General features: G+C 43.9%; 2 protein-coding genes and 2 long non-coding RNA genes across 9 annotated transcripts; 1 reads left to right on the plus strand and 3 right to left on the minus strand.

Annotated features, from left to right (window-relative positions):
• The first annotated feature begins 12,385 nt into the window (after window positions 1-12,385).
• On the plus strand, window positions 12,386-39,666 carry LOC146425325 (RNA-binding E3 ubiquitin-protein ligase MEX3C-like). Of its 2 annotated transcripts, XM_085041605.1 has the most exons (3): window positions 12,386-13,150; window positions 30,689-30,759; window positions 36,640-36,783. In XM_085041605.1, the coding sequence occupies exons 1-3, from the start codon at window positions 12,562-12,564 to the stop codon at window positions 36,649-36,651; spliced, it is 672 nt and encodes a 223-aa protein (XP_084897731.1). In that variant the 5' UTR covers window positions 12,386-12,561; the 3' UTR covers window positions 36,652-36,783. The 2 variants fall into 2 exon arrangements, with proteins under 2 accessions (XP_084897731.1, XP_084897730.1); XM_085041604.1 differs by lacking the exon at window positions 30,689-30,759 and having other exon boundaries at window positions 12,389-13,150; window positions 36,640-39,666.
• LOC146425326 (SMAD family member 4) lies at window positions 39,122-81,563 on the minus strand. Of its 5 annotated transcripts, XM_085041624.1 has the most exons (13): window positions 80,487-80,819; window positions 71,487-71,852; window positions 70,376-70,550; window positions 69,946-69,975; window positions 68,174-68,389; window positions 66,342-66,461; window positions 66,098-66,208; window positions 64,253-64,303; window positions 60,705-60,888; window positions 59,618-59,786; window positions 58,232-58,370; window positions 58,072-58,158; window positions 56,922-57,050 (listed from the first exon to the last, which is right to left on the minus strand). In XM_085041624.1, the coding sequence occupies exons 2-12, from the start codon at window positions 71,733-71,735 to the stop codon at window positions 58,109-58,111; spliced, it is 1,494 nt and encodes a 497-aa protein (XP_084897750.1). In that variant the 5' UTR covers window positions 71,736-71,852; window positions 80,487-80,819; the 3' UTR covers window positions 56,922-57,050; window positions 58,072-58,108. The 5 variants fall into 5 exon arrangements, with proteins under 5 accessions (XP_084897749.1, XP_084897747.1, XP_084897746.1 ...); XM_085041623.1 differs by lacking the exons at window positions 56,922-57,050; window positions 58,072-58,158 and adding an exon at window positions 39,122-39,822; XM_085041621.1 differs by lacking the exons at window positions 58,072-58,158; window positions 80,487-80,819 and adding an exon at window positions 81,367-81,563 and having other exon boundaries at window positions 54,212-57,050.
• LOC146425327 (uncharacterized) lies at window positions 39,830-48,435 on the minus strand. The gene is made up of 3 exons (XR_014846543.1): window positions 45,757-48,435; window positions 44,134-44,371; window positions 39,830-42,821 (listed from the first exon to the last, which is right to left on the minus strand). It is a non-coding gene; the product is annotated as an uncharacterized LOC146425327 (long non-coding RNA).
• Window positions 81,564-86,676: 5,113 nt separating the features above from the next.
• On the minus strand, window positions 86,677-100,819 carry LOC146425328 (uncharacterized). The gene is made up of 2 exons (XR_014846464.1): window positions 99,960-100,819; window positions 86,677-89,728 (listed from the first exon to the last, which is right to left on the minus strand). It is a non-coding gene; the product is annotated as an uncharacterized LOC146425328 (long non-coding RNA).
• Window positions 100,820-144,179: the final 43,360 nt, after the last annotated feature.

Here is a 144,179-nt window from a genome sequence, read left to right on the forward strand (position 1 = left end):
TTCTCAAAACTAAGATATCAGCTAGTATATATTAATCACTGATAGAAGTAAACAAGGAAGCATTAGCTGGCACAAGACTTATTAGTCACAGATGTAGGGAGTTAACACAAGGACAAATTAAGCTGTGGTATTTTTACTAAGCACTGTATGGTAGAAAACTAAGCCTTAACCATGGATCATACACTGTGGAAGTTCAGGGTGGAGCTGCAGAGTCGGAGGGCTGCAGAGGTCTTTTGTTTTCAGTTAACATGAAACATTGAGAGAAATAAACTGGGTCGCCCTTAGCAGGGGGTGAGACAAAGAGTAAGATAAGACTGTATTTACCTTATGTGTAAGTAGTTAACAGAAGAGATTAAGAAAGAAGTCTGTTATCAGTAGCCCTTAAGAAATGCAAAACATGTAACCCTGGAAACTGAAGTCTTTGTAACAGCTGAACTATAGTTGGTAACACTATAAAAAGACGTGCTCTGTACAATAATGTGGACTTTGCATGAACCGGGCTGAGTTCCCATATCAGTCAGTGACACACTATCGTGCTAAAGTCAAAAGAATTTTCCAACATCTTCCCCCCACTGCTGCATATGTCACTGAAAATTGGGAAGAAAATAAAAACACCCTTTAACACTATATTTGAAGTGATCGAGAATCAGGCATTACTTTACTTTCTGGCCAGGATGTGCCACAGAAAATATTTCATACACACATGAGTTTTACCAGATTTTTCCCCAAAGTTTATACAGTCCAAAACCTATAGAAATCCATTGATTTGATGTTCATTGGTCCCAAGTTGTGAAGTTCTTAGTATTTGGTTTCCTATTGGACTTGGATTCCTTCACCTCTGATGTTAATTAAGTCCTTACTCCCTGATTTCCTTATCAGCCCTTTATGGACCAGGTGTCTCCAACCCTGCCAGGGGGTCTCGTCTGGGGTAGATATTCATTGATGTTTGCTGATGGCCTTTGATGTTCTGCTGATGGTCGTTATCTTTTGGGCATCTTTTGGGCATCTTTTAGTCTACTCCCAGTCTGTTGATATGTAAAGTTTATCTTTGTCAAGTGGTGCAACATCCCCTAAAAAAAAACCCTTAAAATTCCTTTCTCCAAGACAAAGGCAAACCAAGCCTGACTAGAGAGATTAAAAAAAATTAAAAGCTACATTATTTCCAACACATAGACTTCTTACAGAAATATAACCTGTTCAGTAATGAGAAAGGAGTGGTCAAATAGAAAACCCAAATCTATTTGTACGTCAACCATTCTTGTTTCTTTGAGCTTTTGCCCCTTCCACCAGCATGGCGCCTGTCAGTTCTGGCCTTGTGGATTCCCTTAATCTTATCAAGATAAAAGGGAGCAAAAGTAATCCTTTTGCCATTGAGCACAAGAAATCACTAGTAATATTAATGACTTATGAGAAGTAATTTGTATAACCACTCCTGTTATAAATTGGGTCTCAATAAGTCAATCAGAGACAATTCCAATTCAGTAATTTGTAATTTATTCAAGCAAGCGGATACCGGTCAAAGCAGCGCTGGGCGGGCTAGGCATGCTCCTTCGCTCTGCCTAAGACACACCGCACAGAGGTTTGTGTGTGCCGAGGTTTTATACAGTCCCTTTTTCCGGGTTACGTGTCATTTGCTGGAGATAAGGCTGTGTCTGCATAGTCTGTTGCTGTTGCTAGAGGGTCCGCCGCTGCCTTCCGAAAGGTCGTAGTCACGTTCGCAGCCTGCCTTTCTTCCTAAACCTTGCAAGTTTTGTATAAGCCTTGTGTAAACAGGATGCTTAAGTTCTGCTCGGTTGCCGCGAGCCATGGGGGTCACCAACTTCTCAGCAGCAAGGATATTCCTCGGGGGGCCTCCGGGGTAAATGATCTGTTTTTATAACTGTCCCAGTTTTTATGTTTAACCACTGGACCATGGCAGGGTAAGTGAGCCACATTTTTTTTTTTCTACAGTCTCCTCCAATGATTTCTGCCACCATCGGCCTAGGTTCATTGGAGTGGTAACAATAAAATTCAGGGCAAATCCCATGGAGGTAAATATCCCACCATTCCAGCGTCCCCTGTCGTAATCTCCCCAATTTAACAGCCAATCGTAACAAATGCTCGGTTTGCTTATGTTCTGCCTTATAGCAGGTTGGGCAGACCCCCATAGGAGGCCTTCCCTTGGTGCAATGGGTCCACCACTTTTCTCTACATACTTTGCATACAAAACATACAAAGGGATAGTAATTACAATCAGGGGTATTACATTTGACCACATGGTCCCAAGCATAGCAATGATAGGGTAAATCATACTTAGGGAAAACTCTAATGGGATATTTCAGGTGTACAGTAACAGGGTTCATGCACTAGAAATTACAGTCTCTTAAGTCTTATCTTCAATTCCTCGGGGCGTTCCACGACTTTCTACAAGGGGTCTCTGTTGAACTTCTTTACTTGGCTGGCATGAGTCCAACCCTTTTCGGTGGTCCGGACTGCGGATTCTGTGGTAAGTAACACAACATAGGGACCTTCCCATTGAGGGGTTAAAGATGCCTCTTTCCAGGATTTTATTAAAACTTCATCTCCAGGCTGATATGCATGTATCGGCATCCAGAGAGGTGGTCTTTGGACAGCTAACCCCTTTTGTCTCAGCTTGTCCCGTCTCCCCGCCAGGTGTGTAATGTAAGTTTGTAAGTGAGTGTCTGATACAGCGGGATGATCTCCAGGAATTTCTAAATCAAAGGGCATTCTATATAACATTTCATCGGGAGAAAAAGTCCCATATCTGTACGGGGTTGTGTCCTAATATTTAATAGAGCTAACGGTAAACATTTAACCCAACTCATTTTTGTTTCAAGCATTAATTTAGTCAATTGTTTCTTAATTTCCCCATTCATGCGTTCTACTTTTCCTGAACTTTGTGGATGCCAAGGGGTGTGATATTCCCAATTGATACCTAGAGCGTCTGCCACAGCTTTTGCTACCTTGGACACGAAATGGGTTCCTTGGTCTGAGTCCATAGTTTCAATGAGACCGTATCGTGGAATAATTTGTTCTAACAATACCTTGGCAACTGTTTGTGCAGTAGCTCGTGTTGTTTAAACGGCTTCCACAAAATGGGTTAAGTGGTCTACCATTACTAGTAGATATTTGTGTCTTCCTACTGCAGGTAATTCTGTGAAGTCTATTTGAACATGTGAGAACGGTCTATGTGCCAATTCCCGTCTCCCAGGCAATCGTTCTCTTAGTTGCTGTTTATTTACTTTCTGGCAGGTTACACATCCCATGGTTACTTGTTTGGCCAGATTATATATCTTTATGCACATATATTTATTAGCAAAGTGATCTACTAAGGCTTGTATTCCCCAATGAGTCTTTTCACGTAATCTCCGCAAAACCCGCAGAGCCATAGCTTTTGGTAGTACTTCCCTCCCATCTGCAAGGACCCACTTCTTTTCTGAATTCTGTGTCACCCCTGTTTGTCTAAGCTTTTGCTCCTCTAGCGTAGAAAAGCATAACAACTGAGGTCTCTAGGTTTGACCCTCTTCTTCATGTACATAACACCATTCCTTATGGGGATTATCGCATGTGCAAACCAGACCATCGCACCCAAAATCTTTCCAGCAAGCAAAGCAGGGGAATTTCTCTAAATCATCTTTACATGTTGCACAAAGCTCGCGTGGGTGTTTCTCGTGGAGAGAAAGCAAAGCAGCTCGTTTTGCTTCCTCATCTGCTAGGTTATTGCTTCTTGTAGTTAAACTTAACCCTTTTTGGTGCCCTTTAACATGTACAACAGCCAATTTAGTTGGTTGTCAGAGTGCCTTTAAGATTTCTTTAATGAGCCTCTCATGCACTAGTCCCTTACCCTGGGAGGTTATTAGGACCCTTTCTTCCCAAATTTTTCCAAATGTATGTACCACTCCAAATGCATATTTGGAGTCAGTGTAGATGGTCCTTATGTCTTTTCTAATTATTTGTAAGGCTTATAATACAGCATAAAGTTCACATGCCTGAGCTGACCAACTTGGGTTTAAGGGACCTGATTGGAGTACTTCCATGGTTTGTCCGTCAATGATGGCATAGCCGGACTTACGTTTACCCTCTACTACCCGTGAGGACCCATCCACAAATAATTTAATGCCGTCTTCTAATTCTTCATCTTCTAGGTCAGGCCTAAACTTTGTTTGTTCTTCTATGGTTTGGAGGCAATCATGTAATAGCACATTGCCGTCGGGTACCCCATACAAAAATTGGGCCGGATTTTGTACCGAGGTGGTTTCTAAAGCTAATTTCGGAGACGCAACTAGAATTCCTTCGTATTTAAGCAATCTGGCGTCTGTGATCCATTTTTCTGCCTTTTGGGGTAAAATACTCCGGATATCATGAGGGGAGACAACTCGCAGTTCTCCTCCAAAGGTTATTTTGAGGGCTTCCTCTACCATTAGTGATGCTGCAGCTACTACTTGGAGACAAGTAGGCCATCTCTTACTAATGGGAGTCTAACAATTTAGATAAATAGGCCACAGGCTTTTTACTACTGGCCCAGTCCTGAGCCAAAATATCAAATGCAGTCCCCTCTTCGGTATTCACAAATAAATGGAAGGGCTTGTGGATATCAGGCAAGCTTAACACAGGTGCATTGACCAATTCTTTTTTTTTTCAGAGCCTGAAATCTTTCCTCATCTGCTGGAGACCATTTAAGGAGTCCATCATGGGCCAATTTTTCATATAGGAATTTGACCTTTTGGCTGTAATTCTCAATCCATTGTCTACAATAGCCAAATAATCCCAGTAATTGCCGAATTTGTCATTTTGTTTTACTGTTCATTAAAGGCCTTAGTCATATTTTGTCCCCTAGGGACTGATTTTTTTAATGCCTTGGACTATGATCGTCCGCAAGTCCTGCATGTGTGCCTGATCATTTGGGTCTTGATTATTCCAACTGGGCCGCTGTAATGGCCACTTCACATCCCCAATCGGGCCCTGAGGATGGTTATTTTCCCAAATTCTCATACCGGCTGTTCTAATCATCCTTCTTTCTTCTGCCGTAAAGAGAATCCCCAAAATAGACTGGAGTTCATCCCAGGTATAAATGTTAGGACCTAGGAATTGATCTACTCTCTCAGCAACCCCCAATGGATCTTCTAGAAGGTGACCCATTTCCTTTTTAAATTCTCTTACGTCCCCTGAATTTAAGGGAACTGCTATGTACCCTATACCAGGTGCCTGACCTCCCCCTGGTTGGTTTACCATCCCCATGCCAACCTCTCTGAGTGGATAATAGACCATTATGCGCCCTGCTGCGTGTGATGCATCTACTAGGCTGAGCAGGCTCCTCATCCTCAGACGACTGATTAGTGTCATCTTGAGGTAATAACGGGGCTGTTGGTGCATTCTGAGGTGGTGCCGGAGTTGGTGCTGGCGGTACATATGGAGGGGGCATTTCCTCTGAATTCCTTTTCTTAGGATCTTTTGTTTTAACACAAAAAGTCCTGCCCCTCATATCGGGGTCATCCAAAGGGCAGCATAATCACTTTATTCCTGATTAAAAGGTTGTTTGGAATTTACATACAAATTTAAAGCTTGACACATAAAATCCTCAAACGACCCAAATACTGGTCAGTACAAAGGGTCGGTCCGTATCTGTTTTCCTCCCCAAACTACCATGCAATAATTTATCATTTTACTTTTACTCTTACCCCTCGTACAGGGGTCATCCGCCTAATATTTAATCAAAACCCCTAAGGGACTATCAGGCGGGATATCCGGGAGTTTTGTCTGGGGCTCCCCCCCCATGGATTCAGAGGGCTTGCTTTTCCTCTGACCCATCTTCCAGAGTGTCTTCAGTCACACACACACTCGCGTCCTCCTGGTCGTGGCCCAGTCCCTTGCGGGATGTGGGAACCGCACTACAAGGGAGTCCACATTCACTTCGCCAAGCATTTGGCGTCTCACACACCACACTCTGGGATAACTACCCCAACCGAACTGATACCCTGTGTTCTCTTAATCTGAACACATACTCACGCGTCCTGCGTCTTCGTCCGGAGCTTCGTGCACAAAGATTATGGGGTTTTCCTTTGACCAGTATCCGAATTTAGGTTCGTCGGTTAGGGTGTCAGAGAAGTACCCCCGCAGGGCCGTTGAAACAACGGGGCGCCTCCCAGTGAGGGGTCTCCAGTGAGGGACCCTATCCGAGTCACGGCACCATGTTGTTATAAATTGGGTCTCAATAAGTCAATCAGAGACAATTCCAATTCAGTAATTTGTAATTTATTCAAGCAAGTGGATACAGGTCAAAGCAGTGCTGGGCGGGCTAGGCAGGCTCCTTCGCTCTGCCTAAGACACACCGCGCAGAGGTTTGTGTGTGCCGAGGTTTTATGCAGTCCCTTTTTCCGGGTTACGTGTCATTTGCTGGAGATAAGGCTGTGTCTGCGTAGTCTGTTGCTGTTGCTAGAGGGTCCGCCGCTGCCTTCCGAAAGGTCGTAGTCACGTTCGCAGCCTGCCTTTCTTCCTAAACCTTGCAAGTTTTGTATAAGCCTTGTGTAAACAGGATGCTTAAGTTCTGCTTATGCCAGCAGGAGGTCTTTGGCCCGTGGGGGCCCTGTTTTCCTGTTGCGATTTAGAGAATCAATCCTTATCTATCACAAACTGACAAAGACAGAATACAACCTGACACCGTTAGTCAGGGTGGTGGTAGCAATCCAGTTAAATGGTGGCTGCAGTCCCATTGGAATGATGGATGTGGTCTTGTTGAAGAGGTGATCCTGCAGAAAGGTCTGGTCGGTCCCTGATTTAGAGGGGCTAGAAGTTACTAATTTAGGGGGACTAGAAGATGGATAATAATCTTCTGGAACTGATTTAGAAGGCCAGAGGTTAGATAATGATTTACTAAGAACTGCTTGCTGAAGACAATGTATCATTTGCTTAATGATTTTGTGCCTACCTAGTAAAAGGGAGGATACAGAGAAGAAAGCCAAATAATTGAGAAAAATTACTGTGACTGAACATCCTGCTCTCGGACCTCAGAACTGGTACAAGTTAGTTCTAAGGCTTGGACTTGGACCAAGAACCAAGGGAGCATGCGCAAGGGAACAGGGTGAAGAGTTCATCCTGAGGAATACTCCATTACTGCCTCCCCACGAGCCCTGAAGCCCACTGACTCAATCAAATGGCACTGCGCTTGCACAATCATATGTAAATGAACTTTGAACTCATTATAATCTGAAGCGGGAATAGGTAATGAATATATGTAGGGGCTTTGTGTAACTTCATGCATATGTAACCTGTAACCTAATATAAACCTAGTGAAGTGTTGTTGAGGTGTGCATGCCTTTGGAGGGGCTAACCCCCATGCACCTCCAGCCGGAATAAACGCATACCTATTTCATAACTATTTGAGTTGTGGAGTCAATCCGTGCCTCATCTGGAGGTCCAGTGGCAACTCTTGAGCTCTTCTCCTCTGGAAATCCAGTGGAAGTCCTCACACAGTGTTCCAGAGTCTCAGTTTATATGCAGGTAGGAATGTTCAGTTCCTCCCCTCTGGGCAGGGCTTCTCACAATGGGATGATGTAATCTTATGAGTCACTCCCGGAGACCTTGATGGCCCATCAGTGGAGATAGTCTCCCCCCCCCCACGGTGTTATCAGGGCTGAGTCATGCTGAAGATAAAGACCACTGTCCCACCTGTTTTTAACAGCTTATGAAGATGGTAATAGAAGACATACTTATGGTTACACTTTCCATGTAACCTAAGACACTTCACACCACACATCATGCCATTGATGCTACGTGGAGTAAGTGGGTCACACTGATCACGCAGGTGATTTAGGGTAAAATAGAAATTACTAATGTAAAAGAGCTAGAAGCTGGATAATAGCAATAATAATATTTTTGAACTGATTTAGAGAGACAGAGATTGGATAATGATTTACTAAAATATGCCTGCTGGAATTCATTTATTATTTTGTTCATTAATTTGTGCCTACCTGGTATCGGGGAGGATGGAGATAGGAGAGCCAAATAATTGAGAAAAACTACTGAGTGTAACCGAGCATCCCACCCTTGGACCCCAGGACCGGTACAAGTTGGTTCTCAGGCTTGGACGTGGACCAAGGACCAAGGGAGCATGCGCAAGGGAACAGGGTGAACAGTTCATCGTGATGAAGAGTATGGATCATGTAGTAATCAATCATTTGGGACCCTTGTCCACAATTAATCTGGGACACTGCGCTTGCGCGAGCATATTTAAATGAACTTTGAACTCATTATAATACGAAGCGGGGATAGGTAATGAATATGTATAGGGGCTTTGTCTAACTTTATGCATATGTAATCTGTAACCTAATATAAACTTAGTGAAGTGCCGCTGAGGGTGTGCATGTCTTTGGAGGGGCTACCCCCCATGCACCCCAGCTGGAATAAACACATACCTACTTCATAACTATCTGAGTTGTGGAGTCAATTCCGTGCTTCACAGGGAGCTCAAATAGGAAACCCCAATTGCTCAGGGATCTAGGAAGTCCATCACGAATTGGCCCGAAGGTGAAAATCACTTCTCCACCCAACCCATAGGTGTGTTTGGGGTTGCCACAACCCAGGTGCAGGACCTTGCACTTTGCTTGGTTGAACTTCATGAGGTTTGCATCAGCCCACCTCTCAACCCTGTCACAGTCCCTCTGGATGGCATTCCCTCCCTCCAGCATGTCGTCTGCACCACATAGCTATCCATCAGCTCCCAAGAAGCTACTGTTCCTCTCCAAAATAAATGCTCTCCTTCCTTCTCCTGTGGTTGTGGGTTCACCATACTGTTCAGGAAAGCCATGGAAAACCCTGATGGATTGCCTTGAACAAGAACAGCTTTTCAAGGTGTACAATAATAACTTCAGGAATCAAAGAAAGGTCACAATGTACACATTCAGCATTCAACCTCAGCATTCCAACTCAGCATCAAAAGTCATGAGTCATATGCCAGAAGAACTTGACATTTCTGATGAAGTGGTTTTGTGTTGTTTCTTGTTTGGGAGCTTTTGGGTCACATTTTCTGGTTTTCCCTTCAAGTCACAAAAGTGTAAAAAATAACTTCTAGAACTCCCAATTCTTATGGTTTTGTTATGAGTCTGCTGTGATCTGGCTGTTTTCTGTAGCTTCACCTCCTGGAGTCTGGGGATACTGGACAAGATTAGAAAAATCAGCGAGTGAATTGCGACTCAATGAAAGATTGATGGTCATGATATCCTGGGAGCTTTATCCACATGCTTTGGGTCCCCAAGTGTTAGCGTGGAAAACACATAATCACGGAATGATTATATGCAGGTGCCTTTATTCGAGCTCGGGAAGCCGGGGTGTAACATCTACCCAAATCTGGCTTCGCCATAGGTTTGAAACAAGTACAGTTTTATACCTTTCCTTACAGAACAGTGATGTAATCATATGTTAATCATCAACTTATCATTGTTCCATTGTTTCCCCCCAAGCATGACTTTAAGCCCCCCATCTCCCATAGTATTTCTGATTTATTTCACAGGTGCTAATCCGCATGATTTCACTAAAACAATCCCCATTCTCTAAGCAATCTTCGTGATCATGTCGCTGAGCCCCGTACATGCAGTGCTTACCTATCCTGTTCCTAAAGCCTATTTTTAACTAACATTTTAACCCAATGTTAACACAAGGAAGTGGGACAGCTGAGGATGGCTGAGGACGGCATGGGGACAAGCCTGGCATGCAGCAGGGCTTCAGCTGTGGCTTCTGATATTTGGGCTTCTGCTAAATCACAGCTTTTGCTCTCACCCCAGAGCTGTCCGCATGCTCATGTCATCCCTTCTCAAGTCCCTTCATTGGGGAGTGCACATATTATTAAAATTCTGAAAGACAGTTTTGGCAATCCCGGATACGAGTATAGATAGAAAGAAGAAGTCATTGAGAGCAGCCCTGCGGAAAAAGACTTGGGGGTTCTGGTGGGTGAGAGGCTGGACATGAGCTAACAGTTTGTGCTTGCAGCCCAGAAGGCCAATCACATCCTAGGCTGCAGCAAAAGACACATGCCCAGCAGGTCGAGGGAGGTGATTCTCCTCCTCTACTCTGCCCTTGTGAGATCCCACCTGTAGTACTGTGTCCAGATCTGGGGTCCTCAGCACAAGAAAGATGTGGACCTGTTAGAGTGGATCCAGAGGAAGCCACAAAGATGATCAGAGGATTGGAGCACCTCTCTCCTATGAAGACAGGCTGAGAGAGCCGGGGTTGTTCAGCATGGAGAAGAGAAGGCTCATTGCAGCTTTCCAGTATCTTAAGGGGCTTATAAAAAGGATAGGGACTCTTTATACAAGCAGATAGTGACAGGACAAGGGGCAATGGTTTTAAACTGAAAGAGAGCAGGTTTAGATTAGATGTTAAGAAGAAATTCTTTACTCAGAGGGTGGTGAAGCACTGGAACAAGTTGCCCAGAGAAGCTGTGGATGCCCTATCCCTGCAAGTGTTCAAGGCCAGGTTGGATGGGCCCCTGATCAACCTGATCTAGGGACCGGCACACCTGCCCACAGCCGGGGGGTTGGAACTGGATGATCTTTAAGGTCCCTTCCAACCGAAACTATTCTACGATTCTACGAAGCAGTGTTTTATGAAAGAAAATGTGACAAGCCTGAACCATCCCTCTTGCGTCAATAGAAATGCAGTTCAGCTTTTAATGATGTTCTTTAATAAAGTAAATTCCTTCAACCATGATGAGGGTGAGTGAAGCAATAGGGGAAGACAGAGGGCTAAAATTGCTTCCCTGGTGTGAAGTGAGCTGTGAGGAACAGGTCCCAACAGGCCCCCAGGTAAGTAATTCTTTTTTCAGACTTAATCTTTCATCTCAGTTTACAGTTAAACATATAACCCTTCTTGCTTTGATATTTATACCTCACTCTGCATCTTCTCCTTGTTCCACCAAAAACAGAAAAAAAAGAGTAAGACTGAGCTGAGAGATTCAGGTGTGTGTAGACCTTGTAGGCCCCTCTTATCTTCTGGGAGAAGGTAAACTTCTGGTATCATGGCAGGGCTTGAGATGGTGTTAAATAGATCCAGGTACAGGACGTACTTCCGACCCTGTATGACAGTCTAGCTGAATAAATTAATGCCAACAATTTTTGGTGAGACATCATTTTGGAGACTGCTAAGGAAACTGGGAATTCACTTTACCTGCAGATGTTAGAAATACGGTCCTCCTGGAGGTTATAAATGCCTTGGAAATGACTGGAATTTAGCAAGATGGTGCTGGAAACCAGACACTTCTAATCTGTGTTTCAAAAATGGGCTGGTCATTTATGGGTGAGCAGCAGGATGTGTCCCCCAGATAGTCCCCAGAACCATAGAATCCTAGAATCATGGAATGGTTTGGGTTGGAAGGAATTGTAAAGATCATCTAGTCCCAACCCCCCTGCCAGGGGTAGGGACACCTTCCACTAGACCAGGTTGCTCAAAGCATCATCCAACCTGGCCTTGGTAGGAGTTACCATGTAGGATTTATGGGGAACATTTGTTGTGTGTAAAGTCTTGTTGCTGCCACAGCAGGAACAGCCCTGAAGCTGTGAGCTCATTTTGCCATTCAAAAGAGCAAATTGAAGTGAACCAAGAGGCAGAACTTCAGGTACATCAACTGGCTTCCACCTGCATGTACATTTGATATACTCCATAATCCTTCCATATTGCCTACTCTTTCAGACAATAGATTTATGTAACTATTTTACAACCAATATGGACAGAAGTTTGGAGAATTACACATTTTTTTATTGACTGCAAAGTCATTATACAAGTCTATCACCTAAAATATGAGCATGGTAGAAAGAACTTGATATTCCTAAAGCAGACTTTATAAAAGCTTTATTGGATTCTAATTTGTAGCACGGGCTATAAATCGTTCAAGCTGCAGTGCTCATACCATGTCCTTGACACATTGGACTGCCCTTGAAGATGCTCTGTTTAATAAAGTAACTAACTCTGAGAGAGATCACTTTCAAGCACTTTATTATGGTTGTATTAAGATGTCCACAGCCAATTGCCTTTGCTTCTAGCATGGAGAGGGGAGATGAGCTCTATTAGGGATGGTAACTGGCAAATCACAGAGCCTTTACCTCAGCGGGGAAACACGCAACAAGGTATGAGGGGAAAGAGGGCACCACGTCCACCAGAGACTTTTGGGTTTCATTTTTGTCTGTTTTGGGGCTCACCCCGTCTCACCGCAGTGGGTGAGCCAGGCCACCTTAACTCACAGCACCCCGCCGTCCCAGGACTCTCTGAAACACTGAGGTGGTGGGGCCAAGGGCGGAGCCTCCCCACATCCCGCAGGCCCTGTCCACCCCCGACCCCGCCCAGGAACCGGCTCCACCGTCCAATGACGCTTCGGCGAGCGCGGGGCGGGACTACCTCCTCCACCTCCTCCCCACTGCTCCCCTCCATTCCACTACCGTCTGTGGCCCCGCTGAGGGGAGAGTCATTGGGCAAAAGGCGTGCTGAGAGCGCGGCCCTGGCGTCCGGGTCGTGCTCGTCACGGCATGGCGGCTCCGCGCCGCTAGGCCCTGCCCGGCCTGCGGCGCCTCCCCTGCCATGCCGAGCAGCAGCGCCGCTGCGGCCTCCCGTGCCCCCGAGCTGCCGCGCCTCCCCCCCCACCCGCTGCCGCTGCTCCAGCAGCACATCTCCGGCCTCGGCCTCCGTGACCACGGCCTGCCCGCCGGAGGCAGCGGAGTAGCGGGGGTGGCCCGACAGCGAGCGGGCTTGGCGCCGCCGCCCGACTCCCTCGGGGAGCCGAGGCTTGGCGGGACGGGGGAGGCGGCGGCGAGGGACGAGGGAGATCTGGAGCTGGAGGAAGAAGAGGACGAAGAAGACTACCTGGCCACGCTGCTGCTGCTCTCCACGTCTTCCTCGCCCTCCCAGTCGCTCCCGCTGCTGCCGGCGTTGGGCTCCGTCCTGCTCTCGCCCGCTCTCGATGCGCAGGAGACAGCGGCGGGGGCGCACGATCCTGAGGGCATGATGGCGGCAATGCTGTCCCACGCCTACGGCGGCGGCTTGAGTGGCGGTGGTGCGGCGGGCCTCAGCGGCGAGCAGACGGCGCTGCTCCGCGGAAAGAGCGTCAACACCACCGAGTGCGTGCCTGTGCCCAGCTCTGAGCATGTGGCTGAGATCGTGGGCCGCCAGGGTGAGTGGAGGACCGGATGGGGTGTGGGGCGGCCTGGACCTGCTGTCCTTCCCCGGGGTTCGTGGCAGGTCTCTCCCCGCACGTCCCTGGGGCGTGCCCCTTCGGGGTCGGCTGCAGGAGCCCCTTGCCTCGGTGGTAGCTTTGTGCCCCCTGGGGACGACCTCTCCTTCCCAGACCTCGGCTTCCTCACGGGGAATAGGATGCTGGCACCAGGCCAGCCCTGCTTGAGAAGGCAAGAGCAAGGACTGGATTAGCTCTGACCTTCTATTATTGTTCATCTGAGCTGTAAAATGCAGTGTATAGCCTGGCCACGTACAGGTAGGCGTTGGCACAGGCTTTGCTCTTCAATGACACTTGGCTCGTGGTCTTTAGTGAGAAGCTGCTTTTCACTGTAGAAACTTTGGACTGTGTTTTACAAAGATTTTTGAGTGAAGGACTTTAATTTGCCTTGGAGAGCAAGGTATGGGCTGACACTGTTCCTACAGCTTTTCATGGTGCTCACCAATTACAAAGACCTGAGGAATCAACGAGATGGAGAAAGGAACCACGTTTAGCCCTCCTCTGTGTGAAAGCCCTTGTCTTTCTGCTCAGGTTATGGCTTCCTGTTGCTACACTCGGTGGGTCTCTATTACGTCATTAGGATGAGGTCATATCAGCGATGTCACCTTCGTTTTGTGCCTTTCATGTGGTCTCGTGGGAGCGGTGCTTGGAGGAGTTAGATGTTTTGCACCAGCTTTCTAGTGGTGAACCTAATTTTAAAACTCCTTTTTATATACCGAGAGAAGCACTGAGCAGTGTCAAGTGTAGATGTGGAAAGGCAGACAATGAAGTTGCCCCTCTCTTTCCTTTCTGTGTGTTTTTTTTTGTCTTGTTTTGTTTTGTTTTGGGGGTGGTGGGTCTCATTTTCTGATGAGCTCTTATAACGAGTAGTTATGCTGCCTGGTCTCTCTATGCCAGTGTAGCTTTTGATTGTTTTTTTCCCTTGAATATGGAAGAAATGGTAAGATTGGTCTAAACCAATGTGGTACAAAAGAAAGGCCCACTGGGCACCAATGCTTAGGCAGACTTGTTTTCTCTTTCTACATTTATTTTAGGTTTTTAGCAGTTAAGGGTGGGGTTTTTGCTGTATGTGTCAAAGGAGAATGGAAGGCTGTGGTGCAGAAATTTGCAGGTAGCTTCCTCTGATGCAGACAAGTCTGCTCTGTTCAAGCAGAAAATTTCTTTTCCAAGAAATGGTGTTTCAATGTCTTAAGACTGTTCATATGTCATTGGGGATGGTGGGCAGAGGGGGGGGGTGGGTGGAAAACAGAACTGAAAACCATGATTGCTACAGTCCTCTAAAGGAGAAATATCAACTATTGGACTTCAAGGACTGATTAGGCTGCTGTGTTTATTCTCCACCAGATCAGGGTTGTTCTCTGTAGTAAATTTTTCAGTACTTTGAGTCACTTAAAAACAAGATAATGGGGTTTGCATAAAAATAGGATCATTGTTCCTGAAGAGTTCATTAGCTGCTTCTGCTTTTATTTTTCATGTGGTGTCTCACTGTTTGGCTTGTGGTAAAATATTTAGCCTTGGTGGGGAGGGATTTTATAATACAAAGAATTAGGGCTACAAAAGAGGTAGGAGCAGGAGTGGAGGGAAATCTAAAAATGTTACCAAATATACTTGAATGAAAGCTTTGTGCAAGGAGGCCCTTCAAAATTCTCATTCATGGGAGATTTTATGCTTAAAGACTGCCTTATGTAAGTTGTATTAGTTCCACTAAATATTTGTTAAATGTCTTAGACATACTGGTCCTTGCATCCCCTTTTATGGTCCAGAACTGTGCTGCCTCATTGCATGGATTAGATGCTCTTGCTTTCTCATCCACTTGCTTTGCATGTGTCTGTGCCCTAGCCCACAAAAGTGTTGTCAGCTGTAGTGCAGTTTGGTCTGCCTTGAGCAAGGCTGGTCAGAGCTGCATCCTTCACAGATTGTTCTGCTCTCTATAAAAATGAAGATACATATTCTCTTCCTAGCATGCATCCTAACCAGCTGGTTACATTATCATACTTTCCACTAGACCAAGTTGCGCAAAGCTCCATCCAACCTGTCCTTGAACACTTTCAGGGATGGGGCATCCACAGCTTCTCTTGGCAACCTGTTCTAGTACCTCACCACTCTCACAGGAAAGAATTTCTTCCTAATATCTACTCTAAGCCTATTCTCAGTTTGGATCCATTCCCCCTTGTCCTGTCACTACATGCTCTTGTAAATAGTCTCTTTCCATCTTGTAGGCTCTTTTCAGGTACTGGAAGACTGCAATTAGGTAAACCCAAAGCCTTCTCTTTTCCAGGTTCAACAATCCCAATTCTCTTAGCCTTTCCTCATAGGAGAGGTGCTTCATCCCTATAATCTTGGTGGCTTCCTCTGGACTCCAACAGGTCAATGTCCTTCCTGTGCTGGGGACCCCAGAGCTATATGTAGCACTGCAGGTGGGGTTTCATGAGAGTGGAGGAGAGGGACAGAATCACCTCTCTTTCCCTGCTGCCCATGCTGCTTTTGATGCAGCCCAGGATATGATTGGCTTTTTGGGCTGCAAGTGCACGTTGCCGGCTTGTGTCCAGCCTCTTATCCACCAGCACCACCAAGTCCTTCTTGGCAGGGCTGCTTTTGATCTGTTCATCCCCCAGCCTGGATTGCCCTGACCCAGGTGCAGGACCTTGCACTTGGTCCTATTGAACCTCATGAGATTTTCATGGGCCCATTTCTCAAGTTTGTCCAGATCCCTCTGGATGGCATCCCATCCCTCAGGTGTGTCAACTGCACCACTCAGCTTGGTGTCATCTGCAAAGTTGCCGAGGGTGCACTCAATCCCTTCATCGATGTCATTAATGAAGATATTATATAGCACTGGTCCCAATATGGACCCCTGAGGGGCATCACTTGTCACTGATGTCCATCAGGACTCTGAGCCATTGACCGCTATGCTCTGGATGCAACCATACAACCAATTTCTTATCCACTGAACAGTCCATCCATCCACCAAATCTTTCTGTCTCCAATTGAGAGAGAAGGATGTTGTGGGGCTCCATGTCAAAGGATTTACAGAAGTCCAGATAAATTACATCTGTAGCCCTTCCCTTGTCCACTGATATAGTCACTCCATCATAGAAGGCCACTAGGTTGGTTGGGCAGGACTTGCCCTTGGTGAAGCTGTGCTGACTATCCTGAATCACCTCCTTGTGTCCTTCATGTGCCTTAGCATAGCTTCTAGGAGGATCTGTTCCATGATCTTCCCAAGATTATCTTGAACGAATTCAGCTAAGTTTTATGCCAGATTCCTCTGTATTGCAATACTTTAATATCAAATTATGTAAGGGCGATGAGATTGAAACACTACTTCTGATAGATTTCCATAAATATTAAGTTTATATTCTTTCTATTGCTTTCTGAGGTATAAAAAGAACTTGAAATGTCTGCAGCCTAAAAACATCAGCTCTGAAATACCAGGAATGCTGAGTTTGATCTAGGCTTTACTTGAGGCCTCACTGCTGTGTCTGAGAGCATGCTTTTTTTAAGTCCTAACTTCCAAACTGAAAAAGTAATGATAACCAGTGTTCCACAATATTCTTTATCCAAATTTAATTTTTTGCACAGTGGAAGAGAATCTCTAGACGTTGTTTGTCAGATCAAAGGTGCTTCTGAGTCATAAGCTAGCTGTAAACAAGCAAAGACCTTATGGTGCGTGCATTTAATATTTTTTCAATTGTGTGAGTTTCAGGTTGCTGGATTCCAGATTAGAATCGTAGAATGGTTTGGGTTGAAAGGGACCTCAAAGATCATCTAATTCCAACCCCCACCCCCAGTCATGGGGAGGGATGCCTTTCACTAGATCAGGTTGCTCAGGTTCTCATCCAACCTGGCCTTGAACACTTGCAGGGATGGGGCATCCACAACTTCTCTGGACAATTTGTTCCAATGCTTTACCACCCTTAGAGTAAAAAATTTCTTCTTAACATCTAATCTAAACCTGCTCTCTTTCAGTTTAAAACCATTGCCCCTTGTCCTGTCACTATCTGCTTGTATAGAGTCCCTCTCCCTCCTTTTTATAAGCCCCTTAAGATACTGGAAGGCTGCAATAAAGTCTCTCTGAAGCCTTTTCCTTTCCATGCTGAACAACCCCAGCTCTCTCAGCCTGTCTTCATAGGAGAGAGGTGCTCCAATCCTCTGATCATCTTTGTGGCCTCCTCTGGATCCACTCTAACAGGTCCACATCTTTCTTGTGCTGAGGACCCCAGATCTGGACACAGTACTACAGGTGGGATCTCACAAGGGCAGAGTAGAGGAGGAAAATCACCTCCCTCGACCTGCTGGGCATGTGTCTTTTGCTGCAACCCGGGTTCTTGTGTGGGCATTTGCGCTGGTAGCTGTGCACAGATGTGGGATGCCACAGCTATAGAAGGTGTGGAGTGCTTGAAATGTACCTTGTGGTTGATAGTTGAAACTATGTTGGAGGTTGCTGGGTTACTGTGACAGTAGTTCAATGTAAATGCTGGAAGCATTTACATCACTGGAAAAGGCTTAAGACTTTAATGAATAGTTAAGTGCTCCTTATTAAAAGTTGTGTAGTATTTCTGAAACCTGGCAGGTTTTTGTGCCTTTTTTTTTAATGTTATTTTTATTAATCTCAAATGTTCTCAGCCTTTTCTTATTCCCCTTGTCCCCCCAAAATTGAAGTTGACAGACATTGGTTGGGGTAGTGTAATATATTTCTTTTTAGTCTTTGAGGTGGAAAAATCTCAAAGGCGAACAACAAAGGAAAAGATATTTGTATCCTTTTGTTCCTGTAAAGGCATTCGACTGGGAGCCAGGAAAACTAGATTCCATTCCTGGCATTTTACCGGCTTTCTGTATGAATTTGAACTAGCTGTTAAATCCACTCTTTGCTAACCTGGCCAGTCATTATGCTGAGCAGAAAAGCGACTTCCTTTGCTGTCAACAGCTAAAAATCCTGCAGATGCACAAAGTTGCATCAGTTTAAAAAAATAAAATCAAGTTAGAGAAAGTGCTCTTGAGAAGTGGTAGCAAGAAAGCTGTTTTGCTGAGGAGGTGACCTTTTTTGCCTGAGAAAAGCTGGAATTAAATAAGCATGTATCCAGACTGCAGGTCTAACTTCGAATGTTTTGTTTTAATCTCTAAATCATGTGAAGGACTTGTGAAAGTCTTCTGTGGATCACCTGAAAACTGTTTCCCCTATGTAAAGTTGGTGATGGTGAGTCTTCAGTGCCCCCTGCACTTTGCACTTGGAGTAAGACACATTTAAACACTTGTGGGAGCTCAAGGTGTTAGCTGCGAAGTCTAGCAGCTATCGAGGTCTTTTGTCATCAGTTAATGTGAGACATTAAGAGAGGTAAACTGAATCACCCCTGGCAGGGGCAGAGACTGATTGCAAGACCAAGACTGTTTACCTTATGCATAAGTGATTAGCAAGAGAAGTTAAGCAGAAATGACGGCGATCATCTCGTACATTAGGAAAGTAAAACATGTAACCCTGGAAAACGGTTAAGTTTGTAACAGTATAAAACATGATGTTTTCTGTACAATAAATGGGACTTTGCATGAATCAGGCTGAGTACCCAAATTCAATCGCCGACAAACACTAAAATCTCATTTGAATAATGCAAAAAGAGGCGTAGTGTCTGAAGACAAACAGAAAACCTGAAAGATGCTGGAAGGGACAAAGTTTGTCTTGTAGAGATGCTGCATCCCTGAGTATATTGGCTGTCTTCAGATAGCGATTGCTGGAATATATTTAATACATTCCAGTGTTTTGACTATTCAAGTAATGTGATTTTTCCGAGCGTTTATATCCTTGATAAAACTGGCAATAGTGGTTTTTCTCTCTAAAACATCACTAGAGTTTGGAGCTGCATAACTCTAAAGCAACACTTTCATGCAGATTTAATGGTCCTGGACTCTTTTTTTGTTCTTTGTTTTTGAATGTGGGTTCTTGAGCAAAATATTACTTTTCTTAAAATAGTCCTGTAAATTGAAATGAAACCATAATTCTGATAATTTGATAGCTGATAGCTATCTAGCATAGCTGAACAGCCAAATAAAAGCAATAGCTATCACTCTTAGTGGAAAAGTGCTAAAACAATCCTAGAGCTACATATATTATAATAAAATATAATAATAGTAATATAATCCTAGATCTTGTGTTAGGCTATCTATGTACTGTATTTAGCTATGGTAGGATAATTATAGTCCTTTCAAAAAATACTGAATATCTGCTTTTATCTTTCAATGTGTTGTGATAGTAGTATTACTGAATTACTGACAGTACTTGCTTAGCCTTGACTGGTTATTAATTACCTGTAAGGTGTAGTCAGCATAAGCATAGCTAACTAACCTGAATTGCATGTTTTTTGTTTTTTTTTTTTAAACTGGATTCTTCACATTTCCACATTCATGGATGTTTAATTTGTATGACTGAAGTTGTCATGTACTTCAGTGCCAACTGATTGCCACAGGCAACAAGGACCACAGGTTCAACTAACTTGAGTGAAAAAGGCAATTACATTTCAGAATATTTTTTTGCATCTTCTATAACAAGCCAGTTATTAAATGCTATATTCAATGGCTTGTTCTAAAGACTGAAATAAAACTTGAGCTATCTGTTGAAAAGCTATTTTTCTGGGTAGTTGAAGTCTTCTCATTTTTAGAGCCTGGAGCTCCAGGATCTGAAACATGTGAGCGTACTGTGGCCTGACACAGTCTGAAATTACTGCTGAATTTTCAGTGGCCTATTGCTCTGATACAGTGTAACAAATGTAATTTCATTTGTGTTCTTTGTCATTTGTGCTATGCAAAGATCCAACTCAAGTTGCAAAGTGTGTTAGAAGGGTGCAGGTTTTCCAGCTGGGATTGTAAATCCTTGCTCATAAAGACAGCTTTTCTCTGGCTTCTTAGGTGGGAAGCACACCCAACACAGTGCACACTCAGGAGACTTTGTGTAGTCTGCCAGAAATTCTGTAGATTTTAATGTGTGAATGCATCATAAGATTTTTTTATGAAGCTAAAATTAAAACAAAAATCTTGGAAGGTAAAATACCAATTTCTAATTGTCTGGTCCTTTTGATTTTCTTGTAAAATTGCTGTGTTATAAAAGAGTATGGTTTTCTTTTTTATGTTTATATACACACAGAAAAGAAATCCTGGTTAATGTGCTTCTGAACTGTACTGGATTAACCTGTCTGGCATGAGAAAACTGATGAGTTCTTTTAAGCTGTTAGTAAAGTCAGCAGATGATGTGTGTTTCCCTGTCTTAGCCCCTCTTACCCTCTCTTCTAGTACACTGTGGTCTGAATTACTGGAAAAGAAACTTTGTTCTAAACAAAATGTTGGATATCTCAAAGATCTTAAATTTTGTTTTGATGCAATACTTCCATCCCACAGGGCCAATTTCTTATTGCAGGCAAAAAAAAAAATTAGCAAGGATAAGGTTGCAAACTTCCTGTAACAAAAAATGTTGCTGAGCACTAGTACATTTTTATTTAATCAAAAGAAAAGGCCAAAGAGGTCTAAATCAAGCATTTGTTTCCAATTTCAGTTACTCCTTAATGTCTTCATTTTCTCTTTCATGTATTCCTTTAAAAGCATGAGATTTTATCAGTGTCTGAGATCTGTTTCCTTCACTAGTGTGAGTCAGTAGTTCTGAGGTCTGCATCAGGTTCTCTGTTTCTCTTTTCAACAAAGATACTGTATCTGTTACTTTTTACCTTCTAGATCATTTTACCTTTGACTGTACTGTGGGATTTTGTGTATAAAAACACAGGTCTAGCAGCATTTTTGAATCAAGATTTTGGTGTAGGTGAAGATTTGCATAGTCTTTTTCAATCTTCCTTTATTGACCATTTGCCGCATGGCATGAATAGTGTTTCTTTTTAATATCATCATGCAGGTCAGCTTTCCCAATGCTGTTGCTCATGTCATAAATTGGATCTCAATAAATCAATCAGAGACAATTCCAATTCAGTAATTTGTAATTTATGCAAGCAAGTGGATACAGGTCAAAGCAGCGCTGGGCGGGCTAGGCAGGCTCCCTTGCTCTGCCTACCGACACCGCACTGAGGTTTGTGTGTGCCGGGGTTTTATGCACTCTCTTTTTTCCGGGTTACGTGTCATTCGCTGGAGATAAGGCTGTGTTTGCGTAGTCTGTTGCTGTTGCTAGGGGGGTCTGCCTCTGCCTTCTGGTGCTCGTTCGGGGCCGAAGGCTCGTAGTCTGCCTCACACGTTCGCAGCCTGCCCTTCCCCCTATACCTTGCTGGTTACTTTAGATTGTGCAAGTTTTGTATAAGCCTTATGTAAACAGGATGCTCAAGTTCTGCTTATGCCAGCAGGAGGTCTTTGGTCTGTGGGGGCCCTGTTTTCCTGTTGCAATTTAGCGAATCAATCCCCATTTATCACACATAAATCTGTTTCATTCACTAGATCAATGTTCTTAATCAAAATAACTTTTTTTCTGTAGTTATTTGTTCGATGTACTCCCTCTCATAACTATTGCTTTTCTGCTATTGTACCTTCCTAATTTGGCTCAACAGCTGCTACGTTAGTCCTGGTGCTACAGCAGTGCAAGTAATTAATAATACAACTTGATGCCCTCTGGCTTTTTTGCTCCATGTAACTTGTTTACAGAGTTGTCATCTGCCTTGGGAATTGGAGTATTATTCTGCCTGTGAGACTGCTGATTTGATAGTGTCCTGGATTGACATGTTGTGGTTTGACCCTAGCCAAATGCCAGCCACCTTCAACACCTGCTCTCCCCTGCTGCAGCTGGGCAGAGGAGAGGGAAACAAAAGTTAACACACATACACGCACACACACAGGGCTCATGAGTTGAGATAAGGAACCGGGAGAAAGACTTACTGAGGGCAAAACAGGCTGAAACTTAAAGTTGCAAAGTGATTTATTGCTAACAGAGTCAGAGGATAAATGAGAAATAAAAGAAAACCTTCAGACACCATTTCTCCACTTACCCCCCTCCCTCCTTCCCCCCCATCAGCACAGGGGGGCAGGTTGTGGGGATTTGGTCAGTCCATCACTGAGATCTTCTGCTGTTCAGGGAGAGGAGTTGTCCTCTGCAGAGCCATGGGTCCTTCCCATAGGAGACAGTCCTCTGTGAACTTTTCTGGCATGGATCCAAATCTCACGAGCAGCAGATCGCCTGAATCTACTGCAACATGAGTGTCTTGGTTTGAAAGACAGGTGTCTGTTAAAGAAGGTGGGAACCTCCCTTAGAATAGAGAATATGACCCCCCTCTTCCCTCTGAATTATTATAACTTTGAAATGAAGGGGTTTCAGGCAAAGATATGGGAAAAGGAATAACAGGTTTTGTTGGAAAACGCAGTTTTCCAGCAAAACTTAAGCTAACTGAATATACCTGAGCAGGGCCTCAGCATACTCAGGCCTCAGTAAAATCCTAACAAGCTACAGTGGCTTGTTTACCTGAGAATGTTCTGTGAGAAGAATGTCATGGGAAAGAATAGGGAGTCAGAAGTGTTATGAGAAAGAAAAAGGGAGTTACCAGGAGGATCCCTGAATGTGTGAGAACAGACTGCAGATGTGTGTGTAGCTATAATTAGTAGCATCTGTAACAGTATATAACTCTCTCGTTTGGTGAAATAAAATGGAGCTTACTCTATATCTCATATTGAGACTGCCGTGAGTTCCCTCTCGTCGTTATGTCAAGGTTTTTGCTAGTATCCATAACGAGGCAAACAAGCAACAACAACAGTAGCAACAACAAAGAAAACCAGAACCCCGGTGGCAGCTTTCTCTGGGCTGCCAGGCACTTTCCCCTTTGGTGCAGTTACAGTCACAGCCAGCAGGGGTGCTGTTGGGCTCCCAGCCGAGCAGGGCAGGTGCGATGACTCCCGTGCAGCTGCAGGGGGCACTATGGAGCGAGGTCGGCTCCTCCTCTTGCATGGATAATGGCGGACAGGCTGGGCAGCAGGACGGGGTGCAGGGAGCTCAGAGCCGCAAACTGGGACAGCAGGGCTGGCTGGGCTAGCAAACAAAAGATGGCAGAAACTCTGCAGTTGTGGCAGAAGTCGCAGTGTGTCCAGGCAGGCAGGGGGCGCGGCGGGGGGGAAGGGGGAGGGGGAGGGTCGGGATGCCCTGCTTTTACCAAACGAAGGCTCACCCAGCAAGGAAGAGAAGGCAGCACAGAGCTGGGGCTCCCATGGTCAAAGTGGACAGAAGACAGCAGCTCCCTTATTCCCTCTCTGATGCCCAATGAGCAAGTGAAGTCCAACGGCCAGGTGTTCCCCCTCACCACACCCTGGCTATATCTTTTGTTTCTTGAGTACCTGGTTGTTGGTTTCCTAGAAACAGAATGGGGAAAATTCCTCAACCTCCAACAATGAGTCCCTCATCCACGGGGTGCAGACCTCCAAGGCCAGGTTCTTCCATTTCTGGAGAAGGGACTTTCTCCCCACTGGGACTCCCACTGGATCACAGCCTCCTCCAGGCATCCCCCTGTTCCGGCGTGGGCACCTCCCCACGGACTGTGGGTGGATCTCTGCATCCCCTGTGGACCCCATGGGCTGCAGGGGGACAACCTGCTTCACCATGGTCATCACCACGGCTGGCAGAGGATTGTCAGCTGTGGCGCCTGGAGCACCTCCTCCCCCACCTTCTCCACTGACCTTGGTGTCTCCATGTTGTTTTCCCTCACATGTTCTCACCTCTTCTTCCATCTCTGGCTAAAAAGAAGTGCGTGTACCCGTTGTTTTGATTTCTTCTTAAATATGTTATCACAGAGGCATAACCAACATCTCTAATTGGCCCAGGCTTGGCCAGTGGCATGTCCATCACTTTCAGAGCCATCAGAGATTGGCTCTGCTGGACATGCTGAAAACTTACAGAACCTTCACACAGAACACACAGGAGGCCATCTTTGTGGCCCCCCCTCCCACTACCAAAAACTGGGCCAAGCAAAACCAACACACATATAGAAGGAAACAGTGTGTAGGCTGACTACTTCATTCTGTACTAGATTGATTGATAGCTATATATATATAAATTGATGAATTGATACATACCTGAAGAATCTTTAATAAAGAGTTTCTACATGATTCCTGAACCAGGGCTTTTGTTATTTAGAAGAGGAAAATATCCCTGAGAGCTTTTGAGCAGCCCTCTCTTGGAAAGCTTTCTCAACATCATCAGAGACTCTTGAGGCTGCCCTCTTTTCCCATCTCTTACCTTGGCACCAATAGGGTAAAACAAAATCCTGCTTCCTTTGATCTGGCACAGCCAAGTGGTCAACATCAATTTCTTGGCTCTTGGTTAAAGTACTTGAGATCTCCAGACTCTTCTGTCCTGGTACCTAGGCAATCCCAAGCCTGTGTGGCTGCAACACCTGTTGCACTTGAGCTTGAAGTGCTGGTCTGGAAAGTATCTCATCTAAAAACACTTCTATAGCTCCACCTGGATAATGACAAGTAGGAAAGTCATGTATCATCTTCGCTTTGTAATTTTTTACATGTACTAATGCTAAGTAAGTGGTCAGTTGCTCCTCAGAAATGGGTGTGATGGAATTATAATGGGAGCAGTCTTGGTTGCTATATATAGCATAGAATCATAGAATAGCCTGAGTTGAAAGTGACCCACTGATTTGCCCCAAGCGAGCCTGGAGACACTTCAGAGACAAAGTCAGAGAAGTGGGTATTTGCTTTTATTCGGTGCACCAGGTGTGGGGGGATTCTCTCTTCCAAACACACACACCTCGATACCTCCAAAGACACGGTGTTATAGGTAAAATTCATGAATATTCATCATCTCCAGGATAGGAGTGGTTATACAAATTATTTCTCGTAAATCATTAATATTATTCAGTGATTTCTTGTGCTTGGCTTCAAAAGGATTCTTTTGCTCCCTTTTATCTTGATAAGATTAAGGGAATCCTGTGTTTATTTACATATTCTGCCTTATTGTGATAAATGAATGGTGAATGTAGTATGCTAAGAAATCTTATAAGCTGATAAGCCACAAGGCCAGAGATCAAGACGCCCTAAAGAAATAAAAAGAAACAGACCTCATGCATCCCAGGAAATCTGTTATCTACATTCACTCCTCCCCGAGAAGTTGTCAGCCACAACTTGAATTAGAGCTAAGGAAGACTTCAGCCTTCAGCCCTGAGCCAAACCAGAAGGCTCAAGATGGGTGCCGTGCTGGTGAAAGGGGGCAAAGATCAAAGAAAGAGGGATGGTTGAAGTGTAAATTGATTTGGGTTATCTATTTGACCACTCCTTTCTCACCACAAGGGTCATTGAAGTCCAACTCCTGGCCCTGCATGGGACAACCCCAAAAATCACACCATGTGCCTGAGAGTATTGTCCAAACATTTCTTGAACTCTGTCAGGTTTGGTGCTGTGGCTACTACCCTGGGGGAGCCTGTTCCAGTGCCCAACCACCCTCTGGATGGCAGCACCTTTTCTTAATATCCAACCTAAACCTCCCCTAACACAACTTCAGGCTATTCCCTTGGGTCCTGCCACTGGTCACCAGAGTGAAGAGATTGGTGCCTGCCCCTCTGTGGCTAGCACAGACCTTTCCCGTGAGAATTCTTTCTCTCTTCTTCCTGTGTTTTATAAACAAAGATAAAGTTTGGATGTTTGTTGAAACAGTTACTCAAGATATGGACAGTTCAGGCCTGGCCAATCAGGCCTAGGGGGAGGTTTCGAACTGACCAATCTGGGTGACCTTTGAAAAGTCTATATAAGTTGGAATTAAATAATAAAAGCTTTTTGATGCCACACTTAGAACCTGGACTTCTTTTCTCTACTAGCGGTTCAACAGCGACATCCCTCCACTTCCCTGTAAGTTGTAGACTGCAATGAGATCTCCCCTCAGTCTCTTCTAGGCTGAACAAGCCTAGAACTGCTCCTCAACTGCTCCTTGTATAGCTTCCCCTCCAGACCCTTCACCATCTTTGTTGCCCTCCTTTGAGTACTCTCTAATAGCTTTATAGCTTTCTTATATTGAGGTGCCCAAAACTCTGCACAAGACTTGAGGTGAAACTGTGGTGGGTTGACCTTGGCTGGATACCAGGTGCCCACCAAGCTGCTCTATCACTCCCCCTTCCCAGCTGGACAGGAGAGAGAAAATAAGATGGAAAATTACTTGTAGGTTGAGATAAGGCAGTTTACTAAGGTAAAAGTGAAAACTTGTGTGTGCAGAAGCAAAGAGGAAAAATTTTTTTTTATTCTCTATTTCCCATCAGCAAGTGATATCTGGCCACTTCCTGGGAAGTGGGGCTTCAGCATGTGTAGCAGTTGCTCCAGAAGGCAAACATTTTAGGTAAGGAATGCCCCCCTTCCTCCTCCTTTTCTTAGCTTTTACATCCCTTATGGAATATCCATTTGGTTAATTGGGGTCAGTTGGCCTGGTTGTGTCCCCTCCCAGGAGCTTGCCCACTACCAGCCCCTAATGGGGGAATGTTGAGAGACAGCACTGATGCTGTGCCAGTGCTGCTCAGCAGTAGCCAAAACACTGGTGTGTTATCAGTACCTTTCCAGCTACCAATGCAAAGCACAGTGCTGTGAGGGCTGCTTTGGGGAAATGAACTCTGGCTTAGCCAGACCAAATACAGAGCCATCTTGAAATGTTTCACAGGCAGGCACAGGGGTTTGGTAACTGCAGTGTAACTAAAAGCTTGTGATTGCAGGGGTGAGTTGTTGATGGGTCAGGAGGCAAGGAAAAATGTCTTTAGTATAAAATGCTCTAATTTTTTTATTATATAGTGAAAGGTTCAAGAGTTAAGGGCAGGGAAAGATCACTCACTGATTACCGTCACTGGCAAAACAGAATCAACTTGGGGATATTAATTGAATTTATTACTAACAAGATCAGAGCAGGATAACGAGAAGTAAAATAAGACCTCAAAAACACCTTCCCCCCCACCCTTCTCTCCTTCCTGGGCTCTTACCTCCTCCCCCAGCATTGCAGGGAGACAGGGAATGGGGGTTACGGTCAGTTCGTCATGTCACCAAAAATGTCAGGATAAATGAAACTCTCTAACGCTGTTTTTGTAGTATTAGGGAATAGGCATTACTTTATTCTGGCCAGGGTGCATAGTGGATAACTCCAGCCACATACACCACTTTCAGAACTTTTAACTTATTTATACATTTTTAACAAAGAAATTAATTTTTATTGGTTCTAAATTACATAATTCTCTTTATTAATTAGTATTCTGTCTTCTCTTGGTTATTGATTTCTCGCTTCTCATGCTAGTTAGTCCACATTTTTCAGTCTTTTTGTAATATTTTTCTCAGACAGGGAATCTAGCACATGTTGGATCACCTTTGTTAGTCTCTTCTTTATCTTCTGGTTACTCCAACATGTCCTTCGAGGGCTATAAATTCTGGATTCCAGGTGTTCGGCCTTTAACTCCCCCAGTCTTTCATTGAAATTTATCAGGGTTAGTTTAGCAAAACTTAAAAGTTTCGGTGATCTAATAATCACAATTTAACAATAAGAGTCTGTGAAAAGAAAGTTAGCTATGTTATGTGCTGGCCAAAGTGGAAAATTACACTGCTTAACTTCTTATGATTAATGAACTACTTATGATTAATTAAAACAATTTAAAAGTTAATTAAAGCCATTAATTAGAAAAAATAATTAGGTGTCGGGGTTTGACCTTGACTAAATGCTAGGCACTTTTGCTTTTTCCTGATGCAGACATGCAGGAGAGGGGAAGGAAAAAAAACTGTTAAAACACACACTAATCTCATGAGTTAAGTGAGATAGGACACTGGTAGGAGGATGCATGGAAGAAAGGGCAGGCAGGCTCTAAACTTGAAGTTGCAAAGTGATTTAATTACTTAAATGAGTCAGAGGAAAAATGAGAGGTAAAAATAAGCTTTTCATACACCATTTTGTTTACTCACCCCCTCCCTCTTAAGACAGCATTTTCTACTCACCCCCTTCTCTCCCTTTAACTAACAGTTTGGGTAGAGGGGCAGGGTGTGGGGTATTTTCTCAGTCTACAGAGCAGGTCCATAAATTTATTCATCACTACAATTCTACTACAAATACTCTTTATCTCTACTTATCTCTCTCTCTAGACAGTTTTTCTGCTCTCAACCCCCCTCCCTCTTAAGAAGCAGTCTTTCCGCTCACCCCCCCCCCCCTTTCCAATGTAACAACACGGGCAGGGGGCAGGGTAAGGGGTTTTTTTTCTGGTTAGTTGATCAGGGGTCCTCTACTTAGCCACAGGGTCCTTCCCACGAGAGACAGTCCTCTGGGAACTTCTTTAGCATGGGTCCAATTTCACGAGCAACATCCCGCCCGAATTCTGATGCAACATGAGTTTTTGTCCATAAGGTGCAGACTCTCCCGAGCCAAGGCCAGGCTGCTTCCATCCCAGGAGCAAGGCCTTTCTCTCTCTTGTGAGAAAGAAGTGGTCAAATAGAAAACCCAAATCTATTTGCACTTCAACCATCCTTGTTTCTTTGAGCTTTTGCCCCCTTCTACCAGCGCAGCGCCTGTCCAGGGCTGAAGGCTGAGTTCTAATTCAAATTCAAACTGTAGATAACAGCTCTGGCTTGATGGCTTTTTAGCTAAGATGTACAAGCATGCATTTAAAACCAGCACAGAAACCGCTGAATCATCCCATAAAAGACCACGCATGCTCCAGAGGGAAAGGTGAAAAGTGCATTGTGATGAAGACTACTAGGACCTTCATCCTGGAGGGGTCTTTGGGGGTCTCCAAAGACCACCAGGACATACAGAGCATGCATGGTGCACATGCTAATGATATTAATGACTTCTGAGAAATTATTTGTATAACCACTCCTATCCTGGGGAATGTAATGAATATTCATGAATTTTACCTATAACACTGTGCCTTTGGAGGTACTGAGGTGTGTGTGTTTGGTGGAGAAAATTCCCCCACACCCGGTGCATCGAATAAAGCAAATACCCACTTCTCTGACTTGGTCTCTGAAGTGTCTCTGGGCTCGATTGGGGCGAATCACTTGCAAGGCATTTGCAGCTTTAACTCTTTATATGAGACTCCCACTGGTTCACAGCTTCCTCCAGGCATCCACCTGCTCCTCTGGCGTTGGGCTGTGGGTGGATTTCTGCATCCTCGTGGACTCCATGGGCTGCAGGGGGACAACGTGCTCCCCCCATGGCCTTCACCGCAGCTAGCAGAGGGTTTTCAGCTCTGGTGCCTGGAGCACCTCCTCTCCCACCTTCTTCACAGACCTTGGTGTCTCCATGTTGTTATCCCTTCACATATTTTTACCTCCACCTCCTCCTCTTCTAACTAGAAGTGCGTGTCTACCTTGTTTTGATTTTTTCTTAAATATGTTTTCACAGAGGCATAACTAGCGCCTCTCATTGGCCCACACTTGGCCGGCAGCATGTCCATCACTTTCAGAGCCATCAGAGATTGGTTCTGCTGGACTTGGTGAAAAAACTTCCAGAACTTTGACTCAGGACACACAGGAGCCATCTTGATGCCACTCCCCACCCCTCAGACAACTTCCTCAGGCCTACTACAACAGCTTCTGAGGGGTTTAAATTTCTCTTAGATGTTAAAGATACCTTGCTGATGTTTTGGGCCAATCAAAACCACCACATTAGGAAAGTTATATCATTTCCAACAATCACATGTTGTTCCTGCTGCTGCTTAGGGAGAAGAGTCCTTCCCCTGTTCCAGTGTTGGTTCCCCACAGGGTCACAAGTCCTACCAGGAAACCTACTCTGGCATGGGGTCCTTTCCACAGGTCCCTGCCAGGATCCTGTTCCAGTGGGGGCTTCCTACAAGATCACAGCCTTTTTTTGAGCATCCACCTGCTCTCATGTGGGTCCATCTTGGAGCTGTTTGGCATTGGTTCTGTCTGACATAGGGGAAGTTTCTGGCAGCTTTTTACAGAAGCTACCCCTGCAGCTCCCCCACTACCAAAATCTGGCCACACAAACCCAGTACAATGTAGATCAGCATCTTTTGCAAGTATAGAGAAATTACTTTCTTCATCTTCCTTAAATCAACTAACTATATTCAACAGCCAGTTAAAAAAATAAAATTGCCAGGAGTTAAAATTTTCCATGAATTAAACCAAGGTGTGAAATGAAATTAATTGCTCTTAGTTGAAAGGTGATAGTAACTAGAGTCAGTCTATCAACTAGACTACAGGTAGTATTTAATATGGCTTTAATAACCCAGTGAAATGCCACAAATGTTCTGGTTTTAATTTAGCTAGCCTACTTAAGGAGGTTTAGCCATTAAATAATTTAGAATTGGTTTTCATTTTCTGTCCCAATGCAGCTTCATCTCGGCTTAATAAATGGGGCACTTATCATTTTTGTGCTATATAATCACAAACTGGATAAATACTTTTAGTCATTTCACAACTGAGAGGAAGTGTTCTGTTTAAGCAAAAGAATGCAGCTTGGGAATGAACAGCTCTTCTGAAAAATATGTCAAGCAGTCATTCTTAATTAAGTAGATTAATTTTTCTTTCTTTGTTAATCAGGTGTGCAATGTTATGCTCTGCAGACCAGCAGCTGTTGGCCTTGTGGTACTACCATCCAGTGTTTCAGTCAGGTAACAAAGGATTTGCACATAGTTGCAGGGGTTCTTGCTCTCTGATTAAAAATTTGTGGTGACCTAGCAATGAAATAAGGGCTGTGCCAGTTTAACAGACTCTCCCTTTGAAGCTGTGTCCATATACAGCTGTTACAGGCTCATAGAAAACAAATCCCTGTGTGTTCCTCTCGGCACACTTGGCAATGCTATGCCATCCCCTGCTGGTTTGGAGGGACTTCCCAGACCTTGCCCTTGCTTTCTAGGCAAGAAATTAGCTATGGCTCTGCTAGCAGCTCATTGTTTGGGGTATATGTCAGTTAATTATTCTGTCACTGCCTCATTACTTGGTGTCAGCTTATTATGGTGGTCAGTGCTAAAGACAGTATTCAGAATGGAGGCTGTAATACAATATTGTCTTTCATCAGATAACTGCAAAGCTACTGAAAAATATATTCCTGTGAGCTATGGCTTTCTCTTTAGTGGTGACGAGCTGTGAGATCTATGGTTGCTCTGAGGACAAATCAAAGGATGCCAGACTTGGTCAGGGCTGCTTGTCAGCCCTCCCTCCTGTGTAAGAGATGAGTTGGTGCTAATACAACTTCACCCTGCTTGCTGCTCTTCCATCCTTGGCAGTACTGGTGGCTTCACACAGGATTTGTATGTTTGAAGAGCTGCAGGAAGTTCTCAGTTTTGATCCCTTTAGCTAGTTACTTGTCAGGAGCAGGGAAGGAAAACAAACTGGTGTTGTCCATTTGATTGTGGTTCACAGGGGCTGCTCACTGAATTTTTACCCACCATGACTTCCAGGGTTCTATTTAGATAAATTTCTTTCAGCTTTTTTTTTTTTTTTCCCTAAAGTCCTCTTTAATTGGGGAGGCAAAGTTAGACATGATGGTAAGAAGGTTTAAGTTCCTGTGTGTGCCTGAACCCCAGTTTTGCAGCACTTGGCAAGAGGAATGTGGGTATAAGGTATGTGTCCCTTCTATGACAGGTTGCATCTTGCCACTGTTGATAATGAGGAGGATGAAGGACTTTTGTCCCCTAGTGTGAGAGGGGAGACCACACAACAAAGGGAACCTCATCTATAAATTTATGTGTCCCATTCCCACTGTGTGACATAGAGGTGAATTCAGCAAAGAAAGAAACAGGGGGAAGGTAACATTTCTCCATGGCTATGCAGAACAGGAGTCTGAAATGCCTTTTTGGGGTGGTTCTTGGCTCATGGCAGCAGCTTGGCTGGTGTGGTGTGAAGCAGGTGTGCACAGGGTTCCCACTGCAGTCACTTGGCTCTGCTGGCTCCATTAGGGAGTTTCCCTCATGGATTGAATGGCCTGAGACTGGGTTTGATGTATCTCATCCTGTTAGTGATGATGGAAGGTGAAAGTGGGAGTGAGGGCTGAGCCAGTTGTTGCTGTGTAATGGGTGAGGACTGCCAGTGCTATGGCTGCTACACTTAACTGTCATTTCTAAGGGGAAAAATTAATCTGTCTTCCTATCATCTCTTTTTAATTAGGAAGTATTTGATCATTTTAAATTGGTAGTGTATGAGATAAACTATTCCTTTAGAGCTACCCTTAAGTTTCTTGGAGAGTATAATGTTCATAGTGTGGTTAAAATGTACAGTCAAACAATCCTCTTAAGGGGAAAAAAATGGGGAGGAAGCTTGAAAAGAATGATATAAATCAGCCAGCACAAGGTGAACATTGCCTACAGGACTTGACTCAGGCTTGGTTCCTCATCGGGTGCCTGGGCAGACAAGCACTAAATCTTTGCCTCAATGAAAGCAAACACAAAGGGTTTTGTTTTAACTGTGTCTGTATGTACTTATGACTGAATGTGCTGCTTAGGAATGCTTATACTGCTGAACCAAGGATGGTAACTGGTATTGAATAGACTTCTGTTATCACACCAAACTAAAAATCACTTGAAAAGGTTTGATTAAATGAAATTTCTGGTCTAGAAGTCCCCCTTTAAGGCTTTTTTTTTTTTTTTTTTAACCTCTGTACTTCAAAATCTTGGATACAAAAATCTTTTGAATTGCAAAAGTGTGGGTGATATATTTTTTTCTTCCCCTTTGTCTTTCCCAGTCTCCTGATGTCTCGGTTTGAAAGACAGGTGTCTGCTAAGAAAGGTGGGAACCTCCCCTCCAAATTATTATAACTTTGGAATCAAGGGCTTTCAGGCAGAGGTATGGGAAAAGGAATAACAGTTCCTTTACTAGTATCTATAACGAAGTAAACAAGCAACAACAAACAAAAACCAGAAACCCGGTGACAGATGTCCCTGGGCTGCCAGGCACTTTCCCGCTTGGTGTAGTTACGGGCACAACCAGTAGGGGCACTGTTGATCTCCCAGCCGGGCAGGGCAGGTGCGATGACTCCCACACAGCTGCAGGTAGCACTGTGGCGCGAGGTCAGGTCTGTCTCACGGGGTTGGTAATGGTGGGCGGGCTGGACAGCAGGGCAGCGCGCTGTAGAGAGCTCGGAGCAGCGAGCTGGAGCGGCAGGAATGGCTCACCCGGGCTAGCCAGCAAAGGTGGCAGGGACTCCGCAGTTGTGGCAGACGCCGCGGTGCGTTCCAGCGAGTGGGGCGGGGGCAGCGACAGCCAGACTCCTCCGAAGTTGCTGCGAAAAACGCAGCCGGGCAGGCGCGCGCTCCCGGCGGGGAAAAAAGGTTGAAATCCCGCGACTTTTCCCAACCAAGAGCTCACCCAGCCAGGAGGAGAAGGCAGAGCACAGCCGAACGTCCCGCGGTCGCAGCCGAAAGCAAGCAGCAGCTTCCCTCTGACCCTTCCGGTGTCCCACGAGCAAGTGCTGGTCCCAATGGCCAGAATGCCTCCTCTCCTCACCCCGCCCAGCCACAGCCTTTGTCTCTTACAAAATTGTTAATGGCCCTGAGCACTGGGTCATTGGTTCCCTAGTAACAGGGATGGAAAAAATTCCACCCCCCCACCCCAACCTTCAACACCTGAGCTTAGATACAGAAACTTCTTGATTTATCCTTTGACCATGTGATTTCATAGCTGGCAGAACTTGTCATCGTGGCTGCAGAATTGTTGGTGAGGGGATGGGATCAACTGTGCTTTGCAGCATTGCCTCAGTAGTGACTAATGGAGGAGGGTGGGAAACCAGATCAGCTGAGTAAAAGCAAATAGAAAGGTCATTCAGCTGGAGTAGTATAATAGGCTACTGACCTTGTATTTTGTCATGAGTGTCTGTTGTGGGGGTTTCCAGCACTCCTTGTAGATAAAATCCAGTGGATATTGACTGACTTGTTCAGAAATATTGGGTTTTGTATGTGGTGATTTTCTTCAGTTCTTTCTAACTTTTCAGCTAAAGATTGAGAGTTGATCTTGATGGTCTGGGGAGTCAGCTTTCCACTGAAACCAACTTTCTGATGTTTAAAAGTCTTTTTCTGTTGCTACAGGGATTTGAGGCAGTGTTTGGCCTCTGCTTTCTAGGTATGTGACTCATACCTTAAAAGCAAAGTTCTACCCATCTTGGTCTGTGCTGTTCTGCAGCCTGAGGAAGAAAAGCAAGAAGGCTTTTCTTTACGCCGGAGTGGTTTGGAAATATGACACTGGCAAAGCAATCTCTGGGAATTTGCAGGGAATGGAGTTGAAGGTGCATAATTCTAACTTGATTTGAATTTCTAAAATATCAGGAAAATCTTGTCTAAAATGTAAGCTGTAAGACTTGGTAAGGCTGTTTGGAATCTGGAATTAAGTGGGCTCTGAACAGTGATATATAATATAGAATGATATTGCTATTTAGATATCTATGTCTAAATGCCTCTAGTATTCTTTAAATGTTGCCTCTGTAATTTTTTCAGGAAATAAGGATATCTACTGGGGTGGAATGGAGTAAATGAAAGTAATCTGTGTATATTGGAGAATAATTGGTACACATCAGGAGACTGACTTTGGGTTTAGGTGTTCCAGTAAAAAGAATGTGAAAACTTCAGTGGCACAATTTTATGCAACCTTTGGGTTTAACGTTTGAGCCCACTATCTTTTCTGAGTAACTGGGAAGGAATGGGAATGGAGTGGGCAAGCAGATTTACTACAGGGAGAAATGCAAACTAAGAGATGGAAGGAGTAAAGGTAAATTGCTAAAGTGAGATGCTGCTCTCTGGTACATATGGGGAAATGGCATGGCTTCAAAGGATGTGTGCTTTGCCACTTCTGTAAGGCATCTAATGTCTGTTTTCCCTTTTTCTTATCTAGTAGAGCACTAGTGCCCTTCTCAGTGGGCTGTAGTGGGAGGTTGAGGCTTATGGGTTTGTTATCTCCTGCTGACACTTGCTGCTCTTGCTGATCAATGTTTGGCTTTCGGGTCTGCATCCCCTCCTTTGCACATATCTGTCTGTGCCTCACACCCTCTCTTGCGGGAGCCCTCCTATGCTCCTCTGTGTGCTTTCTGGTGGAGGTAGGGCCTCTCAGAGCCCTCACGACTAGCTACTGAAGATTAATGAACTTTCTTTCAAGCTGTGTCACAGAAACAAAGGGCTGTTGTGTTCAGCCTTTGTCCTTGCTGTGTACAGGGGCCCTTCAAGAAGCAGCTCTTCCTCCCCTCTATTCCAACCAGCATCTACATGTTTGCTACTTTTTTTATAGGTAGATAGTACTGAATAAAGTGCATCTTTGAGTGGTTTTCTAACTGTAAAATTTATTGATTGTGATACCTTGGGTGCAAAGGACTAACAAAACACTGTTTTGAGATACTATTTTGAGTACCCAAACGGTTATGAGATGCTTAAAGTAAATAAGGAAAAGGTGAACAAATGTCTGCAAGTGAAATGATGCTTAAAACACTTGATCTGCAAATGTTACTTATAGTTTTTTCAAGATGAGGTTCACTATAAAATAACATTTAATGTGACATGCTTTTGAATTTGTTTTAAAATAGGATAAATTCAATTAAGACTGAATCCAGTAGACTGTCTTGCATGTCATGGACCTGCTTGTGTCTCTTCATTTTGAAATGCCTGCTTTTCTGGTCCTGTCATGGGTAAAAGGGCCTTCTGTATGTACCATGCCTTTCAAAATGCCTTGAGCGTCTTGGGAAAGAGCCTGTTGTCATTGTGTCATAGCAAACTTTATAATTCAGACTCCAAAAATCAAAGACAAATATTTCATTAACTTTTTGCTTCTATTTCAGTCTGTATTTACTCAGTCAATAAATGAGAGAAATTCCACATAGGCACATACTATTACATAGTAAGCCTTATATGCATGCAACAAACTGCTTGAACTCCTTGAACTCCTACTTGACAGTTCAAGGAGTGGCTCCTCCATCCCGCAGGGAAGAGTAAAGTTTTAAATGACACTTATTGATAAAAGGAAGCAAATGAAGAGTTCTCAATTAATCAATTTTATCTATACCCTACACAGGTTGCAATACAGACACTTCTCTCACTTGTAAATGTGTAATTTGCTTTTAGGTCATGCTTGTTGGTAGAAGGCTAATATATCAGCAAACTTGTGTGTGAACCTTTCCTCCTTTTGCAGGATCTTAGAAATAACTGAAGTATACCCAATCAATAGAAAAAAAATTAAACCCATAAGTATGTATGGGATAATCACAAAGGTGGCTGACAGAGGAAAAAGCCCTTAATGTTTATTCACCATCTAATAGCAATTGAGGAGTTACTGGGCTAAACCAGCCCCAGAAACATTGCTAAAATAGTTTGTAGCTATAAGTGTTAGAGGCCTGTTTGGAAATAAGAGGTATAAGTTGTTACCGCTTTTGCTAATGTGGCTTGCAGAGATGCAAACAGCTGCTTCTGGTTTCACCCTATGGTTTCTTGAAACTCTCAAACAGCTTAAAATAGATGGCTTTCTTGTGGCTTTCTAAATTTGGATGTCTTGCTAAACTTGTATATGTTTCCTTTAAACAGGTTGCAAAATAAAAGCACTAAGGGCCAAGACAAATACTTACATTAAGACCCCTGTTCGTGGAGAAGAACCCATCTTTGTTGTCACTGGGCGAAAGGAGGATGTAGCCATGGCTAAAAGGGAAATTCTCTCAGCTGCTGAACACTTCTCCATGATTAGAGCATCACGCAACAAGAGCGGTCCTGCCCTGGGAGGCCTGCCATGTACCCCTAATCTGCCAGGTCAGATGACAGTCCAAGTCAGGGTGCCTTACTGTGTAGTTGGGCTGGTGGTTGGACCAAAGGGAGCTACAATCAAAAGAATTCAGCAGCAGACCCATACCTACATAGTCACTCCCAGCAGGGACAAGGAGCCAGTCTTCGAAGTCACAGGAATGCCTGAAAATGTCAACTGTGCACGTGAGGAGATAGAGATGCATATAGCCATGCGTACTGGGAACTACATTAAGCTGAATAAAGAGAATGATTTCCACTACAATGGTACAGATGTGAGCTTTGAAGGAGGCACTCTCAGGTCTGCATGGCTTGCTTCTAATCCTGTCCCTCCTAGCTGCACCAGAATGATTTCTTATTATAGGAATAACAGCTCCAGCTCCTTGGGAAGTAGTTCCACAGATTCCTATTTTGGAAGCAATAGATTGGCTGACTTCAGCCCAACAAGTCCGTTCGGCACAGGCAACTTTTGGTTTGGAGAAACGTTGCCTTCAGTGGGCACGGAAGACCTCGCGGTTGAGTCTCCTGTGTATGATTCCTTACCAATGCCTTCCCAAACCATTTGGACTCCTTTTGAACCTGTAAACCCTCTCCCTGGCTTTGGTAGTGACCCTGCTAATAATGCCAAGCCTCAATGCCGAGGGAGCCAGCCATCTACTCCTTGCTTGTCACCCGCATTTCCAGAAAGCCTGGATCACCCACTGGCTGGGAGAGTGAGTAGTGACCCACCTAGCACTGGCCACCAAGTAGGCCTTCCCATCTACATCCCCGCATTCTCCAGTGGCACCAACAGCTATTCCTCTTCCAATAGTGGCTCCACATCCAGCTCGCCCCCTGAGTCAAGACAGAAACACGACTGCATGATCTGCTTCGAGAGCCAAGTCGTTGCGGCCCTGGTCCCCTGTGGTCACAATCTCTTCTGCCTGGAGTGTGCCAACAAAATCTGTGAAAAGGAAGTCCCATCGTGTCCTATTTGCCAGACAGCCGTTACTCAGGCAATTCAAATTCACTCTTAAATATACAGATGTTATTATATATGGACTTTTAAAGACTCTTAAAGACATGGGTGTAATGGTACCTTCTAGTAAACTTTATAATGAATTCTGACTGTTGGACTTTCTTGGGATTAGGCTGAAGTTATTAATAAATTTTTACTTTCTCAAAAGGCTGCTATGGTAACACTAAACTTAAGTGGTCTCTGTTTGGTTCAGTGTAAGCAGATGGCATGTTTAGCAGAGATACATCTGGTGTCATGTTATGGCACAGTGAAGGAAAGTTTTCATAAATTACACAACTGAAAAATCCCCCCACATTTTACAGGCTTTTCTAAAGGATCTCTGTTAATTGTTTGGCTTCTGTGTGCTGGCAGCAATGAACCTTTTTGCCTAAATGCAACAGTACTTGTCTGCTATGGAGGATGTGTGGTATTATCAATATATCAAACAATACTTCCAGTGCTGTCTTCTCCCAGTTTTGAGGAAACATTTTTTTGTTTGTGTGACAACTTATGCCTAATTCTTCAGCATTGCAAATATCTTTTAAAGCATAATTTGTTTTATTGAAACAGATTGTGTTATTGGCTGGTTCAGATAATCAATTACAGTGAGGTAGGAAGAGAGAAGCTGCCAGATGCACCTCCATTTTGTCCTTGATAAGGGCAGTATGTCCAGAGGATCAGGAATGTCTCAATTTGTGATTTCCTACCCACTGCTTTTGTTAGTGTAATGTGGAAAAAGTCTGGCTGACTCCATCCAGTTACAGTAAGGGCTTTGGGATGCACATACTTTGACTTAGAGTGATGATGCTGACACTGTTCATTAGTCTGATCAAGCTGTTCTTTAATTACCTTTTTAGAGAGTATATATTTCAAAATGTGAAGCATTTTTATGTTCATGTCTTACACATAAATATATATTTTTAGTAAGAAAAAGGAAAAAGGGGGAGTTGTGTAAATGCTTTTGTATTATTCATGACAGCAGCTGTGACAGTGGCTCTGCAATCAGTTTACTTCATTTCAAAACTGTCTTTCCAAAAAAAAAAAAAAAAGTCTCTTGAATGAGCTTCTTACATTTCAACCTGTGGATGTTTCTAGCTTTTTCATCCTCAGTACATTCCCAAAGCTGTGCTGGCATATTAAAACAGCAAAAACAAACAAAAGGCACAAAAGTAGAGTTCTGATGTATTTTTTCCTATTTTTTAAAGCATTATTTTCCCAAGACAAACTTTTTTTCAGTGTAACAAAAAAAGAAATTGTGTATTAAACTAGTATATATACAGAAAATTTTATTTTTATTTCCACTTAGTTACATTTCGTATAAGTTTACAACTAGAAGTTGCCTTGAAGGCATATTATGTACTGCATAACTTTAATACTATAATTGCTTGTAGGATAGTTACATGTCAGTATTATAATCTGATCTCTAGCTGCAGTCTTGTAGATGAGAACAAATGTTCACTGAGCATGTATTTTGTTTTATTGCATTGTACACTGCAACTAATAAGCCAAGGAATCAACAGACATTAGGTGCGTGTACCACTTCTATAAACCACAAACTAAGAATAAACTGATAAATTATTGATCTAGCTTAATATTTGCTAATTTTACTACGCTCTTTGTTATGTATATGTAGGGAGGTCATAGGGATTATAAATTCAATTTTGGTAAAGTTTAAAAACTATATATTTTATGATAAAGGGCCTTTAACTTATGATGGCCAAAGCACTGATATCATATATTTGCTGTAAAGAGAATTATAAGAGTTTTATTTTTCTGATATTAAAAGTTACTTAATAAAGACTTGTTTCCATTAACTTGAATGTTTTGGTGTCTTCATGGCTGTCACTTGTAGCAGCTCAGGCAGGCTGGGGCTGGCTGATATCCCCCACTCAACCAGGGGTGTTCCTGGTGCTTAGTATTTCATGTGCAGGGCTCAGGCTGGTGGGATCCCATTCCAGTGCTGCAGGGCTCCACTCCTGAAAGAAGTTGAACTGGTATAAACAAAAATTGAGGGGTTTTGTGGTTTTTTTAATGAGCTTTTTCCCCAAAATACCCTTGGCCCAATTTTTCCCAAAGTTGCAGGAAAAAATTTCCAGGAGCCGCTGGGTTAAAGTTTAAAATAAATGTATGCAAAAGGAGCTGAGGTAGCTGAGGGGAGGGTGCAGGTTGTTGCTAAGATAACAAATGGGTTTTGGGCAAATCAGCTGCATCAGGAGCTGTAGGAAATCCCAAATATTGTGGCTGGCAGGTGCCTGCCCCAGGGTATGACATGGTTTAGTGGTGGACTTGGCAGGGCTGGGTCAATGGTTTGACTCAATAGTCTTAAAGGTCTTTTCCAACCTAAACCATTTTCTGTGCATAAGTCAAGGAGGAAAAGAAATATGGACCATAGAGTCACTTTTAGGTTGGAAAAGACCTCTAAAATCAGGGAGTCCAATTGTTAACTCAGCACTAAGTCCACCCCTAAACCATGTCTCCAAGTGTCACATCTACATGCTTTTTGAATCCTTCCAGGGATGGTGACTCCATTGCTACTCTGGGGAGCCTGTTTCCTTTCAGGGAAGATTTTTTTCTAATCTTCAATCTAAACTGCCCCTGGCACAACATGAGACTCTTTCATCCTACTGCTTGTTACTCAGGATGTTCCATGCCTGCTCCCCCTTGGAGTCTGCTCCCTCAACCTGTGCTAACCTGAGTGGCATGTCGGTGCATCCTTTCTGCCTGCTGCTGACACCAGCTGCCCAAGTGTCCCCATAGATCCCTACCCACCCCATAGATCCCTACCCACAGCAGCCATTCCCACCTCTGCCACCACCATGCTATGTGTCCTTGGTCATGTCACTACACCCAGAGGCAGCCTCACCACAGCACCCAAACCCACCATCCTTGTGCTGGCCATGCAGCTTCCCTGCTCTGAGCATGGCCATACTGCTTTGTGCTGCTTTGGCTGCATTTACTTCAAGACAGTGCTTCACCCTGACTCAACAAATCAACAAAATCAACCCAAACTGCCAGTCTGCCCCAGGGTGTCTCCATCTTCTGCTGCCATCCTATATCTATGAAGAACATGACCAAAAGGAGTCATGACCCACACCATCTGTGGGACGCTCCCAAGGCCACCCCCTCTCGCCTCCATGTTTTCAGCCATGGAAGATGGAGCATTAGTGGACATCCAGTGACCCCCATCCCAGAGGCCCTGAGGCAGCTACAGAACCCCCTGGTGCATAGCCATCACCCTGTGGCAGAACCCAGACTTGTGACCCTTGGGTCACTCCAGTACCCCCATGGACATGCAAATAGCAACAACATGGGAAGGTGTCTGACATGGGGCCATCCTTCAGCCCCTTGGGCAGCACAGAGGTGCTCAGCCTGAGACATTTTGGGCCAGCTTTAGCTTTGTGACTATGTTGGTTTTGCTTGGCCTGGTTTTGGGTAGCGGGGGGGGCCACAAAGATGGCTTCTCCGAGAAGCTGCTAGACGCTTCCACCATGTCCAGCAGAGCGCTGATGGCTCTGAAGATGGACATGCCGCTGACTAAGCCTGGGCTGAGATGTTGGTTATGCCTCTGTGATGACATTTTTAAGAAGAAATTCAAAACAAAGGGAGGCGCAGATTTTTCTAGCCAGAGGAGGTGAGAACATGTGAGGGAAACAACATGGAGACACCAAGGTCAGTGGAGAAGGAGGGGGAGGAGGTGCTCCAGGCACCTGAGCCGAAATTCCTCTGCAGGCCGTGGTGATGACCATGTTGAAGCAGGCTGTCACCCTGCAGCCCATGGGGATCCACAGGGGATGCAGAGATCCACCCACAGCCCGTGGGGAGGTGCCCATGCTGGCGCAGGTTAATGCCTGGAGGAGGCTGTGATCCAGTGGGAGACCTGGTGGAGAGATGGGGCCTCTGCTTCCAAGTTGGAGCAGCCTATCCTTGGAGGACTGCATCATGTGGACGACTGATCCATGCCACAGCAGTTTTGGGAGAACTGTCTGCCAATGGGAGGGACTCACATTGCAGCAGTTTTGGGAGGACTGCTGCTCATGAGATTGGAACCACATGGTAGAAGTTCACAGAGAACTGTCTCCTGTGGAAGGGACCCCATGATGTAGCAGGGGAAGGACTCTCCCTGAGCAGTGGAAGATCTTGGTGATGAACTGACCAAAACCCTCCACACCCTGTTCCCTGCACTATCAGTGGGAAGAAGGGAGGGGTTGGGGGGAAGAATGGTGTTTTAAGGGCTTATTTCTCATTATCTTCCTCTGACTCTGTTAGTAATAAATTCACTTTGTAACTCAAAGTTGAGCCTGTTTTACCCTTGGAGTGTTTTCTCCCAGTCCTTATCTAAACTCATGACACCTTTGTAATTCTTTTTTCTCTCTGCCCAGCTGTGACAGGGGAGAGTGAGTGAGTAGCTTTTGTGGGTGCCTGGCATTTGGCCAGCATCAAACCACAACAGTGACATGGATTTATTCTATGCCTACAGCCATGTAGTTGTATCAGAGGGTTTAAACGTGCATCATGGGGCTGGTATATAGTTACTCAGTGTTCTAAAGGCAAATACCAGTGTGCTAGCCAATGCTTTTACACTGGCCACAACAATGACCAGCCACCAGTTACAAAATAGTTACTAACAGTACCAGGAGGGAGCATCTGGAAAGCTCTCTGGAGAGGTATGGAGCTAAAACTGCTTTAAGGTGGCTTATGGAGGGACTACAACTGAACAGGAACATCTTGGCCAGACCGATGTTTCTGTATATATAGGAAGATGTTTGGGGGTGGGGGGGGAAGTACCATCTTTCACATTACAGTTATTAGTCTGGTACCTCAGGACACACAACTTATGTATCAGTGCCCTCCAGCCTGCCACAGCTACCCGTGAAGCCCCAGACCCAGAGTGGGTGGGCACTGAGGCATTCTGTTGTATCCATTCCTGCTCAAACAGGGCACCAGATCTGCAGTGGAGAAGGAATTTTCACCCTGCCTCATTGTGGTGGTTTTGATTGACCCAAAACATCAGTAAAGTTTTTTTAACATCTAGGAGAAATTTGGACCCCTCAGAAGCTGTTGTGGTAAGCCTGGGGAGGTGTCTGAGGGGTGGGGAGTGGCACAAAGATGGCTCCTGTGTGTCCTGAGTGTAAATTCTGGAAGTTTTTACATCAAGTCCAGCAGAGCCGATCTCTGAAGGCTCTGAAAGTGATGGACATGCTACCGGCCAAGTTTGGGCCAATTGGAAGTGCTGGTTACACCTCTGTGAAAACATATTTAAGAAGAAATCAAAACAAAGGAGGCACGCACTTCTTTCACTTCTTTGTAGTTGGAGGAGGAGGAGGTGGAGGTGAAAATATGTGAGGGAGAACAGCATGGAGATTGCCAAGGTCAGTGAAGAAGGGGGGGGAAGGGGTGCTCCAGTGCTCCCGGCACCGGAGCTGAAAACTTTCTGCTAGCCATGGTGAAAGCTATGGGGGAGCAAGAAGTTTCTCTTGCAGCCCATGGAGTCCATAAGGATGCAGAAATCCACCCACAGCTCACTGCAGAGGAGCAGGTGGATGCCTGGAAAAAGACTGTGAACCAGTGGGAGTCTCATCTAAAAGTTAAAACTGCAAAAGGCCTTGACTGGAAGAGAAAGGCCTTGCTCCTGAGATGGAAGCAGCCTGGCCTCGGCTTGGGAGAATTTGCACAGCACCTTATGGACAAAAAGACTCACAAAGCAGCAGAATTGGGGCGGGATGTTGCTCATGAGATTGGATCCACACCAAAGAAGTTCCTAGAGGACTGTCTCTCGTAGGAAAAGACCCCATAGCTAAGTAGAGACCCCTTCTCTTTGATTGGACTGACCAGAGAACCCCTCACCCTGCCCCCTGTCTGTGTTGCTGGTTTAGAAAGAGGGAAGGGGGGGGTGAGTACAGAGACTGCTTCTTAAGAGGGTGGGGGTAAGAGCAGAAAACTGTCTGGAAAGAGAGAGAAACAAGTAGAGATAAAGAGTATTTGTAGTAGAAGAATTGTAGTGATGAATAAATTTGAGAATCTGCTCTGTGGACTGAAAAGAGACCCTACACCCTGCCTCCCTACCTGGCTTGTGGATTGTAAAGAAGGAAAAGGGGTGAATACTATAGGTTCGTAAGAGGGAGGGGGGGAGTGAACAAAATAATGTATGAAAAGTTTATTTTTGCCTTGCATTTATCCTCCAATTCTGTTAGGTAATTAAATCACTTTTTTTGCAACTTTAAGCTTAGAGCCTAGTTACCCTCTTTTCATGAGTCCTCCTGGCAATGTTCTATCTCAAACCTTGACACTCATGCTCATAAATCACTGGAGTTCAGAAGGTTGGTATATATTTTTTCCCCTTCTCTCCCCATGGGATGCCGCTGCTTATGGAGATGAGGAGACCCAGAGCATTACAGATGCATCACCTGCCTCCTGCTTTATTCCTACATTGCATGACTTGTGATGGTTGGTATTTGATTCATTTACTGGAAGGAGTTCTGCAGCCTGATGACTGCGGGAAGAAGGTGGAATAGAGGTCCTGTGCACCTGTAGTAGTTTTGATTGGCTCAAAATATCAGTAAAGTATTTTTTGACATCTGGGAAAAATTTGGACCCCTCAGAAGCTGTTGTGGTAAGCCTGGAGAGGTGTCTGAAGGGTAGAGAGTGGCACAAAGATGGCTCCTGTGTGTCCTGAGTCAAAGTTCTGGAAGTTTTTACATCAAGTCCAGCAGAGCCAATCTCTGATGGCTCTGAGAGTGATAGACATGCTGCCGGCCAAGTTTGGGCCAATTAGAGGTGCTAGTTACGCCTCTGTGAAAACATATTTAAAAAGAAATTAAAACAAAGTAGGCACGCACTTCTTTGTAGTTAGAAGAGGAGGAGGTGGAAGTAAAAATATGTGAAGGGATAACAACATGGAGACACCAAGGTCAGTGAAGAAGGTGGGGGAGGAGGTGCTCCAGGCACCAGAGCTGAAAACCCTCTGCTAGCTGTGGTGAAGGCCATGGGGGGAGCAGGAAGTCCCCCTGCAGCCTATGGAGTCCACAAAAATACAAAAATCCACCCACAGCCCATGCCAGAGGAGCAGGTAGATGCCTGGAGAAAGCTGTGATCCAGTTTGGAGTCTCATTGAAAGAGTTAAAGCTACAAAGGCCTTGCAAAGGAGAGAAAGGCCTTGCTCCTGAGATAGAAGCAGCCTGGCCTTGGCTCAGGAGAGTCTGCACAGCACCTTATGGACAAAAAGACTCATGTTGCAGCAGAATTCAGGTTGGATGTTGCTCATGAGATTGGACCCACGCTAAAGAAGTTCCCAGAGAATTGTCTCTCGTGGGAGGGACCCCATGGCTAAGTAGAAAACCCTCTCCCTGATTGGGCTGACCAGAGAACCCCTCACCCTGCCCCCTGTCTGTGTTGCTAGTTTGGAAAGAGGGAAGGGGGGTGAGTGGAGAGATTGCTTCTTAAGAAAGAGGGGGTGAGAGCAGAGAAACTGCCTGAAGAGAGAGAGAGATAAATATTGATAAAAAGTATTTGTAGTAAAAAAATTGTAGTGATGAATAGATTTATAGACTTGCTCTGTAGACTGAGAAAATACCCCACACTCTGCTTCCTTACCTGGGCTTATTGGTTAAAAAAAAAAAAAAGGAGTGAATAAAAATGAGTTCATAAGAGAGAGGGGGGTGAGTGAACAAAATAGTGTATGAAAAGTTTATTTTTGCCTTGCATTTATCCTCCAACTCTGTTAAGTAATTAAATCACTTTTTGCAACTTTAAGTTTAGAGCCTGTTTGCCCTTTTTCTTCTGTGCGTCCTCCTACCAGTGTCCTATCTCATTTAACTCATGAGATTAGTATGTGTTTTTACAGGTTTTTTTTTTTAGCAGCAAGAAAGCGTCAAAGTGCCTGGCATTTAGTCAGGGTCAAACCCCGACAGCACCTTTTAACATGGGATGGCAATCACTCACCCAACATCTGGCACTCATTCTGATTTCTGGTCCTTCCTCTGAGACCCTACTACACACACACAGCTTGGCTGGTGGCTTAAATTAAGTAATTTCCGTTAACATGAACGCCCACAGAACTGTTGTGCCCCACCAGCTTAAGGCAGACTGGTATCTGCACACCTGCAGGCACCCAGAGACATTTCTACACTGGAAACTGACCTTGGTTTTGGATTTGATACTAGTTGCACCCAAGTATCTGAGACATGGGACTCTGAGGAGGGACCCTCTGGAATCACAGCCCTGCTCCAGCAAGCTCTCCTACCCCTGACACAGTTCAAGACCGCAGCTAGCAGCTAGCTCCAACAGCTGACCAGAAACATGATAAAAGCTCTTCACTGAATGAAATTAAGAAGCCAAAGACTTGAATCTTTACCGTTTTTAATCAAAAACATACTCTGTAACAATTTCAGTAAAGCTAACTACAGTATATTATCCACAAACTAGGTCTAATGAAAAACATACAGTAAGCTACAAAGGAACTACTGGGAATTCTGTTGACCACTTATCAAAAGGCAATGGCTGAAAGAAGAAATGCTTAACTAGGCTTTCATGCTCAAAAAACCCCTCTCACAGCAGGTTTTGGGTAGTGGGTACTTTGCAGCTCTCAATCCAGCTGAATCACTTTGTCCTGCTACCAAACTTCACCAGAAAGACACAGAAAAAGGTACAGGAGCAAGAAAGTGTGATGTGGTTTTGGTGAACTTGTACAAGTCCTGCAAATTTAGGAGCGATGTATCACCCAAAAAGCACAACAGCAGCCAACAGTGCCAAAACCTCTTGAGATATTGTTGACAATAGTTCTGCTTTCATGAGGTCTCACCAAGTGAAACTTTCACATTGCTGAAAAGTCAAGTCAGATCTTGGGGACCTCAGCAGCATCATGTGCAGCAGCTTTGAGTCAGCATGGTCACACCCCTTAGATAATTTTCAGAAACACACAATCAAGAAGAGTGTTTTGAAAGTGAATGACACAACAAAATGAGATGTTCAGCATCCAGCTCCTACATGACTGGTGGAGAAGCACTTTCCATTTTTGTTTCCCTGTCTAGGACCAAAGTGCCAATGAGCTGCATCAGAGGTTAGAAGCATGAGCACAAAGCTGGTTAACACACATGCCTATGATGGGCAACTTGCAAATCTCAGTCCCAAGAACAGTGCCATGGTCCTCAAAAACCTGTTACCAGTCATGGAAATACTCCTGTTAACAGCAGGACCAGGCAAGACAATTGTTTTTAAAGTCTTTCAAAAACCAAAAGGTAACCTCCCAGAAATTGCATCCTTAAAAATACCTGACAACTAAGCATCTTAAAATTTTATAGAGATGTTAATTAGCATGGGGCCTGACAGGAAGGGGGAGGGGGGGAAGGAAAGAGGATTTCTTAAATGAAGTCTGAATCCCACTTAGATGAAGATCCACGTGGCTGTCTTTAACTGGTTGCATTAAAGTGGCCAGCAAACCCAGTCACTCTGTGTAACAGAGTAAAAATGTGAATTGAGGAGACAGTCCTTTCTTAAGCGCTTACCCTTCAAAGAAGAGATTAAAGATGCCTCAATAAAGACCACTATTAAGACACAACATTTGAAGGGTTTAGAGGCAGAAGCCCCTCCTAGACACGCTGGTATATGAATTTTGTAATGGTTCCTAGTAAAAGAACAGAGGCAGTTGTTCCTGAGCTACACAGAGAGAATGCTGTCATCAGAAGTGTTACGAGAAGATGGTCTCAAAGGTAAGGCACAGGAGTTGGACACAGGTTCAATGACTACTGCTGCTACAGACCTGTTTGGTGACTGGGGGAGACCAATGTCTTGTTCGCAGTGTAGGTCCCTCTCTAGAAAGCAGAAGAGTACTTCCCAGGTCTTCAATAGGCCAGAGCTGTAAATTAAGTGGTTTATATCACAGTCAGGGGCTCCAGGTCTTTGAGCACATCATTCTCATCAACCCCAGAAAAGTGATGAAAGGAACAACTACTTTTAACCGCCACTGTTTAGTGGTTATGGCTCCTTCCAAGGGATTCCTGTAGAAGTAAGTATTTTTAAACCATTCCAGAAAAAAAAGCTTTCCTCTCCTACACCTCTACAATGTTAACATTAAATGCCCTCACATTCAAAACTAACAGTAACACAGATAAATCAATCTAAACCTTCCGGTGTTAATTCCAGCTCACCAGTACACGAAGTGAAATCACAAAGTATTCCAGCACAATGTGTTTTTTGAGAAGCCCATAATCAAGGGTGAGAAACACAGAGGTAATTACTTCATTGGAAGAATTAAGCAGAGCAGACATGGGAACAGGAATGCAAGCAGGAGATTGCTAGCTGAAAAAATTCTTGTTGAATTCAAAACATTCAGAGCTGAAGGAGACGCGATTCTGGCATCCTTGACATTCCTGCCTGTTGCATGTATGGGGATCATCAGGGTTGTCATGTAGCTGTAGCTCTTTTTCAACTCTCAGAAAAAGACATAAATGCAAGAATCAAAGATTCAATGTGCTGCCAGTGAAGGGTTTCTAACCCATTATGCACTGCCTTTTATGCCTTGTCATAAAAGTACAAAAAATTAAGTTAAAGGCATATTAAGAACTAAGAATGAGATTCTCTCATTTTGACCTTTAACAGTTACAACAGCATCTTATCAGAAACTGCCTGGTGGAGAAGATGAATGCCTTTTCAGTATTTGTACTGCCTCACACAATGCTCAGACTTCTCCTGACATGGAGCCTGCAATTTCTTTTATCTGATAAACTCATCTGACATTATTCTATTGTTCTATTCCAAACAATTTGGGCCATCTAAATACTACACTGTAAAGACTTAAGGAGACTTGCAAAACATCTGCAAAGAAAACTAATCTTAAAAGTTGAATTCTTTCAGACTATAGTACAGGCCAATACACCAATAGGCGGAAGCAATCTTTCACTATTTTATCAAAGTTTGGCACAATCAAAACAGAAGCAACTGGTACAAAAAGTTTTCTGTGAAGCAGTCATATATATATCAGTCATCCACCAAGAAAAACACCTTGCAAAACCACAGTTAAATAGGGAGTAAGCTCATGGACTCCTAATCAAATGAACAGCCTGTTCTAAGCAATTCATCAGTCACTAGGTTACATACTTTCCAATCACCAAGGCACCTTGAACCCAGCAGTAAGTGCAGGGCAGACAATCTAATAGGGAGGCTGACAAGAAGAACATGTAGTCAGGCTTTTAATTTCTTCCCCCAAATCAAGGTTTCTGTTGTGGATGAAGTGTCAAAAAGCTGCTGGTTAATAAGCTTCTCTGAGGATGTAGTCTGAATCCTCTACTGAAAGTGTTCCTCAAAAATGTGAAGCAGCTTGCTTTGCAGACAAAATAGATCACTTGGGAGAGAAAGCAAAATGAAAAAGGTTTTAAACTAAAGGCCTTGAGAAAAGCAAATACTATTTTTCCATACATCAAGAAGTTACCACAAGAGAAAAGGTGATCTCATTAGAAGTTAGTATGAAGAAGACAGCACTGTTAGTGAAAATACAGAGAAAAATGGATCAATTTCTGGCCATTACTCCCTAGTCATCTGTCTTCTGTACTTCCACACCTAAGAGAAACAATGACTGGTGACTTCCTTTATAAGAATTCCAGCATATGGGAGAAGTAATCCCTAAACACTGTGTGCCACAGCCCTCTACAGATTCCTGAAACTATGCAAGAAACTTATCCAAAAGCTTTTGAATAATCTCTTCCAAGACTTCTACTTCTGTTAACCACTCCAGCTGTGCTGCCAGGTCAGCTCAGCACAGCAGGCAGACTGAACCTGCAGTGCTTGAAGGACTTCAGCGTATGTCCTTCTAAGCCTGTTTAATTAAGCTCCAATACCCTACACACATGCTGAAAAAGAAGGAATTCCTGCTCTCTCTCCATACCCCATCAAACAGACAAAAAGATATATCCTCAGGACAAGCTTTTATTGAGAAGCAGTGAAAGTAAGAGAAATTGGACTTGTTCCTGGCAAATTTAAACCAACAAAAATTCCTACCACTATTGGCTGCTGCAGGTTTTGCAAAGGAAAGGAATCCATCACTCAAGATCAATGGTTTCAAGATGCAGAATTACATTATATAAGCAAACTAAATTTATAAAAATCAGGCTTTTCATAATTATATTTATACAATTAGCTAGAGAGAAAGCATACACATTGTATCTGTCATACAGTCAATACATTTGCAGGTTTTTTTACTATAAATTCTCTATACAAAGTCATTGCCAATTGATATGGTCATTGATGGCATAGGGCTTAAAATAACCAAGAGCTATAAAAACAAGTTTGCCATCTTGCCCTGAGTGGAAATGGTGAATAGATATAAAACCTGGATCCTAAATATTGATGCAATATAATACATGGTTTAAAGGTATATGCAAGTAAAAAGAGTCATGCAACTTCTTTAAAATACCTGCCAAGTTTTACTTGAATAAAATCATAGAATTCAGTAGTAATTATGAAAATATGTTCCTGCCATTAGGTGTTTGTTATGCAATTTCAGTGGCAACTTTGCAGACTAGGTACTTCATGTTATTTGAGTGCCAGCACTGAAAGTATCCATTTCCTTTAGTGTTTTAAAACTCACCTGTCTTTATAAATAAAAATCTAATATATCTTTTTTAAAAAAACTAGTGAAGGAAAAGCCACATTTCTTTCCTTGCTATTTTTAATCAGTGCCAACAACATACATCTCATTCCCTCACTTTTTGGCAGCTTCTATGTTTTATTCTGGAAAAATCATAACAAGATTGTCAACAAAATAAAGAAGTCTTCTGTTAACTATTGCTCCCTAAAAAGAACATCACAAATCACCTGGAACTTTAAAGTTGCTACAAGGTAAATGTTTGTAACTAGTAGAAGGAATTTTCAGATATAAATATATATATAATACATATTCTCCATACAAAACGCTCCTGTGAGACTTATCACCAAAATGCCAGAATAAAGAAGGAAAGTTTCAAAGGGGAAAAACCCAATACTATAAAGTCTCTGTAAGGGGTTTACCTTTCACTTAAAGCCCTGTATTATGAAAATTAAGTTCTGAAAATAACTGATGCAAGATGCTTTTTGCCTTTTTTCTTTTATATATTTGTTGCCTTTTCAATATTTTTCCTTACCCTTTTCCCGAGCTAGGAAAACTAAACACATTCCAGAGCTCCAAGCCCAGGGGGGTACAAGGCCTCTATTCTATTTTAGTTTTTCCTGAGAACCAAGGTTGAGAACAAGGTCTTCAACACACATTTTCATAAAGAAGTGCAGCTAGTACAAAAGGTGAGGGGCTCCAGAGAAGAGGCTTAACCTGGGAGAAATTGCATCACCACTTGTCCTCCTAAATTGGTGCTTTTTATCAACTATGCTAATTTCTTAAAATTGATAAAACTGTATTCACCCCTGTGAATCTATTCTATCTATTCTATTTTGTAGATATTCCTCCATAACTGCCCCTGGAGCTCCAGTAAAGATCCACTTTTATGTTACCTCCTGTACTAAAATTATCTCGAGTTTCATTTCTAGGCTGAAAAAGGCAACAGTTATTCTGGCACACCCAGATGGGACAAAGGGACCTAGTAGCCTGCCTGTGGACTGGACCCAAGATATCTTGCAAGGAATTCTTTCCTGCCGGCAACCCTAAGAATTCCTCTGCAACGGCCTGAGGGGTAAGAAAACCATAGTTCCAAGACCCTGCAAGAAATAATATAAAGTGAAAGGAATAAGGGAGTGTCTTTACAAATAGCTGGTAAGATAAGACCTGAGTCTGCTGGTAAGATAAGACCAATACTGAGAGATAGAAGAAAGGATGGGAAGGATTTCCATAGGAATTCCACTGATTGACTTGCCCAAAACTGTGTTAATAAACTACAAGAACAGAGACATAATAAAAAGAAGAAAGGGGAGATGTGTATTAAGAGGGTCTGCATTAGGGGGGATGTATATTACGCGGGGTCTGTATTAGGCGTTCCCGGAAGCCTGTACCTCTCGAGTACCTCAGCCAATGGGAAAAGAGAGAGGGAACTGCGGCCGAGAATTAGGATAAAAAGAGGCTGCATCCTCTATCAATTTAAGAGACCCCCATGGGAAATGCCCATGACCTCTCCCTTTATTCATGAATAAAGTTACAGGACTCCTCTGTCTCCTTTTTGGACATAAACCTCTGGTGTTTGTGGATTAATTTTCCTTACATAAAGGTAGCTCTTTTCGTTGTGTAGTGTGTAGTGTGTCTCGTGTATTGTGTGTCTGTTGTGTATTGTGTCTGTGTAAGGTCGGTAATTGCTAGCAGTCCCAAAAAAACCCGGCGTGGTCAGATGGGGGAAATTGCTTTTGGAGTAGTTTCTCAAAGTTTTTTCCTTCGCCGCTTTTCCAACCCGCCCCAGCAAGGCTGAGGGGGGGAGGCGGGGCATGTGTGTGCCACCGGCTCATTGGTGGAGGAAAGCAAATTACAATGCGAAAGTTTCTTGCGTGTTTAACACGCACGGGTTTTGAATGGGGGGGTTCGCCTGGGGACGCCTGGGCACGGAGCGGCCGGGGAGGGCCTGGCTCACTCCATGGGGGAGAAGAGGGGGGAAAGGCCCCCGCTTTCTACAGGTTCCACGGAGCGGCCGATCGCGCCATGGCGGGAGGTGGGGGAAGGGCCCCTACTTCCTACATTCCGTCCGTGGAAAGGGAAGTCTTGGACCTCGGGAAGTTGAAGCGGACCGGTTCAGAAAGGGGCCCAGCTTCTGCTGTGAGCAAGGAAGGGATTTTGTAGCCTTCTATCCGAAGTTTTAGAGCAGGGCGGGCTCCAGAACTGCCGGGCCAGCGCCTGGAAGCCATGCCCCCGGTGACGGAAGGGGGGGGTAACAGCCACTGTAACAGCTGTGGCTGAGGTGGCCCCGGCCGTTGCCCTGGTAACGGCCGGGAGAAGCGGCAGAGAGGCGGCGGTGCCGGGCCCCGGTAAAGGGCCGGGACCACCATGGCAGCTCGCGTCTGGGCAGCCGGGGGGCCCGCCACCACTGCGCGGCCATGGCCCGGCCAGCCCGCCGCCCCTGGGCCCGGGAGGGCCGGTCTGCCTGCTCGCTCTGGCCCAGGGCGGGCTGGGGGTGCGGGACTCGAGGGCGGCGACGTCATTGCCCTGGGCAGTGCCGCTTCTGCTGCTGCGGTGTGCGGGGGCAGAGGCGGGGTTGAGCTGCTCGGAAAAGCTGATGTCACCCCTGCGGGCGGGAACACAGCTTCTACGGACGGTTCGATCACGGTTTCCATAGTAACGAGTTTTGTTTAGGAGCGACACGGAAACGAAAGCGGCTGTGAGCAGCGGCAAGGGGCGAACACAGGCGAAACGGTCGTGCCGAGGGTATCCCCGGGTATATGTATCTCCTGCCCTGCTGCGTGGGTCTGCGGGAGTGGGGCTACTCTAGCTGCCCCTCTCTTCTTTACTATCCAACAAGGAAACATCAGAGAAAAAGAAGCCGTTTTCCAGGCTCCTTTAAAACAGGCTGTAAGCAAAGTCCTATTTCAATAAACACCTTAGAAGGGAAACTGAGTCAAGGTACTGTAAGACCTATTAGCGCCATAGGGGTAAGAGAAATAAGACCTTTCTTCCAACCTTTGAAATAGGAATTGAAAAAACACTAGTTAATTCATCAATTTCTCTATTTGCAAAATTCTCCTAAGAAAAATCTATTGGAATTTTGCAAAAGGAAGAGAAAAACAGATAATTTAAGATGATTTACTGAATTAAATTCTAAAAATACCTTCTCCTGCATCCCTGTGAATAAGAAAGACCAAGGACTCTCTGCTATTCAGTGGAAGAATTCTAAAACAGGGAAAAGAACCAGCTCACCAAGACAGTTATATCTGTAAATTTAAAGAACAGCCCAACTATATTCAAAAATCAGCTGGCAGAAAAACTGGGGAACTGGAGAAACCAGCAGCTAACAATTGCTGCATCCAACCAGCAGCCAAGAATTTCTGCATTTAACAACTGCATCCAGCTCACTATAAGTTTGTTCTGTGAACACCGATGACAGGTACCCCCTAACGTGTTATTAGAACAAAGTAATGTAATTCTGAAAACGTTTGCTGTCAATCCTGGTATGTCTCTGTTCTTGACATTTACTGATAATGTATCTGAGTGTGACTGTTTGCAGACCATGGAAGAAGCCTATTCCAACAAACCAGACCTGAAGGACATGCCTCCAGAAGATCCAGACTGGGAGCTGTATGCAAACAAAAACAACTTCATAAAAGATAGCAAACAGATGACAGACTATGCAGTGACAACTACAAACCAAGTAAACCAAGCAAAAACCTTGCTATCAGATGTATCATCACAGAAAGCTGAACTGATTACATCAGTGTAAAATCTAAAACTGAGCGAAATCATCTGGAAAGAAAAAAGACTAGCAACTGTTCAAGGTAATGAAATTGAACACACTGAAAAAATCCATACGCTGCTACAGAGTATTTGAGAATCTAGAGAAGCAGCCTTTATACATTAAAAAACTCATCAAAACGAAAAAACCACCCCCAAATTAAAAAATAATTTTGCTGATTAAATAAAAAGGACAAAAAAGAAAATCTTAACAGTAGTGCCACAGAAAGAAATTAATCTGTCAAGATTTGCCCCAAAATGTGATCAGAAAGACCATCAGTTTTCTGACACAAAGGCTGAAATCAAAGAAAATGAATGGACTATTACACCAGGACAGATTATAATCCCACCTAAATGAGAACATGAAAACACTCATAAAAAAACAAAAACCTTTTGGAACACCTGAAGAGGGTAGTAGTAAAAAAGGAAGTGACTAATCTTGTGCATTCTATAACAAGCAAATGTGAAACCTGCTATAAAAACAACCCAGACATAAACAAAAAAGCTGTGTTAAGAATAAAGGCAGGGGATTTTCCTAGAGATTATTGGCAAGTAGATTCTGCTGAATTACCACATAAAAAGAATACAGGTATGTACTGGTATCAAATTGACACTTTTAGTAAATGGTCTGAAACTTACCCCTGTCACACTGATGCAGCAAGGGAGGTAGTAGGAGTCTTGCTCAACCATATAATTCCAAAGTTTGAGGTTCCTTTGAAGTTGGTCCCCAAGTGATCAGAGAAGATAGTCAACATTTGAAAATTTTTTGAAATCTGTAAATTCCCTACACACCCTAGACAAGTAGTAAGACTGAATGTGTAAATGAAACCCTCAAAACAAAAATTAATTAAATTTGTCAGAAACATCCAGGACATAGGTTCAAGCCTTGCCTATAGCCTTACTGAAAATCCACATACAACCAAGGCAGAAATGCAACACAAGTTCTTATAAAATATAGCATGGCAAGCCAAAATGAATTGTATATTACAAGAAAAATTCATATATGAGAGGATAAATTAACTTGCAGAGATATTTAACAGCTTTTAAATTCCACTTTACAGAAGCTCCAAAAATTCATTGTGTTACCCAAACCCATGGATTGGATACACCTGTCTATCTGTTCCAGCCTAGAGACTGAATCTATATTAAATAGTGAGACAGAGACCTTAAAAACTAAATGGAAAAAAACATTCCAAGTCCTGGCTACCCTCACTGAAATCAAAAGTACTGGCAGAAAACCCTGAATTCGCTACTCCAGACTTAAAAAAAAAACCTCTACTCCTGAAACAACTAAAAAACAGAAACTAACACAAATCAAGATGATATAATTTGAATTGTTCTTTTTGTGCCTGTTATCTGCACAGTTAGTAACTTTGATTCAGATTTAGCCCCAAGATTTGCATACAATTTTAGTCCAAAATATTTCCAAGAACTCTTCATAAGAACAACTTGTCAGAGTGAAATTAAATATGTGAAAATCTGGCCTGGTATGTTTTGCCACTAAATAAAGATTGGGCCTGTGCCCTTGAAACTATAATTCCAAACATAATATTTAATCACATTAAAAATTATTGAACATATTGAAAAATAAACTTCAAATACAATTTTGGCCTTATAAGAAGTCCATGATTTGTCCAGTATAGTTTTACAAAACAAAATGGCTCTTAATTTCCTACTGGCCTAACAATTATTAACACTAGTTGTTCTTATGTAGATCAGAGTAGAAAAAAATAATAAATTAGTTAAAATTTGGAAGCAGACTCAAATTCTACATCAAGTAGCTTTCAAAAAGCTCACTGAACCTTGAATATACCTTCAGTACACTTACTTCATGGCTACCGAACTAAACCTAAATAAAAAGAACTGTTCATACTACTTATATCTGTAGTTAGTCTTTGCATAATAATTGACTGTATGACACAAAGCTGTAGTTAAATATGGAGTAGACACTAGACAAGGTAAAATCTTGTTAGTCTCTAAAAAAAGGGGGGAATGATGCCAGATGATTTTTGCCTTTTTTTTTTTAATATATTTGTAGCCTTTCCAATACCTTTCCCTACCCTTTTCCCCAGCTAGGAAAACCAAACACATTCCAGAGCTCCAAGCCCCAGGGGGCACAAGGCCCCTATCCTATCTTAGTTCTTCCTGTGAACCAAGGTTGAGAACAAGGTCTTCAACACACATTTTTATAAACAAGTACAGCTAGTACCAAGGGGAGAGGGCTCCAGAGAAGGGGCTTGACCTGGGAGAAATTGCATCACCACTTGTCCTCCTAATTGGTGCTTTTTATCAACTATGCTAATTTCTTAAAATTGATAAAACTGTATTCACCCCTGTGGGGGTGGGCTTTTGTAGATATTCCTCCATAACTGCCCCTGGAGCTCCAGTAAAGATCCACTTTTATGTTACCTCCTATACTAAAATTATCTCGAGTTTCATTTCTAGGCTGAAAAAGGCAACAAACTGAAATCCAAATCCTGCATGTTCAATTTCTTTCTGCTAAGAGCAAGACGGCAAACACATTTTTAAAACCTGGTTTTCGAAGATTAAGTAGAACAAAAGGAAAATATATCTTCAGGTTATAAACAGTACTGTATTTTACAATCCATCATCCTCACAATATAATGGCCTGCAGCAGTGCAGCAGAGGGATCTCAGTCTAAAGGCTGTGGGTCTGCAATAGGCATGGTATGAAGTACTTCATCTAGAAGCTGGAGGGCACGGTGTAAGTGAATTTCAATCCAGCACGGTGTCTCTTTGATGCTCTGTCTTGGGTAATCAGGTCCCCAACCTTTTACAAAACTCATCCTGAGTATGCATAAGCGTCGAAGGTCATCTACACCAATTCCAGCAGCAGCTGACAAACCTAAACAGAAGTTTCAAGTAAATGTTCATACATGTTCTTTTATCATCTGTTTGTTTAGCCATTCCTGTTTGCTTGGCTTTCGCTTCACATAAAATTCCCTCTCACCACAGCCAAGGCCAGCCCATATTTCTAGATCTCTGCTATAATGAATGCAGCAATTAATTTGTGTTTCTTACAATCAAATTTTTTTCATCATTCTGCAATCTTTGAAGGGTGCTGAAATATAAAACTCTATAATAAAGCAGATAGGATGACACCCAATGTCTTACGTGATACAATGCACATAACCCTTATGTAGAAGTAAAAATACACTTATTCTTGATGTTTGCCAAATGCTGCATTTTTAGCATAGGAAATCAGACTGACCACCTGCAGGAAGCTGGATTAACAAACGACACTACTTACATGTAATAAAAAGGTGAATACTGCTGGCAAACTTCAAATCACCAAGTATGGCTAAGACAAAAGTTAAACACATTTCCCCAAGATGCCTTCAGCAATTTGTAGGATAGCTGGAAAGAGCCATGTGGCAATACAAGGAATACAGAAAACACTATGGCACATAAAGCAGCCTGAGACATGTAAGTACTTACACTTTTTTAAAAGTACTTAGGTACAATTTCAAGAATCTAGAATTTAGTAACTAAGAAAACTCCAGCCCAAAATAACTTAAAAAAAACCAACAAAAACAACAAAACACAAAAAACCCCACCCTCACACTCTCTTCTTCCTCTTCTCAAGAATCTTGAGTCTTCCTAAACCTAGTCAAGGACTTTGTTGCTGAGTAATCCCTATTGTTTTGAGTAATATTTTTATAAGATTGGATCTGAGCAGCCAAAAGTATCTCTGTTTAAAGTAACAGAATTATGCTATTTGATCTTGTATATAACATGCTTTCTGTTGTACTGCAACACTTCTTGCAGTACAATAAGCAGCCACTTCTGTATCCAACATTCCCTGAAGACTACAGAGTGAAAAATGGTGCATGGAACAGGTACAAAGGGAATGAATACAGACTTACCACAATGCCATCCCAGCCCCACCTTGCCCCAATCCTGCTATTTCATTCCAAGTCTGTCTGTACTGTTGCAGGGGAAGTGGGTGAATGCTGTTATGAGGGAAAGCTGTGTTATTTGTTTCCAGGTAAGGAAAAAAGGAAGCCAAGCAGTTAATGAACTTACTAATGGCTGGGGCTATTCCACCTACTGATCCTGGTCCAGGGATGTTTCCTGCCACTGCTGCAGCTTGAGCAGCAGCAGCAGCTTGGGCCGTGGCAGCCTGCTGTTGCATCTGACGATGACACTGGCGTAAATCAAACACCTTTAAATAAATACAAATATTGAACTATTAGATTTACCAAAATCAATTAAAAAAAATAATTCCTCAACTCCCAGCTCCAATAATCTAGACCTCTCTTCTCTCCCAAAACAACTTGTACAATTTCACCAAACACTTGGGTAAAAGCAAACCTTCCCTGACTAGTTTAATTTCTAACAGAAATAATCCATTAAAGCTGATTCTTAGAGACTCTTCTTATATGACATTACTGCCACTGGCACTACCAGAACCTTGGCTGAACTGAGCAGGCTACAGAAGTATCGTGTGTGGGACTGACTGCAAGATCAAAGTCTGAAGGATACTACAGGCTGATAAAACCCTAACTTTTAAATTCCAATATTTCCAGAAAATAGGCATATAAATAAAAATGGATGCCAAGTCCATCTTAACTTTGTCAGACTTTATTCTTCACCGTTTTACTGAAATGTGTTAGTCTATTTAAAAGAAATACCAATAATTGACAGGTCTGAAGTTTCAGCAGATAGTTTTCAGGTTGCTGGTATTTTATATCTTTGTGATCAGGCTTAGCACTAATATATATACACAGAAATTCTGTTCTCATACTAGAAAGCTTGTACATAGAGGTTGGTGGGGTTTCTTCACCTTCATTACACAACCTGCCTACAAAACTGAGGATTTTAAAAAAAAATTAAAAAAAAAAAAATCAATGCAAACTTCAAGCAGTTTGATTTAAAAATGTAATTTTACAAGTGTGACTTGTCCTAAATAAAGTTTCAAGTCTGGCAGAGGCACATCTAAGTAAGAACAGCCTCAAAATAATTTGTTTCCATGCAATGTTCTGTGACCTCTGGATCACTTCACGTTCATAACACTAACACACTTTAACATACACTTTACACTTCTACTGCATTTATACATTCCCAACTTTTCTTGTTTTGGAGAGAGACAGTAAAGAAACAGATAACCTATGCTAAAAATTTTTAGTAGCAATTAATTTAAACCTGTAAGGCTAAAAATAAAAAAAAAAACCTGCTATCAAGATCGCTTGTGACAAAATACAAAATTGGTTAGTTTCATAGTATCTAGATGACACTTTCAGTTTATTCAATTTAAAAAGTCATCTTAAGTGACTTGTCAAATGGAAATTTTTAGGCTTTTTTTAAAGCCAAGTTACATTTATTTCAGTGTCTCATAGCTTCCTTAACATTTACAAGACTCAAATATATGCTATTTCCTCTACAATTTTCATCTAGGAACATCAAACCAACCTTTATATATGCACTTGGGTAAATCTTGTGAACTGCATCCCCTGGTGCACGCCCTGCTTCTCTATCCAGGTAGTAACTCTGAACGAAGACTGCATGATCACTGAGACATCTAACCCACACATCACCTTCTCCTTTGCACTCCAACTGCACCCCTTTACCTATGTGCAACCTTAAAAAGAAAAACAGATTCAATGCACCTGTGTATACATACTATAAATCAGACCTTTCCTAAATAAACCAATAAACAGATCTCCAGCACTCTGCTCACACAAGGACTTGAAATTGTAGTTATTATCTTAGGTGTAAGTTAGCATTTGTTATGCAAAATCTGTAAATTAAAAAACAAAACATCTGTAATACCATGTAAAGATCTATGGGAAACACAGAATGCAGAAGCAATGATATTCGAGTTGCAACTACCACACATTACCAATACAGAGTTGGGATACCAAACACACTCAGTTCTGTTCAGAAGTGTAAAATCCCACAAGTATTCTAGAATAGAAAGTCACTCAAGTATATATACAAAGCCACATTTTAATGCAGAACTGTATGCTTGTTTGGATCACATTATAACAATCTAACATTTTGATTGTCACAATGCAACATTTCTGAAGACATGGAATAATTTTCTTCCTTTTTGTTTCAAAGGAGTGGAAAATAATTTGAAAGATTGCTTCAGTTCCACATCAAAGCATAGCATATGCATGGTGAGAATGAATGAAAATCCAACTAGCTCTCTATCAACCTTCTTTTGCCCCTTTGACAAATCCACTCAGGTGTGAAGACCTAATATTCAGCTTGCATATATAATGGCATGAGTTGCTAATTTTATCCTTGAAGGCATAGCTTTTGAAAGCAATGAAAAGCAACATGCTACTACTGCAAAGCTCTGAAGGGCTTTGTCACACAGTTAACATTTTGAATGTGTTACAGGAGTGGCCTAGAAAGATTACTCTGGTATAGTTAATTCAGTTCAAAGGAACATACCATACTTGTGATTTCAAAAGAGAGGCACACACTGAAGACAAAACAAAATATTTTCAAATACCACAGACATCTGGAGCTTTTAGGATCTGCAGAATACCTTGCCCTCTCAATGGCTTCTGTTCTATGCACGTTGGAAAGCTGGCCCAGGCAAAAACGGTCTCCTCCAGAAGGATCCACATATCCATCAACAGTAACAATTGGACAGCTTGAAGGGACCTTAAATGTTTCCCCGACTTGCACATCCATTTCAAAATATGCGATTGAACACCAATATTCTGGAGCTAAAGAATATATACAATTAACTGACTGAAAGGCGCAAAAAAACCCAACAAACCCAGACAATCAATTAAGCCGTCTGCAACTGCATTTGTCATTCAGACTAAGAGTGCACATTCACATAAGCAAGTTCAGATAGACAAAGACATCTACAAGTACAGAAAAATTCTACATGCTACAATGAACATGGGCTTGTCTTTTTTATTAAAGCACACATCAATGTGTAGAAGCCTGGGCAGTAAGGAGTTAATGCACTACTATGCCTCAAACACCGATGATTATTCAAGCAGGCAAGTTAGAACATGATGTGCCTGGAAAGGGGGGGCCTTATGAAGGTATGGCAGCACCTTTTTGGAACCAATTTTCCTGTTCAGGTCCGTGGTGAAAACACAACATACAGCACAAGCTCAGAAGTGGGGTCAAGGAGCAGGCAAGACCCATAGAGAGGGATTGAGACCACCAAAGGAACCTCAAAGCCCCCTGACCCATTTCCAGAAAGGTCCAGAAAAACAGACTGCACATGCTAACTCATTTACATGAGGAGAAAGAAACTTAATCCCAGGGCGGGGAAAAATTACCTATAAGAAGGTACCCCCACAGAGCCTGGGTGGCATCCCCAGGACACCCTGTCATCTGTATTGATGCTGGACCCAGGACTGGTGATCCCCTTTCCTCTCTTTCTGATCTCCCTCTTTATTTTTATTCTATTATTATTATTAGCATCATCATCATTATTAAGGGAGAAAAATATACCAATTTCCATGCAGAGTGCATAGTTTACTAATAAAACTTTGTGAGGGTTTTTTTTGGACTCTTTTGGCTTTTGCCATTCTTTTTTGACCACGGGCATCTACAAACCTTGGGTGCTCCCTTCTGTGTAGGGGTGGGACATAACACAATGCTAGGGTTTTTTGTAGATCTTACAAATCTTTGTACAGTTTATAATTCCAGTAAGATTTTGCAAGCCATCTACTTTCCTGCACTTTACAACTATAGCTTTAGCATAAAGAAGTAATACATATATGCCTATTTTTGGCTAGGGTAGCAGAAACTAACTTTGAAACAGATCTGGCTTAAGATAGGAGTAATTACCTCCTATCCTAAGTGAAGTCAGTTTTTTCTATCCTCCCTGCAAAGCAAACCAGATTTGCAAAGCAGGGCAATGGGGGACAAAAAGATCACATAGTGACCTTGTCTGCACACAAAGTCAGGTACAGGCTAAAACAAGGAAGTATTAAGCAAGGGAGCATAACAAAATGGTGTGCTTTAATAGCCAAGTGGTGCCTTTTAACTCATACTATTTAAAAAATTGGCTACAAAAGAAAGATGGTAGTTGGAAAAAGCTACTATGTCTACCTGGACTTCAGCAAAGCCTTTAATACTGTCTCCCATAGCATACTCCTGGAAAAGCTGGCAGCCCATGGCTTGGACAGGTACACTCCTTGCTGGGTTAAAAAACTGGCTGGATGGCTGGGCCCTGAGCATGGTGGTAAATGGTGCCACATTCAGTTGGCGGCCAGTCACTAGTGGGGTTCCCCAGGGCTCAGTATTGAGGCCAGCCCTGTTTAATATCTTTATCGATGATCTGGAAGAGGGGATAGAGTGCATCCTCAGTAAGTCCACAGACAACACTAAGTTGGGTGGGAGTGTCGATCTGCTGGAGGGCAGGAAGGCTCTGCAGAGGGATCTGGACGGGCTGGATTGATGGGCCAAGGCCAATGGTGTGAGGTTCAATAAGGCCAAGTGCTGGGTGTGGGTCCTGCACTTCAGTCACAACAACCCCATGCAGTGCTACAGGCTTGGAGAAGAGTGGAATGGCGGGAAAGCTGTCTGGCAGAAAAGGACCTTGGGGTGTTGGTTGACAGCAGCTGAACATGAGCTAGCAGTGTGCCCATGTGGCCAAGAAGGCCAATGGCATCCTGGCTGGTATCAGGAATAGTGTGGCCAGCAGGACCAGGGCAGTGACTGTCCCTCTGTACTGGGCACTGGTGAGGCCACACCTCGAATCCTTTGTCCAGTTCTGGGCCTCTCACTGCAAGAAGGACGTTGAGGTGCTGGAGCGTGTCCAGAGAAGGACAACAGAGCTGGTGAAGGGTCTGGAGCACAAGTCCTATGAGGAGTGGCTGAGGGAGCTGGGGGTTTAGCCTGGAGGAGGCTCAGGAGGGACCTTCTCGCTCTCTATAACTCCCTGAAAGGAGGTTTTAGACAGATGGGGGTCAGTCTCTTCTCCCAAGTAACAAGTGATACGACAAGAGGAAATTGCCTCAAGTTGTGCCAGGGGAGGTTTAGATTGGATATCAGGGAAAATTTCTTCACTGAAAGGGTGGTTAAGCATTGGAATGGGATGTCCAGGGAGGTGGTGGAGTCACAATCCCTGAAAGCATTCAAGAAATGACTGGACATGCTTAATGCAGTAGGACTTAAACACAACAGCCTGATAAGCCAACAGGAAGAAGAGCTCTTCCTGTGCTGTAAGTGGTACTCATTCATTATAAACAGCAGCACCCAACAGTACACCTATTTGCCTTAAGAAACTGTTCTGGTTTTATTAGAAAACAATACACAAAGGTGCCTAAATTCCTTTAAGTTTTTTTATCTTCAAATAAATACTCATGTCTCTGAGGACTGAATAGGATGAAATCAATAGGGTGAAAGAGACATACTAAATAATGTGAAATACAGTTCAGCTACAGTTAATTTCAGCCAGCAATAATCAACATGTTTATTTTTGGTATGGATTTAGTCACTAGCCAATGAATAAACAAGTTAAACTTTTAGGCTTTTCAACTATGCAGATCTCCCTAATGCAGGCAACAGCCTTGCTGTTGTTAAAAACAGAATATCACCTTGCACCTACATGAGAGCTAGCCTGTACCACAAGACCTCCTTGGCTCCCTGAACTGTTACCATTAATGAAGACTCTTGGAAAGTACAAGCTTTATGCAAAGGTCCAATGAGGAACTTCAGCACCAAAATGCTAAGCAGCACAATACCTATCTTTCAGGGCATCTGGCTGTAATAATGGACTAGATTATGGATCCAAGAGAACTTTGGCATGACCTAAGCTCCAGGATGTTTTTAAGCAGGCAAAAAGGACAACTACAGGCACCCTGCAAAGTTCAGGATCAAGGACCTCCAGGGTAGGCACCAGCTCAGTGTGGGCTTGAGGGTTGCAATCTTTGACTTAGGCATTTCAAATAAATTCAGTTCACAGCCTATGCCACCATTCCAAGAGATGTCCAAATTCAAAACAAGACAATCACAAAATGCTTCCTCTTCTTTGGAATATATATCACTCAAATTTCAGAGTACTTGATACAAAATTATAAGCTTCCACAATATTAGCATTACATGTTAGATTTTACTCACCAGGATGATTTGATATAGGAGGCTGGAATGCAAGTTCATTGTGAACTGGCCCTTTAAAATAAAACATGCCATTTGTTTTACATGAGGAAAAATAATGTTTTCTTACTTAGCTTGTTTTCCTATTAAAAAAAACACTTGTGAGGATGCCCGATGTTATAAATCCCAGTAATTTCTGAATCAATTGGCCAAATCTGACAGGGGATAAAAATGCCCACAGAAAAATTACATTCTCAGAGGTTTCCTAAAAATTGAGAAGTTGAGTAAAGAGCTCCATTAGTATCCCAGGAGGAAAGGCTGCATGCTGCTCAAGCTGGACCCAGCTCCAGGAGAGAAGAAAAACCAGATATAGCATTGAGATGTAAGAGAAATAGGACTTCACATCTGCCCCCATGTTGTGCAAGGAGAGAATCAGTGTATAGAGGCATGTGATACAAGTCTGTCAGAAACCACACTTCATTAGTTTCATCAATCACAGAACAAGTTGCCCAGCATGCTGTGGACTTGAACATAAGAAACACACTGAAGATGGAAAGAAGCCCTAGAGAACTCATTTTCTAAGAAAAAAAAATACAATGAATATAGTCTTGGTATTAGTCAGTTTAGTCTCTCGACGTTTATGAACTAACTAGGTCCTTTACAGGCAGCAGAGAACAAGAAGGAAATATTTAAACATAGTATTATAAGTAAGAGCAGCTTTTGCAACAATATTTCAAAAGAAACACAATGCTGGTAGGTGTCAAAACATGCGACTTTCTGAAGTGAGAGATGGCAGTAGCCTAGAAAAGCTCTATGTAGTACCACCAGCCAGTTATAAATAATAATTATGGAAAGATACATGCACTGAAAAACATTTATAGAGTATCTACAGCACCACCAAAGTTTTTTTACATCCTGGTATTTCTGACAAACTAGATGACAGATGAAGTGGGATCCTAACAGACCAAAATAATGAAACTTAATAACTGTATCTAAACCACAATTTTCTCAATAGAGACAAGCTGAAAAGTCACTCTAATATTAACTCACAGTTTATTTTCCCCTCTGCTAACCACGACTGCTGCAAACAGGTGAGCTGGTTAAGTACTATATTAGAAGACAAAGAACTGTTCTAGCTTTTTGCCACAAAATTTAGAAAAACTTTAATTTGGGTGTTTTTTTCCCCACTATACTCTTATAATACATATATTGTGCTAGACACACTAGCAGTTTGATCACTTTTTTCCTTCCCATCTCTTGTACATTAAAACAAGAGATTGCCACCCTATTTCATAGATGAAAAAGATTTTCAAGTTTGTGTGCTGAATGTACTCATGAATCAGGCTGTGGCCAGACCAGTTTATTGACAAGTACTTTACTGCACAAGCTTTCACAAGGTTCTTTTTAACTGGCTACTGTACATGGACACACGTCTTCCAAAGCTTAGTATGACTTCAAAATTTTCAAAAAACAGGCAAGAACTTCCAAGTTTTGAAAGAAAAATATGCAAACAACACATTCTGGATCAACTTCCTTTCCTGCAAAGGAAATATTTAGTACAGGATTGCAAAGCCTTAAAAACAGAGGTTTAGAAAGGAAATGCTAGTTTTGTTAGGTATGGTAAGACATGTATAACATAGACAGTATCACTATAGCTATCTGAGTTTCTAATCTTTGCTGCTTTAACAGAGGAAAGTCCATCAGGCTTTTATACTTAACTGTCAGAAAATACTAAACACAGTAATGGTAGGTCTGTATTATTAAAAAAACAAATTAAGAAAGGATTTGGGGGTAAACAGTAATCACAAATGAACCTCCACCATTCAACAAAATTGAAAATTAAGTGATCTGGAAATCTGCACTACTTACAGTAATGCCCAGGATGCATAGGTGGATGATGTTGAAGATGGCCGTTCTGGTGGTGAGGTATGGTAGGTGTGTAGGCTGCCGTCCGACTTCCAGTCCAAGTTGTAGTACTATCTACAAAAAGAAAGGAGTGGTTGGTTTTAAAGGGATTTTTTTTTCTGCATCTCACTTTTAATCCTCTATTTCTCCTGACATTTGGAAGCTGGTTTTACAAAACTAAGAAGAGTGCACATATGTATATACTCACTGTGATGGTAAGTAGCTGGCTGAGCTGTAAACCCATTCTGCTGAGTTCCTGGCTGAGGCCCTGAAGCAATCTGTAAGAGTCCATCACTATGGCTACCTGTCAATATACTGGTAGGTTGACCTGGTAAAAGAACACACTACCTATTCATGAACGTTCCAAAATTTTAATTAAGAGCTCAGCACTACTGGGTAGGAAAATACATCCAACTAAGGGCACTGCAATACAGAGTTCCTAGAAGTTTGGTTTCAGTATTTTTTTCCATCCACCAGAGTGTCATAGGGAAACTTGAAGCAAGATGCTCTGCATCAGCTAATTTTGACTCTGACACCCTTAATATTTTAAGGAGTAAAAGTATGCAAAGAAACATGTTTATCAAGTACATCTTTGTTTTGTTCACATCTCATTTTTCAGTTTGAAAGGAAAGAAGAAATGTCAGTTATTACTGAATAACATAGCTGGAGTAGATTTGGTATGAATCCAAACAGGCCAGCAGCAGGTCCAATAAGTTGTTTATTTTCAGCATGTTATAACTACTGTTCCTAAGGAGAACACTCATTTGTGTTCATCCAAAACATACTGAACAGTATTTTTATAAATATTTCTTGAATAGAGCTGCATATATAACTGGATTCCTTCCTGAAAAAGTTGCTGGGCTTTTTTCTTCCCACATAAGTATTTCAAGAATTATCTAAGCTTTAAAGTAAAACTACAGATACTTCAGAACAGGTTAACAGAATTTGATTTTAAAAGACTTCAGCTCAGCCATTAACACTAAACTGATCAGCAGTTTCACAAGTGCGCTTGTGCTCTCAAACCGATGTGGGCTAGCAGAACATTGAGAACTTGAACTAAAACCTAAAAATGAGCTTTTTTTTCTTGTCCACTTGGCTCCAACAATTATAACACTGATGAGAAAAAGTTATCGACAATAAACTGTTGTGCAGAGGCAATACAATTAAACTGCCTATCCTTTTTTCTCTGCTGGAGACAAATATAGACACTATATCTCAGCTTGGCAAAACCATCATTAGCTTTATCAAAAAAGTTGACAGCTAAAATTCAAGACATTATAAAAACACCATGCCACCATAATTGAGTATGTGAAACCTCTCCAAACTTCAGGGTTTCCCTACATTAGGGCTGCAGGACACTGCACACATAATGCTTTACGGTCCTGCTGGAGTGAAATGCGAGGTTTGGTGTTGGCAAACCATACTCTTCCACTTGTACCAAATACACACAAAAAAGTAACAAAAAACTTCAATGCAGCACTTCCACAGACTCATGAAAATATTAATTAGGGTTGTCATTTTGGTAGTAGAGTGGGCCATTATAAAAATAATCAAGTTAAAACTGGAAGATACATATTTTTCAATTGTGGAACACTAAAGAATTGCCTTAAAACATCTTGATACTGCTACCTTATAGCATATCTGTTTGTTATCCCATTTGTTGTTGCAATAAAATAATAAAATTCTTCCATTTTTACCATAATTAATCAAACAATAGCCATGATATTTTGTTATTGGCCAATTGTTTTAATGTTGTGTTACTGAACCTTTGGCATATTCAAGAGTCTTGTAACAGTCATGTAGTGTCAGTCTCATTGAAAAAAGACTGGGCCACCAGGAAAAGTTATTCAAATTATGCTCCAAGTTAAAACCTTATGCTAATGCTTATGAGACTGCCTAGATCATATTGCCACACACTTTTACCAGTGTAGTGTGGCAGCAGCACAGTTCCAATACAAGATCTACTTTGTCAAAAATCAGTGGTTATCTTTGAACTTTCACATTTTCAGAGTTTAGTATTTCATATAATCTCAATCTTACTTGTTGAAGCCACAGGAATGTTGGGAAAATTAGTGGTACTGGTAGTGCTAGCCTCAGTAGGAGCTAACATGGCTGGGGTGCTATAAGGCTCTGTAGATGCCCTGTTACTTGGTGGATGCTGGATGGTTTGGACTGAATGGCCTTCAGCAGAAGACAATGATGGCTGCCCCTCGTAGTCATGAACATATTCATCTTTCACCAACATACTTGATGGAGCTGGAAGAAGCAAACAGTTAAACATGTAAAGCAAATCTATTTTCAGGATTTAACTACAAATTGTGCTACAATGTTCAAGCAAAAACAATGCCATTAAAACTAGTGGGGGGAGAATTTAACCTATTGCTAAAGCACTCCACTAAATTACAAATAAATACTTCAAGCCAACAGCAAGAAATTTTGAAGCATAACTAAATAGAAAAGCAAACTGTTTATTTTGCTTACTGCTATCAAACAACCAGTTTAGTCCCACAATAGTAGACTCCAATAGCATTTTGATTTCTAGTCCATCACTGTGTGATTGGACACTTAATAAAAGGGAAGAACATGCTTTTTGTAAAGCACCTAAATATATGTTAATGCAGTAGTTAACAAACCAATTCCTAGTAAACAAATAAGAACATAAATAAAGCTCCTATGAAAAACAATTCATGAACACAGTACATAAAAAACTTCATGTATCCCTTAAATGATTTTAAGCAACTCTCATCCAAATTGAATGTGAATTTGATGTTTCTAGTCAAAGACAACTCAATACTACTCCATATTTAATAAAGTAGCCACTAATTCAGAATATTCCACATACAGTGTAAGGAAATTACTGCCATTGCCACTACAAGAATTTATTTCTATATATCCTATTGAGCATCTTTAAATAACACACTACATTAGTTCCCACACTCATTTTTAATGCAGACTTAAATATAGTAAAATCTGACAGTATTTTTTTTTTTGTTTCCTGCTGCAAAAACAGTAGCATAACATGAAAACATTTATGTATTAAACTGCTGGCTAGTAAGCTTTGATTCTGTAAAAAGGATCATTTTTCAGAAGACATGTAACAATTAGCAGAGATGAGCAAACAAGATAAAGCTTGTGAAGTTAACAGTTTGTTGGGTGGTTTGAGGTTTTTTTAAGTTGTCTTTGCTAAAAATATTGGATTACTCAAATTTCTCTCTCTATGAATTTCTTCCTGAAGGAAAAAAAAACCAAACAGTTTTGAAATAAAGCAGTTACCAGTTGCACAATCTCACAATTTCTGAATAATGTTCATTGGAGATTTAATGTCCAATTTCTCTCAAGTTTCAGAGACAGCAAGAATATTAGACTCCTTCATTCAATTGCATATTAATTACAGAACTTATACTATTTTCTTGTTAAACTACTTATTACATCATAAGCATCTATTATTCCCAGTTCAATTAATTAGCATATCATACAGATGCCCATGGTTTTGGGTGTCTGGGTTTTTTTATTAATTAGCAGCATTCAACAGTGACAGTTTTGTTGTTCGGGGTTTTTTTGAGGGGCTTATAAGTTGCAAGCAATGAAAACAGAACATACAAACAAGCTCAGCTGAAGCCTCAATTTAAAGAATTTATCATGCCTCTTATATGCTACTTAGCTGGTTTTTCCAAAACCAGAGAGAAAAATGCATTTTCATCTGCTCTCTATACTCCCTCCCAAGGAGAAACAAAGGAATAAACTGTGTACATACTGAAGAATTTAACGCAGTTTGCGCCCATAGAAGTGCAATAGTAAACAGAACTACTTACCAGAACTCTGTAGTGTCAGTCCCGAGAGATCTTTAAAAAGAAAAAGGGGCGTAGAAAATTATATTCAGAGATCTTCAACAACGTTTGAATATTAAATTTATAACCTTTACAGATTGGTACTACAGATTCTACATATTATACCCCCTCTATCTCAACACAAGTTCAATGCTAAATTATTCCTAAGATACACATTAACTGCAAGAACTGTGTGCAAAGCCAACAGAAAGGTTTAAACAAAAGCCACAAATTGTTCTTTTACATTTGGAATAAAAGAATAATTCCATTAAGAAGATGGACAAGAGTATATGAGAGTAATTTATAATTAGATCATTAAAAGTTAATGTTTTTAATTTAGGCCTGAATTTTCTACACTCAAAAATATTTTACGTTTTATTCCCACTGTTCCATTTTAAATCAAGTGTCTACTTACCGATGCCAGGCGATACTACACGCTCATAATGGTAAGGATTTACACAGACACTGTCACATTTTAAGTCAAAAGCATACTGACAATATTTAACATGTTTGAGTTCATTTTTATGAAGATCAGGCCACCTCCAAAGACGAGCATAAATCACATGAGGGAATCCCTTGCGACCAGCCACCTAAAAAGTAAGACACAAAAGTTGATTGGGAAAGTAGCAACACATTTCATTTTACTTAGTGAGGAGCAAAGCTGGAAGAGGACAAACAACAACACAACCTCTCTCCATCATCAAAACATGGGGAAAAAAAGGTGATGCACAGTTTACCCAAGTTCTGTACTCAACAGAAATAAATCTCTGTTAGGGTTTTGATATGGTTAAATCAACACTGTGATTCTTAAGAAAAAAATATTGGATACAAAATGGCAGAAGCGGAATTTGTGCTTAATGTAGTATGTATGTTCACCTTCCCCACTATGGATGACTAAGGAGCTTTGCCCCAGAAGAGGAATGAGGCTCTAAGCTACACTATAAGGAATTTACAAGTAGAAAAATGCCAATCCATTATAATAGAAAAAAAAAAAAAACAAAACAAAAAACCAACAAAAAAACATTTAAAAAATGCTTATAAGGTAGACAGAAAGCTAGCCAAACATGACATCTGCCTCGGAACAAGGAAATTGCAACCCAAGCTATACAGGTACTGAGTACTGATGATATAAGGCTAACATAAATCCTCAGTGCAGACTCCTTGGAGTACCTTCTTAGAATAGGTCTGTCTTTATACTACTGACCAACACAGAGCTAACAGAAGCTTGTAGTGAAAATATCAGGATAAACAGCCAAATTTGTTACATGACCCTGCTTTTTACTGCCACACACATACTCATTTAGAACAGCTGATCCAATGCCTTCTGCTCCTTTTGGAAAAAAAACCCAACAAACAAAAAACTACTGCAGCAGTCCAGAGCTCCAGCCATAAAACATGCCTACAAATGGGGGCGAGGGTAGTTGCAAGAGAACAGCTACTCTTCCTCAACACTCTAGGATCCTGTGTCACTCACTTTTGCTCCAGCTTCACTACGAGGAAAATATCTGATTTTCACTTGTACTAACCTGAAGCCTCCCATCCAGCGTTCTCTGTATTGTAACACACTTGCTAGGATGAGCTCCATTTGTGGTTATAGCTGTAATCAAAGAATCCAATTCATCTTTTTTCTCCTTTAGCTTTTTAACTAAACTTTCAATTGCACGTTTTGCAAAAGTTTCACTCTCTCCACCTTGTCGATGGCACATCAAGCTGTGAACAATGCTCAGGCACGCATCATTACTTGTTGGCGTGTTAGTAATAGACATATTGTCCATTTGTCACAGCTTTTTCTTTCAGATCAAATGTCAGGTTTGGGGGCTGTTATGATTTTCAAGCTGATGAACGAGAGATGATCCAAGTTAAGTGTTAGATGCACTGTGTCTTGGTAAAACCTAGGAGGAAAAAAATATCTACATTAGATTTGTTTTAAACATTGCAGATCATGTTTCTAAGGAAGTCTGCTGGCTTTGTGCTTCTTTTATTTTCAAGTGCAGGATATTAAAAGCATATGACAAAATTGCATTTCTTGTCCCATGATAGCTAAAACATGCTTAAGTCACTGCTTGCACAGTTTTAGATATAAGGTTTATTTTCCCCTAGTAACAATATTTAAATAAAGATTATAGTTTATATATATGTACACATAGTATGTACATATAGAAAGGTAGGGATCATTAAATGAATCAGGAAAAGGAAAATGGTAACAATGATTTCCTATGTTTTATACTGGCAGGATGAAAACAAGTGAAAATGCCGGCTGGGAATCAAGTAGCATTGATTTAAACAAAGTATGAATAGTGAATAAGCATGAATACACACCAGAATCATCTGTCATCTTCATTCAATAATCCTGTTCAAATAGTTCAGCTATGTTCAAATCTCCGAACAATTCTATTTCTCTTTGCTAATCAGAAAGGCAAAAATTGTACCTGGCCATTAATTTAATACACATCTATGTAAATTAGTATTGTGTGTATCTTTAGATATGAAAACCTCAACTGGCACATTCGTACTTACTTGTTTGGATCCAGCTTCTTCTGGATCAAGACAAATTGACTGAATTCACTAAAAAAGCACTTCTGAATTGTCTCAAACAGAACTGCCTTAATTACACTAAATATAAGCTCAAGACCAAGTCCGTCCTAACATGCTTAGCCTTTAAACTCCATTTGTTAAGAACCTGCAGTGGTTTCTAGTCATGAAGTCATTCTTCTCAAAGCCAGCAGACATGATCCTTTTTAAGTTTCCTTTAATCCGCAAATTATAGCCGGCCTGATTTTCTTGATTCTGAATGAGCCAATTACTACACTTTATCTTGCTTTATCCAGAAACATAGGACAGCAGGTTTTGTGCAGTCACAGAAAAGGAGTCTAATGTTGTCAAAAAGCTGCTCTGATTCTTCAAGCTGCTCTGGCTTCACTAACACCATTCTATGAATTATGTGGTCTGACTTTCTTAAGAAACTGGCAGCAAATATGTATAAGTGATTTTACTACATTTACATTTTCCAAGTAAGCTTAAAATATAAGCCTTTTCAAAACTACCATGCTGTTCTCAGCAATGTAAATAAAATATATGTGATTTCAATAGTTAAAGAAAAAGTGTTTGTTCTCATTATCTGAAGAATACATCCAGTCAAAGACCTGTTTCTGCACTGGAATTTTTCATGTTATTAGAGGTACAGCAGTAGCAGCTATTTATTGGAAACAAATGTGTTTCACAAAAATAAGAGTGTGATGTTAATTTAGAAAGTTAAGGCATCACAAATTACAGTGTTAACACATGACTTCCCTCCTTGTAAAAGGAATATTGCAACACAAATCCAGCACAATTATAAAAGGAAACAAACTCTTCCCTATTTAGTATTTTTTCTGATTTCAACTTGAATACATCACATTTTGGTATACTTGGGAAAAAACACAGCGTAAATCCTCCCCCCCTCCATTTTCAATACTTTTCTTTTGTAAGGATGCTTCTGTACCTAATTTCTCCCAAAGGAAAACAATTACCTATAAGTTTGAGTAAGATCATTTTACCTAGCAATTAAAGTTTCTCCCTCAATACTAGCTTCTTTTAGTGCTTCAATTCAATAAGCTTTTATTAAAAGTCAAGCTTAACCTGCCATTCATTCTCCACAGCAATTCACATTCACACAAATCTCAAAGTTTACCAGCTAAAACAAAATAGAACATCATTTTCCTTAAATATAAAACAGCATCCCAGATAGATACACATAAGTAATTACAAATTACTTGATAAAGCTATTAGCTAAAGGAGCTTTAAATAGAGAGATGCTTAAAATTAGACATGCAGCTCTTTTACATCCCTAAAACCATTATTGAGAATTTTAATGGCTGACTTTCAGAAGACTAAGATCAAGCAAATAAATCCTTATTTAAGTGTAATGATCTTCAGAAATGTTGAGTCACCCCTCAGCTTCTACTGTGCTCAATAAGAGCTTCTGATTGTTCAGCATTTTTGAAAGCCAGGCCAGTTGTTTAGGATTTTGAATACTGTTAAACACTGCTGGTGCATAATTGCACATTTATTCAGGAGCCTCCTTTTAGAAGTCACATCTACAGAAATCTTGTCTTTAATCTTGAAATTTTGATCCCCAGAGAGAGGGAGTGAGGTCAGTGGGTATCAATCTGGCACATATTGATAAGTGCCGTGACATATTTCTTTTGAAGCACCAGAAGCATTAGTATATTTTGGAGACAAGCCAAGTTTTTATGTTTTACAAATTGACACTACAGTTAAAGTTTAGATTTACAGTGGAATACATAGGGCCAAATATATTGAGCAAATATATTCTTAATTCCCTCTACCCAGGAATTTAATGGAAACAGAAATGGGTGAGAGAGTGTTTTGTGGAAAAAGAGGCAGAGAGAAGAGACAGGGAACATGAAAAAAAGAGCAGCAGCAGGAGACAGTGCTTGTAGTAAAGCTCTCAGCTTCATTAATCAAGGAACAAAAAGGTATTTCTCCCCCTTTTGCTATAGTGTGATGCAACCAGAACAGGGGAAAAAAAGGGACAAGTAACATAAAATGCTAAAAAGTTACAAAGTTATAGAGAAGTACTTGATTATGTTTGGACTTGATCTTAAATGTCTTTTCCAACCTTAACGATTCTATAATTCTGTTATAGAAAGCAATTTATTTCAATAACTAAGTATTAACAGGTATATTATAAAACAAGTGAACAACAACTAGTGTTCTGCAGTACTCTAAGTATTGGAACAAGAATAAGAGCCTCTGAATAGGTAAATCTGTAAGGCAAAAGAAGTTCAGATTGCCAGGTAATTAAAAACACCCTTGATGATCTGTAGCAAATACACTATTATCTCAGAGAACTGATAAGTAACCATTAATTGAAACTCTTCCTTCAAGACTGATGCAAACTTGAACAGACACCATAATTCTTCCATACATCCTATATAGCCTGAAGACCTCACCTAAACTCCCATTAATGTGCCCTAGTATGTGCCCTAGTCATTCAGCCAAGCAAATTTTGAAGCTTATCTGAAAAATACTTTCCTCCAAATAATTCCCATTTCCAGTACTCTAATTTGGTTGAAATTTGCTGAGAAGTTACAAATCTAGATTTCTTAAAAAGAACTCTCATCTTTTTCTACATATTAAGAATGACCTTAAGCCACATTTTGCAATTTGAGGAGATCAATCAATCCTCAACAAGAAAAGGAAATAATGTGCTTACTGTCCTGGTTTAAAGGACAGGTGTCTGCCAAGGAAGGTGGGAACCTCCCTTGGAATGGAAAATGTGACCCCCTTCCTTCCAAATTATTATAACTTTGAAATTACGGGGTTTTCAAGCAATGATATGGGAAAAATAATAATAGTTCTTTACTAGTATATATATATATATGTATAACAAGATAGATAAACAAGAACAACAACGGCAGCAACAACAAAACAGAAAAAAAACCCAGAGACCCAACAACAACCTTTCCCCTTTGGTGTAGTTATGGTCACAGCTGGCAGGGGCGCTGTTGGCTCCTGGCTGGGCAGGGCAGGTGCGATGATTCCCCCGCGGCTGCAGGGGGCACTGTGGCATGAGCTCAGCCACCTCTCTACGTGGTTAATGGTGGCTCAGCCAGCAGAAGAGATAGAAAAGGGGCTTCCCTTGCAAACTCACAGGGGCAGTCAGTCCCGGTGCCCCTCCAGATGGCGAAATGGACTGTAAAAGGAACCTTGGAGCAGCAGGCTGGAACAGCAGAGGCGAGCACCCCCAGGGTGGCAAACAAAGTATAGCAAAAAACTCCGGAGCCATGCCAGGAGCCGCTGGGGTTGGGCAGACATGGGCTGTCAGGTTAAAGTGTAGCAAAAACCCCAAAGCAGTGGCAGAAAACAGCAGGGCTGGGCAGTGGCAGCCAGGCTCCTGCAAAGAGCTGGGAGATGCTCCCTCTGGAGGGGTTCGGGGTCCCGGGTTTTCCCCTGAGGCACCCGAGTAGATGGTGAGGGTCCTTTTCAGTGAGGTCGGGTATTGAAAAGGTCCCAGTTCAATGGCCACTCTTATGAGCAAAGGCTTACCCACAGTAAGGAGAAAGCAGTGCAGGACAGAACTCTGCAGTGGCAGCGAATTCTCCCCACAGCAGCAGCCCGACCGTTCCCCTCCAGTCCTGAGAGTGAGAGAGAGTGAAAAGCTGAGCCCAGCCCCTCACCCCCCAGACAAAATCTCGAGGTATCTCTGCACTTCCCAAGAGAAAGTCCCCCAGCTAAGAGACAGTAGCAAATGCACCCTTCCCCCTCCTCCTCCTCCCAGCCACATCTTTTGTCTCTAAAGTATCATCTTTACCATCTCTTAGGCAACAATTCCCTGAGAGAAAGAAAAAGGGGGGGAAAGGAAAAATCCTAACCTCCAACACTTACAAAGACAAACCAGGCAATTATGGAGCTGGAAGTCAGGGATGTAACCCAAAGGAATATGATCCAGGCAATCAGCAATCCAACATCTTGGGCAAGACAGTTAATCCAAGCCTGACGTTGATATGATAAACCTTACTGTAAATGAATAGGGTAGTGAACCTGCCACTGATACTCTGGAATGTGATTTACTAGTTAACGAGATGCGGCGCGAGGGAAACTCACAGGCAGTCTCAATATGAGATATAAAGTAAGCTCCATTTTATTTCACCAAACGAGAGACTTATATACTGTTACAGATATTTCTAATTATAGATACACACACACACCTGCAGCTGTTCTCACACACCCAGGGATCCTCCTGCTAACTCCCTTATTCTTTTCTCATAACACTCCTGACTCCTAATCTTTCTCATGGCATTCTTCCCACAGAACATTCTCAGGCAAACAAACCACTACAGCTTGTCGGAATCTTACTGAGGCCTGGGAATACTGAAGCCTTGCTCAGCCTTATTTAGTTAGCATGAGTTTTGCTGGAAAACTGCGTTTTCCAACAACTAGTAACAGCCATCCAAACACAGATTTCCAGCATTTTGATACAAGACACTAATGCGATGCTAACAAACTGGCTAATTAGAAAAGCATACAAATTGACATCTTGCTAGAACATTTCACATGAATAAAGGACAAGAAAGGCTCTTGTCTCCAAAATTAGACAAGCACAAAGATGTCAGAAAACCAGCACATACATTTGATAGCTTTTAACCACCAAAACATTAATATAGTTTTGCTGTTTAATAATACAGTAGTAGAAGTTTTATGATAAAGAAAAATCCATAAACCAATAAAACAAAAGGCAGGTTGTGATTTGATGAAGATATGAATTAATTGTTAAACTGCAGATACATTCCAGCATATTATCTACTTTCCCAAAGGCTGAACAGGAACAAAGTATTTGTAGACATAAGAACAATTAGCATTAAAGAGCAAGAGACAGTACTAAGGTACTACACTCACACTTCTGTACAGTAAGAGCCAACATTCCCCAGAATACTATTTTTGTGTGTGTGTCTGAATCATAAGCCTCAATTCTGCTCATCTCACTGTCAGCTACAAAAATTAAAGACACATGACAGCATAAAAGGAACTGGAAAAGTTAAGACAACTCTGAGTGGCAACTCTTTCATGTTAACATAAATTCACGGTTAAAAAAGTAGGAGCAACCATTTCTTTATGGAAGAAACTGATCTGATGTTGATGCCTGATGGGTTTTTGTATTTTTTATTTTATTTTTATACTCTCTTTATATATATATTTTATATATAACCTTTTACCCTTCTCCATTCCTGTACTTTTTACTCCCTGTATCTTAATCCTACATGTCTATCACTCTAGTACCCCTTGCTTTGCTCAGAATCCTTTGGGAAGACGAAACAAACCCACAATCTCAAAAGCATGATGCACAACCTTGAACAGGGCCCCCATCACTGAGACATGTTTTTTGTAAACTAAGTAACAATCTTTTGGGGGGGGCAATTTTAATAAGGGGGCAATTACTTCATTTGTTAGACTTCTTATTGGAGACTTTTAGATAGGTATTCTAATCTAGGCTGTCTATAAATTGTATACGGGGGATATCGTCGGAACTTTTTGCTTGCCTTTGGGGCTTGCTTGTTCGTCGGTGTGCATCTGGGATCCTATTAAACCAAGGTAAAACCCCTATCCCATACTGTGTGTCTGCGTCTAAAATTTTTCTAGCAATTTAAGGCATCAATGTAGCTACCCAAGTGCAGCTCTCAGCAATTTTACTCCTCTCAGCTTCAACCTGTGCACTTTGACTGCTTTGAAAAGCGCTTTACAAATGCAACAGACTGATCCTATAAACAGAGCAAATGTTTCTGCTGCACACAGTTCCAGTTTTTTAATCTCATTCAAGAAACTAATACAACAGTAAAAACACATCCCAATCCCTATCTAGTTTTTGAATGCATGGGGGGGCAGGACACGATGAGCAAGGTAGAGGTACTATACTGATGTGACTATGTACACATACAATTTTAAATCCTAGAAAGTTTCATTTTTCATTTTGGTTCCACTTCCCTCTCTCCACGTTTTTATTTTTGAGAAAGAATACAGCTGAAAACAACTCTTTTCAATACAGACTTCTGTATGGTCAGAGAAGGAAGACTACTGCACCTTATACCATGAGAGTGGGAAGGGCAGTAAGCTCCTCTACAACTGGATCTATTTCCACAACACAGTTCTAGGCACCTCAAACTACCTCACTTCTGAAAAAACACCTCTGGTGTCCCACTGAGCAAGAGGTCATCCCCTCCTCATCCTAGCACCTGGGGATGAGGATAAAAACCTGGAAATGGCAGGAGAGACCAGATTCAGAGAGCAGAAGGTGGTAAAAATCCTTGCCATAGAATGACATGGCAAACCTGAACTGAACTCTTCCTCAGAGGATCCTGCAAGATCCCTCTTCTTGCAGAAGGCTTCCTTCAAGGACAAATAATAATTTGTCAAAAGCTCACAGAGAAAACAATTGTGGCTACACCAAGCAATAAAAGGAAGAATCAAACCTTGCTCAGGCAAAAGCAGTGTGATTTTTCATTTGTATGTAATGTTTCGATACCCTAGCAATAGGTGTATTAGATAACATCTGTTCTTTATTGTAATCTGCACAGGGATAATGTTCTCTGCACTTGTTCAAACTTTAAAAAAAATCACCTCTGGAAGCACGGAAAATTCCAGTCTCAAATAAAAGTAAATTTTTTCACAAGGTTAACAACATAGAAAAAGAGAGTCCTAAAATTCCAGCAAGACCTTAACAACAGCACAGCAAAGGCTGCTCCTCATCAGGATCCACGGATCTGCTCTCAGCACACCTTTGTTTTCCACTAAATCTGTTGATTCCTCTCAAAATTCACATCCCTATTGTGTTAGCTGTGCCTGAATGCATTATGTAAAGAGCCATCTACCTATAAAAGGAATTCTAATCAGTTTGAGACACTGTTTTTCTTTAGGCTTCAGCTCTTTGAAATAAAGTTTCTATATCAATATTAAACATGCCTACACAACAAGCAAATCAAAAGAGGTTCATGAATGCAAAGTGAGAAGAAACTCCTTCCAGTCACAATCCAACCAAGAAAAATAAGAGGATGGCCAGAAGGACAAATTGCCTATTTATCATGATGCTGGAGTACAAAAACACGTTTAGTTTTATAGGGCAGTATAGCTATTTCAACAACCTTGCATGGAATCATCTACATTACTGAACAAAGTAACATCAGTGCAGGAGCCTGAATTCACTCTTGCCTGTTGACAGTGGCACACTATTATTAACCAAGATAATTTGAGAAGCGGTGGTAAAAGACACCATGATCCTATCCAACCGTATGTGTTTGAGAAGAACTAGCTTGCAGTAGCACAATTTGGGTACTAAGTGATAACACACCTAACCCACAACTAGATTACCGCAGAAATTAACCAATCTTCGGTGGTAAAACACATAAGGCTCAACTATGCAGCAAGTCACAAACCTCACACAAAACCCACACTCACAGAAATAGGGATGTGAAGGAAGAATAAAGAAGGAACAATCTTAATTAACACCCCTTGTGCTGAGCAACCCCACGCTGTCTGAAAATGAGCTAAAAGCATCGTTGTTACTGCAAATAAGATGGCAGATTTCAAAAAACTAAACGAGAAGCGGCTCACATAAAACCACCCAGAGCGTTTTTCCAGCGTGCGGGAGAGAGCACGAAGAGAGCAGTCTGCACGAACGGCAGCGAAGGAAAGCTTAACTGGGAACAGGCCGGTTGGAGAGCCTTTGCCGGGATTAAAAAATAATAATACTAAAAGTTTGAAGGCGGGGGTATCATGTTTTCTTCTCGTTCAGGAAAAGAGGGGGAAATGGGGAAGGAGCCGGGGAGGAGAAGCCCCCGAGAGGCGGGAGCCGCTGTCTCGGCTCCTCGGAGCAGCAGCCGGCATGCCCCCAGTGCGGCGGGGCGCGGCCCGGCCCGACCCGACCCGGCCCTGCGGCAGCCTCGGCGGCGAGCGGTAGGAAAGGGCGTGCTGCGGACGGCCTCGGCGGGCAGGCGGGCGAGTAGCGAGCGAGAGGCGAGAGCAGATGTTACCTGGGCCGCGGGCGGCGGCGGATCAGCTGCTCTCCGGGCGCGGCCTGCGGCTGGGGTGAGGAGTGGCGACGGCTGCGGGGATGAACCTACTCTCGCCTCAGCCAGCCCCGGTGCGGCAGAGCGGGCCAGGCCTCCGTCCCCCCACCCTCAGGCCGGCGGCGCGGGGGAGGGGGAACCCGGGCGCCCAGTGACGGCCGTCGTCACCGTTCGCCTTGTTGCTGCAGCTCCGGCCGCTCGCACTCCGCGGCCACCTCCGACACGTCCGGACGCCACCGCACATGCGCGACATCCGGGTTACAGTCCCCACCGCCGCCACAGCCGAGCGCCTCCGCGCTCTCCTCGTCACACGCCACTATTACGCCTGCGCACCCGTCGCCCCACAATAACCATGCCGCCGGCAGCCGGAAACTGGGACGGGCGGGCACAATAGGAGTTTAATTTTATGGTTGGCGTCTGGCGGCGGCGCATCGGGTGAGGCAGGTAGCGCTCCTACGACCGCAAGCGCGGCCCCAAAAAGGAACAGATCCAAACATGGAAGCGCAACAAATGCGCAGTGATTTACGGAAAAAGAGGCAAAACCTCACAACCTATATAATTTTAAGTTGTAAAGCCGGTATGTTTATTACAGCGCCGGGCACATGGGAGGTAGCCCTCCAAAGACATGTGCGCCGTCAGTCCCGTATAGCTCGGTATATATGTGGTTACATGTTACACATTCATAGAGTTTCTCAATCCGCTTATACATATGCATAACCTATCCCCGCTTCGTATTATAATGAGTTCAAAAGTCATTTTCATATCCTTGTGCCTGCGTAGTTCTGTTTTGTGGGGAGGCTTCGGGGTCTTTTCTGAAAAAGGACAGGAGGTCTTCTTCACTGACCTTCTCACCTTCCTGTTTTACGCATGCATTCTAAATCTCTGTCCAAAGGCCAAAACAACAAATTTCCTTTTTTGCCAGCGTGGAGGTTCCAGAGTATCACAGTCCTTGTTTGGCAAATACAATAAATGTTAAGTCAATAGATATATTGTGTGGTGAGCAATTTCTAACAAGTTATTTCTTAACTTCTGATTGCCTTGTATCAGCAGGCCCGTGAAAGCAACCCCCATAAATGTATGGGCATGGAAATACAACCCCCATAAGTGCAAAGCCCTACAAACATAACCCCAACAAATGCACTGCCCCACAAATCAGAATCCTAGAATGGTTTGGGTTGATAGATACCTCAAAGCTCATATAGCTCCAATTCCCCCCCTCCCATGAGCAGGGATACCTTCCAAAGACTAAGTTGCTCAAAGCCACATACAACCTGGCCTTGGACACTTCCAGGGATGGTGATTCGCCCCAAGCGAGCCCAGAGACACTTCAGAGACAAAGTCAGAGAAGTGGGTATTTGCTTTTATTCAGTGCACCGGGTGTGGGGGATTCACTCCTCCAAACATACACACCTCGGTACCTCCAAAGACAGAATGTTATAGGTAAAATTCATGAATATTCATCACATTCCCCAGGATAGGAGTGGTTATACAAATTATTTCTCAGAAGTCATTAATATTATTAGCACGTGCATCACGCATGTTCCGTATGTCCCAGTGGTCTTTGGAGACCCCCAAAGATCCCTCCAGGATGACAGTCATCACAATGCACTTTTCATCTTTCTCTCTGGAGCATGTGTAGTCCTTCATGAGATGATTCAGCGGTTTCTGTGCTGGCTTCAAACGGATTCTTGTCCCTCTTATCTTGATAAGATTAAGGGAATCCTGTTTTTCTAGGCTTTAGAATTCACATATTCTGTCTCTCAATAGTTAACTTGAGTTACCTATTTGACCACTCCTTTCTCAATTGGGGCAACCACAGCTTCTCCAGGCAATCTGTTCCAGTGCCTCACCACCCTCACAGGAAAAAATTCTTCCAAATATCCAATCTAAAGCTGCTCTCTGTCATTTTTGGCTGTAAAGGGTTAAAAGTGGAAGAATGGTGAGGAGGATGGTAGATTTGCTCATGTAACCTTGCAGCTGGGAATACCAAGGCCTGGAGAATAACAGTGTGGGAAACCCCATATATTATGTCCACTGCTGTTTATCCTCTGTTTTGAGAAGTAGAATTTCTGCTTAGAGATAACGTAGGTGTTTGGAGAGACTTGTAAGCACTCTCAAGGCTCATGCTTGAGCTCCCTGTTTTTGGGGAGAGAAGATCAAAGCTCAGAGATCATAAAACGCACAGAGGACATCACAGCATGGTGCTAAACCATGAGTGCTCAGGCCCTAAACAAACAGGTGCAACCAGCAGGTCTGCCATCCACTAGCATGGACTGAACCTAATGGTGCTTGCATTCCTGCTTGTGTGTCTCCATCTGGGTGTTGCTTCCGGATCCTCTGGTCAGCAAGGCAATGAAATAAATTTACTCTTTGCATTTCAGCTGTGGTTTTGTGGTTGTGTCACCAAAAACATCGGGATAAATGAAACTCTCTAACACTATTTTTTTTAGTATTAGGGAGTAGGCGTTACTTTATTCTGGCCAGGGTGCATAGGGATGGCTCCACCTACATGCACGACTTTCAAAACTTTTCACTTATTTATACATTTTTAACAAACAAAGAAATTAATGTTCATTGGTTTTAAATTACATCATTCTCTTCATTATTAGATTTCTGTCTTCTATTGGTTATTGATTTCTCACTTCTCATGCTAATTAGTCCATATTTTTCAGTATTTTTATTATCTTTTTCCCAGACAGGGAGTCTCCAGCACTCAGGCTGAAATGTCTTTGTTAGTCTCTTCTTTATCTTCTAGTTACTCCAACATGTCCTTGGGCGGCTATAAATTCTGGATTCCAGGTGTTCAACCTTTAACTCCCCCAGTCTTTTTTCATTGAAACTTATCAGGATTAGTTTAGCAAAACTTAAAAGTTTTGGTGATCTAATAATCACACTTTAACATTAAGAGTCTGTGAAAAGAAAGTTAGCTATGTTATGTGATGGCCAAAGTGGAAAATTACACTGCTTAACTTCTCATGATTAATGCACTTCTTATGATTTATTAAAACAATTTAAAAGTTAATTAAAGCCATTAATTTGAAAAAATAATTAGGAAAGCTATATAATTTTCAACAGTTGTTCCAGCTGCCTGCCTGTGTCAAGTCACACAGTCAGTTTGAAGCCATTGCCCCATGCCCTTGTTCAAAGTCCCTCTCCAGTTCTCTTGTAGTCACTTTAGGCACTGGAAGGTGCTATATGTTCCCCTCAGAGCCTTCTCTTCTCCAGGCTTAACAACCCCAACTCTCTCAGCCTGTCTCCATAGCAGAGGTGCTCCAGCCCTCTGATCACCTTCATGGCCTCCTCTGGACTCGCTCCAATAGGTCAATATCCTCCCTATGTTGGAGCTCCAGAACTGTATGCAGTCTTCCAGGTGGGGTCTCACAAGAGTGGAGTAGAGAGGCAGAATCCCCTCCTTTGATCTGCTGGTCACACTGCTTTGGATGCAGCCTAGAATATAGTTGGGCTCCCAGAAGTTGAAAGCCATGCAAATGCAACCCCAACAAACTCACAGCCCTGCAAATGCAAAGCCACACAAATCCAATCCCAACAAATGCATTGGGCCAGAAATGCAACCACTTTTCTATTTTGCATCACCTCATCCAGCAAAAGCAAACTCTCCAAAGGAATTAATCTGAAATGGAGAAGATTTTTTTTTAACTAGAAGATTACATCTTTTACATCTTTCTGCCTTTGTGGTGTTGGGCCACCATAAGAATATAAACAGAAGGGAAAAGGTTCATGAAATACCATATCCACTACAAAACACAATATACTTTTGCTAAATATGTGGGGTGTTTGGCAAGGTGCTGATTGAAGTACTAAGGCCTGAACAACAGGCCTTGAGCCAAAATTGACCTCTAGATGAACCTTCAAACCAAATGTTATATATAAATATATTTTCTCATTAACAAAATATTGTTATATGTGTTCATTTACTGGCAAAACATGTATTTACCTTTCTGTATCTAGAAACCAGACAAGGCCACATCTGGCCTTGTTGGGGGGTATAGGATCAAAGACAATTCCCTTGGTTTCTCCTTGAGCCCTGGCCATGCTTTGGAAGAAAGACAACAGGAGAATGAAACTAGAAGTTATGTCATCTTGTTTGTTTAACAGTATAAAAGCTGGACTACTGTCACAGCAAAGTCAGGAATCCTTGTGACAATCCTGCAAAGGTGGACATACCACAGGATTTCCCAGTTACCGGACATGGTTCTCCAGTCCTTTGCTGTGATAGCTTCCCCCAGCTGATGTTTAAAGGATATCTGGATGCAGGGGTAAAGTATTAGGGTAACTGGTGATATATCTTTCTCAATCATTATAGGCAATCTTTTATATTAATGATTATGTGCATTGCTTAGCTTATCCTTTTGTAATTCTTTGTAGTTTTACATTATAGTAAATTACACTATTCCTTAAGTTGGTGTCTGTGTCTCTGATGCTATGCAATGGCAAAACAAAATTGGTATTGTTGCCTTATCAGCTGGTAGAATTATGAGGCAGACACAGTTAAAAGGGATAAAAAGGTTTTACCTTGGTATTTTAATAGGATCCTAGGTGCCCAGCTCTTCGCACGCTAAGATGCACACACACCATATAACTCATATACAATTTTATGGACCTTGCAAATTAGCATATCTGTCTAAAATCCCCCAATAAGAAACTTAATATGTCCCCCTATTCTAAGAATCCCCCCCCCAAATGAGGCTAGAGCCCAGTTTACAAAATATGTTCCAGAGAGAAGGCTTCAACCAAGGTTGAAGCCTTGAGTTTTGAGATATTATAGGGCTCTCTAGCCTCCTACTGTGAATGTTTGGTCTTTCTGTCTTGCAGAAACGCCAAAACTAAGCTAGAATATCAAACTACAAAAATTACAAGCATGTAGGCTAAGGGCACAAAGAATGTATAAAGGGTACAGAAAATATAAAGAGGGTATAAAAATGTATAAAGGGTATATAAAAAGAAAAGGAAAAAAGTCATCAGGCATCAGTATAGTCAGCAGGATTTCATGGATAGTCTGCTGCAAAAATATAAATGTGCCCCTTCCCTGGCTGGGAAGGAGTGGGTTCAAAAATTTTAGAAGGATAAAGAGAAGGTGGTGGAAAGTATTGGGCAATGTGGGGCGGAGCAGAAGCATAAAGAGGGAAAAGGTAAAGGTGCCATTTGTGCAGTTTTTGGAGCCTGTTTGTCTTGTACTCAACAAGAAGCTAAAAATTCACTTGTTTCTGAGCAGATTTCTGATGTAGAGTATACTGTTTTAAAGTCAGAAATTGAAGTGTTGAAGTCATCATTAGCCTTTGAGAGGGAAACAGGAGAAAAACTGGGAATTCAAGTTGATAAATTGTCTTGGTTTTGAAAGACAGGTGTCTGCCAAGGAAGGCGGGAACCTCCCTTGGAATGGAAAATATGACCCCCCTTCCCTCCAAATTATTATAACTTTGAAATTAAGGGGCTTTCAGGCAAAGATAGGGGAAAAGGAATAACAGTTCTTTAGTAGTATGTATATGTATAACAAGGCAAACAAACAGACATCAGCAGCAACAGCAAACGAAACCAGAAATCCAGTAACAGCCTTCTCTCGGCTGTCGAGCACCTTCCCTTTTGGTGTAGTTGCGGTCACAGCTGGCAGGGGCACTGTTGGGTCCCAGCCGGGAAGGGCAGGTGTGATGATTCCCTCGCGGCTGCAGGGGGCGCTGTGGTGACAGCTCAGCCATCTCTCTCACTGGTAATGGCAGGCGCAGCTGGTGGAAGAGATGGAAAAAGGGCTGCAACAGGGACCTCGGAGCAGCGGCTGGAATGGCAGGGGCTGGCTCACCCTGGGAGTGGGAAACAAAGGGTAGCAGAAACTCTGGGGCTGTGCCTGAAGCTGCGGGGTATCCGGGCATTGGGTTAGAGTGTAGCAAGAAGCCCTGAAGCAGCGGCAGAGGACAGTGGGGCTGGGCAGGGGATTGGTCCCCTGAGTAGCTCACTGGCAATGGCTGGTCCCTGGGTCTGGGCTGTGCAGAGGGGGGCAGCCTCCAGCGGGGAATGGGGTGTTCCAGGGTCCTGACATGGCATGCACTGGCTCTGGGCTCCCAAACAGCAGAGAAGCAGAGAAGCAAGCTAGTAAGCTCCAGTCACAGTGTAGTATATAGAATGAGACACACTCGCTGTATGAGAAATGAATCTGCCTTTATTACTAAGTCAAACAGTATATATATTTTTCCACGGAAGAAGTTGTTTCTCAATTGTTTGCCTAGTGTAACAGATAAGAAAAACCTTACAGAATAGGGGCCTTGTCAGCCTTGTTGAATCCTTGTTCACTTCTGTTCATTTCTGTCACTTCTGCTCACCAGAAAAGCACTCTGGGAAAGGTTCAGCTAACATAGATGTAAATAACAAGTTATATAACCAGAAAAATAGTTATATAATCAGTGTGTGTTCACCTTGTGGTTTTTATGGTGATTGCTTGGGGATATGCATGGACACCACATGATCTAAAAGGTGATTGGGTGAAGGGACACATGGACATCAACACCTGCAGTGGCAGGCAGCCAATGCATGCTTTTTTTTCTTCACAAGAATGTAAACTGATGTCTTGGGTTACATGGAAGGTGTTACCAAAAAGTATGTATTCTATTACCATCTTCATAAGCTGTTAAGAACAGGTGAGGCAGTGCTCTTTATCTTCAGCATGACTCAGCCCTGATAACACCATTTGGGGAACTATCTCTGTGAATGGGCCATCAAAGTCTCCAGGAGTGACTCATAAGATTCTATTATCCCATTGTAAGATGCCCTGTACAGAGGGGAGGAACTGAACATTCCTACCTGCATATAAGCTGAGTCTTTGGAACACTGCACTAGCACTTCCACTTGATTCCCAGAGGAGAAGAGCTTGAGAGTCATCACTGGACCTCCAGAGACTGACCAGATTGTTCTTCAGGATCACCACTTCAAACAGACCACATCCATCACTCCAAGGAGACTGCAGCCACCATTTAACTGGACTGCTATCACCACCCTGACCAACAGGGGGGCGGGTTGTATTCTAACTCTATCAGTTTAAGCTGGTGTTTCTGTATTATTGCCTTTACTCTAATTTTTCCTATTAAATTGTGATTCTGCCTGGGAATCTCACAATATATTTGTGTGGAGTCAATTCCTCCACTGGTTTACTTCCAAACTAGCCCAACTGATAAAAGGCTTACAGCATAAAACTGCCTGGTTTTTTTCAATAAATGATTTCTCTTTACACCTGCCAAGGGGAGTCTGTGCAGTTTATCATCATCGTTACAGCCTAGTCCTTTATAATTCCTCAATATATCTGTCAGTCTTGGCAGCTTGTTATTCTTCCCTCAGGGGAGAGCAGGAAGCCTGCTTTTCTGCTTCAAATCCTGTGCTTCTGTGTCCGGTTTACACGGGAGCTCGGGGGCTGCTTCCTCTGCAACTGCACACCTCCCCCCTCTGTTTTTATTGAGGTCATAGATAAAGCTAAGGAAACCACGACTTGTTTTTGTGTAATTTAAACATTTTTAACTATGTTGAAAAGGACAAGACAGAGAATTAAAAAGGATATCACTGCCAAACAACCTAGTCCAATGAAATCCCAAACTTGTACATTTATTTCAGAGAACCAATTTTTCAGATTCAGCCAAGAGAGATAATTTTTTAGGTCTGTAAAGACCTTTTGTTCCTCCAGAGCTTGTAAAACTGAGTTGATCTTTTAAGTGAGTGCGAAGCGAATTAATATCTTGTCGTAAAGTTTTATGAAATGCCCATTGGAGATGATTTTTAATTGTCTCCCAATTCTGTTTAGTTTCATTCCACAGAATCGGCGTTACACATAAGGAATTATGAATGTGTTCCCAGTAACAGGGAAGGGATAGGTGAGTTTTCTGGGCCTCAACTCTTTCGCCCATCCATAAAAGAGCACTTTCTAAGGCGTCTAATCTGGCCATTATTTCTTGATCAATTTGTTCTTCTGTTTGTAACTCTTGTGTAATAGAGCTTGTCCTATAGTATGAGCAGTTCGAATTGAATTTGTCAAGGCCGTGACAGCCACAGAGGCTGCAGGTAATATTATTATGGCAGAAACAATAGCAAAGATTAGCCAACCCAGAAATTTGTGAACTCATTTCTTACTCTTTTAGATTTCCTCTTGGACTAGTCAGGATAATTGTGAAAGACCATCTTGTCCTTCCCAGGTCCGAGTTAAATCTACAGGTACCCAGATTTCAGGTCTTCTTTTAAATGGAAGAAGGACAGAATAATTACGCATATCATCATAGGTTACACATGATTTAAAAACAAAAGAATTAGCAGATAAAAAGTACAAATCATTTCTATAATCTATCAAAAAGTTATTAGCTAAAGCAAAAACATACAGGTGTAAAGTACAAGTCATTAATAATCCGTCTTTTAGCAGCGTTAGATTGGCAATTGTTGCATTCCTATCCATTTTTACCTGGTATATCTTATTGCCAAAAGAAGGTAACAACCTTTTCCACAAATGTTTATGAATACGTGATTGATTATTGTCCAAATAATACTGAATCAACATCTCGGCCATCCCCCCATCATGCCAAACAATGCTGCGGTTTGCCTTTTGAGTTGGGAGAATGGTTGTATTAGTCCCACTTTCTCTAAGGATACTAGGTGGTCACCAGTCAATTTTTCCATACTGTACGAATTGTTGTTGTGGCCATTGTCTTATACATGACGTCTATTCCAAGCGCTGTATACTGGAAATGGGTGTAAAACAACATTCGGGGAAATGAAGTGGGGTGGCATTCACAGATGTGTTAGAGATAGGATGGCCAGCAATGTAATAGCAGTCAACTTTTTTGCAGTCTCAGAGTGTACATATATTAAATGCAATTGCATAGAAAAATTAGTACAAGGTAAGGGTCAGAAGGTACTTTTTTGATTCCACATTAAATATATAGGCAGTCAGTTACATAAGTAGCATTGCTAATAAATGTATCTACAACATCCTGATCTAGGGGAGGAAGCCAAGTTCCTCTTACCCATTCCGTTCCATTGTTGCTGAGGGGGGGCTCTGGATCCCACCATGTGAGAGGTCGGAACGGTGGTGGCTCGAGAGTATGCGCCCAGTAGATTCTTCCTTCCACTGCTTGATGGCAGTATAGCAGTAGAAAAAGGACAAAATTCATGGTGTCATCCTTGGCTTGGTTTGATATATCTTGCCGGGAGCCAGTATGGGCCTGTAGGTAAGGAAACACATCCATAACCTCTCCCCCAAGCTAACAGTGGAACCGGACCTTTCCACTGACCGCTATGTACATTTCTGTATGTAACATCTGGGTAGATTCCTTCTCCATCAGCGGTCTGGCCTAGGTGTCTCTGATGTGCTGTTAGATCATCTCTAGTGGAAAGATTCAGAAAATTTAAAACATAGGTTGCCTTGTCAAGCTACTCTTGAGGGAGCATACCAAGCAGGTTCCCCCTTTTTTGTTTCTGCAGCATGTTTTTTAATGTATAATATGCCCTTTCCACTATGGGTTGTCCGGTTGGAGAATGTGGGATACCTGTGACATGTTTGATACCCCAAGTGTGGAAAAATTCTTGTGTTTTATGAGATGTATATGTGGGTCAGTTCCCTGTTTTTATCTGTTGAGGGACCCCCATTGTGGTAAAAACATGTAGCCAATGTTGAGTTGCGTCTCTAGACTTCTCACCCTTGTGTGCTGTTGCTACTATGAATCCTGAAAAGGTATCAATGGAAACATGGACATTTAAAAGTCCCAAAACTCGATATGTGTGTTACATCTCTTTGCCAAATGTCATTAGGTTTCAACCTTCATGGGTTTGTACCTAATGCTTGTGGCAAAGAAAGAATTTGCTGACATTGTGAGCAAGCATTCACTATATCTCATGCTTGTGGCAGAGTTAAATCAAATTATTTGGCTAGTGCTCGGGCATTCTGGTGATAGAAATCATGAGAAAGTTTTGCCTGCTCTAATTTTTGTGGTACAGTAGCTGTCATAGCAAGGGCATCTGTTCTTGCATTACCTTTCACTATAGGTCCAGGCATAGTGGTGTGGGACCTAAGGTGCAGAATGTAATACTCATGAGACCTGTGAAGTAAAAGGTTGTACAAAGTGGTTAATAACACAAAAAGATCTTTGTTAGAGACTTCCTTCAGGAATGAGTGCTCAATTTCTTGATGATTCCTGTAACATAGAGAATCACAGTGTTAATAGGTTGTTCTGAGAAGAGACAAAATGCCTCTACTATGGCTGCTGGCTCAACTAGCTGGTAGATCCAGGTTGAAAGGTTATTGAATGTTCCCATTGTCCCGTGTTTTTTTTTTCCACAGGGTCACAGCTTTGTGTGTTTTTCCAATCAATCAGTGAAAATAGTTTTTGAATCAGGGATAGGCATCTTTGACTGCAGCCGCCACAGTTGGAAGGGGAGTTCTCTGAAGGATTGTAACAGTGTATGACAGGGCATTGAATGAACAAATTCTCCATTATAATCAGCAAAGACAATTTAAAATGACAGTGAGTCCCTGAATAGGTTTTCTAATTCTGCCACAGGAAGATGTATGACTGCTGGATCATATTTTGACAAAGTCTGACATCAAAGTCATCCCATTGACAGCAGTTGAATAGCCATCTCAAGTTGAGTGGTTATAGTTTTTGTGAAAGTGTGTGTCAGAAAAATAATTTCTAATAGCCAGAGACAATGTTCATCACATTGATCAATGAGAGCATAGGGTTGAAAAGATTGCAGAATTAGGAACAGCCGCAGAGGCAAATTCGGATTCTGACACGTGGCAAAGGATTTATTGATTTTGTCACACATGCCAAAGCCTCTCGGGCTGTCTTTGTTAACTGCCATGGGGAGGAAAGAGCTGGGTCCCCTTTTAACAATTGAAACAAAGGGGATAATTCCTCTGTGGTGATTCCCAACAAAGGGCGAATCCAATTAATAGTGCCCAGTCACTTTTGCAAATCATTTAATGAGCATATTGTCAGTTTTTAAAGTTACTGGCTGTGGGGTGGCTGTTGTCTCTAGTACTTTAAAGGGCAGGTATTTCCAAGGAGGTTCTGTTTGGATTTTTTCTGTGGCTACACATAAGCCACTGCTGGCAAGCGTTATTTTTAAAGCAGCAAGACAATTCTTCAACAGTAAGGAATTGTCAGAAGCGATTAAAATATCATCCATGTAGTGATACAGCAAAACAGATGGCTATTTTTGCCATATTGGTTGTATTGCTGAGTGAACGATGAATTCACAGATATCAGGACTGTTTTTCATACCTTGAGGCAGCACAACTGGCTGGTATCGTTCCATGGGAGCCTCAAGATTGACAGATGATAGAGAAAAGGCAAACTTAGGTGCATCATCTGGATGTAAAGCAATTGTGGAAAAACAGTCTTTTAAATCAATTATTGCTAATTCCCAGTGTTCTGGAATCATTGTAGGGGTAGGTATTCCTGGTTGTAATGCCGTAGAGGGCATTTCTGCATTAACTGAGCTGAGATCCTGTAAAAGCCTCCATTTTCCTGATTTCGTAGGGATAACAAAAATAGTTGTATTCCATGGGCTTGTGGAAGCGACTATGTGGTGTGGCAGCACAGAAACCTTTCCCACAGGAATTTTTCTCTTCTTCTTCTATGTTTTATAAATAAAGATAAAGTTTCATGTTATTGAAACGGCCTTTTGGATACAGGCGGTCAAACGCCTGGGCCAATCAATCCCTGGAGGGCGGATGAATGTTGGCCAATCCGAACAGCCTTCTGATGTGTATATAAATCTGTTAATTATTTAATAAGTTAGTTCTTTTAGCACTCTGAAAGGACTCATCTCTTCCCTCCGCTAGCCGTCAAACAGCGACATCTGGTGACCACGGACGCATACTACATGCACAGCAAAGGTACGCCGGCAACCTCTCCCCCCACCCCCCACCCACCGTGCTATGCAGTTCGGGTTTTGGAATGAAGATGGACCCCCCCCAATGCCAAAAGACGAACTTTTGCGAGCCTTCTTGGAGGATCCCTGGTGTGACCCAGGCAAACAACACCTGACAAGGGTGCTGATGAATTGGGCCGCTGAAAACAGGGTTCCAGAGGTGTGGGAGACAGATGTGGACTGTTCTTTGTGGCTCAAGGTTGGGAAGGCTTTGTGGAAAGAAATGATATTTGGAGACGTGAAAACCATTTGTTTGCATCGGACATGGCGATCGGTCTGGGACGCGTTAAGGGGACAGGAATTTTACACTGCAGAGCTGAACGCTTCTCTCTGTTTGGACTCCTGGCTGTCGATCGGTGAGGACCGCACAGAGAAACCCCCGACCCAGACTGATGCCACAGCCCCACAGTCAGCAGCGGATGGGTCCAAAAAGAGCAAGTATAATTCTCCAAATAATTTTATCTTACGCACTTACCCCCACCCAAATGAGCAGTTAGCGGAGATGCTGAAGAGAGAGGGAGAACGGGCTGACCATGGGACGCCGGCGGCAGCAACCGTCCCGCCGCCTCTGCCTCCGCGGAATGGCGCCACCCTTACCCCCCCCCATCCGGGCCCCCGCTGGGGCTCCCAGCCGCTGCGTGGGCTGCCCCGGCTGCAGGAACGGAGAGTGCAGAAACTGTATGTCCTGCCATGATGTGGGCGGGCAGGACAGCAGCAACAGACCCTGGTTCCATCCAGAACAGCCGCGGACTCAGAAATCCCGGCTGCCACGTGGACTGCGCAGGATCCACGAGTTGTGCGGGAACTGGAAAAGAAGCCTCCGGCAGGCGGTGCTTCCAGTCAAGGCGACCTGACTGACGTGTCGATTGAAGCGCTGCTGGCGCAGACCCTCTGCGAATCAGGTACGTGGGATTTTCGATCTCCACCAGATTTGCCCCCTTCATCTCAACTTTTAATGGATTTACTGGCCGAAGTGGCCAGATTCTATCAAGATATGGTAGAGATCTGCTTGCCCGGAAGATGTCAGGGCTCCATGCCGCGGGGACAGCCGACATGGCGGCGGGTAGCGGAGGGATCCGGGACAAAGACGGGAAGTGCCGGTCCCACTGACGGTTTCAGTGGCAGACAGAGCCACAGCACAGCGCTCTGATCCAGCCGCTTTTGTGCCGACGGAGGAAGCGATTTCAACTGACGCTGTGCCAGTGATGTCTGTGAGTGCACCCGATGCCGTGCCTGTATCGCCGCCATCGTCTTGCCCCTCCCCCAACCCCACCACTGTGCCGTTTCTCGGCATGGAAACTGCGTCCAGCCAGACCCTGTCATTTGTGATAGGGCTTGCAGATAGCAAGCCCTACCCTGACAATTCAGACAGTGACGTAGATGGGACGCTTCCTCCTGGGCGAAAGCTCGCGCTGGAGGGGCGGCAAAAGAGGCACTTCCTTCAGAGCAACCCTTGGAAATGCCGTAACGACACGGAGCCATTATGCCCCCGGGACTCCCTGCATTTCCAGGAATCAGTAAAGCAGGGCGTGCTGGATGCGGGACACTGGGAACTTATAGAAAGATTAGGGATGCCAAGACGATGAGAGAGCCGTGGAGCTGCTACGGCAGGTCAAAGTGATGCTAGCTTCCTGCAAGGAGACGTTCAGGCTTTTCTGGTGTTTGTGCCTGACCTGGACTCGGATGAGAAATGCAGGCATGACGTCACTGCATGGAAGATCATAAATGACCTTTACTAAAAAATAGCAACTTATGGGCTCTCTTCTCCTCATGTTATAGAAATTATTAGAGTGATAAATAGTAATCTGCTTGCTCCATTTGATATTTCATATTTGGCTCAAGTCTTGTTTCACCCTGCGCAATACAGAGTTTTTGAGAACAATTGGAGAATGTTGGTTGAAAAACAGGTGAGGTGGAATATGTACTTGCCTCCTGAGGAGCCTAGGTGCACGATTGGGGTTGATGTCCTCATGGGGAAAAATCATTTCTCTAACCCCAAGGTCCAAGCTACTTGGGACCCTCGGATTCTGGAGCAAGCCCAAAAGCTCAGTATGGGAGCCATCACAAAAACTATGGAGCTGATTGCCCCACAAACACGGCATTCAAAAATACATCAGGGGCAATCTGAGCTTTTCCTGACCTTTGTAGAGAAGCTAGCAGATGCCTTGAAAAAGCAGGTGGAAGATGATACATTGAGACATATATTGTACAAGCAGTTGGCAAGAGACAATGCCAACCTGGAGTGTAGAAGGATCATAAATGCCCTACCAGGGGATCCTTCAGTCACAGATGTGGTACAAGCTTGTGCTAAGGTGCAGGCAGACAGTCCAGGGAAATCCGCCTTGGCTGCACTTCTATCGCCTGGTCGGGAACCCCCTGATCAGGGACAAAAACAGCCCAAAGCTGGGAACAAACAGAAACCAGTCAAATCAAAGCAGAAGGGAAATTCACGGACCGAGACACTTCAGTGTAAGAGGTGTGGTAGGCTAGGTCACTGTTCAGACTATTGCAGGTCACAATACCATGTAGATGGTTGACCCCTGTCGGGAAACGTGAAAAGGGGTGCAAAAAGGGGGATTTGCCCCCCGACACAACAGTTCCCCCAGAACAGGGCAGCAACACAGGCCTATCCAGTCAATGTGGAGATGGCACCCAAAGCTTGGCCCGAGTCAATGCCTACACCACAACAATCGTCCTAGGGTTCCCATAGGGTTCCCTTGGATGTGCATGGACGCCCAGATCAGGGATTCAATGCGCAGCTTGTGGGAGGGCCTGATGCCACCAGCCAATGGATCTTTGTTCTTCCAGAAATTATAGATGCTGATTTTACAGGCCAAATTCATGCTACAGTTTCCACATCAGACCCCCCCTGTCGCCATCCCTGAAAAGACTCACATTGCTCAAATGTTGCCTTTTGAGTCTTCTGTTCCCAGGGTAGACCAGCAAGTTGGTGGAGGTAAAGCACTGAACTGCCGGGACTTCCGCAGGTCTACTGGGCTGCATCTATCTCTAATGAGTCACCACAGACGACATGTACCCTCGTCATGCTGAAAGCACATCCTCACCGAATTCGGATCCGAGGTTTGATTGATACAGGTGCTGACGCAACAGCCCTTTCCTCCTCTTCATGGCCTCCTTCATGGCCTCTAGCCCCTGTGGGATCAGCTATCATGGGGCTAGGAGGAACCACACAGAGCTGACTGAGTAAGCAACCTGTGTTGGTGAAGGACGCAGAGGGACACACGGCCTCAATCCGACCCTTTGTCACTTCAGCTCCAATTAACCTATGGGGACAGGACGTGTTGGCAGCTTGGGGGCACGAATCTCGACAAATTTTTAGTAGGGGTCACTGTGTGCAAGGGCGCACTGTATTCCACGCTATCTCTGCGATGAATGACCGAAACACCTATATGGGAACCACAGTGGCCCCTGCCAAAAGACAAATTAGTCGCCCTTTGTCAGCTGTTTCAGGAGCAACTGCAACAGGGACACATTGAGCCTCCTACCAGTCCCTGGAACACCCCTGTTTTTATAATTAAGAAAAAATCAGAGAAATGGAGACTGTTGCAAGATCTCCGAAAAGTTAATGCAGTGATGGAAAGTATGGGGAGCATACAGCCTGGCATGCCCTCACCTACAATGATTCCCACAGAGTGGGAAATCTTGATCATTGATTTAAAGGATGGTTTTTTCACAATTCCTTTGCACCCCAATGACAGGCCAAAATTTCCCTTTACTGTGCCTGCAATTAATAATGCGGAGCCTGTAAAGAGATTTCAAAGGAAAGTGTTACCTCAGGGCATGAAAAATAGCCCGACTATCTGCCAATGGTATGTTGCACAGGCCTTGTCCAGAATCCGCGAGCAGTTTCCTGAGGCACTCTGCTACCATTATATGGATGATATTCTGGTGGCAGCATCCACCCAAGATGAGTTGCAGAGGTTACAGCCTTGATTGCTTGATGCTTTGCATTCCTATGGGTTTCAAGTGGTTCAGGAGAAAGTTCAACAACAGCCTCCTTGGAAATATTTAGGAGTCAAAATTTTGGATCAAACCATACAACATCAAGAGGTGCAGTTTTCAGACTCTATTAAGACTCTGAATGATGCCCAAAAATTGCTAGGTATCATCAACTGGTTACATCCGTATTTGGGACGGACCAATGCACAACTTTCCCCGCTTTTTAAAATTTTAGAGCGGGACTGATCTAAACTCACCTCGTAAATTGACTCCTGAGGCTCGATGAGTGCTAAATGAGGTGCAGCAAGCTGTTTCTGCTTGTCAGGTTTATCGAGTAGATCCCTCTACTGATATCACTGTTTTCATTACTGTTCCAGACCTCCATCCTACAGGTATCATTGGACAGTGGAACAAACAATGGGATGACCCTCTGCATATCCTGGAATGGGTCTTTTTTCCCTATCAGCCAAAAAAGACAGCACCCACATTGTTCGAGTTGATAGCTTGCCTGATAATCAAATGCCATTATTGTTGTTTACAATTGATGGCAGTGGATCCTGCAACGATTGTTGTTCCGGTATCACAGGACAGGTTTGAATGGAGCCTTGCTAATAGCGCTCCTTTGCAAAATGCACTGCAAAGTTTCTCTGGGCAGATTGCATACCATCTGCCCAGCCACAAATTGCTGCAGCTGGTAAATTCAATCAGGTTTACGTTGAGGCCAAAGAACAGTCAGGTGCCAGTTCATGGACCCACCGTCTTCACAGACAGTTCTGGGAAAACAGGAAAGGCCATTGTCACCTGGAAGGAGGGATCTGAGTGGCTAGTGCTGAAAGGCCACGAGACAGGCCACGCGACATTCAAAGCCACACCATCTGTCACATCTGTCTGCTGGAGATGTAAGGCCTTTAGGCCTCTGGGGTTTGCCCCCGGTGGCAGAGGTGCAGCGAGTCCCTGGCAATCAGCACAAGCTCTGACAATGTCACAAGCATCAGTTGGCATCAATTGAAACTGCTTCTGCAGGGTATGTGCACTCCGATGAAAGAAATTGTGCGATGTCTTGCTTGTGCAATTTTGTCAGGCTGAGGTGCCACCCATGCAGGGTTGGCTAGCATGTCAGCCCTGGCATTGCCTTCTGTTATAAAACGTGGTAATTTGGTGTGGCTTGGAATGTGCAGAATATAATATGGATGCACTCGAATTTGAACCACCTTCCACAAAGTTTGCAATGGCAAAAACAGAGTCGCATTATTGGCTTCCTTTAAAAGTGAACAATCCAAATGTTTGGTTATATCCGCTACATAAGCAGAGTCAGTGACCAAATTCAAAGGCACCTGAGAGAACCGCTGAAAAGCCATGGCAATTGGCTTCAATTCAACCAACTGAGCAGAGCCTGTCTCGTGGCTTTTCAGCACGAGCCACTCAGAACCCTCCTTCCAGGAGACAATGGCCTTTCCTGTTTTCCCAGAACTGTCTCAAAAGGCAACAATTGAGCAATGTGATTCTTTTCAGGGATAGTGGCAGGGGGACTTGATGTGGAAACCGTAGCATGAATCTGGCCTGTAAAATCAGCATCTATAACTTCTGGAAGAACAAAGATCCATTGGCTGGTGGCATCAGGCCCTCCCACAAGTTGCGCACTGAATCCCTGATCTAGGCGTCCATGCACATCCAAGGGAACCCTATGGGCATCACCAGATTCTAGGATGACTGTTGTGGTGTAGGCGTTGACTCGGGCCAAGCCTTGGGTGCCATTTCCACATTGACTGGATAGGCCTGTGTTGCTGCCCTGTTCTGGGGGAACTGTTGTGATTTACAAAAATCCCCCTTTTTGCACCCCTTTTCACATTTTCCGACAGGGGTCGACCATCTACATGGTATTGTGACCTGCAATAGTCTGAACAGTGACCTGGCCTACCACACCTCTTACGTTGAGGTGTCTCTGTCCCCGAATTTCCCTTCTGCTTTGATTTGACTGGTTTCTGTTTGTTCCCATCCTTGGGCTGTTTTTGTCCCTGATCAGGGGGTACCTGACCAGGCGATAGAAGTGCAGCCAAGACAGACTTCTTTTGTCTCCCTGAACCCACCTTAGCACAAGCTTGTACCATGTCTGTGACTGAAGGATCCCCTGGTAGGGTATTTATGATCCTTCTACACTCCGGGTTGGCATTGTCTCTTGCCAACTGTTTTCACAATATCTGTCTCAATGTATCATCTTCCACCTGCTTTTTCAAGGCATCTGCTAGCTTCTCTACAAAGGTCAGGAAAAGCTCAGACTGCCCCTGAGATATTTGCAAATACTGTGTTTGTGGGGCAGCCATGTTTATGGTTTTTGTGATGGCTCCCATACCGATCCTTTGGGCCTGCTCCAGGATCCGAGGATCCCAAGCACCTTGGATGTTGGGGTTAGAGAAATGATTTTTCCCCATGAGGACATCAACCCCAATCTCGCGACTAGGGTCCTCAGGAGGCAATTGCATATTCTGCCTTGTTTGTTTTTCAGCCATTTTTTTCCAGATATTCTCAAAAACTGCATATTTCACAGGCTGAAACAAAACTTGACCCAAACGCGCAATATCGAATGGAGTAAGCAGGTCAGTATTTATCACTCTAATAATTTGCATCACGTGCGGAGAGGAGTGGCCAATCTGGCTTATCTTCTTATGAAGGTCGCTTATGATCTTCCATGCAGTGACGTCATGCCTGCTTTGCTGACCCGAATTCGGCTCAGGCTTAAACACAGGAAAAGCCTGGACGTCTCCTTGCAGGGTGCTGGCATCACCTTGATCTGCTGGTACACCTCCTGGAGGTGCTGTAGCAGCCACCGGATTCCCTTCAGGGTTCCCCGGTGGGTCTGCCAGCCCTAATTTCTCTAAAAGTTCCCAATTTTCCGTTTCCAGCACGCCCAACTTTACTGACTCCCAGTAATGCTGGGGGTTCCTTGGGCATCCCGTCTCCATACAGTCCGGGAGTGTCCAAGGGTGGCTCTGAAGCAAGCGCTTCTTTTGCCGCCCTGCCACCACAGCTTTTCGCCCTGGAGGAAGCCCCTCGTCTGATTCACTGTCTGAATCGTCAGAGTGGGGCTTATCTACAAGCCCTATCATGAATGACGGGTCTGGCCGGACACAGTCATTGTGCCCAGAGATGGCATGGCAGTGGGGCTCAGGGCGGGGCACGAAGAAGGCAGCGATACAGGCAGAACATCAGGAGTCCCTGCCAGGTGCACTGGCACAGTGTCAGTTATAATCGCCTGCCGCATTGGCACGAAAGCAGCTGGGTCACCGTGCTGTGCTGAGGCTGCCTCTGCTACTGGAACCGTCACAGGGACAGGCATGTCCTGCCCTGGACCCATCTGCGCCCCCACCGCCGCGGCATGGAGCCCAGACACCTTCCGGGGTCTTGGGGCAGGCACTTCCAGGCTGGTCCAGCCTGCGTGGTGGACGCCCTGTGAACAAATCTACACCAGGTCTTGGTGGAATCCGGCCACTTCGGCCAAGAGATCCATTAAAAGCCGAGAGGGGAGGGGTAAATCTGGCGGAGACCCAGGATCTTGCATACCTGGTCCATGGGGAGTCTGCACTGGAAGCGCCGCAGTCACCATGTGGAAGGAACCGGTCCGGGCGGAAGTACCCTCTGCTAGAACATCTCCTTCTGGTCCCCGTGCAGTTTGTGCCTGCAGTGCGGCTGGGACCGGGCCAGCGGCCTGGATTCCCGAGTCTGTGGTTGGAGTGGATGGAACTGGGGTCTGTTGCTGCCCTGGCTGTGCTGCGGCAGGGCACACAGCTCCTGCATTCTCAGTTGCCGCAACCGAGAGAGCCCGCGCTATGACTGGGGGCAGCGCTGGTGGCTTTGGCGCAGGGGGAGGGGCCATTTTTTTCCACAGAGGCAATGGCAGCAGCGCGCCAGCGATTGCCTTGTGGCCCTCTCAATTTTTCTCATTTCAACATCTCTGCCAGCTGGTCATTTGGATGGGGGTACGTAGGAGGGACATAATCCTCTGGAGAATTATATTTGCGCTTGGAGGACCCATCCGCTATGGTGGGGTCAACCCGGGATGGGGATCCCTCAGTGCAGTCCTCACTAACCGAAAGCAAGGAGTCCAGACAGAGAGAAGAATCAAATTCTGCAGTGTAAAATTCCTCCTGTTTTAAAGAGTCCCAGACTGATCTCCATGTCCGATGCAAACAAATGGTTTTTGGGTCCCCAAACACCAACTCTCTCCACAGCCCACCTCCAATTGTCAGCCAGAGAACGGAGTCCACGTCCATCTCCCACACTTCGGGAAAGCCATGGGTCACAGCCCACTCTAAGAGAGCTCTGGTCAGATGCTGTTTCCACTTGACCGTCAGGCCACACCAGGGGTCCTCCAGGAAGGACCGCAAAAGGCCGTCTTTTGGCATCGGGGGGTCCATTTCCCTCCCGAACCCCGAGCCGCGCGGCAGGTAGGGAGGGGTGGAGGGGTCCTGACATACCTTCAGCAATGCCTGTGGTACACATCGGTGGTCACCAGATGTCACTGTTGAATCAATAGCAGAGCGATTCAGCACACGAAGAGAACGGTGAGAGAATGCTGAATGACTTTATTTAATTAATAACAGATTTACATATACATGAGAGAAGGCTATTCGGATTGGATAACAATCATCCACCCCCCAAAATGATTGGCCTAGGCGTTTGAGTGCCTGTTTCCAAAGCCACTCTCAGTAACATGGAATTTATCTCTATATTTAGTAAACTTTAGTAGAAGAAGGGAAGAATTCCCGTGGGAAAGAATCTGTGCTGTTGATGATTAAAATGCTGGTAAAAATAAGACGCAGACACCGCAGTATAGGGAAAAGGGTATTACCTTGGTTTAATAGGATCCCAGGTGCACCATTGTCAAAGGTGGTACCACGACGACAAAGACCCTGGGTACAATGCGTATACAATTTTACGGACCTCACAAATTAGCATACCTGTCTAAAATCCCCCAATAAGAAACCTAACAAATGAAGTAATTGTCCCTCTATTCTAATTAACCCCCCCCCCCCCAAAAAAAAGGCTACAACTTAGTTTACAAAAACATGTTCCAGAGATGAGGCTCCGTTCAAAGTTGGTGCCTCATGTTCTTGAGATTGTGGGGATGTTTTGTCTTCCCCAAAAAATTCCAAACTAGGCTAGAGTACAAGGGTTATAAACATGTGGGGCTAAGATACAGGGAGTGAAAAGTACAGGGAATGGGAAAGGGTATAAAGTATATAAAAAGGGTATAAAAAGAGTATAAAGAGAAAGGACAAAAAACCATCAGGCATCACTCACAAACTGGCATAGCTTGAAAGAATTCAATATCACCTTTTTCTAAAGCCCGTCTTCAGCATTCCTGTATAAACCTTTCTGGTTCAGGCCCTACAGGTGGCAGTGTGTCCTTGTCATAGTCAATAAAGGAATACAATGGGGCATATGGTGGTGGTCAGTTTGCTGCTGCCTTTCTGCGTGCAGTTTGTAAAATTTCTTCTGCACTAGGACCAGTTGCTGCCATAGCACATACTGGGGCTAGGGGAGGATACAAATCTGGTGGTTGTTCAGGATCAATAGGACCAGGATCAAAAGGATCCTCTCTTTCTGGATTGTTTTCCTCGGGTGAAATCTCATTAATAATAACAACAGTATCTGACAGGGGTGCAGGCGGGAGGTCAGCAAGAATGCAATCTGCTTCCTTAAATTGTTGCAGAGCAGAATATACCACATGCCAAGTAATTAAATCATCAGGGTCAGTATCATGATGAGTGACCTGATGGTTTTGTAGGCATTCACCAACCTTTTGCCAATGAGCAAGGTCATAGGAACCATCAGGTGGATATCAGGGACAAAATAGTTTGACCCATGTAAGTAGCTGTATAAGTCTTTGGGGTGGGATTTTATATCCTTGTTCCTTGGTAATACTCAACAAACAGTCTTTATGCAATTTTTGGGATCTTGTTGCACTTTGCCCCATGCTTCCCGACCACTTGCAAAGGCTAACCTGTTCTATAGCCAGCAATGAAACGAGCTCCTCATTGATCAATTGAACAGACCCACGGTTGGTTCAGTCAGCATATACTACTAGAACTGGATCACTTCAGCAGTAATGAAGGCCCAGTGCGTTGGTTTTGCTTGGCCCCGAACATCAGCAAGGTATCTTTAGCATCTAAGAGAAATGTAAACCCTTCAAAAGCTGTTGTGGTAGACCTGAAGAAGTGTCTGAAGGGTTGGGAGAAGGCATACCCCTGTGTTCATGAGTTGGTTTTGTTGGTTTTGCTTAACCCAGTTTTTGCTAGTGAGTGGGGTGGGGCACAAACATGGCTCATGTGTGTCCTGTGGGAAGGTTCTGGAAGTTTTTTACCAAGTCCAGCAGAGCCAATCTCTGATGGCTCTGAAGATGATTGACAGGCTGCTGGCCAAGTCTGGACCAATTAGAGATGTTAGTGATACCTCTGTGAAAACATATTTAAGAAGAAATCAAAACAATGTGAGCACGCAATTCTTTTTAGCTAGAGGAGGAGAAGGAGGTGAAAATATGTCAGGGGAAAAAAACATGGAGACACCAAGATCAGTGGAGAAGGTGGGGGAGGAGCTGCTCCAGGCACTGGAGCTGAAAACTCTCTGCTAGCCGTGGTGAAGCCCATGGGGGAGCAGGTGGTCCCCCTGCAGCCCATGGAGTCCATGGGGATGCAGAGATCCACCCACAACCCGTGGGGTGGGGACGTACCCACGCCAGAGGAGCGGGTGGATGCCTGGAGGAAGCTGTGATCCAGTGGGAGTCCCATATAGAGAGAAAGGCCTTGCTCCCGGGATGGAAGCAGCCTGGCCTCAGCTCGGAAGTCTGCACCTTGTAGACAAGGAGGACTCATGTTGCAGCAGATTCGAGCGAGCTGCTGCTCGTGAGATCGGACCCACGCCAAAGAAGTTCGCAGTGGACTGTCTCTTGTGGGAGGGACCCCATGGCTAAGCAGAGGGCTCCTCTCCATGATGGACTGACCAAAGAAAACCCGGTTACCCTCTTCCCCCCCCGCCCCATGCTGTTGGTTGGAAGGAGGGAGGGGAGTGAGCAGAGAAACAGTATTTGTAGCAGAAGAATTGTGGTGACGGACTGACTAAGAAAAAATCCCATACCCTGCCCCCCCAGCTGTTGGTTGGAAGGAGGGAGGGGAGTAAGTGGAGAAACAGTGTCTTAAGGGCTTATTTTTATTTCTCATTTATCCTCCAACTCTGTTAGGTTAATAAATCACTTTGCAACTTTAAGTTTTCAAACTATTTTGTCCTTTTTTCTCAATGCGTCCTCCCACCAGTTCCTTATCTCAACTCATGAGTCTGCTATGTGTCTGTTAGTTTTTTCCTCTCTTCCTGCACAGCTGCGTCAGGGGAGAGCAGAGGGAGCAGATGTCATAGGTGCCTGGCATTTGGCAAGGGTCAAACCACGACAACTGCTAACATTCTCAATCCAGCAGCCTTTCTACAGGGAAAGGAAGAAGGAAACCCAGTGGTACATGACTGTATCGAAACCATAGAATCAATGTACGCAAGTCAATCAGACCTGCAGGAGGAGCCACTGGCCAAAGGTGAGCACTGGTTCACCGATGGGAGCAGCTACGTTGTGCAAGGTAAACAATTTGCAGGGTATGCTATTACCACTACCAACGAGGTAATAGAATCAAACCCACTCTGAGTGGGAACATCAGCACAGAAGGCGGAGCTCATTGCCTTACTCAGGGCTCTAACACTAGCTATAGGGAAGATCATCAATATATGGACAGACTCACAGTATGCTTTTGGAATCGTCCATGCCCACGGTGCAATGTGGAAGGAACAAGGACTCTTAAACTCACAGAAAAAAGAGATTAAACATGCCTCCGAAATACTCCAATTACTAGAAGCAATCAATTACCTGAAAGCAGTTGCAAGCATGCACTGCAAAGGACATTCTAAAGAAAATACATTTCCTGAGCAAGGAAATGCCATGGCAGATAGGCAAAAGCAGCAGCATTTAGATCCACAGTTAACATAGAAAGTTTAGTCCCTACACAGATAGATAGGAACCAGGCTCCAAAGTATGATACTCGTGATTGGGAATGGATTCAAAGTAAAGGTGGGAAAATGTCGCTGTTGAGCCGCTAGCAGAGAAAAAAGGTCCAGGTTCAAAGTGTGGCATCAAGAAGAAGGTTTTATTATTTAATTCCCATACCTTCACCCGGGGCAAATGCAACTCGCCGGACGACTGCAATGAGAGAAAATGGTTCAAAATCACAGGATTATTTGAATTTGGTGGCACTGTAAGGTGATTGATTCTGTACAAAGCTTTTTTCAATCGACTCTGTGGTGTTTCCCCATGCATTCCCCCTTTTTGCCTTTCCAAGACATGCTTCAGAGTACCATGAGTGTGTTCAACAATGGCTTGGCCAGTAGGAGAATGCAGAATACCGAATGTGTGGTCTACACCCCATAGGTGTAAGAACTGCCGCGTCTTCTGTGAGGCGTAGGCAGGACCATTGTTGGTCTTCACAGTGGCTGGCACACCCAGGAACGAGAAGGCTAATTTCCAATGGGCAATAGCATCATGACTTTTTTCTCCAGTATGAGCAGTTGCCCACACAGCTGAGGAGAAAGTGTCAATAGACACATGCACATACTTGACTCGGCTGAATTCAGGGATGTGTGTCACATCCGTCTGCCACAACTGCAAGGCCTTTAGACCTCTGGGGTTTACCCCCGGTGGCAGAGGTGCAGAGAGTCTGTGGCAGTCAGCACAAGCGCTGACAATGTCACGAGCCTCAGTTGGCGTCAACTGAAACTGCTTCTGCAGGGTATGTGCACTCTGATGAAAGAAATTGTGCGATGCCTTGGCTTGTGCAATTTTGTCAGGCTGAGGAGCCACCCATGCAGGGTTGGCTAGCATGTCAGCCCTGGCATTGCCTTCTGTTATAAAACGTGGCAAATTGGTGTGGCTTCAAAGGTGCAGAATGTAATATGGATGCACTCGAGCCTGAATTGCCTTCCACAGGGTTCGCAATAGCGAAAGCAGAGCTGCATTATTGACTTCTTTTAGAAATGAACAATCCGAACATTTGGTTATGTCTGCTACATAAGCAGAATCAGTGACCAGATTCAAAGGCACCTGAAAGAACCGCTGAAAAGCCATGGCAACTGCCTTCAGTTCAACCAGTCGAGCATAGCCTGTCTCGTGGCCTTTCAGCACCTGCCACTCAGATCCTTCCTTCCAGGTAACAATGGCTTTTCCTGTTTTCCCAGAACCGTCCGCGAAGACAGTGGGTCAGTGAACTGGCACCCGGCTGTTCTTTGGCCACAACGTAAGATTGACTGAATTTGCCAGCTGCAGCAATTTGTGGCTGGGCAGATGATAAGCAATCTGCCCTGAAAAATTTTGCAGTGCACTTTGCAAAGGAGAGCTATTAGCAAGACTCCATTCAAAATTGCTCCCTTGATACCAGAACAACAATCGTTGCAGGATCTGCTGCCATCAATTGTAAACACCAATAACGGCATTTAGTTATCAGGCAGGCTATCAATTCAAACAATGTGGGTGCTGTCTTTTTTGGCTGATGGGGCAAAAAGACCCATTCCAGGATGTGCAAAGGATCATCCCATTGTTTGTTCCACTGGCCAATGATACCTGTAGGATGGAGGTCTGGAGCAGTAATGAAAACAGTGATATCAGTAGAGGGATCTACTCGATAAACCTGATGAGCAGAAACAGCTTGTTGTACTTCATTCAGCACCCGTCGCGCCTCGGGAGTCAATTTCCGAGGTGAGTTTAGATCAGAGTCCCCCTTTAAAATATTAAGAAGCGGGGAGTTGTGCATTGGTCCGTCCCAAATACGGACGTAACCAGTTGATAATACCCAGCAATTTTTGGGCATCATTCAGAGTCTTAATAGAGTCTGAAAACTGCACCTCTTGATGCTGTATGGTTTGATCCAAAATTTTGACTCCCAAATATTTCCAAGGAGGCTGTTGTTGAACTTTCTCCGGAGCGACTTGCAACCCATAGGAATGCAAGGCAGCGAGCAATCGAGGCTGTAACCTCCGCAACTCATCCTGGGTGGATGCTGCCACCAGGATATCATCCATATAATGGTAGCAGAGTGCCTCAGGAAACTGCTCGCGGATTCTGGACAAGGCCTGTGCAACATACCATTGACAGATATTTGGGCTATTTTTCATGCCTTGAGGTAACACTTTCCATTGAAATCTCTTTACAGGCTCCGCATTGTTAATTGCAGGCACAGTAAAGGCAAATTTTGGCCTGTCATTGGGGTGCAAAGGGATTGTAAAAAAGCAATCCTTCAAATCAACAATCAGGATTTCTGTCATGGGTTTTAGATAGGACATTGCCATGAGGACGCACGAAAAAGAAAAAGGGCAAGCAGGCTTCAAGCTTAAAGTTGCAAAAAGTGTTTTAATTACCTAACAGAGTTGGAGGATAAATGCAAGGTAATAATAAACTTTTCATACAGTTTTTGTTCACTCCCCCCTCCCTCTTACGAACTTATAGTTTTCACCCTCTTTCCTCCTTTACAATCTACAAGCCGGGTAGGGAGGCAGGGTGTAGGGTCTTTTTTCAGTCTACAGAGCAGATTCTCAAATTTATTCATCACTACAATTTTTCTACTATAAATACTCTTTATCTCTACTTGTTTCTCTCTCTCTTCAGACAGTTTTTCTGCTCTCACCCCCACCCTCTTAAGAAGCAGTCTCTGCACTCACCCCCCCCTTCCCTCTTTCCAAACCAGCAACACAGACAGGGGGCAGGGTAGGGGTTTTCTGGTCAGTCCAATCAAGGAGAAGGGGTGTCTACTTAGCCACGGGGTCTTTTCCCACGAGAGACAGTCCTCTAGGAACATTTTTGGCGTGGGTCCAATCTCATGAGAAACATCCCGCTCGATTCTGCTGCTTTGTGAGTCTTTTTGTCCATAAGGTGCTGTGCAGACTCTCCCGAGCCGAGGCCAGGCTGCTTCCATCCTAGGAGCAAGGCCTTTCTCTCCCAGTCAAGGCCTTTTGCAGTTTTAACTTTTAGATGAGACTCCCACTGGTTCACAGTCTTTTTCCAGGCATCCACCTGCTCCTCTGCAGTGAGCTGTGGGTGGATTTCTGCATCCTTATGGACTCCATGGGCTGCAGGAGAAACTTCTTGCTCTCCCATAGCTTTTACCACGGCTAGCAGAAAGTTTTCAGCTCTGGTGCTGGGAGCACAGGAGCACCCCTTCCCCCCCCTTCTTCACTGACCTTGGCAATCTCCATGCTGTTCTCCCTCACATATTTTCACCTCCACCTCCTCCTCCTCCAACTACAAAGAAGTGAAAGAAGTGCGTGCCTGCTTGTTTTGATTTCTTCTTAAATATGTTTTCACAGAGGCGTAACCAGTACTTCCAGTTGGCTCAAACTTGGCCGGTAGCATGTCCATCACCTTCAGAGCCATCAGAGATTGGCTCTGCTGGACTTGATGTAAAAACTTCCAGAATTTACACTCAGGACACACAGGAGCCATCTTTGTGCCACTCCCCATCCCTCAGACACCTCCCCAGGCTTACCACAACAGCTTCTGAGGGGTCCAAATTTCTCCTAGATGTTAAAAATACTTTACTGATGTTTTGGGCCAATCAAAACCACCACAATTTCCCACTCTGTGGGAATCATCGTGGGTGAAGGCATGCCAGGCTGTATGCTCCCCATACTTTCCATCACTGCATTAACCTTTCGGAGATCCTGCAACAGTCTCCATTTCCCCGATTTTTTCTTAATCATGAAAACTGGGGTGTTCCAGGGACTGGTAGAAGGTTCTATGTGTCCCTGTTTCAGTTGCTCCTGAACCAGCTGACAAAGGGCGACTAATTTGTCTTTTGGCAGGGGCCACTGTGGTTCCCATATAGGTGTTTTGGTCAGCCATTGTAAAGATAGCGTGGAATACGGTGCGCCCTTGCACACAGTGACCCCTATTAAAAATTTGTCTTGATTCGCACCCCCCAAGCTGCCAACACATCCCATCCCCAGAGGTTCACTGGAGCAGGAGTGACATAAGGCCGAATGGAGGCCGTGTGTCCCTCTGGATCTTCACCAACACAGGTCGCTTACTCAATCGACTCTGTGTGGTTCCTCCCAACCCCGCGATATTCAGTCCCACAGGGCATAAAGGCCACGTAGGAAGCCATGAAGCAGCGGAAAGGATCGTTGCATCAGCACCTGTATAGATCAAACCTCGGACTTGAATTCGATGCGGACGTGCTTTTGGCATGATGAGGGTACAAGTCATCTGTGGTGACTCATTGGAGATAGATGCAGCCCAGTAGACCTGCGGAAGTCCTGGCAGTTCAGTGCTGTCACCTCCGTCAACTTGCTGGTCTACCCTGGGAACAGAAGACTCACAAGGCAACAAGTGAGCAAGGCAAGTGATTGCAGGAATGGTGACAGGCGGGTCAGGAGTGGAAACCGTAGCGTGAATCTGGCCCTTGAAATCAGCATTTATGAACTCTGGAAGAACAAAGATCCCTTGGCTGGTGGCCTCAGGCCCTGCCATGAGCAGTGCACCGGTCCCCTGATCCAGGGAACCGTCCACTTCCAAGGGAACCCTGTGGGCATCGTCAGATTCTAAGATGACTGTTGCTGCGGTGTAGGCGTTGACTCAGGCTGAGCCTTTGGTGCCTCTTCCACATTGACCGGGTAAGCCTGGGCCATCACCCTGTTCTGGGGGAACTGTTGTGATGGGGGGCAAATCCCCCTTTTTGCACCCCTCTTCATGTTTCCCGACAGGGCTTGACCATCTGCATGGTACTGCGACCTGCAGTAGTCTGAAGTGTGACCTGGCCTACCACACCTCTTACGTTGAGGAGTCTCAGTCCCTGAATCGCCCTTTTTTCCTGAATTTTCTTTCTGTTTTGATTTGACTCGTTTTTGTTTGTTCCCAGACTTGGGCTGTTTTTGTCCCTGATCAGAGGCTCCCTGATCTGAGGACAGAAATGCAGCCAAAGCGGATTTCCCCTGATTTTCTGACTGCACCCTGGCACAAGCTCGCATCATCTGGACAGAAGGATCCCCTGGTAGGGCATTGATGATCCTTCTACACTCGTTATTGGCATTGTCCCTTGCCAAATGTTTCATCAGGATCTGTCTCGTGGACCGATTCTCAACCTGCTTTTCCAAAGCTGCTGCCAGCTTCTCAATAAATGTCAGGTAAAAGTTCAGATTGCCCCTGCTGTATCTTTGTATACCATGTTTGCGGGGCAACTATCTCCATAGTTTTCAAAATGGCTCCCATACCGAGCTGTTGGGCTTGCTCCAGGATCCGAGGATCCCAGGCAGCTTGAATGTTGGGGTTAGTGAAAGGTCCCTTACCCATGAGGACATCAGCCCCAACCATGCACCTAGGGTCCTCGGCAGGCAAGGACACATTTTTCTTCAGCTGATCCTCGACCAGCACTTTCCAATTGTCCTCAAAGGTGCTGTATTGTACGGGGTGAAACAGCACCTGAGCCAATGTCCCGGTTTAGTGATAAAATTCTCTAGGTAAGGAGAGCTCTGAACAAACGCTTCCTTTTCCCACCCACAACAGAATTTCTTAGATGGAAGTGAAGAAAAAACTATTTATTTAACAAAACCATGCAAAGTTCCCTGCAAGGCACAGGGGGAAGGGGAGAACAGGGTAAAAGCCCTTTTGGGTTTTGGGGGCGACAAAGTAGATCAAAGAAAAAAAGGTCCAAATGAAGAAAAAATGATGAAAAAAAAAGAAAGAGAGCTGGCTACTCTGACAGCTGTCGCAGCGTGCCATCTTCCCAGAGAGAGAGCATCCTCCCCCTTCCTCCCCCGCAGTGAGACTTGCAGAAAAAGTTTTCAAAACAACCCGCTCTTCTCTCTGCGGTTGGGTGTAGTTAAAGTGACAGGACCACATTTTTTTTAGCATATAAGCTAACGATGGGGAACACCGGATTATCATAACATCACTCCAAGGCAGCCAAATACATAATATCAAATGGAGCAAGCAAATCACTATTTATCACTCTAAGAAGTTGCATCATCGCCGGAGAAGACATGCCAAATGTTGCTACTTTGGTCGCTAAGTCATTTGTCATGCTCCATGAGATGGTGGAGTGGCTGTTCATTGTGTCCATGGCATCTGGGCCAGGCACATACACCGGAAAAGCCTGAGCACCCCCTTGTGGGAAGCCGCCACCATCCAAACCTGCCACGGCAGATTCGCACCCCTCCTGCGCTTTGGGCAATTCAATCTTTTCTATGAGTCCCCAGTCTCCTGCCTCCAGCGCACCCTGCTTGACTGATTCCCAGAACTGCAGGGAGTCACGCGGGCAAAAAATTCCCATGCTGGCGCAGCTTCTCCAAGGGTTAGTCAGAGCCAAATACCTTTTCTTTTTCGTTGCCCACTCGAGCCTCTGCCCAGGAGGAAGAATACCTTCCTCATCACTGTCCGAGTTGTCTGAGTAGGGATTGCAACCAGCATTCCCCATCACAAAGGATGGTGACTGGCCGGAGGCAGTGTCCACGCTAAGAAACTGTGCAGTGTCCGGGAGGGGAGAGGGGCAGGGAGACAGCGGTGCCACCAGCGTTCTGCCGGGCGTGTCTGCCAAGCCTGCTGGCACAGCGCCAGTAAACTGCGCCAGGGCTGCATTCTCCACAGAACCCGGCAGGGGAACCGGCATCTGCCCGGGGCCGAAATTTCCCCCCGCCGCTGGCACCAAGCCGGCTGCCGGGCCAACAGGAAGTGCAGACCCCATCTGGGGTCCCAAGGCATGGACTTCTGGCCAAGCCACACACAGAGAGGCGGGCCTGCACAAGAGGCCCTCCATCCGCTGCTGGATCCCGGCCACCTCGGCCAGTAAATCATGAAGAATCCCAAGCGGAGGAGTCTCCGCCATGCTCTGCACGGAAGCCGTGTCCGCCAAGCAGTGGGGATTTTCATGGCAGCCATGTCAGAGCTGATCTGTGGCCCCCCTTTCTTCACCATCTCAGCTAGCTGTTTTGTCAGGTGGACATAGGTGCATTTCAGGAGGTCAGTCGGAGAAACGTACTGAGCTTTCGTGGCTATATCTGCTGGCAGGCACGGGACCCCAGAATCAGTCTGGCTCAGCATGTCCCGCATGCACCGCCCAACGACCGAGAGCAGGGGTTCCACGCCCGTGCAAGCCGCAAGCTGTGACTCGTAAAACTCCTGCCCCTTCAGCGGGTCCCAAATGTCTCTCCAAAACCCTTGGAAGCGGACTGTAGTCCTGTCTCCAAGCATCATCTCAGTGGCCAGGGCACAGCCGACAGTGAGCCAAGATTCACAGGTCAGGTCGATGCCCCAAATGTCCAGGACCACGTGGTCCGAGACCCACTCCAACAAGGCTCAAGCAACCCGCGGCATCTGATCGGCAGTTGGGTCATCCTCAGAATCCTCCAGAAAAGCCCACAAGAGCCCATCCGCAGGGAGGGGGTGTCCCATGCCCACAGCAGGAGCAGCCATGCCTGACAGCAGGCGAGGGGGAGTTGGGTCTGGGCAAACCGCGTACCTGTCGCCGCACGCAGTACACGTCGGTGGTCACCAGATGTCGCCGTTGAACCGCTAGCAGAGAGAAGAAGTCCAGGTCTTCAGTGTGGCAAAATGTCTGATTTTATTAATTAATTCCAACTTATATAGACTTTCAAAGATCACCAGGATTGGTCAGTTCAAAACCTCCCCCCCAGGCCGATTGGCCAGGCTTGAACCGTCCATATCTTGAGAGACTGTTTCAACAACATCTAAACTTTATCTTTGTTTATAAAACACAGGAAGAAGAAGAGAGAAATTTCTCACGGGAAAGGTCTGTGCTTGCCACAATGTTTGGGCTACCTTTTCTGACCACCCAACATGAAACTGCTACTTATGAAATAGGAGAAGTAAGTGTTAGAAAATATGTCATCACAATTGCAAAAACACTTGAAAATTTGAGGTTGAAAGGAATAATCCCTCAAACCACACCCTTAGAATTTAAAATCCCTAATATCCATCCAGGGGAATGGGTGCTGTTGAAAACGTGGAAAGAGCAATCTTTAACTCCACAATGGGAAGGTCCTTTTCAGGAACTACTGACAACCGAGGCAGCGGTCAGGACCAGAGAAAGAGGGTGGATCCATGCCAGCAGGATCAAAGGACCTGTGGAAGAACCTAAGGAGTGGACTATAACCTCTAAGCCAGGTGATACCAAGTTGACTCTTAAGCAAAAGACTGGGTGGTAATTTACTGGGAAGACCCAAATGATCCAGAAAATGTACTGAGGATCATACCTAACTGGGAAGTGAGGCCAAATTTATATCAGTGGTTTCAGGTGCCACCTGGACAAGTTTTGAGGAGTCTTTGATACCTCCTTGGGAGGAATACTTCCACCCCAAACCAGAGGTTCAGGACTGTTTCGGGCAGAAGGTCCTCATGTTTTTGCTTTAGCCTGTGAGTTGTATAAAGAAGAGATATTACAACCTCCATCAGTACCGTACCATATACCCTGTTTGAAACATCCCCATACTAGACATGCTAGCTGGGTTAAAGGTAAATGCATAAGATGTGTTGGAAAACGCAGTTTTCCAGCAAAACTTATGCTAACTAAACAGGCCTGAACAAAGCCTCAGCATAGTCAGGCCTCAGTAAAAATCCTAACAAGCTGTTATGAGAAACTAACACCTGGGAACCACAACTGTGTTTCTGAGCTGTGGGAAGAATGTCATGAGAAAGAATAGGGAGTCAGAAGTGTTATGAGAAAAGAATAAGGGAGTCAACAGGAGGATCCCTGAATGTGTGAGAACAGACTGCAGATACGTGTGTAACTATAATTAGTAACATCTGTAACAGTATATAAGTTTCTCGTTTGGTGAAATAAAATGGAGCTTACTCTATATCTCACATTGAGACTGCCATGAGTTCCCTCTCGTCGTTATGTCAAAGATGTGGAAAAAATTGGTATTGTAGTTCACAAAAACGTCAACCTTGTTGTAGAAAGTGACAGGTATCAGATTTATTTGCAGCCCAAGCAGAACTAGAAAGGACTGAAATAATAACTTTTCCCTGTGGATGGGAATTACTAGTACCTGTTGAGTGGGAGGTGCCTAAGGAACAGTGGGAAACTACAATTAAAAGGTGTCAAAAGCAATTTGCCTCGAAAATAGCAAAAAGGAAGTGACAAGAAGATAGAGGGCAAGACCAGGATTGGCCACTGTACTCATCACCGAGAAGATCACATACACCTGCCATGGGTAGCAACCCCATAGGCATGGGAGGTGGGGGTATAAGCCATACCGGACCTCTATTTTTCCTTCTATTGTCACTCATTTTTTGTCTCTTCCCTTCTGGGATGCCAGCATAATCATGTCGTAAGTGCTACCAAATGCTTTATATGGAAAGAACCCGAGGTTCCTTTCTTATTACTCACACCCACATCAACAGCCGCTGTTATAACCCATCCAAACTACGTACTTGTATGCAAAATGGGAAAAAATATTGGATTGCAGAGAATTTAGGAATGAGTGGTAATAGGTTGGGAAGTGAATGTCCAAAGGGAGAAAGGTGGGTTTGTTTTACATTCGCCCTTAAGGGTAGAGTTCAGGACTTGGTAAAAGAACAAATAGTAAGCAAGAAGGTGAAGCCAGCACAGCAGTCCAACTCTGTATCAGCTCCATGTCAGGATCTGTATACGAAACTCAGGAAGCAACTAGAAAAAGAGATAGATATCTTAAGAATTGGGAAAAATCTGTTTGTGGAATTGGGGGAGAGGATAAGTAAGGAACTAAACATAACCAACTGTTGGGTTTGTGGAGGGGCCTTAATGACAGAGGAATGGTCATGGAAAGGCAGCAGTTTAGGCCCCATCAAACTCCTTAAGTGGAATCAGACAAATATCAAAGGGGAAAACCGACCAGTAGGGTAGATTTTGAGTTCAACAGTGATAGGAGAAGAATGTCTCTGGCGCTCAGGGCAAAAATTTCTTCACAAAGGAGGAAATACTCCCTGTAAGAGGTATAAACTTAGTAATGGAACTTTTACATGGTGGATCCCAGGGGAACCAACTCTGTATTTGGCCCAGAAAAAAACAAAAGGGAAAAAGTGTAAGCACAATAATGAAATCAGACTGTTTCAATGTAATGATACAGGCAAGAATCCTTATTCTGGGATCCCAGAAATATCCAAATTCTGGGAGAATATAAATCAACCGAGAAATGATTATTGGAAAGCACCAGATGGCTTATTTTGGATATGTGGGAAAAGAGCATACCCAAAACTCCCCCTTCAGTGGGAAGGGAGTTGTACTCTGGGGATCATACAGCCAGGATTTTTCCTCTTACCAGGACCAGATGGAGATCAACTAGGAGTACCAGTTTATGAGGATTTAAAAAGAAATAAAAGAACAGTGATTGGTGGATTTCAAAAATGGGGAGAGGAGGAATGGCCCCCTGAATGTATACTGGAAACATATGGGCCAGCCACATGGGCACAAGATGGGAGTTGGGGATATCACACCCCAATCTACATGCTGAATGGTATCATAAGACTCCAAGCAGTTGTAGAAATAATAACAAACAAAACTGCTCGGGCATTGGAGTTGATATCAGATCAACAAAGGCAAACAAGAGCTGCAGTTTATGAGAATAGGTTGGGTTTCGACTATTTATTAGCTGAAGAAGGGGGTGTCTGTGGAAAATTTAATACATCAGATTGTTTTTTAAAAATAGATGATCATGGAGATGCCGTCCTAGATATAGCCAAGGATATCAGAGAAATAGCTCACGTACCGGTCCAAAAATGGGAATCAATGCTAAAGAATAACTGGTGGGATAATGCATTGGGAGTAGAATGGTGGAAAAAGCTAGGCTTCTTCCTTTTATGTGCAACAGCTGGTTTGATATTTCTTCCTTGCCTGATCTCCTGTTTTATTCGGCTAATCACCAGTGTAGTCCAAGGTATGCAAGTAGTAACTATGCCTGTGGACCCAAAATTGGCTACATCCAGAACGGCACAAAAGATCATGGTGTTAAAGAAACAAAATAATAAAAAGGACCCCTTTGAGGAAGCAAGGTTGATTTGTGAAAGAAATGAGCGAATGGTGGAGATAAAAAAACAAGAATTACTGCTCAAGCCAAATGTTTTGTAAAAAGAGAAAGAGGAGGAATTGTGATAAATACATGTCATAATGTTGGCTTTTTGCAAATATCACAATGGATACTATGTGTATTGTTTTAATTCTTTTCTTATAGAAGTAGCCTGGTTGTGAAAATTGCTGTGTAATGATGACTAAGGTCTTTCTTTCTAGTACTAGCTGAGTTTAATAGTAGTAAAATAACTGTTATAGTTTTATTAGAATGCTTGAACTATCTGCTTGAACTGAATAACATCCCACAAACGGACCCTGCCTCTGACACTCCAACTATCAGCACCTGTCGCCTGCAAAAACCACAATCTGGGAGCGATAACAGGATCAATGAAAGACAACTGCGCATGCTCCGAGGAGGCGGATCAGTTCCCAGAACATGCAAAATAGTTTGGAGAAAAATATGAATATCTATAACTGTTTATGAATATGCATTAGGCTGAAGGGTATGTAAAGGGTGTCTCTGTCCACACCAGGTGTGCTTTTTTGGCTGAATGCCAAAGCACCCAGCCCTGACCTTTTGCTTTTATCTGTCCCCTATTGTCTTTTATTAAACCTTTTTAATCCTAACAGGAGAGTGAACCTTGTTTTTCACATGAAGTGTAGAAATTTTTGTTTGTAATTTCAGTGTTTGAGGATGAGTGGTCTGGGATCTGATGGGCCAGCCTAAGTATTGCCAAGGGAGTTGCTTTTGAATTTTTTCCGGGGCTATACACAGTCCGGCTTTGTTTACAGCATCTGTGGTAAGGGCTAGTGTTGGAAAACGCAGTTTTCCAGCAAAACTTATGCTAACTAAACAGGCCTGAGCAAAGCTTCAGCATGGTCAGGCCTCAGTGAAAATCCTAACAAGCTGTTATGAGAAACTAACACCTGGGAACCACAACTGTGTTTCTGAGCTGTGGGAAGAATGTCATGAGAAAGAAAGGGAGTCAGAAGTGTTATGAGAAAAGGATAAGGGAGTCAACAGGAGGATCCCTGAATGTGTGAGAACAGACTGCAGATACGTGTGTAGCTATAATTAGTAACTTCTGTAACAGTATATAAGTTTCTCGTTTGGTGAAATAAAATGGAGCTTACTCTATATCTCATATTGAGACTGCCATGAGTTCCCTCTCGTCGCTATGTCAGGCTAGGGCTTCCTCCATGAGTTGAGGGCTTTCAGCTGCAATTAAAAGATCATCTATGTAATGGTAAATTAATACGTCTGGTACTTTTTGACGTACTGGACTTAAAACGTGCTACAAATTGCTGACAAATAGTTGGGCTATTTTTCATCCCTTGGGGTAGCGCTACCCTGTGGAATCTTTTTAAGGGGGCTTGCATGTTCGTGCTGGGAACTGAAAAGGCAAATTTAGGGGCATCAGTGGGATGCAAAGGAATAGTGAAAAAACAATCTTTTAAATCAATGACTGTTAAGGCCCAATCTCATGGGATCATTGTGGGGGAAGTGAGTCCTGGCTGGAAAGCTCCAATATCCTCCATTGCATCATTAATTTTTCTCAAATCATGGAGTAAGCGCCACTTACCTGTTTGTTTTTGTATTACAAAGATAGGAGAATTCCAGGGACTCGTTGAATGAACAATATGCCTTTTTTGTAACTGGCCTTCCATTAATTCTTCTAGTGCGTGCAGCTTCTTTTCAGGTAGGGGCCATTGATCAACCCAAATAGGTTTAGTTGTTTTCCATGTTAATTGTGGGGTGGTGCACACGACAATAGCCCCTGCTAAAAATCAGATTGCAATCTTAGACCGAGCTGCAAGAGGAGATCTTGTCCCCAAAACACCATGGGAACTGTCAAGACAAAAGGTTTGATGTTAGCCCTGCAATTATCAGGACCTGTGATTTGTATCATATGTTTACTTTGCTGGCTATTGCTCATTCCACCAATTCCTGAAAGATTTTGTGACACTGGAGCCAAAGGCCAGTTCAGTGGCCACTTATTTCGAGAAATTACGGTAACATCTGCTCGAGTATCTATAATTCCAGTCAGTATTACACATTGTCCCTGATACCAAAGTGTACATTCGCATGTTGGACGATTCTCTGAGATTTGCTATGCCCACCAAATTTCTGAAGTTCCTGTGGAGTCAAACCCCCCTCCCCCCCTGTTTAAATCATGCAAGGGTAATGTGGGGGATACAGAAAATAAAAGCAGTTTAGCAATGTGGGACCCTCCAGGTACAGTACAGGGTGGAAAGGGCATCCACACCAAAATCTTAATTTTACCTGTAAAATCAGAATTAATTACTTCGGGGAAGACAAACAGACCAGAAAGGGTAACAGAAGATTTTCCTAGTAACAAAGCACTGCGACCCCCCCATCCCCCGAGGTCCAAATGCTCCGGTTAATAGCAATTGCACTGTGGAATCTAAAAGTGTTACTGTTGTGGAGGTGACCAGGTCCACACCTGTGCTGGCTGATGTAGCTGGGCGTGGGGTTGAGGCTGGGGCTGAGGAATCCCTCCAATGTTCACTTGTACAGGCGACGGGGTAATTTGTGTCTTTGCTCAGCGTCGTCCCGGGCTCCAAAACCCGTTTCCCAGAATCAGTTTTCCGTCACAATCATATTTAGAATGGCATTGCTTAACAAAATGCTTTCCTTTTTGGCACCGAGGGCACATGCCAGGAGTCGTAGCAGGTTTCTTATTAGCTTGAGAACAGTCCTTTTTAAAATGTCCTGGCTGACTGCAGCCGTAACACTGTGGCGCTTTATTTGATGGACCTTGCATAGCTGCAAATGCAGCTGCCATATTTTCATATTTATGCTCAATTGATCCAATTCTGTTACAAGCTTCAATCATCTCTATCAAAGTGGGATTAGGGTTAGGGAGTGATTTAAGAAGTTTTTTACAATCAGTATTAGCATTTTCCACAGCCAACGTCATTAGCAAAATATTCCGCGCCTCTGGGTGATCTATTTGTCACTCTAAAGCTTGCTTTAGGCGGTTGATAAAATGCATGTAAGATTCTTTGGTTTCTTGAAAAATAGCAGTAAAAGCTTTTTCAGGTTTTTGATCATTAGGTATTTTTGAAAGAGCTTGGCGAGCAGCATTTCGAATACTCTAATACCTCCCTTGGAATAACTCAGGCTTGGTGCTAAGGATCCGTATGACCTCCAGTGCCCATAAGGTGTTCTATAGTCAGGGCAGCTATTTGTTGGTTATTATTGCCCGTAAAAGTAAGCAAAAGTTTATCCAGCTCTCTACGCCATTGTGTCTCCCAGACAGTGTATTGCGAAGATGTTAGTAGCAGTTGTGACAATGATTTCAAGTCATGGGGAGTAAACACGTAGGAGGAATAAACAGAGGTAATCATATTCACAAAAAACTGTGAATGAATGCCGTGTTCTGTAATGGTACGGTACAGTTCCTTAATGCAAGAAAAAGGGATCAATTCCCAGGCTGGACCCTGCCCGTGGTGATATATTATGGGCGCAACTATTTTTTCAGCAATGTCAAAGAGTCCTTCATTTAACGCCTCGTGTCTGATGTTAGCTCAATGATCACGGGGATTTGGAGCATACAAATCATGCGGGTTATAGGGATCAGGGCGCAGGGGAGTGGAGGGTACAGGGGCAGTTGGTATAGGCTTGGCAACAGTCTCTGGTTCCCCCTAAGAGGGGGGGCTGCTTTTAGTAGCAGTTTTCTCTTTGTTAGTTTTTCCTGCGCCTTAATAGCCTCCAGTATTGCTCTCCAAGCGGGCAGCATTTGAGCGGCCACCTCATCCCCTGTCGTTGTGCAATCCCACAATTCGTCACCCGCCTTTTCCCACACCTCCGATGAAAAAGCAGTTCTATGGTTTAGTTCTGGCACTGTAGCAGCTGCCCAACGGAGCATATTTGTAAGGGATTGGGAAGGCACATATTTTCCATTTTCGTCAAGTAAAAGAGACATACGTTTGAAAACATCCTTGGAGGACTGTCCCGTCCCCATTGTTCCCTGTGGCTCACCTTCCACACCGGAGGGATCCAGTCGCTGGCCAGCTTTGTGCTTCTCTCAGCACCACTTTGTTCCAATGGGGCTCACCAACAGACACCAGATAGGGGCCCTGTCGCTCCTCTCAGAGGGCACCATCAGTCGGTGAATTATTTGGGTACTCAGCCTGGTTCATGCAAAGTCCAATTTATTGTACAGAAGGCATCATTTTTTTACCGTTACAGAGCATAAATTTAGCCATTACAAAAACCTAAGTTTCCAGGATTACAAATGTTTCACCGTTCTCATGTACGAGACAATCACTGTCATTTCTCTTAACTTCTCTTGCTAATCACCCATGCATAGGGTAAACAGTCTTGCCTACTATCAATTTCTGTCCTTGCTAGGGGCGATTCAGCTTAACTTCTCTTAATTGTCTCACATTAATTGATAACAAAAGATCTCAATAGCTGCAACCTTCAGGCAGCTTCCACCCAAACTCCCACAGTTCTCCTCTTCTTTTGTGCTAATGTCCGAGCAGACTCCTGTTGGAAATGTTACCAAAACATATGCTACGGAGGAACTAAAGGGTCCTACTTAACTGTCCACTTCCATATTAACCAAGTTTGTTATGATAAATCGACATTATAAACTTGTAGAGTGTCAGGACAGACCTATTGGGTTGCACAAAATTGAGAAAAGGGGGGACAAGGTTAGGATTAAGCTGTCCAAGTGAGAAAGGAGTGGTCAAATAGAAAACCCAAATCTATTTGCACTTCAACCATCCTTGTTTCTTTGAGCTTTTGCCCCTTCCACCAGCACAGCACCCAGCAGTTCTGGCCTTGTGGATTCCCTTAATCTTATCAAGATAAAAGGGGGCAAAAGGAATCCTTTTGCCATTGAGCACAAGAAATTGCTAATAATATTAATGACTTATGAGAAGTAATTTGTATAACCACTCCTATCCTGGAGAATGTAATGAATATTCATGAATTTTACCTATAACTCTGTGCCTTTGGAGGTACTGGTGTGTGTGTGTTTGGTGGAAACAATTCCCACACACCCAGTGCATCGAATAAAGCAAATACCCACTTCTCTGACTTGGTCTCTGAAGTGTCTCTGGGCTCGATTGGGGCGAATCACAAGAGGGGAATCATGGATTTGTTCTACTAAAGATGGACATTGGGATCTCTCAGATGGAGGTGGGGTACAAGAGATAGTAAAAGAAGAATTAATAAAAAATGTCACCCGATGTTTAAAAAACCCAAATGTAAAACCCAACCTTCACCCAGATTTATATTCAGGAATAAAGAAACAATTAGAAATGGAAATAGAAATCGCCAGATTAGGGAAAAACCTGTTTTTAGATTTGGGGGAAAGGATAAGCAAAGAATTAAATTTAACCAACTATTGGGTTTGTGGCAGGGCTTTGATGACAGAGGAATGGCCATGGAAAGGCAATAGAACTTCTTTAATGGAACCGGACAAAGATAAGAAGGGGAAACTGACCAGAAGGGTGGATTTTAAGCTCAACAGTGATAGGAGAAGAATGCCTCTGGCGCACTGGGAAAAATTTTCTTAACGGAGTGGAAGTACCCCTGTAAAAGATATAAAGTTAGTAATGGGACTTTTACATGGTGGGTCCCAGAAGAACCAACACTGTATTGAGCCCAGAAAAGAACAAAATGGAAACATTGTAAATATAACAATGAAAGTGAACTTTTTCAATGTAAAAATACAGGCAAGAATCCCTATTTTGGAATCCCAGAAATATCCAAATTTTTGGAGAATATAAATCAACAGGATAATGATTATTGGAAAGCACCAGATGGATTATTTTGGATATGTGGGAAAAGAGCTTACCCAAGACTCCCCCCTAGGTGGAGAGGGAGTTGTACTCTGGGAATCATACAACCAGGATTTTTCCTTTTACCAGGGCAGGATGGGGATGAATTAGGAGTACTAGTTTATGGAGACTTAAAAAGGAATAAAAGGGAATTGATCGGAGGATTTAAAAAATGGGGAGAGAATGAATGGCCCCCTGAAGGCATACTGGAAGTATATGGGCCAGCCACATGGGCACAAGATGGGAGTTTGGGTTACCAAACCCCAATTTATATGCTGAATCATATTATAAGACTCCAAGAAGTTGTAGAAATAATAACTAACAAAACTGTCCTGGCACTGGAATTAATATTGAACCAACAAAGACAAAACAAGAACTGCAGTGTATCAAAGTAGGTTGGCTTTAGACTATTTATTAGCTGAAGAAACGGGTGTCTGTGGAAAAAGTATTACATCAGATTGTTGTTTGAAAATAGATGATAACGGAGATGCCGTCCTGGATATAGCCAAGGATATAAGAAAAATAGCCCATGTACCAATCCAGAAATGGGAATCAATGCTAAAAACTAACTGGTGAGATAATTTATTGGGAATACAATGGTGGAAAAAAATAGGTTTCTTCCTTTTATGTGCAATAGCTGGTTTATTATTTCTTCCTTGCTTGATCCCCTGTTATATTCGACCAATTACTAACATAGTCCAAGGTACGCAAGTAGTAACCATACCTGTGGATTCACAATAGGCTACATCTAGAATGGCACAAAGGATAATGGTGTTAAAGAAACGAAACAATATGGAAGATGATTCGTCCCAATCAAGCCCAGAGACACTTCAGAGACCAAGTCAGAGAAGTGGGTATTTGCTTTATTTGATGCATTGGGTGTGTGGGGAATTCTTTCCACCAAACACACACACCTCAGTACCTCCAAAGGCACAGTGTTATAGGTAAAATTCATGAATATTCATTACATTCTCCAGGATAAGAGTGATTATACAAATTACTTCTCATAAGTCATTGATATTATTAGCTATTTCTTGTGCTCAATTTCAAAAGGATTCCTTTTGCTCCCTTTTATCTTGATAAGATTAAGGGAATCCACAAGGCCAGAACTGTTATCAGCCTTCAGCCCTGGATGGGCGCTGTGCTGGTGGAAGGGGCAAAAGCTCAAAGAAATAAGGATGGTTGAAGTGTAAATAGATTTGGGTTATCTATTTGACTACTCCTTTCTCAATCCCCCCTTTTCTTTTTGTAATTTGTAATTCTTTACAAATCTTGTATGTCATGAAAGTAAGTACCTTTCTCTATCTCATATCTAAATTTGTACTTTTGCCATTGAACATAAGCATTGCGATTCTAAGTACATACTGGTGCAGTGGATGGTGGAGGGGTGGAACAGGCCTCTGCGTTTACCAAAAGTGTCTCTGAGGCTATTGTGAGATCACTCCGTCCAGCACTGCTCTGGTGCTGTACAGAGGGACCCTTCTCACACCCGAGGTGGTGTATGGCACAGATTCTCACTCACCCAGGGAGCTGGATAGCTCATGCGTTACCAGAGACAAAGAACTCAGAGCACTCAGTCAGCTGGATTTTCCAGAGGTTTATTCTGAAGGGTTCCAGGGTGAAAGAGGAAGATGGACCCCAGGTATCCCAAGATATAAGGGTCATCTGAGGGTCAGGGGAGAGAAGGTGGGGGGAACACCACAACCAATGGGGAGAAGGGAGGGATGGAGTCAGGGGTTAGGTTACAGCCAAGCAACATAGGAGGATTTACATGGTCTGGGGAGAGACCATCTTATTCTCAAGGGGGTGTACTCAGACCTTAGGATTTCTCCCACCAGCGGAATCCTGCTGTACTGGGACCACTCGGCTCCCCAGTAGTTCCCGAGGTGGTCTCATCCACCACCACAACATACTATCATACGACAATAACTACTAATACAGACAGTAAATAACAATGCAACAATACAAATAACTATTACAAACATTTGTTTAAGCTTGGATTAACAGAATTGCAACATCTTGTATTTATAACTGTACATATTCCTCCTCCTCTGGCATACAGCAAATCTACAGTTAATTGTGAGATGCTCTTAATCTCGATTTGCTGTGCTCTTATGGCATCTGCAGTGGCATTCATTATGGTCTTTATATTGGCAGAAAGATTCTTCTCTAGTTCACTTACCCCAGGCCAGGGTATAAACCACTTGGCAAAGCTGTGAGTATAAAAGTTCAGAGTAAGTCTTGTAGTTGAGGAACAACACTAATGTGGGGAGATACTGGTCTTATCGCACAGCAACCTTGCCATCGCAAGGGCAAAACTTTCTGGGCACTTGTGTTCACATATCCAATATCAACCCTGCCCTGGGGGCACTGGCCTACTCTTGGGCTTTGGTCTTACTTTAGTTTGATTTTTATTTTACATATTAGCCCCCCCATAGGTCTAGAATTTTGAGCAGTTATTTTGAAGAAAAAGAAGAAAGACATAATCTATTGAAATTCTACGAAGAATGTTAATTCCCTTGGCTTTCTTGGGCCTTCCATCCCCAAGCGAGATTAGATTTTTGGGTTTCTTTGGAGTCAGGGATGGGGTGAATGGAGTACTGCCTCAGCTGTGTTCATGACTGGCCCCACTATAGGGCTGGGATTTGAGCTCTGTGCAGCACTGCCTCTGCTATGTCCATGATTGAGAGCACTACTGCAGCGCTGGGATGCTCTGGGGTTGGGGTGAGGAGCAGTTCACTGTCTCACAAGGGCAAGGCCAGACCTGCCCCTTCCCCACACACACCACACACACAGGCATCCTGAAGTGTCTCAGAGACATTAATCTTTTCAGTTTTGGTAGCCCACATCATGGCTTCAGACAGTGATCAGGACCACTGATAGCTTTTCTCGCTTTTAAAATGGGGTACTTTTCTTCCCCACCTTGGTGGAATTTCTAGCAAACAGAGCAGAAAGGAAAGAGGAAAGCATAAATGGTAACTAAGACTCTCGTACTGTTAGTTTTCTTTGCTTGTGATCTAATTAGGCTATCTTTCCCCCACCTTTTTTCTAGACCTTTATTTTACTCTCCTTAAATCTAGATTATCTTTCAATTCACAGAAAAAATATGTTCACAAATATTAGCCACCCACAAAAATTAACAGACATTCAGGATCTGTTCTACATGATTTTGCGAGCTCTTTCCAGGACCTCAAATGTGCTACTGAAAAATGGCACTTTTAACAATCTGCCTCAGCAGCTTGCTGAAATGGGGTCTGAATTACCCATCCTCCCTTCCCTTTTGGTGGGAATTCTAGCAGACAGAGGAGAAAGGAAAGAGAAAAGCATCATATGAATGGTAACTGCTCTTTTAAATTTAAAATCATCTTTTAAATTGCAGAGCCCAAAGCCTGGCAGATTGGTCCATGACTTTCAGCGATTTTTCAAAGGCAGTATTTTTTTTTGTGGGTCTTAGCATTCTCAAACACTGGATAAACAAATATGCATGTAACAGCAACAGTTAGAAATGTGACAATTACTAATACTTAGTAGAATAGCCAGCCATCCTTTTGAAATCTTTTCATTTTAAAAATAAAATGATGTTGTTATTGTTATACTTCAATTTTGCAAATTTAGATTTAAGTCCATGAGCTAATGTGGCCGTTGTTTCATGTGCATGCATTAAAAAGGATATAGCTTTCTCTTTTTCTGGCTTACTTACCCCTTTGCATCTGAAGCCATACTTTTCATTACAATTATTACAAGGTTTTGCTAGGATAGCTGACTGTGGATAACACTGTTCTGGAAATACAAAAAGCAAAACCATTTAATGTGTTTCATTTTGGTGTTGCAGCTTTTAAATGATTTACTGCATATTATATTGTCCAATATGGTTCTTTTGTGTTTTCTTTGTCTGGAGTTTCACATTAGAGAGGAGTCTGGCAGTAGATCTCACAGTCATGAGGGAAGTCAGCAGTTCTTTTTGCTTCTGTGGCTTGAGTAGCTCCTTGTCCAGCTCACGTCTGGACACAGCTTTTTATCTGATGAGGACACACTGAAGGATGTTAAAACAAACCTGCACAGTGATAACACATGTTAGAGTGGGGAGAAGGATGAATTTTTGCCTCTTTCAACTCCCCATTAGAAATTCTTATACAAATCAAGTTTCTAATAAGTGAGAAATTAAGATCTAATGGACTAATGTTTTATTCCTGCAGGTTAATAAACCTCTTTCTTCTTATAATTTCCTTATTAGTAATCACTATTCTGCCTCGATATAGTTCGCAGGATCTCACAAGCACCTACAGCTCTGCTGTTTGAGCTGACTATGTGAGAGGCAATGTCTCACTTCTTTTAATTCTCTTCCATTAATGATCCTCTAAGGCAATTTGTCTGGCTGCTTGAAGGCTAAAGAACTTAAAAGCACTTGAGCAAAACTTTGTTCATAAAAAACCCAACTACTCAGATTAACTCAGGCAGGAGACTTTAACTCTGAAATAGTTAATTACAAAATTTGGTATATCCTTTATACAAATTAAGTTTCTGAGGGTTCTTACACATGGAACTTTAGGGGTTTTTGTTTTGATTTTTTTTTTAAACTAAACTCCAAATCCTCATGTACACCAAAAGAATTTTGAATTTGCACTTGTATTTTAAACACAATAACATTTTAGTAGCTATTTTAAATAGAGAACAGCCAATTATACTATTACTATTGATTTATTTTCATTATCTATGATACCATTTTCCTTGAGGCTGCCCACACTTTTGGGTTTATTTCAGCACGACCTCTCAGGCAAAGATACCACAGTGTTAGCTTTTGTAGTTCTTCACAATATTAATGAGCATTCCCACTTTAGCCATCAAATTTCTTTCTAGTAAATTACAATTACAATTAAGAACAAACAGAAATTCATGCATTTCAAACTTACTTCCCACATCTACCAATAGTGGCTGAATAAGGATCACACTTCATCTTTTCCACTCGCCCCTTGAATAATTAAAGATTTTGTTGACAAAACTCCCTCCCTGAGGGACAAAATTCAAAGTGAATTAAGAGCCTTCACATCCCCTCTCGATCTAGGCCCACCTTAAAAGTTATCAAGGGCTCTTATGTGGGGTGTCCCTAGTATAATGGGAGCTCCTGATATCTTTAACAATTCATTTCTATTAATCGCTGGACTTCTTCCCCCTGAGGATTCAGTTGTTTCTACAGACATTCTTGCTTTCAGTGTCTCTCTGCCCTGCAGATAGCAGTCTGATCTCTTATCAGCCGCTGCTTTGATGGGCTTTCTCCTGCTGAGGAGGGAATGCCTTTGCCACGTCCTGGTGGCTGACCCTGTCTCCTCTGCCCCAGGGGCCCCGCAGTTTATTCTTTTGGGGCTGTAATACCTTTGGCATCATCTTTGCTTTTGCCTTTTCCTTATCCTTTCTTACATACATCTGCTGTATCGTTCTAACCAGTTCATTCAGGGGCTTATCTCGCCCTTCTTCTAGCCCCCATCCCCACTACTGCCTGGGGTTGCTCATTGTCCCACAAAGTCATTCCGGTGACCCAGACAAAACTCTTAACAGACAACCCACATTTTCTAGACATTCCTTCCGCAGTATCCAAACACAGCCCCGCTCCCTCCTGTGCTCTCAGCAGACCCGGCCAGCAGCACCACAGGTGACCAGGGTGTCCTGCAGCCTCACGGAGGCCGGGAGGCCACAGTCACCCTGCCCCAGGGGGTGGCAGGGTCAGGGACTGCCCAGTGCTGAGCTCACAGCTGTCCCACAGCTCCAGCTTGCCTCCATACCTCCCCACTGGCCCCTGGCCTGTGCTCCCGGCCACGCACCTCTGCGCTCGCTCCTGCCGCTCCGAAAGTGGAGGATACAGGGGACTGCAGCTGGCCCTGGGTCAGCTGCCAAAATTGGAGAGCAAGATGGGGGAGGGTGCTGAAAAACATCTCAATCCTTTTTCTTTCTCCTCTTTTCCTTATTTTTCCTTCTTTCTTTTACTCTATTTACTTGCATGCTCTTTCTAATACAACATTCTATATACAACCATATTTCAGCAGCTACACACAGGAGTTCCAAAGAGGTACTTATTAGATTCAACTAGTTATTTTTATCTCGCGCCCACATAAATTTATATGCCGGCAAAAATACAAATTAACACAGGTAAAATTTTGCACACACAGTACATGCACACACATTCAAAAAAAATTCAAAAGCACTTGAGCAAATAGACAATATCACTTCCTCTCACAGTTAATACAAGTGCACTAAGTCTAAGTTTCACAACTGTTTCCACACACAAAACACAGGATTTCAAAAGCAAAATCAAATGGAGCAATATTAGAAAGGTGTTGGGGTCTGGGTGTTCTCAAGTCAGTAGCTAAAATCTTTCCCTTCAACAATACAATCTGCCCCCCCTCCAGATACTCCAAATCAACGGTTTATAAAGACAGACAGAACAAAAATAGCAGTACGATGGTACAGTACAGCGGGGTCCAACCCCTTGCCCGGAACTAATTTTGGGAGACCCAGTCTCAACCCACCCTCGGGGACTAGCACCCCGGACCTGCAGGCATTTCGGTTTTTGTAAAAGTAGCAAATACCTTAATTTGGTGAAGATAGTCCTTGGTCTACCCCCGCCATGAGCCAAAGGACAGCTGAGCTCCCCCTGAAAATTCAGGGTCGCGACTGGGAGGTCTGCTTACCCCTGGATCCGGCAGCCGAGCAGAGTCAGGGTCCCATCTGGGGTCCCAATTTGATTCGCCCCAATCGAGCCCAGAGACACTTCAGAGACCAAGTCAGAGAAGTGGGTATTTGCTTTATTCGGTGCACCGGATGTGTGGGGAATTCTCTCCGCCAAACACACACACACACCCCAGTACCTCCAAAGGCACAGTGTTATAGGTAAAATTCATGAATATTCATTACATTCTCCAGGATAGGAGTGGTTATACAAATTACTTCTCATAAGTCATTAATATTATTAGCAATTTCTTGTGCTCAACGGCAAAAGGATTCCTTTTGCCCCCTTTTATCTTGATAAGATTAAGGGAATCCACAAGGCCAGAACTGTTATCAGCCTTCAGCCCTGGACAGGCACTGTGCTGGTGGAAGGGGCAAAAGCTCAAAGAAACAAGGATGGTTGAAGTGCAAATAGATTTAGGTTTTCTATTTGACCACTCCTTTCTCAGGGTCCCCCAATTCCAAAACGTTTGCCGGATTGAGGGTTGTATTACACAGTGGCTAGGAAAATAGCCTACAGACAGGAATGTGGAATTGAAGGTTAGGAAAATATCCTAGGGATCCTATACCCAAGAGAATCTGGGGTTGTCCAACTACATTTGAGATTTTATTGATGAGACTGTGTGGGGGTGCGGCGGCCCGATGCTGCGGATCCCGAGTCCCCGAGGCCGGCGGTCGGCGTAATCCACGGGGACGCTGCCGAGGATGCCATCGCCTGGGACTCGGAGGAGGCCGGGCCGTAAACCGCTCTCTCCCTCCCCTGGAAAGTTTTCCTAAGCTTATTGGTTTAAGGTTTGCTTCCCCGCCCCTATCACCGCCCCCGCTGCTTGCCCTCACTAGAATGTTCTGTTGCCGGGCTTCCCCCATGAGTTGCTTGTAATCCCCTCCCTACTTATATTTCATTTGCTCCCCCGCTTGTCCCTCATGTTGTCCCGGAGCCCCGTTGGCTCCGCCCCTGCTGTTCCTCCCCGGGAAACCCCGTATTTCCCCCTAAAAACCCCTTCCCTTTGTTCTCTCGGCGTGGTGTGGCCGCGACCCCAGCCGCGCCGGGTTCTGCGCCCGGCAGCTGCGTGGACCGCCCCACCCGAGAGCCCCCAGTGTGCCTCCCCCGCGCCGCTTCTCCTTAATAAACTGCACACTGATGACTCTCAGCTCGTCGCACTTTCTTTATCACGGGAAGCGACCAGCGACTCCACGGCGTTCCTGCTCGGTAGGTACCCGCCTCCGCCGCGTGGTCCCTGCCGCTCCAAGGAGCGAGCCTGGGAACACTGAGGCTGACCGCAGCCGCCTCTGGGACAGAGCTGAACAGCCGGGAGGGCTGAGAGCTTGGGCCCAGGTGAGGCCCCCGAGGTCTCCCGAAGCCCCGGAGCTCATTGGGGCCAGGCGGCCGGACCCCGCCGGACCCATACAACTTCAAGACTGCTTGGCTTCCACATCTGGGGAAAAGCAGATGTTTAGATAGCTACACTAAGAGTTTAGGAGGAGTTCTGCTGTCCTTTAGCTCACGGCAGGGGCAGACAGGGATCATATGCCCCAAATTAGAGCATTTTATTTGATAAGTAATACCCGCAGGTGAATGTTAACAAGTGATTTGAAAATAAAGGTACCTTATTGTTGTGTTGTCATGTTGTTATGGTAGTGGAATGAGTGAGAGTGAGTGAGACGTGTCATAGACACAAAGCAAGTGATTACAAATGAATAAGTATATGTTATATCAATTGTTGATTTGAAGTTCGACCTTATTATCTAGAGGGAGGTGGATTGTATTATTGGAGGGGAAAGATTTTCTGTGCTTAATGTGGGAAACAACTGTGAGGAGTGAGTGGTGTCCCAGCTGCCGGAGGAGTGAGTTAGAACAAAGGAATAAGGATCAGGGATGAGCAGGTCAGATCTTGGGAAGATGGGACAAGGAATAAGTAAGTCAGATCTGAGGAAAAAGGGGAGCAAAAAGGTGCCGGCAGATATACCCCAGGATAGTCTACTGGGAATTAAGTTGGCTAACTGGAATCCATGTACAGGGGGAAAGGATAAAGTCAAAATGATTTGGTATTGTGTGATAGAGTGGGCAAAAAGGGAAATAAGACCCGATCATCTCTATTGACCTGGGTATGGGTCCTTTAAGAGTTGGATTTGTCAAGCTTTAAATGTATTTGTAGATGCAGGGGAATCTTTCGATGTTGAGGAGGGTGAATATGCCTCCTGCTGGATGGGAGAGGTTTGGCCCCTGGGGATAAACAGGCTTTTTTTGGGTATTGAAGGCGTTGGAGACAGAGCAAGCAGAGGAAGAGAGGGAGAAGAGGTGGGAACCGCTGGAGGCATTCCCCCTGCCCATAACTTTTTGCTCCGACAGTCCCAGTCCCTCCAGTGGCACCCCCCCCACTGGCTCCTGCTGCTCTGGCGCCCCCCCTGCCCCCCTTCCATCAGCTCCTGCAGCTCCAGCGGCCTCCACCACTCCAGCACCTCCCCTTCCCACCAGTGGTGGACCATGTCAGAACACTAGGGGAGGCTCCTTGGCTCCGATGGTTTCTCCCCTGCCACCACTCTACAGGAAGGGAAGATGGTCCCTCCTAGAATTGTGGTGATTGAGAAACAGAAAGGCTGGTCTGATTTAGAAAAAGATCAAGAAGTCAGCTTGTTTCCTTTAGGGGATGTGCCTATGGGAGGGGCTCGGGGGGGGGGGGAGATGGGATTTGTGAATGCTCCTTTGACATCTTCAGAAGTCAGAAATTTTAAGGAAGAAATTGGAGGGTTATTAGAAGATCCCATAGGTTTAGCTGAGCAATTGGACCAATTTTTGGGCCCCAACATTTTTATAGGGGTGGCAGGAGCCAAAGGAAAAGGTTTTAGGGGTTCCTGTGGTCAAAGGTGTATTAATTGAGGGGGAAATGGGAATGGGGATGGAAGATGTCTTGCTGGCCCCTGGAGCAGGTTGCATCTTGTTGGGGAGAGACTTGCAGGTACAATTAGGAATAGGAGTTACACCAGAAGAGGGGAAAATTATGGTCAAGGTGCTGGGGCTCTGCGGGGAAGATGAGGGGAAGATTGTCAAAGAGGTGTGGGCCAGGGGAGGAAATAGGGGGGGTTGAATATTGACCCCATGGGAGTGACAAATGAGGGGGAAAGATTTCCCATGTGTGTACCTCAGTGCCCTATGTTGTGGGAAGGAAGAGAAGGCTTAAAGTCAGTGATAGAAGAATTGATGAAGAGTGGGACAATGGAACCCTGTATGCCTCCTCGTGGTGCCCCTGTTCTTCTAATAGAGAGGCTGGATGGGGCTTGTGGATTGGTTCAAGATTCAAGGGGAGTTGACAAGGGAACTCGGACTTGCCACCCAGTGGTGCCCAATCCCCATACCCTTTTGGGTGAAGTCCCCCCCCAACATCAGTGGTTTGGTGTTGTGGATCTTGGGGATGCATTTTGGGCTTGTCTGCTAGCAGAAGATAGTCAAAATGTTTTACCTTTTGAATGGGAAAGTCCCTTTCAAGTATTGCTGACCACTGAAGCGGCCATCTGAGCTGCGGAAAGAGGATGGACACACATGAGCAGAGTTAAAGGGCCTATAGATGAACCCCAAGAGTGGACGATAACTTCCACATCCGGAGACCTCAAATTGACTTTTAAACGGGACACCCAAATGTAATGTATAAGGGAAGAGAACAGAATAACCGAGAATTGGAAAGTGGATCCAAGAATTTATAGGTGGTTCCAAATACCACCAGGGCAAACTTTAGGGAAACTTAGACATACCCCCTGGGATAGCATACTTCCCTCTCAAACAGGGAGGTCTGCATTGTATGAAATAGTTGGGGATTTTTGAACCATAGGTCTAGCATGCGATTTACAGAAAGAAGAAAGACATTTGTTCTTCATTCCAGAATATATACCATTCCATATACCCTGTCTGAGTCATCCCAATGCTGGTAATGATAGTTGGGTCAGATGTGATGTGGCAGGACATTCTTCCCCCCTCTCCTCTCTCCTCTCTCCTTCTGCTCGATGGCGGAAGATAGATAACTCCAGTGGGGTCAACAGCCTGGCAGGGATTATCTCTTAGCGCCCGAAAGTCTAAGACTTCTAACCTTAATTCATATTTTGGAATGAAGAGAAGATGTGAAAAGAGAAACAAAATTGTACATGCTGACCAAGCAAGGCACACTTTTATTCTGTAAAAATCTCACAAATTTCCACAAAGGCAGAAGCTTTTCTACACAGACACTGGAGCATGAGAAAGCCTCTCCCCAGAGTCTGGACACAACTCTGTAGTAACTTCTTGCAGGATTGGGGTAGGATTCTGATGTATCCCAGCACCAAAATTGGATTTTGGTAAGATCATTGGTTTCCTAAATTGTATTCTTCTTTGCTAGCAATAATAACAACAATAATAGGTACCTTTTGCATGCTGCATTTTAGCTCTTGGTAGTTTTCCCATTTTGGGCAATATATAATTTGTTTAGCTCTTCGTAGTTTGCGGCAGAGCAGTCTCGCAATTCATAAGCGACCACCCCACGCCACACAATGAAGGAGTCGTTCGGGGCCAAAACACGCCAGGCAGGCACGTGGCTGCAGCAAGCGGTGGAGCTGCTGGGGATGCGAGCTGCAATGGAGGCGTGGCGATAAAAGAAGTGCAGGATCGCATTCTGAGATTTCCAGGGGATTTATTAAGGTCCACAGGTGAGGGTCCGGGGATGGCGAAGAGGGACAGAAAGGCAAGGGAGGGTGAAGGGGCTGGAAATCCAAGATGGCAAACTCCGAGCGAGGTTCTCGGAGAGGGTTAAGAGGAGAGGGAAGAGGGGAGTGGCTAGCTCTGAAGAGCCAATCAGGGAAAGCCAAAGGGGAGGAGCTAAGGAGGGAAGAAGGGTACACCAATAAGCTTACAGCATGGGAGGGTACAGGCTTGTCGGGGGTTGAGAATTTCTTCCCATTCCTGTTACTACGCAACAAATAGTCAGATGTTTAGAGCGATCAAGTCTTCTGTAAAAGACAAAAGCTAGGTTTTTGGGCAGGGCACGGTAAGGGAAGAGCCGGCCCTGGGAACGCTCTCTCGTGGTTCGGACGCTGAGGAGGGAGGCTGCTTATTTTGTTGCTCTTCGCTTTGGACCAGAGCGGATCCAGCTGTGCCCTGTTTCTTTCCTCTTCTCCTGGCTGGGTGAGCTTTGATTCAACTTTCTCCTCATGGGGAAGGGCACGTTTTCCCCCCCCGGGCTGCGTTCCCTCGTGGCTGCTGCCGGGAGAGTCCCGCGGCCCCTGCTGCCTGCCCCCGCCCTCTGCCGCACGAGACCGTGGCGTCTGCTGTGACTGCAGAAATTCTCGCTGGCTGGAGAGAGAGAGCGCCCGCTCCTGCTGCCCTGTTCTCTCGCTGCCCTGAGCTGTTTTTCGCTGCCCTGCGTGTTTTCTCAGCCCGTCCGCCATTGCAGCTGCTGGACGCTGACCTGACCCTGCGCCACAGCGCCACCTGCAGCCGCTCGGGAGTCATCGCACCTGCCCTGGCCGGCCGGGAGCTCAACAGCACCCCTGTTGCTTGCAACCGTGATTGCACCACACGGGAGAAGGCTCAGCAGCTCACGTTATCTGCTGTTTGGTTTTCTGGTTCTAGTTGTGGTTTGCTATTATTGTTATTTTTTGTTTATAGATACTAGTAAAGAACTGATACTCCTTTTTCCCATACCTTTGCCTGAAAGCCCTTGATTTACAAAATTAAATTATTCGGAGGGAGGAGGGGAAGAAAAATCACATCCTCTGCTCTAGGGGAGGGTTCAACCTCTCTTGGCAGACACCTGTCTTTCAAACCAAGACAAGGCTCCTGCTTGGGAGAAATTTCTGGAACATAAACCATATACAGAAATCCTATTAGCACACTGCAACAGTAGTTTTACTATTTTGAGTAATATATAATTTGTTTAGCTATTCATAGTTTTCCTATATTGTGTAGTATATAAGTGTCCCGGGTTAATGATAAGACTCTCTCTCCTCCGAGAGTGAAGGGCCCCGACACCCCCTCCCCCACCCACAACAGAACCTCTTAGATGGAAGTGAGGAAAAAACTATTTATTTGACAAAACCACGCAGAGTGCCCTGCAAGGCACAGGGGAAGGGGAAAACCAAGGTGAAAAGGAGTTATTCAACCTGATTAAAAAGTCCTTCTCTCAGACGCAGCCCCTTTCCTCCTCGCCGCCCCCCCCCCGGGGCCAGGTGGAGCTCCCTGGAGAGCTCTGCTGTCCTCTGGCCCTCCTGGGTCTCCGGGTGGCAAAGCAGATCGAAGAGAAGGGGTCCAAACGAGGAAAAAGAAAAAATGGAAAAAAAACGGGAACAGAGCTCACTCCGACCTCCGTCCAGCACGCAGTCTCTGCCGGGCGACGAATCCTCCCCCGGAGCGAGGCTTGGGGAAAATGTTTTCAAAACAACCCGCGTTTCTCTCTTCGGCTGGGTGTAGTTAAAGAGACAGGACCACACATTTTTACACATTTTTTCTTTCTTGGGCATATAAGCCAACGATAGGGGATAAAGGATTATCACAACATCAATCCAAGACATTCCACCCCTTATTCCATAGCGTTGGCTTAAGGCCCACCTTAACATCTTCCAACTTTAAACACACTCACATATATATACACATATATACAAACATACACACATGCATATATACATATATACACATATACATATATACACATATACATATATACACATAACTATGTACAAATAATGTCATTCGGTGAACGGTGGTATGTTGCCATCCCAACCTTACATGTGGCCTTCACCCAAAATTAAATTTCCCTGAGGGACACATCGTGTTTTTCCATCTTCCTGCATTATCCACCAAGTACACCCTGGTCCCTGGGCAAAGACAACCCCACGGATGGGTTTGTCTTTATGTGAGGCAGAATCAATCCAGACAGTTTTCCCTAACAAGCCTCTGGCATGTACTGCTGGGACCTTATCTCCATCCACTGTATGTAGAAGCTCAGATTGGGCAGGACCTGCTCAGTTGATGGAGCCTCGGGTATTGACTAACCAGGTGGCCTCTGCTAAATGTCACTCCCAATTCTTATAAGTTCCCCCACCCAATGCCTTTAGGGTGGTTTTTAACAGTCCATTATACCGTTCCACTTTGCCAGCGGCTGGTGCATGATAGGGAATGTGGTACACCCACTCAATGCCATGGTCTCTAGCCCAGTTGTTTATGAGGCTGTTTTTAAAATGAGTTCCGTTATCTGACTCAATTCTCTCAGGGGTACCATGCCTCCACAGGACTTGGTTCTCAAGGCCCAGGATGGTGTTACGAGCAGTGGCATGAGGCACAGGGTAGGTTTCCAGCCACCCCGTGGTGGCTTCTACCATTGTGAGCACATAGCGCTTGCCATGGCGGGTTTGAGGCAGTGTGATGTAATCAATCTGCCAGGCCTCTCCATACTTATATTTAGACCACCTTCCACCATACCACAGGGGTTTCACCCGCTTGGCTTGCTTGATGGCGGCACACGTTTCACAGTCATGGATAACTTGAGAGATGCAGTCCATGGTTAGATCCACCCCTCGGTCTCGTGCCCACTTATAGGTGGCATCTCTGCCCTGATGGCCTGAGGCATCATGGGCCCATCGAGCTAGGAATAAATCTCCTTTCTGCTGCCAATCCAAGTCTACCTGGGACACCTTTATCTTTGCAGCCTGATCTACCTGTTCGTTGTTTCGGTGTTCCTCATTAGCTCGACTCTTGGGGACATGGGCGTCTACATGGCGGACCTTCACAGGTAGTCTCTCTGCCCGGCTAGCGATGTCTTTCCACTCTTCAGCTGCCCAAATTGGTTTTCCCCTACGCTGCCAACCAGCCTTCTTCCACTTTTCCAGCCAATCCCACAGAGCATTGGCTACCATCCATGAATCAGTATAAAGGTAGAGCTTTGGCCATTTCTCTCTTTCAGCAATGTCCAGGGCTAACTGAACGGCTTTGAGCTCAGCGAATTGGCTCGATCCACCCTCTTCTTCCCTAGCTTCTGCAACCCGTCGTGTGGGGCTCCACACAGCTGCTTTCCATTTTCGTTTTGTCCCTACAAGACGACAGGAACCATCAGTGAAAAGAGCGTAGCGTGTTTTGTCTGCTGGCAGTTGGTTGTATGGTGGGGCTTCCTCTGCACGGGTCACCTGTTCCAGCTCCTCTTCCTCAATCAGACTAAAATTTTCACCTTCAGGCCAATTTGTAATTATTTCCAAAATCCCAGGGTGATTCAGATTTCCCATACAGGCGCGCTGTGTGATAAGGGCAATCCATTTGCTCCATGTGCCATTGGTGGCATGATGAGTAGAGGGAACCTCTGCTTTAAACATCCACCCCAGCACCGGTAGTCGAGGTGCCAGGAGGAGTTGTGCTTCTGTGCCAATTACCTCTGAGGCAGCTTGGACTCCTTCGTATGCTGCTAGGATTTCTTTCTCTGTTGGGGTGTAGTTGGCTTCAGACCCTCTGTAACTTCGGCTCCAAAATCCCAATGGACGACCCTGAGTCTCACCAGGCACCTTCTGCCAAAGGCTCCAGGACAGGCCATGGCTCCCAGCTGCAGAGTAAAGCACATTCTTTACTTCTGGCCCTGTCCTGACTGGGCCAAGGGCTACTGCATGAGCAATCTCCTGCTTGATCTGGGTGAAAGCTTGCTGCTGTTCAGGGCCCCAGTGGAAATCATTTTTCTTACGGGTAACCAGGTAGAGAGGACTCACAATTTGGCTATACTCAGGAATGTGCATTCTCCAAAAGCCTATAGCTCCCAGGAAAGCTTGCGTCTCCTTCTTGTTGGTTGGGGGGGGACATTGTGATGATTTTATTGATAACCTCAGTAGGAATCTGACGCCGTCCATCTTGCCACTTCACTCCTAGGAACTGGATCTCTTTGGCAGGCCCTTTGACTGCTCTTTTTTTATAGCGAAACCGGCTTCCAGGAGAATCTGGATGATTTCCTTTCCTTTCTCAAATACTTCTTCTGCTGTGTCCCCCCACACAATGATGTCATCAATGTATTGCAAATGTTCTGGAGCCCCACCCTTTTCCAATGCAGCCTGGATCAGTCCATGACAAATGGTGGGACTGTGCTTCCACCCCTGGGGCAGTCGGTTCCATGTGTACTGCACGCCCCTCCAGGTGAAAGCAAACTGAGGTCTGCACTCTGCTGCCAGAGGAATGGAGAAAAATGCATTTGCAATGTCAATAGTGGCATACCACTTTGCTGCCTTGGACTCTAGCTCATACTGGAGCTCCAGCATGTCTGGCACAGCAGCACTCAAAGGTGGAGTCACCTCATTCAAGGCACGATAGTCCACAGTCAATCTCCATTCTCCTTCAGATTTTCGCACAGGCCAGATGGGGCTGTTAAAGGATGAATGGGTCCTGCTGACCACCCCTTGGCTCTCCAGCTCACGGATTAGTTTGTGAATGGGAATCACGGCATCACGAGTTGTCCGGTACTGTCAGCGGTTCACAATCGAGGTTGCAATCGGTACTTGTTGCTCTTCCCCTTTCAGGAATCCTACTGCAGATGGGTTCTCTGACAGTCCAGGCAAGGTGTTCAATTGTTTTATGCCCTCTGTCTCTACAGCAGCTATCCCAAATGCCCACTTGAGTCCCTTTGGGTCTTTGAAATATCCATTTCGGAGGAAGTCTATACCCAAAATACATGGAGCCTCTGGGCCAGTCACAATGGAATGTTCTTTCCACTCTCTTCCAGTCAGGCTCACCTCAGCTTTCACCAGGGTCAAGTCTTGTGATCCTCCTGTAACGCCGGAAATAGAAATAGGTTCTGTCCCCACATGTGATGGGATTATCGTGCATTGTGCACCAGTGTCAACTAAAGCCTCGTATTCTTGTGGCTCTGATGTGCCAGGCCACCGAATCCACACTGTCCAAAAAATTCGGTTTTCCCTGGCCTCTATCTGGCTAGAGGCAGGGCCCCTCTAACCGTGGTGGGCATTTGTGTTAGAGGTTCCTTCAAGGGAATCAGACATATTGAGTAGAGCTGCTTCCCTTCTGGTAGAGTTCCTTCTCTGAGTCTTGCCCTCCTTCAATTCACGCACTCGTCGTGCTAGGACAGTAGTGGGTTGTCTATCCCACCTGTTCATGTTTTCTCCACTGTCACACAGGAAATACCACAACTCATGTCGAGGGATATATCCAGTTCTCATAGCTGAGGAGCGTCTGCGTGTGGTAGCAGAACCTCTGGTCTGTACTGCTGAGATTTGGAGAAGGTTGTCTTTAATCTGTTTACTGAGTTTCTCATGATTCTTCTCTATCTTATTTTCTAGTTTCTGCAGATTTGTTTCCACAGCTGAGATTCTTGCATTCATTGGGCTATGCACGACATCTGCATACGCTCGGAGTTTCCTTGTCATATCACGCACAGTCTCATGCCCGTCATCTTGCTTCATAATGGCTAAAGCAGAAGCATACCCTGATGGCCCAAGCTTTAGGAGTTTCCGCCACATTACAGGTGTACATTCTATCCTATCTGGGTCTATAATCGGATCTGGGTTTGCTATGTCCTCTGAGAAGACAATTTCTACCACCGCCATTTCTCTCAAGCGTTGAATCCCTTGTTCTATGGTTCTCCACTGGGTTTGTTGCGAATAGAGATCATCGGGATGTAGGTATCTTTCCCTCGCAGCTCTGATAGCTCGTCTCCAGAGGCTGCTGCAGTCAGGCCCATCTCGTATAGTTTGGTTGATATCTGGGTCATGTGACACAGTCCCTAAATGCCTTGCCTCAGTAGGATCTAGAAGTGTAACATCGCCTGTGGCATCCCAAAGACGGACTAACCAACTAATCACAGATTCATCATCTCGTTGGACATAATCTTTTCTTAGGCTGTGAAGGTCTCTCACATTCATGGATTCAACAATGACCTCTGACTCAGTTGCTGACCTTGAGGGTCCCTCCCCACTGTCATCTGGGCGATCAGTCTTAAATTGGGCTTTCCTGCTCCTTGTAATAGGAGCAACTGCCACTGGCTTAGGCTCCCTTACTTCCTGTTCTATAATATCCGACAGTGTACGATAAGCATATGCCAGGGCCCAACATATTGCACTACAGTTGTCTCTGCACTTCTCTTTCAGATACTTCCCCACCTCAGCTGGTCTCAGGATTTGTCCAGGGGGAAATTCCCAGTCTATTGGGTCAGAGAATTTCTTTAAAGTTTTACCTATGTCCTCCCATACTCCACACCATTCAAATTTCCTCACATCTGGATTAGGTGCCTGCTCCTGCTCAGCCCCTCTGGACTTCTCAGCCCCCATTCTGGTAAAACTGAACATCATATACATGGAAACTCCTAGGTAAAGCACCTGTACAACCAAGTTAATGGTCTCTTTAACATCCAGGGGAAACTGAATATTCTCAAAAGATGATATACCAGATTTAAAGGGAAAGAGATGGGTGAGGAGCCAGGAAGCTTCACCCTCTACTTCTCTAACAGGTTGGGTAATATTACTAACAAAACTCCAAAACAGGTTACTAAAACTAGAGGAGGAAACTAACAGAGCATGTACATCTTTAACTGTGTCCCATACCTTCTTACAGATCGTCAGTATCACACACATTACTATAACAAGCCGGAGTCGTGTCCCTGATTGGTGGAAATTATACATTAGGGACAAGATTGCCCCTACCTGTTGGTAGGGAAACAAACCTATGTGCCAAACAGACAGTATTGCATCAAACAACCTCCCATCAAACAGCATAGTGACTACTGATAGCTGTAATTCAATACCAAGCGTTTAAAACCAGAATGCAATTATTAGGGTTTTTTCTTCACTTTCTCTAACCCCACAAAAGGTGTAGAACAAGTAATCAAGGCCCCACGTTGGGCGCCAAATACTGTCCCGGGTTAATGATAAGACTCTCTCTCCTCCGAGAGCGAAGGGCCCCGACACCCCCTCCCCCACCCACAACAGAACCTCTTAGATGGAAGTGAAGAAAAAACTATTTATTTGACAAAACCACGCAGAGTGCCCTGCAAGGCACTGGGGAAGGGGAAAACCAAGGTGAAAAGGAGTTATTCAACCTGATTAAAAAGTCCTTTCCTCAGACGCAGCCCCTCTCCTCCTCGCCCCCCCGGGGCCGGGTGGAGCTCCCTGGAGAGCTCTGCTGTCCTCTGGCCCTCCTGGGTCTCCGGGTGGCAAAGCAGATCGAAGAGAAGGGGTCCAAACGAGGAAAAAGAAAAAATGGGAAAAAAAACGGGAACAGAGCTCACTCCGACCTCCGTCCAGCACGCAGTCTCTGCCAGGCGACGAATCCTCCCCCGGAGCGAGGCTTGGGGAAAATGTTTTCAAAACAACCCGCGTTTCTCTCTTCGGCTGGGTGTAGTTAAAGAGACAGGACCACACATTTTTACACATTTTTTCTTTCTTGGGCATATAAGCCAACGATAGGGGATAAAGGATTATCATAACATCAATCCAAGACAATAAGTTATTTGGCTTCTTGTACTATTATCTCTTGTGTCTAATAAAGAATAATCCATTTCATATTAGACCTAAATCGGCCATTATTAAGAACTTGCTAAAGAAACTGAGTTTAAGGGGTGCTGGTCACTCTAGGTCAACTGCCAGTTGTCACAGGCCGAGGCAATCAGCAGAAATCTATAAACCCTCTGTCTCCATTCATAACATGTGAGTGTATATGCTGCTTTTTCTCCCAAAAAGCTGCCGGCCGCCAAAAGCAGCAACAAAAAGGCGACCGGTTACGCTGAACACGGCCCGAGAGTGCCGCGGCTGTGATGCGCACTGGCAGGTGCTTCGCCTGGGGGTAACGGTAGCCCGTTAGGAAAGCGGTAAAGATGAAAGAGGCGTAGGCTTCTGCATTTGGGATTCCAGCAGGTTTATTGTAGGATCGCTGGGGGGGCTTGCAGGGCGTAGAATGGGGGAAAGGACTGGGGTGCCCGGAATCTGAAGCCCAGAAGCCTCGAACCCGGTCTTGCACAACGTTAAAAGGGGGGGAGGGCCAATTAGGAAGGGTCTGAGGGAGAAGGGCAGGGTTACAAACCAATAACAGTATTGCAAGGGAAGGTACACAGTTTTAACCAATGGGATGTTTCACTGGGGGAATATTCTGGAACAGAAATCATAAATTTAATAAAGGCGGGGTGTTATATAGGGCTAATCTGCTGCAGCATGTATAGATTGTGGGCAATGGTGGTTTTGTGCCTCCCATAAGTGATACCATTGTTGTAAGTATTGTCATCAGACTTTTGCAGTCCCAATGTAATCAGTTTGATGGAAAGTGAGATAGTCTTACTCTGTGGGTGGGAGCTACAAATACCAACTGGGTGGGAAATACTCAAAGAAAACTGGGAAGCTACAGTTAAGGAGTGCCAAAGGAGATTTGTGACGTAGCACATCCTTGGAGAATTATAAGGCAGAGGGTAAGACCAGGTAGATCTCTCTACTTGCCATTAAGGATGCCAGCTATGGGTAGCAACCCCATAGGCAAGGGTTATGGGAGTAGACGTCCTACTGGACCACTGATGGGAGCTCTCCTCCTCTTTTGTGCTAATGTCCGGGCAGACTCCTGTTGGAAGTGTTACCAAAATGTATACTGTGGAAGAACTGAAGGCTCCTACATAACTACTCCCACATTAACTGAGTTTGTTACGACAAATCGACATTAGAAACTTGTATGGCGTCAGGACAGACCTATTGGGTCGCGCAAAATTCAGGAAAAGGGGGGAGGAGATTAGGATTAACCTGTCCAAGAGGGAAATCATGGATTTGCTTTAGTAAAGTTTGACATTGGGACCTCTCAGATGGTGGTGGGGTACAAGACACAGTAAAAGAAGAATTAATAAGGAATGCTACCCGACATATAAAATTCCCTAGTATAAAACCCAACTCTTGCCCAGATTTATATTCAAGAATAAAGAAACAGTTAGAAAAAGAAATAGAAATCCCCAGATTAGGGGAAAATCTGTTTTTAGATTTGGGGGAAAGGATAAGCAAAGAACTAAACGTAACCAACTGTTGGGTTTGTGGGGGAGCCTTGATGACAGTGGAATGGCCATAGAAAGGCAGTAGCCTTGGCCCTATTGAACTTCCTAAATGGAAGTGGACAAAAATAAGAGGAGAAAACCAACAAGAAGGATAGATTTTAAGTTCAGCAGTGATAGGAGAAGAGTGCCTCTGGTGCACTGGGAAAAATTTTCTTAAGGGAGAAGGAAGAACTCCCTGTAAGAGATAATAAGTTAGTAATGGGACTTTTACATGGTGGGTCCCAGAAGAACCAATGCTGTATTGGGCCCAGAGAAAAACAAAGGAGAAAAATTGTAAATATAATAACAAAACCTATATTTTTCAATGTAAAAATGCAGGCAAGAATCCCTAATTTGGAATCTCAGAAATATCCAAATTTTGGGAGAATAATGATTATTAGAAAGCACCAGATGGCTTATTTTAAATATGTGGGAAAAGAGCTTACCCAAAAATCACCCCCCCCCCACCCCCAGTGGAAAGGGAGTTGTACTCTGGGAGTCATACAGCTAGGATTTTTCCTTTTACCAGGGAAAGATGGTTATGAATTAAAAGTACCAGTTTATATGGGCCAACCACATGGGCACCAGATGGGAGTTGGCGATACCAAATCCCAATTTATATGCTGAATCATATTATAAGACTCCAAGCAGTTGTAGAAATAATAACTAACAAAACTGCCCTGGCACTGGAATTAATATCAAACCAACAAAGCCAAACAAAAGCTGCAGTGTATCAGAATAGGTTGGCTTTAGACTATTTATTAGTTGTAGAAGGGGGTGTCTGTGGAAAATTTAATACATCAGATTGTTGTTTGAAAATAGATGATAACGGGGATGCTGTCCTGGATATAGCCAAGGATATCAGAAATATAGCCCATTGTTGTTTGAAATCGTGGCAAGAGTGAGCAAGCAGCAGTCTCAATGTGAGATATAAGCAAGCTCCATTTATTTCATGGCGTGAGCAGGTTATATACTATTACAATGTTTCTAATTATAGCTACACAGATTACAATCTACATTGCATTCTATTCTCGCACTCTTAGTGTTCCTCCATTCTTTCTTAATCATGAATTCCCCCCTGGTACATTCTTTACAGTACTCCTTTATTTCTCAGAGGCACAGCTGCACTTTCCTGGTACCTTTCCCACGGAGCGTTCCCAGGATTCAAGCGCACTGCTGTGGCCTGTATAGCCTACCTTAGCTTTACAATGGTCTACTTCGCACAAACCCAAAGATTCATGACCACGATCTTGAAGCCATTCTCTGACAGCCCATGTACTGATCCAGAAATAGGAATCGATGCTGAAAACTAAGTGGTGAGATAATTTATTTGGAATAGAATGGTGGAAAAAGCTAGGCTTCTTCCTTTTATGCGCAACAGCTGGTTGCTTGCTTGATTCCCTGTTTTATTCTGCTAATTACTAGCGCAGTCCAAGGTATTCAAGTAGTAATGATGCCTATGGACCCAAAAATTGGCTTCATCTAGAAGGGCACAAAAGATAATGGTGTTAAAGAAACAAAACAATATGGAAGACCCCTTTGAAGAAGCAAAATTGATTTATGAAAAAAATGAGCCAATCATGAAAGTTTAAAAAAAATTATTGCTCAAGCCAAATAATTTATGAAAAAGAAGAGGAGGGATTGTGATAAACATATATTATAGTATTGGCTCTTTGCAATATTAAAATTGTTGCTATGTGTATAGTGTTAATTCTTACAGAAGTAGCTTTGTTATAAAGATATAGTTGTGTAATAATAACTAATGCCTTTATTTTTGTAACTAAAGTAACTTAGACATAGTTGTGAAATAGCTGATATGGTTGTTTTAGAGTACTTGTGGTTAACTTACAATAACTGAAATAACTAAACCACCTGCTTGGTTGGATAACATCTAAGGAACAGGCGTGACAAGGAACCCTGCCACTGACATTTCAACTATCAGCAACTGTCACCTGCTGAAACCGTGGAACAGGGGGCCATTGTGGGGGTGACACACGACCCTCAAGACCACAATCAAGAGGACTGTGCACGCTCTAAAAAGGTGGATCAGAGGAGGGGCCATACTAAAAAGTTCCTGGAACATGCAAACTAGTTTGGGGAAATGTTTGAATATGTATAATTGTTTATGAATATGTATTTGACTGATTCAATAGGAAGGGTATGTAAGA

Source organism: Lichenostomus cassidix, chromosome W (assembly GCF_008360975.1).
Source record: "Lichenostomus cassidix isolate B80296 chromosome W, HeHo_3.0, whole genome shotgun sequence".
In the NCBI taxonomy this organism is placed as follows: Eukaryota; Metazoa; Chordata; class Aves; order Passeriformes; family Meliphagidae; genus Lichenostomus; species Lichenostomus cassidix.

Excerpts from the sequence above, each read along its gene's own strand:
- LOC146425325 (XM_085041604.1), top strand. The coding sequence starts at position 12,562 with ATGCCGAGCAGCAGCGCCGCTGCGGCCTCCCGTGCCCCCGAGCTGCCG. Across the intron at positions 13,151-36,639 it reads TGAGATCGTGGGCCGCCAGG|GTTGCAAAATAAAAGCACTA; the intron begins GTGAGTGGAGGA and ends TCCTTTAAACAG.
- LOC146425326 (XM_085041621.1), bottom strand. The coding sequence starts at position 71,735 with ATGGACAATATGTCTATTACTAACACGCCAACAAGTAATGATGCGTGC. Across the intron at positions 69,976-70,375 it reads TGTAGTATCGCCTGGCATCG|ATCTCTCGGGACTGACACTA; the intron begins GTAAGTAGACAC and ends TTCTTTTTAAAG. Across the intron at positions 58,371-59,617 it reads ACCCAAGTGCATATATAAAG|GTGTTTGATTTACGCCAGTG; the intron begins GTTGGTTTGATG and ends ATTTATTTAAAG.